Below are 144,179 nucleotides of genomic sequence, written 5' to 3' on the forward strand. Positions count from 1 at the left end.
GCCTGCACCCAAAACTCAACTGGACTGTGCCTGCCGGTCCTTCTGCAGGACAGAACAAAGCCTGAGCTGGGCCTCCAAGTCCACGTCTGTGGTGCTCTTTGCTCACCGGTGTCTAAAGCGCTTGTGGACAACTCTTAGTTCACTGTAAAGACCAATTAATGCCTCCTTTCTGGCCCTCTCGAGATTCTCTCGATCTTAAAATGAGCCAAATAGCATGATTTTATTGAAAGTGATTCACAGTGGGGAATGAAGGGCAAGATGGACAAAGCCCAGCGGACTGGAGGCCAGAGAGACACTGCCTAGCCAGGAGGAGGACCCCCACAGACAGACAACACCTTCTTGTGGTCCCCGAAGAGCAAAGACCACCTCCTGGCAAAACAAGACAAACATCCAGTTTAAGGCTATTATCTCCTTTATTCAAAAAATAAATATTTCACTTTTGAGTCGACATATATTTCAAATCACATGAAGCACAGAGAAGAATTACAGTCCCTTCGGAAATCGTGAACACGTGTAGGAAAGAGTCATGTTCAAAGCAACAGGGATGGGGTAAGAAGCGCTGATCCCAACTGATCCGTGACCCAGAGATTCCTCCTCTCACCAGGTGAAGCTGTCGACATATCGATTAGAGGAGAGAAACACACACCACACACCACACACACACACACACACACACACACACACACACACACACGGCTTTGAAGTCTGAAAGGCACATGAAGTGGACCATAAGGTGTATGGCACATTCAGTGATAAAACGTTCCCTATTCCCTTCCCGAGAAAAGTGGAGAAACTTTAATCAAGTCACAGACCAGAGAAGACAGGGGGCCCCTGCTCAGAGCTCAGGAAACCCTGCGCACGGAAGCCACTCGTCTGCGCCCTCACTCGGTGCTGGCGGGGCGCGTGGCCACGTACACGAACACCACGATGAGCAGCACCACCACGGCCAGCGTGGGCAGCACCACCGTGGTGATCTGCCGCCGCGCCTCCTGCATGGCCTGCTTCCGCTCCTTCTTGTCCCGGGACGTCTCCTTCTTGGGCTTCCCCTTGAGCTGCCGCATCTTCCTGGGCTGCTAGGAGGGCGCGTCTGGAGCCGGTTCCGACGGGAGGGCCACACCCCTCAGGTCAAGGCGCCGGATCTCCTGAGAGAGAACCACGGTCAAGAATCAATGGAGGCAAAGGGAAAAGGAATCCCGAGAGAAAGGCAAACGCTAAACCAGGAGGAGGATCTGCGAGTCGAGGCCCAGGGGAATGGACAGAAGATGCCTGGCCATGCCTCCGGGCGGTGGGCGGTGGGGACAGGCCAGGGATTTCCTGGGCAGTGAGACAGGGCTTCTCAGCCCCATGGCGGCCGGCCGGGCCTGGGCACAGATGGACACCAGTGCTTTCGTGGTATGAAGAGAGCGCTGACTGCCACCTCCACTCAGCGGGTGCGGGGCACCCTTCTCCCGCCCAAGGCTCCACATACTTACCTCATTCTAAACCCACCATCTCCCCAGGCCAGCCCAGTGCCGGACCGCCCACGGCTCCCCGGACCGGGGCCGCCTCAGTGGGGCTGCAGAAAGCCCGGGCACCGCTGCCTCTGGCTCTCCGTGGGTTCCCTCACCGGCCCACCCACACCTCCTACGTCCCAGGCTCTGGCTCACGGGGCTGAGGAAGGTGTGGCACCCTCAGTCTGTGCGCACAGAGAGCATGCGCCAGGGGTGCACCCTGGGCTGCAGGCGGAGTGGAGAGCTGGCACAGACAGACATAACGGGAGACCGGCTGAGCCCAGGGCCCCGCCGCCCACTCATCCTACGTCTGTAAAGTCTGTGCCGCGAGGAGGCGCTCCGAGGGTGCAGCGGTGCTGCCGGGGGCCAGGGAAGGAAGGAAACCAGGGCGTAACTCCGTGCAAGTCCCATCCCGAGTTTAAAGCAACAGAAACAGGCTGTGGCCGACTTAAATTGAGAAGTTTAGGCCGTGGCCTTGGGCACCGCACGGGATCAAGGAAACAGTGTGACAAGGGGTTTCCCTGGTGGCTCAGTGGTAAAGAACCCGCCTGCAATGCAGGAGACGGGGATTCGATCCCTAGGTCGGGAAGATCCCCTGGAGGAGGAAATGGCAGCCCACTCCAGTATTCTTGTCTGGGAAATCCCATGGACTGAGGAGCTGACGGGCTGCAGTCTGTGGGATTGCAGAATCGGACACGACTGAGCACTCCGGAGCCAGCGGCCATCCCGGGAGCCCACTGACACCTCGGGTCTCAAGGTGGCCTCAGGCTGGAGCACAGCCTGGCCGCTGCCTGGAGCCGGGCGGGGTAGGGGGTGAGGCAGACCAGACAGGCCGCTGTCACTGCTCCGGAGGACCCCCCAGGGCCCAGCTTTCCTGCGTCACCACATGTGCATGACCAGACAGCCGGAAGCCCAGTGCACCCGCAGCCCAGCCATCCAACCTCCACAAGCCAGGCGAGTGTTCTCTGAGCACAGTGAAGGAGCAGAGGGTGAGTACTGGGCAGGGAAATAAAAGAGACAAACGCCCACCGAAACCTCCCGGGCCCTGGTAGGAGTCAGGCCCTTTGGGAGGTAGAGGAGCAGCAGGCACCAGTACTCCTCTAACAGAGACTTTTGCAGCACAGCACCCTGTTCTCAGTTTTCACCCAGGGCAGCCGGGGTCCTGTCACCATCCTGGTGAGGAGGATGACATCTTCACCTAAAGGAACGTGTGAAGTGGCAGGACATGGAATGTGAGTTCCCAGCTGGGAAAGGACGCCTTTCTTAAGAAAGGAATCATGGCTATTTTCCAAAGCCTGATGGAAATCATACGTTTGCCTAAATGGGGCTGCCCGGAACATTTACTATTTGCTGTTGGCTGGCATCATGTCATCCCGCTACAGTAACATCAGCCCTCTTGCACTTTGAGAAACTCTGCCTGACCATGGATAATACAAAAAAGATACTGGGGTCTGGGACGAGAGGAGTGGTAAGAGACTAGGAGCCCTCTACCAACAGGCCACTACTTTTTAGGACCTGACACATGTAGGAGCCCCTGGCTTTACAAACTCTCCTTTTACAAACCCTCCTTTTCAAATCTTTCAGAGAACTGGCAGGCTAACCTGGGTTCAAACTCAGGATGGATCACTTGCTGGCTGAATGGTTTGGGGCTTCACAAAGCCTTAGTGTCAGAAGTTCCCCAAGGCTTAAAAAAGCCTCATTCCTGGGGACAGTGCAGGTCTGGCCAGGACTCAGAGGACAAACACAGGCTCAGTGGTGGCCTGCCTGCCATGGGCCTGAAACACAGCCCCGAGAGCTCCTTTGGCCGAAGAGGGGGTGGTGGGGAGGGAGGGGAAATGCCTCTGAGCTGACAGCCGAGGGGAGGAGGAAGGGTCCAGAGGGACAAAGCCTGGGGAAGGGCGGCAGGCAGAGGGAGTGGACAGAGCCTGAAGGGTGACAGGAGAGGACAGGAGATGGCACGGAGGCCAGGCCACCCAGGGGCTGCTGGACCACGGCTAGGGGTCAGGCTTCACTCTCAGAGCAGCATGAGGGCTGCACACGGAGAGGTGCAAGCTTTCAAAAGCTCTTCAGGCTGGTCTGTGGAGACTTCAGTATAGAGGGATGAAGAGGAAGGTGCTTAACGCTGGCCAGGGAGGGACAAGGTGGCTCAGACATGGTGGGGACAACCAGTAGTGATAAAGACGAGAGTAAAAGTGAAAGTTGCTCAGAAGTGACCAGCTCTTTGCAACCCCATGGACTAGCCCGCCAGGCTCCTCTGTCCATGGAATTCTCCAGGCAAAAATACTGGAGTGGGTAGCCATTCCATTCTCCAGGGGATCTTTCCGACCCAGGGATCAAACCTGGGTCTCCTGCATTGCAGGCAGGTTCTTTACCATCTGAGCCACCAAGGAAGCCACGTTTGATACAACGAACAGGACCTAATGACAGACATGACACGAGAGGGAAGAGAGTCATGGGGAAGACCTCGGGTTTGGAGCTTGAGCATCTGCTCAAGGGTGGATGCTGATCACCCTCGTTGAGGTAAAGGGGAATCACGGGAAATGGGGCTGGATTTGAGAAAGGCCATCAGTGCTCTGCTTGCACCTATCCACATGTGAGGAGGCTCGTCAGATATCAGCATGAAGACACTCAGGAACTGGGGAGGACATGAGTCTAGAGTCTGGTCTGGGCTGACGGTCTGTACTGGAAGTCACCAGCGATTGAGGACATGAGCTCGGCAAGGACAAGGCAGATGCAGAAGAGGCCTGGCCCAAGCATCTGACAAGAGAGCACAGGGAGTGTGTGTGTGTGTGCATGTGCGTGTGTGTATGTGTGTGTGTGTGTTTGTGCGTGTGTGTGTCTGTGTGTGTGCCTGTGGGAGTGGGGAGTTTGGGGGGCAGGGGAGCCTGTGGATAAGAGGCGAATGAAGAAAAGACTGTGGAGCCCTGGGGACCAAGAGTCGAGAAGAGCAGGCTGTAAGGCAGGAGCCTCTAGACCTGGTGACTCGGGGAGCTGCCACGAGGAACTTCATTTAGGGGGCGGGAGGGGAGCGCCCAGGAGAGGTCACACACTGTCCTTGAGCAGACAGAAGCTGCGCCCGACTGTAAATGACACACTGCCTCCTTCATCGAGAAAGTTTCACCGTGAAAAAAATGTCAGCTGAACTAAAGTGTTTGCAGTGCACAGCTGATCAACATCCCATCACAAACTCCTCAGTCCTGTGAGGACTTGTGACCAGAAACTCACACCCCAGCACTGTGCCTGGTCCTTGGACAGACAGCTGGTCTGAAGCTCCGCGGGAAGCCCCTGGGGGGCCCAGAGAGAAACGCGAGGATGTATGAGGGTTCCCACAGAAGGGAGAAAACCTCAAGGCTGGAGAAAAGGAGGGGTAGCTTCAGTAGAAAGCTGAGAGCACAGAAGGACAGCTCCACCTTTGAGAGAAGCAAAGGCAGGAGTTGGGATCCAGTGGGAGGCAAGACAAAGACGACGGGTTCAGGAGGGGGCAGGTCTGAACGGCCTGGTGGGATGAGAGGCTTTCCCCTTCACAGTGAAAGAGTGGAGGGCTTCCGGGGAAACCTAGGGGGCTGCGAGGCAGGCTCAAGGGAAGATGAGGCAGGAATAACACTGGTGGAGAGGGACAAGTCAAGCCGAGAAGGGAAACACCAGCCCGCACGGCCAACCCCCTTGTGCCCTCTGTGTCCATGCCCCGCCCCCCCGGCAGGCTGAGGACCGTCTCACCCACTCTGGCCGCAGCCGCCTGGACCAGGGGGCCAGCCAGTCCCAGGCTGGCTCTCCCAGGTCTGCCAGGACCTTTGAAACGTGTGGCTCTGCCTGGAAAGGAAGTCAGGCCAATCCACCTCTATTTCAGAAGCCTAAAATAAGAAACCTGAATGGACACTGAAGCCGGAAAACCCGGCAGGGGTGGGCGCTAGGGAAGCAACCTGAGGCCAAGCGCAGCAGACGGCAGAGGAGGCCGCGCTGCGGACAGGAGCTGGGGTGCGGGGGCTCCTGAGAGCTGGGGAGCGGGTCCGCTGCTGTCTCTCCAGCACAGCCTGCAAAGGCCTGCTCGCCACAGTATCCCAAGTCGACCTGTGTACACACGCTTCTAAATCCTAGCATAGACATCTCTTTGAACTTGAGTTATTTCCAGTGGGTCACTGTGGCCTCTAATGAAGGAGCCCTGGCTAAAATGATTGCTCCAGTTTTACAAAGGAGGAGACCAAAATGAGGGAGTGGCAGAGTCCTAAGTCAAACCCACAGAGGTCTGACCCTGAAGCCTGACTCCTCACCATCCTCTAATGCCCTCCCCATGGACCTTCCCAGCCCTTTACCCCCTTTGCGGCCACATCACTGCTCACCAGCCTCCGTCAGAGAGAAAGTAGAAGCAGCAGCTCAGGAGGTGCAGTCTGTCTCTTTCCCAGCAAGCAGCCCAGGCCGGATTGAGGCCACTAGCTGAGTTCTAGCTTTAGAGCCCAACTGTGACTGCTCCCCTCTGGCCAGCCCGCTGTCTCAAGTTCCCCTACCAAGGAAATGGAAGACTTCACAAACACTGGAGTTCCACCAATGCCCCTCCCCCACCAACAGGCCCATAGCAACTGGTCAGCACTGGAACATTCCAACTGGTCCCCAGTGCGTGGATAGAAGGGAGGAGGGTAGAGGAGGAAACACATCCTTTAGTTTTGACTCATTTTATGGTTTTTTGCTAAGCTTTCCAGTCTTTTTGCTATATTTTTGTTCAGCCACTAAGACTGAAGTTGTGTCTAAGTTGTGTCTGACTCTGTGACCCCATGGACTTCAGCACAGCTGGCCTCCCTGTCCTTCACCATCTCCCAGAGCTTGCTCAAACTTATATCCATTGAGTCAGTGATGTCATCAAACCATCTCACCCCCTTCTCCTCCTGCCCTCAATCTTTCCCAGCATCAGGGCCTTTTCCAATGAGTCAGCTCTTTGCATCAGGTGGCCAAAGTATTGGAGCTTCAGGATCAGTCCTTCCAATGAATATTCAGCGTTGATTTCCTTTAGGATTGACTGGTTTGATCTTGCTGTCCAAGGGACTCTCAAGAGTCAAAAGCATCAATTCTTTGGCTTCAGTCTCCTTTACAGTCCAACTTTCACATCCATACATGACTACCAGAAAAACCATAGCCATAGTGTGCATGTGTGTGTATACATGTGTGTGTACACATGCTTATTAAAATCTTTATGTATATTTCTTCCAACTTAGAGATCATAATGTGCATAACAGCCTTAGAATTTATGAGGGAAACAGTCAGGACCAGAAGTTAGAACGTGGGTTTGATACCAGGTTTGAGCCTCAGCTGTGCCCTGTCTAGTTATACAACCCTGGGCGATGTACTTAATCTCTCACGGGCTTTCCTCTGTAAAATGGGACAAGAAAACCTGTTTTGTGGAGTTACTGAAAAAAAAAGAGAAAGACCGAAGCATTGATTAACAGGCCAAACTAGATGCTCAATAAACTAGTACAGAGTAACTCAGTCTCCAGGGATGTTTGTGCAGTGCAGATGCAGGTGAGGAAGGAGACACCAGGGAATTCTGCCCTTTTTTTGGTTTATGAACCTGCATGACAGAATCCCCCAGTTTTTCTCTCTTCCCTGCTGAAAACCACCAGACACCAATCTGCTGTTGGGCATATTTTCCCAGAGGTTTAATGGGAGAAGCAGGCTGGCATGGCAACTGAGGGAAGGTTCAGAATCACGGAGACCATGCCCAGCTCCCGTATCCCAGACAGGCTAGTCCTGCACTGCCCAGTATGGCAGCCAGAGTCACATGCAGCTAGCTATGAGCCCTGAGACATGGTGCAGTTCAAACTGAGCTGTACAGTAGTTTGAAATATTTGAAATACACACCAGAGATTGAAGACTCAGTACTAAAAGAAAGAATATAAAGTATCTCATTAATATCTTCTATATTAATTACAAGAAATGATAGTATTTTGGAGATACTAGGTCCAATACAGTATATTATTAAAGTTATTTCACCTGTTTTCTTCTTACTGTCTTAATGTGGGCTACTCGAAAATGTCAAATTCCATGAGTGGCTCACATGGCACTTTAACTGAACAGTCCTGTGCCTGCCCCATGCAAATAAGCACCAGGTTCAGCCCCTGAGAAGTTCCCACATCACAGCCTTAACTCACAATGGTGAGGACTTTAGACCCCTCACAGTCCAGCCCCAGTAGATCTCTCCAGCCTTCTCACACCTCACGTGACCCACAGCTGCCAACACACCTGAGCACACACCCCACACACTCACACCCCACGTCCATGGTCACGCCCACGCCAGAGCTCTGTCACACGCCCTCCCCCTGCATAATTCTCATGCTCTTCCCCATGCACTGGCATCTTCTCGGTGCACTCATCCGTGGTCACACCCTATGCCCAGCCTTCAGCACTCCCTCCTTGGCACCAGCTCAGCACTCAGTTTATGCCTTTATTGCAGCACTGATCAGTGGCCACCACCTAAGCAGCTGGGCCTCTGATGTTCCCACAGGACCATGCACTTCCCCTAGGCTGGCAGGATGCCTCTCACATAACAGGTGCTCAAACAAGCATCTCTGGATTGAACATCAAAGGTGGAAGAGTTTAATACAAGCAGTCATCTTACATACTAACCACAGAGTTATAGCAAAAAATGCTTCAGTAGAGGAGAAAAAGTTATAGCAGAAAATAATCAAGCAGCTAGCTGCCACTTAGAAATGCTCATCTCATTCTCAACACAAGGCTGGTATCCTCAATGCCATTTTATATGAAGAAACTGAGATTCAGAAGGTATGGTGATTTGCCCACATCAAAGACTAACCAACACAGTCTCAATCTCAGTGTAAATCCCATAATGTGTGTGTGTGTGTGTGTGTGTGTGTGTGTGTTCAGTCACTAAGTTATGACTCTTTGTGACCCCATAGACTGCAGCACATGCCAGGCTTTCCTGTCCTTCACCATCTCCCAGAGTTTGCTCAAACTCATGTCCATTGAGTCGGTGATGTCATCCAACCATCTCACCCTCTTCTCCTCCTGCCCTCAATGGTTCCCAGCATCAGGGTCTTTTCCAGTGAGTCAGCTCTTTCCATCAGGCGGCCAAAGTATTGAAGCTTCAGCTTCAGGATCTGTCCTTGCAATCAATATTCAGGGTTGATTTCCTTTAGGAGTGACCGGTTTGATCTCCTTGAAGTCCAAGGGACTCTAAAGAATCTTCTCTAGCACCACAATTCGAAAAGCATCATCACTAAACACTGAATGGAAGAATGGACTGAGGATTTGAACTTGGACTTAATTCCAAGTCCATGCATCCTCTTTGCATGACCCCACAGTGCCTCTCAGTCACCCCACAATTAAGAACATCACCTATCACATCCTGAAGACTCACTTCCTGTTGGACTACTGCACTAAATCCCTCTGCATGTATGTATGCTCCGTTGCTAAGTTGTGTCTGACTCTTTGAGACCCCATGGACTGTAGTCTGCCAGTATCCTCTGTCCATGGGATTCTCCAGGCAAGAATACTGGAGTGGGCTGCCATTTCCTTCCAGGGGGTCTTCCTGACACAGGGATCAAACCTGGGTCTCCTGCATTGCAGTCGGATACTTAACCACTGAGCCACCTGGGAGGCCCCACTAAATCCCTCTACAAATACACAAACCTATATACCACTTTGCAGACAAGGGAACTGAGGTTCAGAAAAGAGCCAGGTCAGAGTGCATCTGGGATTCTGCCCCACCTCTGCCTGCTCCAGTCCCACAGCTGCCCCCAGGGCCAGGCTGTCCCTTAGAAGCACACGGAGTGACGGGGCACAGGGTCAAGGCTCCACACGGGCTCCTGCCTGTCAGCCCCCAAGGGAGGCTGTGCGGAGCGGGCAGGGTGAGCAGGAGCCAGGCCTTCCATGGCCTGCCTCACTTGGCAGCGGGTAAAGCCTGTTCCTGACCTGCCCCGAGTCCTGGACGGTATCCTGCACACCCCCCGCAGGCTGGGCTGTTGTCCTGGGTTTAAAGACACACTGCCTGCTGCTTGGACTCACCACGGGTTAGGCAGCCGGAAAGGCCCCCGGGATGTCCCTGGCCGTTCGAGGGGCGCCCACTAGGAGCAGCATGTCAGGGTGACCATGTGGAGGGGCTGTGGGCTGCAGCCCTCCTCCCCACACCGGTGATGGGAGTACAGAAACCAGGACCGGGGGGCAGCCCCGGGGAGACCACTCCCAAGGGTGACGGCCAGAGACTGCCACCCACCACCATACTGTCCACCAGTTCAAACCCCCTGGACCTCCTGTCTCCAGAAAAGGCAGTGAGCGTGAGGTGCTCATGGAGAAAATGCTGCAGGCTTCTCCTACTTCCAAATCAGGAATGCAAACAAAAGAACAAAAATGGCAACCCACTCCACTACTCTTGCCTGGAGAATCCCATGGAGGGAGGAGCCTGGTAGGCTGCAGTCCATGGAGTCTCAAAGAGTTGGACAGGACTGAGCAACTTCACTTTCACTTTCAAACAGCACAGAAGAGGGGGTGGGCTTCCCTGGTGGCTCCGTAGTAAAGAATCCCTCTGCAATGCAGGAGACCCCAGGTCGATCCCTGGGTCAGGAAGACCCCCTAGAGAAGGAAATGACAGCCCACTCCACTAATTCTTGCCTGGAGAATCCCATGGACCAACGAGCCAAGAGTCAGACACAACTGAGCAACTAACCCACCACCACCAAGAAGGGTGTGTGTGTGTAGGGGGCGCGGGACCTCACCAGCTCTTCTGGCTGCGTCATCCAAACGTGCAGCATCAGGAGGCCGACCTGCTCCGCGCTCCTGGCCACGAACCCGGGGGAGCCGCCCTGAGTGCAGGGAAACGTAAGCGGCTCATCGGGGGAGGCTGCTTGACTTTCTATCCTCAGATTTAGCCACAAGGGGCCAGTGATGACCCCGCTCCCGCCTGCCGGCTAGAAGGGGCAGGGGGCCGGCGGGTATCTGGGAAACAGGCTGGGAGTCCCGACACCCGCCTGCACGTGCGGCTGACATCGGTGCCTCCAGGGGGCGCAGACGTGAGCACACAGAGACAGCCCCTCAGGCTGCAACGCCCCGCTGCCCCCAGCCTCGGGCCGGGAGCTCGACGGCCCACGGGAGGAGCAGACAGATAGACGCTGACAGACGCCAACCCGCGCATGCTTCTCTCATCAAGGCTAGAAAAAGAAGAAAATAGGTAATTGGGTGGGGTAAAATAGGTAATAGCGGGGTCAGCGACTCCTAAATAAAAGTCCGGAACACTAAAAGAACCTTGGGGTGGGTTGCTGCATAACACAGACGTGAAAAGCTAGGGCTCTCAATAAGCAGGATGAGGAGCCTTCCTGTCAAGTGCTTTCTGTGCAGAATCTGTCTCCTGGCGCAGTAAGTCTGCATCTTATCTACTACTGCCCTTTTTAACAAGAAAGAGGAGTGTACATAGCAACTTCATGTCTGGATTTTAACTCCCATCCTGGTACTTGTAGGGTCTGGGCAAGGAACCTTTAATCTCTTATTCCTTCAATGACTGTATCTAAAACAGGGATAAAAATTCCTAGCATTCAAATATTTTTTGAGCATCTATGTCAGGAGACATGGTGGGTAGTTTACAGGAACATGGGGGATGGACAACCCACAAATGAACAGACTGTGTGTCAGATGATGCTACATGCTTTAGAGAAAATAAAAATGAGGGAAACAGAGGCTGCAAATTTAGAGAAATCAATCAAGGAAGCTTCCTGAGAAAGTGACACTGGACCAGAGATTCCAGGAGGTGAGAAAGTGACAGAGGCTAGACTGGAGTCGCTGGATGGCTCTGCCTGTGTTGAGAAGAGCAACGCTGGGCTGCTGGCTGTGGGGGGCCAGGGCCGAGGCCAGGAAAGGGGTGCAGATGCCAGTGAATCACTCAGGAGGGACGTGGTGGCTTGGCCCCTGGAGAGGCAGGTGTGCTGAAGAGCAGCCGAGCTCTGAGTGCTTTCTGAAGGGAGTGCCAACACGACTCACCAGCAGACTGGAAATGGAGTGTGAAACAACACAACGACTCATGGTTTGTGGCCCAAGCAAGTGCAGGAATGGAGGCACCTCACAGGGGCAGGGGAAAGATGGGGGGTGGTCACGAGGCAGGCAAAGCGACGGACGCCCAGCCGCTGATGGATCTCATCACTGAACCGCGACAGCCCACTGCCCTCCTTCGAAGACAAGTCAGAGTTAAATTTACAGTGATCAGCAAATTCGAGCACAGCAATTTGTTTTAACTGGTTGACCTGAAGCAAACTCAAACACAGAAAGGGCAAAGGAGACAACTAAGCAGAAGCAAAGGAATGTGAAACTCCTGTAAGAAGGTCCAAAACAGTAACTTTTGAAATGGTTAAGATGCCCAGAAAGAAATACAGTTAACAGCAGCACACACCACACAAATTAAAACCAAAGTTTTACGGTTGATATTGGACATGACTTAGCGACTGAACACCAATGCAACCTTATTATGGTCAGCATGCTCTGATATTTCATATTTTGTTTCATTAGGGAAAATGCTACTTCAATCCATGGAAAATGACTTGCAGTCAAAAAAACACTGAATGGAGATCAGGAAGGGCTGGTAAATGTTTCAATCTCATTCCCAGAAGAAGTCGCAGAAACAGCCTGACAGCCTTTTTCACCTCGATGAATAACAGGTTCTTATGAGAATGAAATGGAAGAAACACATGTGAAGTTACAAGCTCTTCCAGTTATTGTCATTCCTTAAGTGGCAAGTCTTGATTCAAACCTGCAGGTTCCCTGAACCTCATCTGCTATTCAACTAGGTACTCTTAGATACTAGGTACTGAAAGCAAGCACCACTAATTTATCACTTTGGTAATGAGAGCTCAACTCTGTGACAGATGAAAACTAAGACGAGGTTGCAGGAAAATTCCCAAAGATAATCATACCAGCCAATTACATGCACTGCACTGCATGTCTATTTTTTTAAGGCAGTGTTCCTCTAACTTTTCCATCTCAAACATGGCAGAGAGGGGTGGAGAATCATTCCTGGAGGCAAAGCCAATGCAAGACTAAAATTGTAATTGTCTCCTCTTTTATTTGAAAATGTCAAGCAATTATATATATTAGCCCTTGCTGTTCACTTGGGATGTGCATGGCACTATGCTAAGGGGGCTCTCAGTGTCCCAGGCTCTCACCTTACAGGCAAGGAATGTTTTCGTTTCTTTTTTTAATTTGGCTGTGCCAAGTCTTAGTTGTGGCACACGGGTTCTTTGATCTTTGATGTGGCATGCAGGGTGCTTTTAGCTGCGGCATGTGAACTTAGCTGTAGCATGTGAACTCTTAGTTGGGACGTGTAGGATCTAATTTCTGGACCAGGGATCAAACCTGGGTCATTGGGAACCTGAGCACTGGGAGCTCAGAGTCATGCCCACTGGACCACCAGGGATGTCCTGAGAAATGAGGTTTTGAAAGTCAATGTAACTCGCCCAGGACCATGAAGCAAGGAAGTTGTGGGACAGATTCAAATGCACCCAGTCTAGCTTCAGAACCCCGCTGTAACCACTAAGCTATTTGAATTCCCCTCCAGCAAAGAGCCATATCTGTTTTCAGTTCAGTTCAGTCACTTAGTCATGTCCGACTCTTTGCAACCCCACGGACCGCAGCAGGCCAGACTTCCCTGTCCATCACAAACTCCGGAAGCGTGCTCAAACTCATGTCCATTGAGTCAGTGATGTTATCCAACCATCTCATCCTCTGTCGTCCCTTCTCCTCCTACCTTCAATCTTTCCCAGCATCAGGGTCTTTTCCAAGAAGTCCATTCTTCTCATCAGGAGGCCAAAGTACTGGAGCTTCAGCATCAGCATCAGCCCTTCCAATGAATATTCAGGACTGATTTCCTTTAGGATGGACTGGTTGGATCTCCTTGCAGTCCAAGGGACTCTCAAGACTCTTCTCCAACACCACAGATCAAGAGCATCAATTCTTCGGCACTCAGCTTTCTTTGTAGCCCAAATCTCACATCCATACATGACCCCTGGAAAAACGATAGCTTTGACTGGACTGACCTTTGTCTGCAAGGTGATGTCTCTGCTTTTTAATATGTTGTCTAGTTTGGTCATAGCTTTTCTTCCAAGGAGGAAGCGTCTTTTAATTTCATGGCTGCAGTCACCATCTACAGTGATTTTTGAGCCCAAAAAAATAAAAGTCTGTCACTGTTTCCATTGTTTCCCCATCTATTTGCCATAAGTGATGGGACCGGATGCCATAATCTTAGTTTTCTGAATGCTGAGTTTTAAGCCAACTTTTCCACTCTCCTCTTTTACTTTCATCAAGAGGCTCTTTAGTTCTTCTTCGCTTTCTGCCATAAGGGTAGGGTCATCTGCATATCTGAAGTTATTGATATTTCTCCCAGTAATCTTGATTCCAGCTTATGCTTCATCCAGCCCAGTATTTCGCATGATGTACTCTGTGTATAAGTTAAATAAGCAGGATGACAATAAACAGCCTTGACATACTCCTTTCCCAATTTGGAACCAGTCTGTTGTTGCATGTCCAGTTCTAACTGTTGCTTCTTAACCTACATACAGATTTCTCAGGAGGCAGGTAAGGTGGTCTGGTATTCCAATCTCTTCAAGAATTTTCCACAGTTTGTTGTGATCCACACAGTCAAAGGCTTAGGCATAGTCAACAAAGCAGATGTTTTTCTGGAACTCTCTTGCTTTTTCTATGATCCAATGGATGTTGGCAATTTGACCTCTGATTCCTCTGCCTTTTCTAAATCCAGCTTGAACATCTGGAAGTTCATGGTTCACATACCCCTGGCTTAGAGGATTTTGAGCATTACTTTACTAGCGTGTGAGATGAGTGCAATTGTGTGTGTGTGTGGTGTGTGTGTGTGTGTGTGTGTGTGTGTAGTTTGAACATTCTTTGGCATTGCCATTCTTTGGGACTGGAATGAAAACTGATCTTTAACAGTCCTGTGGCCACTGCTGAGTTTTCCAAATTTGCTGGCATGTTGAGTACAGCACTTTCACAGCATCATCTTTTAGGATTTGAAATAAGTCAACCAGAATTCCATCACCGCCACTAGCTTTGTTTGTAGTGATGCTTCCTAAGGCCCACTTGACTTCACATTCCAGGATGTCTGGCTCTAGGTGAGTGATCACACCATCATGATCATCTGGGTCATGAAGATCTTTTTTGTACAGTTCTGCTGTGTATTCTTGCCACCTCTTCTTAATAGCTTCTGTTAGGTCCATACCATTTCTGTCCTTTATAAAAGTGCCAATCTTTGCATGAAATGTTCCCTTGGTATCTCTAATTTTCTTGAAGAGATCTCTAGTCTTTCCCATTCTATTGTTTTCCTCTATTTCTTTGCACTGATCACTGAGGAAGGCTTTCTTATCTCTCCTTGCTATTCTTTGGAACTCTGCATTCAGATGGGTATATCTTTCCTTTTCTCCTTTGCTTTTCTCTTCTCTTCATTTCACAGCTATTTGTAAGGCCTCCTCAGTCAATCATTTTGCCTTTTTGCATTTCTTTCTCTTGGGGATGGTCTTGATCCCTGTCTCCTGTACAATGTCATGAACCTCCGTCCATAGGTCTTCAGGCACTCTGTCTATCAGATCTAATCACTTGAATCTATTTGTCACTTCCACTGTATAATCATAAGGGATTTGATTTAGGTCATATCTGAATGGTCTAGTGGTTTTCCCTACTTTCTTCAATTTCAGTCTGAATTTGGCAATAAGGAGTTCATGATCTGAGCCACAGTCAGCTCCTGGTCTTGTTTTGCTGACTGTGTAGAGCTTCTCCATCTTTAGCTGCAAAGAATATAATTAGTCTGATTTAGGTGTTAACCATCTGGTGATGTCCACGTGTAGGGTCTTCTCTTGTGTTGTTGGAAGAGGGTGTTTGCTATGACCAGTACGTTCTCTTGGCAGAACTCTGTTAGCCTTTGCCCTGCTTCATTCTGTACTCCAAGGCCAAATTTGCTTGTTACTCCAGATATCTCTTGACTTCCTACTTTTGCATTCCAGTCCCCTATAATGAAAAGGACATCTTTTTTGGGTGTTAGTTTTAGAAGGTCTTGTAGGTCTTCATAGAACTGTTCAACTTCAGCTTCTTCAGCATTACATAGACTTGGATTACTGTAATACTGAATGGTTTGCCTTGGAAATGAACAGAGATCATTCTCTTGTTTTTGAGATTGCATCCAAGTACTGCATTTTGAACTCTTTTGTTAACTATGAGGTCAACTCCATTTCTTCTAAGGGATTCTTGCCCACAGTAATAGATATAGTGGTTATCTGAGTTAAATTCACCCATTCCAGTCCATCTTAGTTCACTGATTCCTAAAATGTCGATGTTCACTCTTGTCATCTCCTGTTTGACCAGTTCCAATTTACCTTGATTTCATGGACCTAACATTCCAGGTTCCTATGCAATATTGCTCTTTACAGTATCGGACTTTACTTCCATCACCTGTCACATCCACAACTGGGTGATGGTGTTGCTTTGGCTCCGTCTCTTCATTCTTTCTGGAGTTATTGCTCCACTCTTCTCCAGTAACTTATTGGGCACCTACCAACCTGGGGAGCTCATCTTTCAATGTCATACCTTTTTGCCTTTTCATACTGTTCATGGGGTTCACAAGACAGGAGTACTGAAGTGGTTTGCCATTCCCTTCTCCAGTGGACCACATTCTGTCAGAATTCTCCACCATGGCCTGTCTGTCTTGGGTGGCCCTACATGGCATGGCTCATGGTTTCATTGAATTAGACAAGGCTGTGGTCCATGTGATCAGTTTGATTAGTTTTCTGTGATTGTGGTTTTCATTCTTCCTGCCCTCTGATGAATAAGGATAAGAGGCTTATGGAAGCTTCCTGATGGGGAAACTGGGTCTTCTTCTGATGGGTGGAGCCATGCTCAGTAAATCTTTAATCCAATTTTCTGTTGATGGGCAGGGCTGTGTTCCCTCCCTGTTGTTTGACCTGAGGCCAACTATGGTGGAGAAAATGAAGATAATGACCTCCTTCAAAAGGTCCTGTGCATGCACTGCTGCACTCCGTGTCCCTAACCCTGCACCAGGCCACCGCCGACCACGCCTCCGCCAGAGACTCCTGGACACTCATGGGCAAGTCTGGCTCAGTCTCTTGTGGGGTCACGGCTCCTTTCTGCTGGGTCCTGGTGTGCACAAGGTATCGTTTGTGCCTGCCAAGAGTTTGTTTCCCCAGTCCTGTGTAAGTTCTGGTGGCTCTCAGTTCAGTTCAGTCACTCAGTTGTGTCCGACACTTTGCGACCCCATGAATCGCAGCACGCCAGGCCTCCCTGTCCATCACAAACTCCCGGAGTTCACTCAGACTCACATCCATCGAGTCAGTGATGCCATCCAGCCATCTCATCCTCTGTCATCCCCTTCTCCTCTTGCCCCCAATGCCTCCCAGCATCAGAGTCTTTTCCAATGAGTCAACTCTTCGCATGAGGTGGCCAAAGTACTGGAGTTTCAGCTTCAGCATCATTCCTACCAAAGAAATCCCAGGGCTGATCTCCTTCAGAATGGACTGGTTGGATCTCCTTGCAGTCCAAGGGACTCTCAAGAGTCTTCTCCAACACCACAGTTCAAAAGCATCAATTCTTCAGCGCTCAGCCTTCTTCACAGTCCAACTCTCACATCCATACATGACCACAGGAAAAACCATAGCCTTGACTAGACGAACCTTTGTAGGCAAAGTAATGTCTCTGCTTTTGAATATGCTATCTAGGTTGGTCATAACTTTCCTTCCAAGGAGTAAGCATCTTTTAATTTCATGGCTGCAGTCACCATTTGCAGTGATTTTGGAGCCCCAAAAAAATAAAGTCTGACACTGTTTCCACTGTTTCCCCAGCTATTTCCCAATGAAGTGGTGGGACCGGATGCCATGATCTTCGTTTTCTGAATGTTGAGCTTTAAGCCAACTTTTTCACTCTCCACTCTCACTTTCATCAAGAGGCTTTTGAGTTCCCCTTCACTTTCTGCCATAAGGGTGGTGTCATCTGCATTTCTGAGGTTATTGATATTTCTCCCGGCAATCTTGATTCCAGCTTGTGCTTCTTCCAGCCCAGCGTTTCTCATGATGTACTCTGCATATAAGTTAAATAAACAGGGTGACAATATACAGCCTTCACATACTCCTTTTCCTATTTGGAACCAGTCTGTTGTCCCCTGTCCAGTTCTAACTGTTGCTTCCTGACCTGCATACAAATTTCTCAAGAGGCAGATCAGGTGGTCTGGTATTCCCATCTCTTTCAGAATTTTCCACAGTTTATTTGATCCACACAGTCAAAGGCTTTGGCATAATCAATAAAGCAGAAATAGACGTTTTTCTGGAACCCTCTTGCTTTTTCAATGATCCAGCAGATGCTGGCAATTTGATCTCTGGTTCCTCTGCCTTTTCTAAAACCAGCTTGAACATCAGGAAGTTCACGGTTCACGTATTGATGAAGCCTGGCTTGGAGAATTTTGAGCATTACTTTACTAGCATGTGAGATGAGTGCAATTGTGCGGTAGTTTGAGCACTCTTGGGCATTGCCTTTCTTTGGGATTGGAATGAAAACTGACCTTTTCCAGTCCTGTGGCCACTGCCGAGTTTTCCAAATTTGCTGGCATATTGGGTGCAGCACTTTCACAGCATCATCTTTCAGGATTTGAAATAGCTCCACTGGAATTCCATCACCTCCACTAGCTTTGTTCGTAGTGATGCTTTCTAAGGCCCACTTGACTTCACATTCAAGGATGTCTGGCTCTAGGTCAGTGATCACACCATCGTGATTATCTGGGACATGAAGATCTTTTTTGTACAGTTCTTCTGTGTATTCCTGCCACCTCTTCTTAATCTCTTCTGCTTCTGTTAGGTCCATACCATTTCTGTTCTTTATCGAGCCCATCTTTGCATGAAATGTTCCCTTGGTATCTCTAATTTTCTTGAAGAAATCTCTAGTCTTTCCCATTCTGTTGTTTTCCTCTATTTCTTTGCATTGATTGCTGAGGAAGGCTTTCTTATCTCTTCTTGCTATTCTTTGGAACTCTGCATTCAGATGTTTATATCTTTCCTTTGCTCCTTTGCTTTTCACTTCTCTTCTTTTCACAGCTATTTGTAAGGCCTCCCCAGAGAGCCATTTTGCTTTTTTGCATTTCTTTTCCATCGGGATGGTCTTGATTCATGTCTCCTGTACAATGTCACGAACCTCATTTCATAGTTCATCAGGCACTCTATCTATCAGATCTAGGCCCTTAAATCTATTTCTCACTTCCACTGTATAATCATAAGGGATTTGATTTGGGTCATACCTGAATGGTCTTGTGGTTTTCCCTACTTTCTTCAATTTGAGTCTGAATTTGGTAATAAGGAATTCATGATCTGAGCCACAGTCAGCTCCTGGTCTTGTTTTTGTTGACTGTATAGAGAGCTTCTCCATCTTTGGCTGCAAAGAATATAATCAGTCTGATTTCGGTGTTGACCATCTGGTGATGTCCATGTGTAGAGTCTTCTCTTGTGTTGTTGGAAGAGGGTGTTTGCTATGACCAGTGCATTTTCTTGGCAAAACTCTTAAGTCTTTGCCCTGCTTCATTCCGTATTCCAAGGCCAAATTTGCCTGTTATTCCAGGTGTTTCTTGACTTCCTACTTTTGCATTCCAGACCCCTATAACGAAAAGGACATCTTTTTTGGGTGTTAGTTCTAAAAGGTCTTGTGGGTCTTCATAGAACCATTCAACTTCAGTTTCTTCAGCGTTACTAGTTTGGGCATGCTGCTGCTGCTGCTAAGTTGCTTCAGTCGTGTCCAATTCTGTGCGACCCCATAGATGGCAGCCCACCAGGCTCCCCTGTCCCTGAGATTCTCCAGGCAAGAAAACTGGAGTGGGTTGCCATTTCCTTCTCCAATGCATGAAAATGAAAAGTGAAAGTGAAGTCGCTCAGTCGTGTCCGACTCCTATGGACCCCATGGACTGCAGTCCACCATGCTTTTCAGTCCATGGGATTTTCCAGGCAAGAGTACTGGAGTGGGTTTCCATTGCCTTCTCCAGTTGGGGCATAGACTTGGATTACTGTGATATTGAATGGTTTGCCTTGGAAATGAACAGAGATCATTCTTTCGTTTTTGAGACTGCATCCAAGTACTGCATTACAGACTCTTTTGTTGACCATGATGGCTACTCCATTTCTTCTGAGGGATTCCTGTCTGCAGTAGTAGATATAAAGGTCATCTGAGTTAAATTCACCCACTGCAGTCCATTTGAGTTTGCTGATTCCTAGACTGTCGACGTTCACTCTTGCCATCTCTTGTATGACCACTTCCAATTTGCCTTGATTCATGGACCTGACATTCCAGGTTCCTATGCAATATTGCTCTTTACAGCATCGGACCTTGCTTCTATCACCAGTCACATCCACAGCTGGGTATTGTTTCTGCTTTGGCTCCATCCCTTCATTCTTTCCGGAGTTGTTTCTCCACTGATCTCCAGTAGCATATCGGGCACCTACTGCTGGCTCTATGGCAGGGTTAATGGTGACCTCCTCCAAGAGGGCTTATGCCACAGGCTGTATGACCTAGGTCTGCTGCACACAGAGCCCCTGTGGCAGTCCACTGCTGACCCGTACCTCCACAAGAGACACTCAAACACAGTTCTGGCTCAGTCTCTGTGGAGTCTCTGGGTCCTGGTGCACACAAGGTTTTGTTTGTGCCCTCCAAGAGTCTGTTTCCCCAGTCCTGTGCAATATTCTTTAAATGTTGTTTCCCTCAAACCTGTGGGTAAAACAGGACCCACACTCACCCCAAGGCTCTGACCACATGATGGGCAGCACCTTGGACGTGTGGAACCCCAAGTCTGCCAGAATGCCTCTGGCTCCCTCATACTCTGTAGCCAGGCGCGGGCTACCAGCCCTTCTCTCCTAGACACAGGACACCATCCTCGTGTTCTCTTAGGCATGAGCTTCATTGACAACCAACGTATCACCAGCACCAGTTGTTTGTGGCATTTTTAAAATGAAAAATTCATCTCTATGCTAAATCACAGCAAGTTAATTGCAGCACCTGGCTGATGGCAGACATACTGAGAGAGACTGAGGCATTGACTGAAATATCAGATGCAAAGAACAACTGCAACCACATGCACCCAAGACGATATGCCAGGGCTCTTCTCAAACACAGTCATTGGGGCTAACCCCACAGAGGGCCAGACTCAGAGAGAGACGGGCAAGCTCTCTAGACCACTTGTCTTTTCAACAGACACTTGCTGGGCACCTAAGTGCTGGGGAGTAGCTAATGACACATAGAGTCACTCACTTACCAGTTTATTCCATCAAGCACTTAGCAGGCACCTACTGCATGCCAGGCCCTGCTCATCTACACATACAGACAGATGAACTGACCAGTCCATCTCGACAGTCACTGATTCACCTGGATGCATGAGGCAGTGGAGATGGAATCATGAACAACACAAAGTTCCAGCTCTGATGGAACACACATTCCAGAAAAGGCAGATGGACAAGAGACAAATCAATACATAGCATGTCAAGGAGTGAAGTGCTGTGAAGAAAGATAAAGCAGCATAAGGTGACAGCAGAGGGCACACTGTAATACTAACAGTGTTACAGGGGCCTGTATCTGATTAGACAGCAGAGGCCTCAAGGAGAGGCGGGAGTGAGACTTGAGCAGAACCAGGGCAGGAGGGCCTGAACAGACGGCACCTTTGCAGCACCACAATGTGGGCCCATGGGCACCTGATGGCCAGTGAGCGAGAGGAGGAGCAGAGAAGGCCAGAAAATCACACCAAAGCGGATGCTACAGACCCACAGCAACATCTCCAAGCCCGTTGTTTGTGCTTCACTGCAGGTCCTGACCACTGACAAAGTCCAAATATCTTGAAAAAGGCATCAGTAAACCAGGCTGCTGTGTAAAATCTACCCAGCGGCAACACTGCCCAGTCCCCTGGGTGGCATCCAGCACCCCTGACGTGGTGACAGAAAGAGCCCACATGCTCTCATGCTCACAGCTTCTCATCTCGGCCAGCTTTACTCACACACAGATGAGAAAGCCTGTCTGACACGTGTACCCCAATGTTCATCGCAGCACTGTTTATAATAGCCAGGACATGGAAGCAACCTAGATGTCCATCAGCAGATGAATGGATAAGAAAGCTGTGGTACATATACACAATGGAGTATTACTCAGCCATTAAAAAGAATACATTTGAATCAGTTCTAATGAGGTGGATGAAACTGGAGCCTATTATACAGAGTGAGGTAAGCCAGAAAGAAAAACACCAATACAGTATACTAACGCATATATATGGAATTTAGAAAGATGGTAACAATAACCCTGTATACGAGACAGCAAAAGAGACACTGATGTATAGAACAGTCTTTTGGACTCTGTGGGAGAGGGAGAGGGCGGGATGATTTGGGAGAATGGCATTGAAACATGTATAATATCATATATGAAACGAGTCACCAGTCCAGGTTCGATGCACAATACTGGATGCTTGGGGCTGATGCACTGGGACGACCCAGAGGGATGGTATGGGGAGGGAGGATGGAGAAGGATTCAGGATGGGGAACACGTGTATATCTGTGGTGGATTCATGTTGATATATGGCAAAACCAATACAATATTGTAAAGTTAAAAAATAATATTAAAAAAAAAATATATATATATATATGAGAAATGAGAACCTAAAAAAAAAAGAAAGCCTGTCTGAGCCCCTTAGTCAAAATCAGGTGCCCTTTTGCCTACATCTACACCTTTAAAATAGCCCTTCTTTGCTCCACTCATTTTTCTTTTTAAAGAGTTCATCATTTTTGTCCACCTCCCCCACCAGAAGAAGTTCAGTAAGCATTTAGTGAATGGTCTAAACCTGTTCCTCTTACTAATGTCACCCAAGGCAGAAGTTTGGGGGGTTTTTGGATGCCTCCCCTTCCCCCAATTCCTTGTATCAAATTATCCCCCAAGACCTATGTTAGGGAAATTAAAATGGAGGAAGTCTTGTTCAGGCTTCAAAGCAGGACAGCGGGCCTCTGACCTTCCTGGACACTGCCCAGATTCCCTGCCTGCCTTCAAACACAGCAAGTCAGGCAACACTTCAGGTAAGAAAGGGAGTGGGTCTTGGAATTTTTGAGTCTCTGGAGGTCTGGCCAGTCCCCCAGGGTATAAGGAAATCCTATGACTCACAAACTGAAATGAACATTGTAAAATGGTTACAGTGTAAAACCACAGCTGAGTTTTTGCATGAAAACTTACGATGTCATCAGTTTGAAGCCTGTGATTTACAAACAGGAGCCCACAAAACTGCAATTTGAAATGTCACCCAGGGGATGACACACCACCTGGGAACCCTTTTCCAATTGCTGACCCCAGATTGCTGTTAATGAGGGCCTTTCCAGCACTGCTGAAGTCTGGATATAGGTGGGCCCAATTTGGTAATGTTTATGCTGCTATTTCTATTGTTTCTATTTCTTTTCTTTTAACTAATGCATATTGGAATTAAGTCAAATAATCTTCTACAAAAAACTGAAATTGTTTATGTATGTAACGAGTGGTTTCTTTTGTTAATGAATCCTTTGAGCCTAAAAGGAAAGTAAAACTTTTGACAAAACAGACCTACTAATCCCTTTTCTAAACATCTCTCAACACATTCTCCTGCTCCATCCCCACTAGCAGTAGGTTAGGCCCTTGTCTGGTTCATGCAGATTTTTGCAACAGCCTAATCTCTGTTTCCCTGCCTTACCTTGCTACTTTCTCAAGCCCTAAGTAGTACAAACATTACTAAATTTCTCTAAAATCACTGCCCATGGATGGGTGTGGACCCCCTCCACACACTTTCCCCTTCTGAGCAAAACATATGCAGTAGTAGTTGTGAAGAATCACTATAGAAGCAAATGCAGGAGATGTACACATTTAAGGTATGGATGACTCATTCCCTGGTGGCTCAGACAGTCAAGACTCTGCCTGCAAGGCACATCACCCAGTTTGATCCCTTGGTCGGGAAGATGTCCTGGAGAAGGGAATGGCTATCCACTCCAGTATTCTTGCCTAGAGAATTCCATGGACAGAGGAGCCTGACAGGCTACAGGGCATGGAATTGCAAAAAGTCGGACATGGCTGAGCAACTAACACTTTCACTTTTTCACACGGATGACTCGTTTAAGTCGCATGCATGTGTTAAAGTCTATGGCATCACTGACTCAAAGGGCATGAGTTTGAGTAAACTCCAGGAGTTGGTGATGGACAGGGAGGCCTGGCGTGCTGCAGTTCATGGGGTCACACAGAGTCAGACACGACTGAGCAACTTAACTGAACTGTTGGAAACTCATAAGCCAAAACACATTCCTGGTGTAAAAGGGCATCACTTCACACTTTAAGGTAAACAATCAACCAACTAATAATGAGAAAGCCAAGTTATCAGTGACTGATAATTAAACATCTAGATTTCTACCAATTAAAAACTGTCACAAATTCAAGATGCTGGCAATAGTACACTCTTATTACAGTGCTGTTTGCAAAAATCTATGGGAAATTCTACGAACTGTATAAGTTCATGCTCTATGGGAACCTGAAACGCATGACTGCTCACATGGTGAGGAACTAGACTCCAAGTGAAGGACTCATCCAGAAACTCCAGCAGGCAGGACAGTCATCCCTCAGGATCTGCAGGGGGTTGGTTCCAGGACCCCTGTCTTCAATGTGCACCCAAGTCCCTGGTATAAAATGGCATAGTATTTGCATGTAAACTATGGCACAGCCTCCCATATACTTTAAATCATCTTTAGATTCCTTGTAATACCTAACATAATGTAAATGATATGTAATTAGTTGTTGTATGTGACAAATTCAACTTTTGCTTTTTGGAACTTTCTGGAATTTTTTTTTTCCTCAAATATTTTTGATCCAAGGCTGATTAGAGTTACCAATGGAGAACCTAAGGACACGGAGGTCAGACTGCAACTTAACACCAATCGCATTTCAGTAGCTTTTAATGACATCCTTGTGATCAAAAGTAGACAGCCTGCAGTTATACCTTCAACTTGGAAGTCTGTGGAATTCTGAGACCCACACCCTTAGGAACGGCTGAAAGAAACTGCATGTCTGAATCAGATCCCTGCCATCCAGGAGAAACCTTTTAAGTAAAGACCCAGACTATAGAATCCCTACTGTAAAATCAAACCTCCAGGATCTCCCTTGTGTAAAGCCCCATGGGGACATTCTGTAGAATGATCTAACCCTTGCCCACCTTTCAGCCCCCAGCCCAGTCCATGCCTCTAACCACAGTGGCTATTCATCCTCCTTGAGCCCTCTGGGCATGCCACCCCCTTGCTGACCTCCCAGGCCTCCACTCATGCAGTTATCTGAAATACCCTCATACACCTCTTTTCTCCCAGCCACCCTTCCAGTTGGCAAATTCCTCCTTCGAGACTCAGCTCAAGGGTCACACACTCCTGAAAGCATTTCATGACTCCCCAGGCCCTGAGGTGAGTGGGGGGCTCATCTCTGTGCTCCCATGACATCTGGGGACAAACTGCACCCCAGCGATCACCACGCTGCACTAAGAGCCCTCATCTGCTATTCCCATTATGTTATAATCTCTGCTTGCAGCTCACCACAGTATTCATCCAACTGGTACTAGAAAAAATTCCAAACTCAAGGTCACAGAAAAGTTGTCCTAATTTGAGGCCAAAGTGCACCACAAATAAAGCTGGAATTTCAGTAATTCCCATTACCTTGATTGAAAGGCTCGAGGAGAATGGAGAGTGTCACTGGACTCAGACAGAACCCACTTTTCAGGTGGCTACACACATGGCTACACACACACACACACACACACACACGCAAAGTTCAAAGGTGAAAGGGAAGAAAGCAAGTAGGCATCATAAGAGGAGAAATGTGTATAAAAAGAAAAGCTGTGTACTGGTATTTTGTCTGTCTCTTTTTTTTCCCTTGTAGAAAGTCAGTCTTTTCTTCTACTGGCCTGGAACCAAGTTTCATTCGTGATTTCCTGAGCTAAAACGTTGTGCACATTTTTATGTGAAAATATTTGGGGGAGGAGCACTTGGAGAATAGCACAATATTAGGTTTTAAATTTTTTGTTAACTATATATTGATTATTTACTTATCAAGGCTTCAAATGAAATAGTGGTCCACTTCTGTGTTCTAAGCGTTGATAGGGTTGATATTCTGGGGTTTGAGGAACAAAGCACTCACCATCTCCCAGAACTCTGTATCCACCCTAAGTGTACCTTGGCCAGCCAGCAGGTATTTTATTGCACTAGGAAAATCAGAGTCACTTCAATCTGCCCAGGAAGTCAAAAGTGAAAGGTCAAAGCATCTCACGAGCTACTTCAATGCAACGCCAACAATGCTGTGGCATCTTCAGCCAGGCCCAGGGCCCAGACTTCGCAGTCCCCTCCACGGGCCCTGCTGAGTGCATGGGCTCCATCCCAGTGTGGGAGGAGGTCACTGAAGCTTTGAGAAAGAAGTGAATGATGAGACAAGCATTGCTAAAGATCCCCTGGCTCCAACATGGTGAGCGAAATGGAGGAAAAGTAGAAGCAGGACAACCAGTTCAAGGGCCTTTGCAGTGACCCAGGCAAACAATGACGTCAGCAACCTGGGAGACACACAAGGAAAGGTAGCAGATGAATTCAAGACCTGCTTCGGAAGCACCACTCGGACTCGGCAATTTGGAGGAAGAGAAAAGTAAGGGATAACAGATGACTCCCTAGTTTCTGGACTGAAAAAGTGAGCTAACAGTTGTGCTCCTTAATGAGATGGGGGGAAGGGAAGGCTGGAAAGGGGCTGTGGCAGAAGGGGACCAAGCGTTAAAATCGGGACCAATTAAGCTTGAGGGGCCCATGAGACAGCCAAGTTCACTAACTCCTATCAAAGGTATACTCAGAGGAGAGAACAAGATGGTGGAGGAGTAGGTGACGTGGAGTACATGTCTCTCCACGGATGCATCAGGAACACACCTTCAGACACAGAAGTGCGTGCAGAACACCAGCTGAGACAGGCAGGAGGACCTGACCAGCGGAAAGAATATGTAGACCCACGCAAAACTCGGTAGGACAAAGGAACTAGGGGAAAAACAGGAGTGTTAGTAGGACTGGACCTGCCCTTGGCAGGTGGGGGAACTGAAGCAGGGGTCAATCCCCACATCGGGGCAATTGTCTGAGTCAGAGGAGAAACATTTAAAGCTGAGAGTCAAACAGCTGAGCTGTGGCAGCCTAAGTGGAATGGGAATCAGACAGTCCTTGCCACAGGCATGCACACCCTGGATAGGGATGCAGGTCCCCTAGAAGGCGCAGCAGCTGGGAGCTGGAGTTTAGGGATCGTGGAGCAATCCCAGGGAGAGGGCTGCTGTTGACTGCGGAGAGACGGATCAGGGGATGTGAGGGAGGAGATCGTGGTGGGAAATGCAGGTGGAGGAAAGCCAGGCACCATGGAAGCAAGGTGATACTGCTGAGTACGCGTAGGGGCTGGAGCCATCACCATGGCCTCTCTCCCCACACACCAGCATCTGTAGGAGAACAATAGAGAGGCTGGCCCATCAAACGCCTGATGCACTGAACTACAGGGTAGGATCCCTCTCAGGGTGCCCCTTTAAATGACTGATGCACCGATCTACAGAGTAGGACCCCAGGCAGGGGGCCCCTCTATGTGTCTGATACACTGAACAACAGAGAAGGACCCCAGTCAAGGGAGCCCTCTAAGTGCTTGAATGGCTGGAGCTACGGATAAAGACTGGCCAAAGAGGCCTTCTGATCACCAGATATAAGAGGCTGGAAAAAAGACTCTGATAGGGCCGTAACTCCTGCAGTAGAGGCAATCCGTGTCCCTGCACACTTGATGCCACCAGAGTCCCCACAAGCCAAGCAGCTGCACCACCTTCATGCTCAACCCTCACTGGGGCAGAGCTGCCAGAGGCAAAATAAGCCTTTCGTATACGCGTGCAGGGTCACATCAGTCATGTCCGACGCTTTGCAGCCCTGTGGACCGTGGCCTGCCAGGCTTCTCTGTCAGGGGGCTCTCCAGGCAAGAACACTGGAGCATACTGTCCAATACTGGTCGCCATACCCTTCTAGAGCACTGTATTTCCTGCTGCCCTAGCCGCCAACCCCCCTGAGTACCTGGTGCTGCCAGAACCCCTCTCTGTGTCTATGGAATACATGAAGGCCATTGAGAGCTCCCACAAAAGCAAACACACTAGTTCTGATAGCTGTGGACACTGGAGGCAAGAACACACAGGAGTAGGACCAGATTAGACTCTGAGCTGCCCACACAGCAGGTCCAGAGATCAGCAGAGTGCTGGAGGGCATCATAGGGAGGTGAGGTGGGCTGTGACTCCCAGCGAGGGAAAGAACTCTGACAGCAGTGACTCAAGAAAAACATTTATTATTCTTATGTTTTGACTTGTTCTATAGATTCTTTTCGGAGAAAGCAATGGCACCCCACTCCAGTACTCTTGCCTGGAAAATCCCATGGATGGAGGAGCCTGGTAGGCTGCAGTCCATGGGGTCTCTAAGAGTCGGACACGACTGAGCGACTTCTTTCACTTTTCACTTTCATGCATTGGAGAAGGAAATGGCAACCCGCTCCAGTGTTCTTGCCTGGAGAATCCCAGGGACGGGGGAGCCTGGTGGGCTGCCGTCTATGGGGTCGCACAGAGGTGGACACGACTGAAGCGACTTAGCAGTAGCATAGATTCTTTTGGATTTTTTTTTTCTTTTTTTTCCCCTCCTCTGCTGTAGTTGTCAATTTTATTGGCACTATGAAATCTAATTAAGCTTTTGAGCTCTTTTATTTTCTAAGTCATATTTTTTATTGTTGATATAAACCTCTGCCTTTACATTGGGCTTTTGCAGTTCTGTGGAGTTATCCTTTTGTTTTTTTTCAATATTCTTCCTTTTTCCCCACTTTTTAAAATTTTTTAAACCTATTTTATTTTTTCTATATTTATTCCTTTGTTTGCTTTTCCTAATGTTCTTTATCCCTTGGAGTTAATCTTTAATGTATATAAATCTTATTTATCTACCTCTGTTTAACTTTGCATATCTATTATTTTTTTCTTTTCTTTCTTTCCATTCCTCTCAACAAATTTGTTAGTTTTGTTTTTATCACTTTATTTCCCACATGGCACCTTGCTTCAGTTTTGTTTTCCAGTTTGTGTTTTAGTTAGTTTTGTTCTTAACTTATAAATATAATTTTTTATTTTCTTTGTTCACCAGGTCAATCTATTGTACTTTATTTTTGATAGACTGTTTTGATTTGTTGATGGGTGTCTATGTATATGTGTATATTCCATTATTTTAATTATGGTTCCCTGATTTTGTAACTGCCATTTGCCTGGGGTTCATCTTTGGTTTCTTGTTTTAGGGTATTTGTTTTAATCTCACTTAATGCCATAACAAACCGCTTGTAGAATCTTTGTTCCTGACCAAAGATCAAGCCCTGAGCCTTTGAGTGGGAGCACTGACTCCAAGATCCTAGATTACCAGAGAGTAACCCTAGGTGGTATCAAATACTGAGAACTCACACAAAGGAAACCACTTGAATCAAGACCTGGCATCACCCAGCCACCAGTAGCACCCTGTGCAGGACGCCTCATCTAAAGAACAAACAAAACAAAAATACAAACCCAATCATCAGCAGAAAAGTTACCACCTCACTCAACCTTGCCCATCAGAGGAAAAACAAACAAACAAAAAAACTCAGCACAAATCTCACCTCATACAAAGCTTACACAAATCACTGGACCAACCTTAGGAGGGCAGAAACCAAAAGGAAGAAAGAATTCAACCCTGAATCCTGGGAAAAGGAGACCTCAAACACAGTAAGTTAAAAAAAAAAAAAAAAAAAGAATAAAAAGGCAAAGAAGTACTATACAAATGAAGGAACAAACTAGAGACACAGCCGTCCAAATAAATGAAGAGGAAATAGGCAAACTACCTGAAAAAGAATTCAGAATAATGATAATAAAGATGATCAAAAACCTGGAAAACAAAATGGAGAAAGTACAACAATCAATTAACAAAGACATAAAAGAATTAAAGAATAAACATACAGAGACAAACAACACAATTACTGAAATTAAAAATACTCTAGAAGGACTCAATAGCAGAATATCTGAAGCAGAAGAACGAATCAGTGAGCCAGAAGATAAAATGGTGGAAATAACTTCTGAAGAGCAGAATAAAGTAAAAAAAATGAAAAGAACTGAGGACAGTCTCTCAGACTGCTGAAACAGTATCAAACGAACCAACATTCATGTTATAGGGGTCCCAGAAGAAGAGAAAAAGAAAGGGTATGAGAAAATTTTTGAAGAGATTATAGTTGAAAATTTCCCCAACATGGAAAAGGAAATAGTTAATCAAGTCCAAGAGGCACAGAGTCCCATACAGGATAAGCCCAAGGAGAAACATTATCAAGACACACATTAATCAAACTAACAGACTAAACACAAAGAAAGAATATTAAAAGCAGCAAGGGAGAAGCAACAAGTAACATACAAGGGACACCCTATATGCTTAACAGCTGATCTTTCAGCAGAAACTGTGCAGGCCAGGAGGGAATGGCAGGAAATATTTAAAGTACTGAAAGGGAAAAGTCTACAACCAAGATTACTGTACCTGGCAAGGATCTCATTAGAAATTAATAAGTTAATAATAATTAATATATAAATTAATTATATATATATAATTACTTTAAATGTAAATGGATTAAATACTCCAACCAAAAGACACAAACTAGCTGAAGGGATACAAAAACAAGACCCATATATATGCTGTCTACAAGAAACACACTTCAGACCTCAAGACACATATAGACTGTAAGTGAGAGGATGGAAAAATATATTCCATGCAAATAGGAAGCAAAAGAAAGCTGGAGTAGCAATCCTCATATCAGACAAAATAGACCTCAAAATAAAGAAGATTACAAGAGATAAGGAAGGACACTCATAATGATCAAGGGATAAATCCAAAAGGAAGACATAACAATTGTAAATATCTATGCACCCAACAAAGGAGCACCTCAATACATAAGACAAACACTAACAGACATAAAAGGAGAAACTGACAGTAACACAAAAAAAGCAGGAGGCTTTAGTAGGAGACACCGTGAGACACCGCTCACACCAATGAATAGATCATCAAAACAGAAAATTAATAAGGAAACACAAGTCTTAAATGATACATTAGATGAGGTGGATCTCACTGATATCTTTAGGACATTCCATCAAAATGCAGAATACACCTTCTTCTCAAGTGCACATGGAACATTCTTCAGGATAGACCACATCTTGGATCACAAATCAAACCTCAGTGAATTGAAGAAAACTGAAATTGTATCAGGCATCTTCTCCGACCACAATGCTATGAGACTAGACGTAAACTACAAGAAAAAAACTGTAAGATACAGAAACACATGGAGATTAAACAACACGTTCCTAAATAACTAACAGGTTACTGAAGAAATCAAAAGGGAAATCAAAAAATTTCTAGAAACAAATGACAATGAAAACATGACAACTCAAAAACTATGGGATGCAGCAAAAGCAGTTCAAAGAGGGAAGTTTATAGCAAAACAATCCTACCTCAAGAAACAAGAAAAACATCGAATAGACAACCTAACTTTACACCTAAAACAACTGGAAAAAGAACAACAACAACAACAAAAATTAGTAGAAGGAAAGAAATCATAAAGATCCAAGCAGAAATTAATGAAAAAGAAATGAAAGAAACAATACTAAAGATTAATAAATAAACAAAATTGACAAGCCTTTAGCCAGACTCATCAAGAAAAAAAGAAGAATCAATTCAACAAAATTAGAAATGAAAAGGAGAGGTTACAACAGACAATGCCAAAATAAAAAGGATTATAATAGACTATTATGAATAACTATATGGCAATAAATGGATAATCTGGAAGAAAAGGATAGATTCTTAGAAAAGTTCAATCTTCTAAGACTGAACCAGGAAGAAATAGAAATCATGAACAACCCAATTACAAGCACTGAAATTGAAGCTGTGATCAAAAATCTCCCAGAAAACAAAAGCCCACGACCAAATGGCTTCACAGGAGAATTCTATCAAACATTTAGAGAAGAGCTAATGCCTATCCTTCTAAAACTCTTTCAAAAAATTGCAGAGGAAGAACACTTCCAAACTCATTCTACAAGGCCACCATCAGCCTGACACCAAAATGAGACAGAGACAACACAAAAAAAGAAAACTACAGGCCAATATCACTGATAAACATAGATGCAAAAATCCTCAACAAAATCCTCAGCAAACAGAATTCAGCAACACATCAAAAAGCTGATACACCATGATCAAGTTGGGTTTATTCCAGGGATGCAAGGATTCTTCAATATATGGAAAGCAATCAATGTGATACACCATATTAACAAATTGAAAGATAAAAACCATATGATTATCTCAATAGATGCAGAAAAAGCCTTTGACAAAATTCAGCACCCATTTATGATTAAAACTCTTCAAAATATGGGCACAGAAGGAACCTACCTCAACATAGTAAAGGTCACATATAATAAGCCTACAGCAAACATTATTCTCAATGGTGAAAAACTGAAAGCATTCCCCCTAAGATCAGGAACAAGACAAGGGTGTCCACTTTCACCACTGTTATTCAACATAGTTCTGGAAGTCCTAGCTACAGCAATCAGAGAAGAAAAAGAAATAAAAGGAATCCAGATCAGAAAAGAAGTAAAGCTCTCACTGTTTGCAGATGACATATACTGTACACAGAAAACCCTAAAGATACTATCAAAAAATTACTAGAACTAATCAATGAATTTAGTAAAGTTGCAGGATACAAAATCAATACACAGAAATCACTTCCATTTCTGTATATAACAATGAAAAATCAGAAAGAGAAATTAAGGAATCAATCCCATTCACCATTGCAACAAAAAAAATTAAATATCTAGGAATAAACTTAGCTAAGGAGACAAAAGAACTGTACCCAGAAAATTATAAGACACTAATGAAAGAAATCAAAGACGACATAAACAAATGGAGAGATATTCCATGTTCCTGGGTAGGAAGAAACAATATTGTGAAAATGATTATACTACCAAATGCAATCTACAGATTCAATGCGATCCCTATGAAATTACCAAGGGCATTTTTCACAGAACTAGAACAAAAAATTTCACAATTCATATGGAAACACAAAAGACCCCAAATAGCCAAAGCCATCTTGAGAAAGAAGAATGGAGCTGGAGAAATCAACCTTCCTGACTTCAGATTACACTACAAAGCTACAGTCATCAAGACAGTATAGTACTGGCACAAAAAGAGAAACGCAGACCAACGAACAAGATAGGAAGCCCAGAAATAAACCCATGCACCTATGGGTACCTTATGTTTGATAAAGGAGGCAAGAATATACATGGGGCAAAGACAGCCTCTTCAATAAATGGTGCTGGGAAAACTGGACAGCTACATGTAAAAGAATGAAATTAGATCACTTCCTAACACCATACACAAAGATAAACTCAAAATGGATTAAAGATCTAAATGTAAGACCAGAAACTAAAACTCTTAGAGGAAAACATAGGCAGGGCACTCAATGACATAAATCAAAGCCAGATCCTCTAAGACCCATGTCCTAGAGTAGCAGAAATAAAAATAAAAGTAAACAAGTGGGACCTGATTAAACTTAAAAGCTTTTGCACAGCAAAGGACACTATAGGCAAGGTGAAAAGACAACTTTCAGAATGGGAGAAAATAATAGCAAATGAAACAACTGACAAAGGATTAATCTCCAAAATATGCAAGCAGTTCATACACCTCCGTACCAAAAAAACAATCAATCAAAAAATGGGTAAAAGACCTAAACAGACATTTCTGCAAAGATGACATACAGATGGCTAACAGATACATGAAAAGATGCTCAATATCACTCATTATTAGAGAAATGCAAATCCAAACTACAATGAGATATCACCTCACACCACACAGCAAACATACATCTAGTCAAAGCTATGATTTTTCCAGTGGTCATGTATGGATATGAGAGCTGGACTATAAAGAAAGCTGAGCACCGAAGAATTGATGCTTTTGAACTGTGGTGTTGAAGAAGACTCTTGAGAGTCCCTTGGACTGCAAGGCAATCAAACCAGTCAATCGTAAAGGAAATCAGACCTGCCTATTCACTGGAAGGACTGATGTTGAAGCTGAAACTCCAAAACTTTGGCCACCTGATGCATAGAACTAACTCATTTGAAAAGACCCTGATGCTGGGAAAGATTGAAGGCAGAAGGGGACAAATGAGGATAAGATGGTTGGATGGCATCACCAACACAATGGACAAGAGTTTGAGTAAACTCCAGGGGTTGGTGATGGACACGGAGGCCTGGCGTGCTGCAGTCCATGGGGTTGCAAAGAGTCAGACATGACTAAGTGACTGAACTGAACTGATCACCTCACACCGGTCAGAATGGCCATCATCAAAAAGTCTGCTGCTGCTGCTGCTGCTAAGTTGCATCAATTGTGTCCAACTCTGTGCAACCCCATAGACGGCAGCCCACCAGGTTCCTCTGTCCCTGGGATTCTCCAGGCAAGAACACTGGAGTGGGTTGCCATTTCCTTCTCCAATGCATGAAAGTGAAAAGTGAAAGTGAAGTCTCTCAGTCGTGCCCGACCCTTAGCGACCCCATGGACTGCAGCCCACCAGGCTCCTCCGTCCATGGGATTTTCCAGGCAAGAGTACTGGAGTGGGTCGCCAGTGCCTTCTCCTCAAAAAGTCTACAAACAATAAATGCTGGAGAGGGTGTGGAGGAAAGGGAATGCTCTTGCACTGTTGGTGGGAATGTAAATTAATATAGCCACTATGGAAGACAGTATGGAAATTCCTTAAAAATCTAAGAGTAAAACCACCATATGACCCAGCAATACCATTCCTAGGCATATACCCTGAGGAAACCAAAATTGAAAAAGACACATGTATCCCTCTGTGCCAGCTCAAGGTGGGGTGCACCTCACAGGGAGCTCATGTGGCCAAACTCAGCCAGGACACATACAAGCTGCTTCTAAGATGACCTTCAGTAAAGCAGACGCCAGCTTTGTGGCTAAGAAAACAGTCCTGTTAACGATAAAATGGGCTTTGCATCACAGCACAATGTGAAGTAGAGCATGTGTGTGTGTGTGTGTGTGTGTGCGCGCGCGCTAAGTCACTTCAGTCCTGTCCAACTCTTTGTGACCCCATGGACTGTAGCCCACCAGGCTCCTCTGTCCGTGGGATTCTCCAAGCAAGAATACCGGAGTGGGTTGCCATGCCCTCTTTCAGGGGATTTTCCTGACACAGGGATCAAACCCAGGTCTCCCACATTGCAGGCAAATTCTTTACCATCTGAGCCTCCAGGGAAGCCCGAAGTGAAGTATACAGCCTGGTATTTTTTTCAATTAGTCTTCGTAACAGGTGTGCTGATTTCCTGACACTGACATTTTCAAGGCGTCCAGGCAGAAGGGTCTCAGCATCTCGCTCACCCTGTGTCCTGACAGTTACATCACTGGGGATACTGCCCTGTTTGGGGGATTCCAAATAGAACCTGCCCAGGGAAACATCAATCGAAGGTGGTACAGCTGCAGAAGAAGGTCTCACAAGAAAAAGCCCAGAGTAGATGGCCTGTTTTAGGGAAACAATGACTCTGTATTTGGCCTGTTTTAGGGAAACAGTGACTCTGAGACACATCCTACTCTGGAGTTAATATGCCTTCTTCAGGACCAGCACCTGGTTTCCTATCAGGATGGATCTATTTTTCCAGTTTTGCCACCAAAGGACAAATCAAAATGCCATTCGACATTCTGTTTTCCAATTAAAAGTTGAGCCATTTTAAAAAAAAAAAAAAGAAAGAAAAACACATTTAACTAAATAATCACACATGGCAATAAAGCACTGTGCTCTGCCTCCTTGATGCATGGCCACATTTGCAGTTATTTAGAGGGGAGGCAGGAAGATCATTAGAGACAGCCAGATTACGCTGCCCCAATCCTGTTAGCGTCTTCCTGTGCTCCCAGAGTAAGACAGCACAGTATTCATGTAAACTAACTCAATTTCCTGCGTTTAAATAAGCCTGAACAAAAAATAAAACTCATTAGACTGACTGGAAGCTCTCAGGAAGAAGAGATCTACTTTTTTTAAGAAAGTGGCCTGGCTGGGGATAGAGTTAACACCAGGATCAGACCGGGCTGGGGGTAGAGGAAACACCAGCATCAGACAGCATCTCTGGTCAACAGGTCAAGGCTCCCTCCCGAGAGGACACTGACATGGGTGAAAAGGGCCCCCTGGCTTTGTGACAGAAGCGGCTTCCAAGGAGAACTAGCAAGATGGTGCCAGGGAGAGAAAAACCAGACGCTGTTCACACTGGCAATGGCCCTCACATGGAATATCCAGTCCTCTGAGTTTCCAGGAATGCGAAGTTACCATTTGCCCCTGCCTATTTCCTAGGATTGGTGGGAGAAGGAACTCTGGTGGTGTGCACAGAAGCACTTTCTGAAAGGGGAAGAACTCATCAAATGTAGCAGACAACTGCTGGTTACTGTCAGGTAGGAAAGGCTGGAATGAGTCCTCTTAAGAGGATTGTGACCAACAAAACAGATAAAGTAAGTAAGGAACATCTTTGGGATATTCAGCAGATTCAGTAAAAGCAGGTAAAAAAAGGAATCTACTGACAATAATTTAAAGCAAAAAAAAAAAAAAAAAAGGTTAGGAGCAGGTAGGTGGGCTCAGATGCAACTCTGTTGATTGAGGCAGTCTGGAGGATCATATGGATGAATAGATGGATGGGTGGGTGGGTGGAGGAGGGGTCTGCCATCCAGCAGACAAGAGGGCCACAGACACAGCATGACCAAACCCCACCTCGTGCAATCCCTTTCAACACCACCCACAGCAAGGCAGAGTGGGGTGGGGAGCCACGTTTCCAAGGTCACTGGTTCCCTGACCTGCCCATCACCTCCCTTCCCCTCAAGCTTCTGGATCACAGCTCTTAACGTGGAACCAAACTGCCCATGAAAAATAAAAACTAGATATGAAAGCTTTGCTTCATTTCCCCAACAGCCAAAACACAAAAAGAAACTAGAGATTAAAAATCTCTGATGAATGCTCAAAGAATAAAATCGATTTATAGTACAGGCCCTATATAGGTGGAACGGTGGAGGTACGTAGTGAATCCACACATGAGGTGACCACTGCTCATTCAATAATCGTTTATGGAGGCATCTTCTATGTCTGAGGCACAGTTCAGATACATCTTAAGGAAGCGACTGGGGGAAACACGCAAACAGGTAACTATAATCCAGTATGGAAGTGCTACAGTGGGGTGAGGGTCACAGAAAGCAGCCCCCACATCCCACACGGCTGTGGGAGAACAGAGAGGAGGGGCAGAGAGTGCCCCCCGGGATACAGGTCAGTAAGAAGAACGCAGTACAGGGGGAGTTCAAAGGCAGGAGAAACCACACCAGCCAGAGGGGAAAGCCCTCGTTTCCAAGGTGGCCGCCATTGGTGAAGGTAAACCAGGGCGTGGCCAGGCAGAGGAAGGTAAAATGTTACACACAGGGCTGGGTATGTCTGAGAAACAACAGGGACCCTCAAAACCTGGGTTTCCCTCTTAAGAGGACTTTAGCAGACATGAATTTGCTTCTATTTACCTTTTCTTCAACTTCCAAGAACTGCTGCTTCAGTAGTTTCAGCAAACTGACTTCCAGGAAGGGTGATTTGGATTATTCCTGTTGAGAAATCAGAAGGAGAAGTATAATAGGCTTGGTTGGTTTGCTTTCTGCAGACCTCCTGTGACGCCTCCACCAAGTCGCTGCTGAGCCGGCGGTTGCGTGGCTCCCCCAGCTGCTCCGCACCAGCACTCATGCGGCCCCGCGCCTCCCTCTCTCACACCAGGCAGGACGGAGGAGCCTGCCTCTCCAGCCCCCAGCACGCTGGTCAGGCTGTTCCCTGCACTCCTGAGGTTCCTGCAACAGACCCTCTGCTGACTTAAGCTGGAAAGAGAGCATTTCTTTTCCTTGCAACCAAAAGTTACTTATTTAAAACGACAAGATCCAGGGTTAGGACTAAAAAAAAAAAAAAAAAAAGGAAAAGAAAAAACACAAGTAGAGGGTGATGAAATAAAGACTTCTGGAACGAAGGAAAAATAAAAGAGAGACAGTGACCTGGGCCTCTCAACTACCGTCCCATAATATCTGAGAGGAGAGGAAGAGAGAGAGGTGGGAAACCCAGAGAGGAGAACCAGCAAATAAGTCATAAAATCTCAGCAGTATTCAATACTAAGACGGAGACCCAGAAACTGGGGAGAGAGTGGTCCTAATATGGGTATTACCCATAACAAAATAAAAAAGAATTTCAGTGAAAATATAAACATGAGAAACTCTGAAAGTGTCTACAGCACGTGAGGAATAATTGAGTAACCATACAATGCCTATCAATACTACAATGAGAAGTGAAATAACTTAAAGATATGTCTTGATTTACTATGCTGTCCTTTTTTTGGTCTTAATAAACATTTTCTTCACTCATGGTTGGTGGGTCAGCAATTAGTGCTGGGCTCAGTGGGGTGGTTTTTCTTCTGGTCTTGCCTGGTTTACTCATGTGGCTACAGGCATCTGTGGTTCAGCTGAGCCAGATGGTAGACCAGATGACTCAGTTCACATACTAGTGGCTGATACTAGCTATTTGTGCTATCTTTGGAGTCTATTTTAGTAAACACGAACATTTGTTTCGCTAAGATCTTGAAACATTTATGCCCACTATCCCCTTGACCTAATTTTCCATTGGTTCCTCAGTAGATCAACCATGAAATCACCTACTGTAGGGCTTCAAGACTCTAAACCCTTCTAATCCCTCTATTAGGGAGTAAGATTTTCATGAAGTTTAAAGATAAGGGCTATGAAAGTGAGGGCTGGGAGGCAGGGCTAGAACGTAGATGGTTTTTCATGGGGTCTGAATGCCAAGATAAATTGCATGCATGCTCAGTCACTCAGTCATGTCTAACTCTTTGCAACCCCATGAACTGTAACCCACCAGGCTCCTCTATCCATGGGATTTCCCAGGCAAGAATACTGGAGTGAGTTGCCAGTTCTTACTCCAGGGGGTCTTCCTGACCCAAGGATCAAACCGGCATCTCCTGCGCTGGCAGGCACATTCTTCACCGCAGTACTACTTGGGAAGGCCCAAGTTAAGTTGAATGGACTTTATTCAAGCAGCTTAAGAGTCAAGATGACTACAGGCTAATCCCATTCTCTGAGAGAATAATTACCACTCTGAAAATGTAGAATGTTAAAACTGGGCTATGGAGGGAAAGTACGACCCAAAGCACAAAGACAAAAGCAGTCAGCTGGAAACTAAGTGGACAGTAGCCGTGAGCTTACCCTCGACAGAGTACTTTGCCTGCTGCTGTTGGCTCATTAGCTGCAGCAAGGCCTTCATTAGCATCTCCTGGCTTCTGGGTCTTCTAGGCAGCCCGGAGCTCCAGGGGTTCACTGGAGCACCAGCGTTCACTCTGTCGGGTACAGAACAGCGACGGGGACACCAGGTGGCCTGCAAAGCAGGCTGAAGGGCAGTGATCCTGTCTGCTCACCCCAGACCTGGCGCCCAGGGGGCCGGCGTCCATCCCCATCTGTCCGTTCCAAGCAGCAGAGGCACCTGCTCTAATCTCAGCCCCGCCTTCTCCTCTCTGGGCTTGTTTCCTTATCCACAAAACCAGGGAGGGAGACAGGACTCATGGCCCTCAGAGGTTGGTCTTCAGACCAGACCTCTCTGCTGCTGGTTCACAACAAGCCAAGTACAGAAATTAAGAGCAGTTCAAAAGTTTTTAGTGCTCATGACACTGCTACACAGCCAAGCACATGATTGGGGGACTGTCTTGCTGAACAGAGCACAGACTTTTGTAGGAGTTTCCTGCAAATGCATAAAAAAAAAATTACCACAAACTGAGCAGCATAGCACAACAGAAATTTATTCTCTCACAGTTCTAGGGGCCAGAAGCCTGAAATCAAGGTGTTATAGCCATAGCCCCTCCAGACTCTAGGGGAGAGTCCGTTCCTTGCCTCTTTCAGCTGCTGGTGACTGCTGGCATTCCTCCGCTCATGGCTGCATCATTCTTTCATTTCAGTGCCTTCTCATGTGTGTACGTGTGTAAAATCACTCTCTTCCTCTCTAAGGACACCTGTGGTCACATTTAGGGCCCACCTAGATATAACCTAATATTCCCAGGTGTTGCAGTGGTAAAGAACCCATCTGCCAAAGCAGGAGACACAAGAGACACAGGTTCAATTCCTGGGTCGGGAAGATCCTCTGGAAAAGGAAATAGAAACCCACTCCAGTACTCCTGCCTGGAAAATTCCACTGACAGAGAACCCTGGTGGGCTACAGTCCATTGGGTTGCAAAGAATCAGACATGACTGAGCACACAGTCACACACCTAGATAACCCAAGATGTGTGTGTGTGTGTGTGTGTGTGTGTGTGTGATGTCTAACTCTGCAACCCCATGAACTGGTTCAGATACTGTGGAATTCGTGTGCGACCAGTTGTTACATAGTGCACACGGTACACTCATACCAGTTCACAACTGGAAGAGAAAACCACTGCCCTGCCTTTTGCTCTGCTGGGACTCTGGCTCCTCCGCTACAGCCCAAGAGCCCAGTGAGATCAGCCTGGAAGCGCCAGGAAAGGAAAGGAGGCTGACAGGAGGCCGGGGCATGGGGGCAGGCCCCTCACCAGCAGGCAGTGCAGGGGCTGCTCCTCTCTACCCACTCCTGCCCTCAAACGGCTTTAGCTGTAAAGGGATTAAATTCATCATCTGTTGCTGCTGCTGTTGTTCAAGGGTGCCTCCCTCATCCCATCAATGCTCAGAATATTCAATGTCCAAGTTTGAGAACAGAAACAAAACAGTTTGATTAGAATCCTTGTGGCAGTAGCACTGTCCTACTACTAACATTTGCTCCCCAGCAACATCCTGCCCCATAACTTTTAAAACACTCAGATCCAGGCTTCTTAACAGGATGGAAGAGGCACCTGGAAATCTGACAAAGCAAGGGTTTCATTTCTCATTGCTTGCCTTGCAGGAGCATTTCTTGTCAAAGAAACTACAATTCTGAGTCCTTTTCCATGTCACATTTCAGCCTTAAAGGGCAGACCATGTCAAAATACCTGAGGATGTTTAAATGACAACACTCAATCCAGGTATGGCCATAGCAAAGTGACTACTCTCATCATTCAACCAGGAGTATGAAAGGCAAAATCTTTCTGGAAGTAATTGGCAAATTCTTATTAAATGGTTTAAAACTATATACACCCTCTGATACTATAATTCCATTTTCAGAATTCTACCCTAGGAAATGAATCTGAAATGGGGACAAAACTTAATGCTCAAAGGTATCCATGGCAATGTTTTACATGAGATTAAAAACAAACTGGAAATAAAGTTAATAGTCAACGAAAGAAAATGACTAGACAAATTACAATAAGTTTGTGAATAAAGTTTTATGCAGCCATGAAAAGGACATTTTACAGAGAATTTCTAATAAAAATACCAACTACAACAGCAACAGCTAATCTTTACATGGGTCCAACACTGTCCTAAGCTTACCAGGTGCTTTAGAAATATTAACCCTCTTAATCCTCAGGTTGCTAATGTTATTATTCCCGCTTTACAGATCAGTAAATGGAGGCACCAATACTTAAGACACTTGCTCAAGATCACCCTGCTAGTAAGAGACTACACGGGGTTTTGAGCCCACCCAGTCTGGCTCAAAAGTCTATGCTCTTAAATCCTCTGACAGTCTGAATAATGGTCCCCAAAGATAACAGGTTCTAACTCTGGAACCTGTAAATGCTACCTTGGGTAGATAACGGCACCTCTGCCAGTGAAGAATCTTAAGATGGAGAGACATCCTTGATCATCAGGTGGGCCCTAGATGCCCTCCCAAATGCTCTCACAAGAGAGGCAGAGGGAGATTTCTCACACACACACACACACACACACACACACACACACAGGAAAGGCAGATGAAAACAGAGGCAGACGTTGGAGAGAGGGGGCCACACGCCGGGAACGCCAGCAGACACCAGAAACTGAGGGTCGAGGGATGCCCTCCCTCGAAGAGCCTCCAGGGGGCGCACCCTCCTCAGGCCCGGCTCAGACTTCTGGCCCCCAGAACTGAGGGAATCCATTTCCATGGTCTTAAGCCATCCAGTTTGTGGAAATCTGCAGCCAGAGGAAACTAACACAAGTTCCCATGCTGTAGTGCTCTCAATGCAAGATAAAATATGCTAAATGGGGAAAGGGGAAATCAAAATTTATACACAATGATCTTAATTATGCATATAAAATGCATGCAAATACAACAAAACGTTTTGTAGTGATTATCTCTGAATACTAGAAATTATGGGTAATTTTCAGCATTATGCCTTTTGATATTTTTCCAAATTTCTACAATTAATGTGAATTTCTTTTACAAAGAAATGAAAAAAAAACTTTTTTAATTAGCAACTCATGATACTTCTGCAACTCTAACTCAATCACAAAAATGAAAAATCAAGAAAACTCCCTGAGGATTTTCCTAATTTGGTCTCAGAGCAACACCTGAAGAAACCAACCACCCGGGTGCATTTCATCTCCTAAGAGACTCTAGCCGACCCTCGGCCTCTCTAAAGCCTACCAGTTTTCAGACTCGGGCAGGACCATGACGTGGCTGAAGAAGTTTCAGGCTTGGAAAGAAGACGACAGTCTGAGCGGGTGCATGTTTTCCTATCTATCCATCCACACGAGGTGGTGGGGAGGGGGGAGCACTGGGAGAAGTCCACACGTTCCCAGAGCCCAAGCAGCCCAAACTGGCATGGGCCACATGCCAAGAACCAAGAGGACTGGTTACTAAACATGGAATGTTTGCCTTCTCTGTGGGTGACTTCACAGAGCGACACATCACACTAAACACGGGCTTAATCTTACTGAAGTCCGGACTCCAAGCCCATTCTGTTGCAAAACCCTCCTGCTATCATCTGTCCAGGAAGTCAGAGGACCAAAGGCCAATTTCACTGTATCAACATCATATACTTTGATTAAATACTTTCATATCAAGAGTATGTTAACATCTCCTCCCAATGTATGGTCAGAACTGGATCAACACAGAAAGGAGTGCGTGCTTCATGTTTTGTTTTGCGTGGCAGAGAAGGTTGAAAAGTCACTGGTTCCCTACAACACAGGTCAGGTCAGAGCCGAGGGGCATGAAAAGTAGGTACATGGCTTTATTCAGCCCACCCTGTTATGGTGGAGCAAGCTCAGGCATGGGGTTGATGGGATCACAGTGTGGCATTCATCCTTTAGTCTCTGAGCACACTTATTCACTGACTGTTCAGCCAATCAACATACACGAAGCTACTACATGCCAGGCTCTAAGAGGAAGTTGGCTCACATTTCTAAAGACCCAGTCTCCAACATGCCATCCCCTCCGATGACATGGCCAGGTGAGGCCCCATAATTATGGAGCCTCTTCATCAGCCTTCTGGATCCCAAGAACGCCAGCAGAGCAAAATGCAGACAGGAAAGCCTGAACAGGCCCGGTGGAGGTTTGAGAAGGAGAAAAACAAAAAGCAAATGCTTTAGCACTACAGACCATCCGCCCTCTGTCTCTGTAGGTTCTACATCCAAGGATTCAACCAACCGCAGATGGAAAATATTAGAAAAAAGAAATTTCAAAAATGTCCCAAAAAGCAAAACAAATTTGCCACATACTGGCAACTATTTACATTGTATTTATGACTATCTGGGCTTCCCTGATGGCTCAGATGGTAAAGAATCCACCTGCAGTGCAAGAGACCTGGGTTCAATCCCTGGGTTGGGAAGATTCCCTGGAGGAGGGCATAGCAACCCACTCCAGTATTCTTGCCTGGAGAACTCCATGGACAGAGGAGCCTGGTGAGCCACAGTCTATGGGGTTGCAAAGAGTCAGACATGACTGAGCAACCAAGCACACGTATGACTATTTACACAGGATCTACAGATGATTTAGAGTATACGGGAAGGTGCTATAAATAATCTATAGATTTAAAGTATATGGGAAGACATACACAGGTTTTATGCAAATACTAAGTCATTTTATGCAAGAAAGTTGAGCATCTGGGGATTCTGGTATCTGCAAGAGTCCTGAGACCAATCTCCCAGGGGTACCAAGAGATAACTGTACCTTCCACATACCATCAACATAACACTTGTAATTTGCAGGGATCAGTTGATGATAATTGAATCTCCCACTTGACCATCTACTCCACACAGTCGTGTATTAATATTTTCTCAAAAGTATTTTTTCTTTTTGCTAGCCATTGAATGCCTAAATCTACCAGTGTCTAGCCTTAAGAAGTACTAAATAAAAGGTATAAATTAATGCATGAATAAACATGTGTAATCAATTTACTAATCTGTAAAAACTGAAAAAGGCAGTTTACACAATTATTTCCTAAAGAAAATTCCAACGAACCTAATCCTGTGAGACATGCCAAGAAAAGTTTCATGTGTTATTCAACTGGTGAGAAATAGTACATTCTGTAGCCTCCCATCCCACTTAAAAATTCACAGTGCACATCATACAATGAAGAATACGGGAAGGCCTTCAATTAAACACTTTTTGAACTTCCCAAATCAACTTAACCACAGATGCCCTTTCATGCTTAATAACACTTGCTGATATAAGAGAACCAACATTCTAAGAAAACCCTGGGAAAATAGTAACCCAATTCTTTGTTGGTTGAAAAAACATTTATTAAGCCCTGGAAACAAAAATAATATAAGGGTGATGAAGACAGGCAACATTAAACAAGTTAATATTTAATAGGAATGATACTTGGTGCTATCACCACCTAAGATAAATGTGAAACCTGGCTCACGGCCTACTGTCTACTGGAAGAGACCCATGAACACGTGATGAGTAGAACCAATATCAACGGAAGTGACAGAGACATGCACATATAGCTACATACACGTATATATGTATAAGTGTGTGTATTTGCACACACACATAGGAAGGGAGAGGGTTTTCCAGGCAGATGAGAAGCAAGAGTGTCCAGTGTGCAGAGGTTTTATGCACACATTGGTCTTATCCAGTGGTTTCCAAAATTTGGTCCAAGACCCTCTCTGGGGGTGCTGCCAGGTCAAAACTGTCTTCAGTTGTGTGACATCTGCACTGACGGTGCAAAACCAACAGCGGGGAATGGCTGAGCCTCGGCCGTAGCCAGGCAGCGGCATCAGACAGTGACAGCCGCACTGTAATCTCCACCACGCTCTCATGGCTTAAAAAAAAAAGTCAACTTCATCTAAGAATATACTAATGGAAGCATTAAAAGTTATTAATTCCACTAAATATTAACCCTGAGTACGTATCTTTTTACTATCCCGTGACACAACGAGAAGCACACACACAGCACTTCTGCTACAAGCCCAAGCGTGGTGGTTCTTGGCAGGAAAAAGCACTCATACAACCGAGCGGCAAGCCGAACCGGCCACTCTTCCGCTGAATGCCATTTAACTTGAAAGAATGACTGACAGAAAAGCTATAGTGACTCAGATCTGGGTGTTTTTAGAATGAATAAAGGGAGCTTGTTAGTTCAAGGAAAACTGACAGTATTTGTTACTAAAGAAAAATTTGAGCTTTCAAGCAAAAATTAAAATTTGGAAAAACCCTATTGGCCACTATGAGCTCTAGAGTCTTTCAATACTTGAAGGCTTTTCAGAGGAGAGCGGTAGTGACAGTAACTAATGTGATGTTATTCAAATGACTCATGCATGATGTTACAAAATGCATAAAGATCTTTTCAAATGCAAGACAGACCAAAAGATTTTAATGTAACGGAATATGAGAGACTCTTTGATATAAGATTTCGGATTCTATGCTGCAACAAACCTTGAAGAAACTACCACTTGTCAAGCTCTGATGTAGTTTCAAAGACTATCCACAATTAACTGAATAGGTTGTTAAAACATTCCTCCCTTTTCCAACTATATCCAGGTAAGGCTGTATTTTCTTCATACATAAAACACAACAGGGCTTCCGTGGTGGCTTAGTGGAGAGGAATCCACCTGCCAATGCAGGAGACACGGGTTGGATCCCCAATCTGGGAAGATCCCACGTGCTGCAGAGCAACAAAACCCATGCGCCACAGCGGCCGAGCCTGCGCCCCAGAGGGCCGGAACCTCTGCTTCTGGGCCATGCGCCCCGCAGCCTGTGCTTGGCAACAGGAGAGACCACCGCAATGAGCAGCCTGTGCGCTGCAATGAAGTGAGGCCCCTGCAACTAGAGAAAAGCCACAGAGCAATGAAGACCCAGCACAGCCAAAAATTAATTTTTCTAATTTTTAACACACACACACACAACATACTACAACAGAATGAAGGTAAAACCATTGATGAGAATCCAGCTGTCTCCCATTAAGGCAGGCAATAAAGTTATCTGGAAAGAAGCAAAACAATGTCCCCCTTCATTTTCTGCTTTGGAAACAGTTATTTTTCATTAAAAGTGTTATCTGTATTATGTAATGGGTTTGTTACTGCTATATTTAAACTAATTTAATAAACGCTTTAAAATCTTTTCAACTTCAATTTCTAATATTATAAGTACTGCTAGATATAACCCACATAACTGAAAGCTCTTTGGGGATCTCACTAGCTTTTAAGAGTTTTAAAAGGGTCCTGAAATGAAAAGTTAGAGAGCTGCTGGTTGTAGGGGGAGGGGAGGGGAGGGTGAAGAGGCGGCCGGAGGGCCAGCAGTGGCCCCCACTGTGGTGAGGGGTCAGGGCTGATCTGACAAGAGCCAGCAAAGGAGTGGGGAGCACCAAGAGGATGCAACAGACGTGCCTGCCAAAGAAACAGCAAGGACACCGAAGAGCTGACTCCTACTCGATGAACATACAATTCTAAACGCCAGTCAGTCTGATGGGAGGGCAGACTGCAGGACACTGAAGGTCCATTACTACAATCTAAAAAAAATGAAATACAAATTCCTATAAAAGAGGAGAAACAGAAAAGTATTAAAATTTAACGACAGAAGGGAAAGAAGCAAGGTCACGCAAAATAGACATGCAACCAACTAGAATTCTGCAAAGTGAAGGAAATCATCAGTAACAGTACAGGGCTTTAAAGATCTAAAGATACCAAAATCAAGGTGCACTTCGGGCAAGGCTGAAAAGTAAAAATAAATGAGCAGTAAAGAGCAGTAAGCCACAGCAGTAAAGAGGGGAAACGAATGCAGCCCAGAGAAGACAGACAGAAGTCTTCACAAGTCAAAAGCTGGGAGGAAATCAGCTCCTATTTCCAGAGCGTGGGCTCCATCCACTCCAGGGTGGGGCAGGGGCTGGGGAGCTGCTGCGGGAGTGGGCACGAAGCACTTGACAAGGAAGGAGACCCCTGCAGAGTCCAGCACAGGCAGAGGCCGGGGATCCTTAACTGGACGACCAGAGTCTCGCCCAGGAAAAGGTGGATCACGCCAATCAAAAACCCAGACCACCAGACAAGACAACTATTAGAATTTGCTCTCAAGGAGCTTATAATCATTATTTTCTAAATCAAAAACAAAAATCAAGGAACTTCCCAGGCAGTCCAGTGAAGTCCAGTGATTAAGACTCCAGGGGCACAAGCTTGGTTTCTGGCTGGGGAAGATCCTGCAGTGCTGCAAACAAAAAAGACAACAAGAAGAAAACCTAAACCCCACAAACATCCATAGGCTAGCTGTAAGGAAAATGCAAACGGCACGCTCTGAGAACAGAAGAGGTTAGCAAGTTTCTCAAACTCCCTGGGCCTCAGTTTTCTCTTCTGCCACGTGGGGAGTTCTGTTCTCTCAAAGCCTCCGAGACGAGGAGGTCAGCAGGACGAGGCTTCACAGGCCCTGTGACCACACAGACTGCGCACCCGCCCAAAAGTGCCAGACCCTGCGACAGAGACAAGGAGCATCCAGGCTGCAAGGATGCAGGTCGGATGGGGGGAGAGGACAAGAGAACAGGTTCTATCTGTCAAACAGAAACCATCCAACTTCTGTTTTCACCACAACCTGCAGAGTGAGAAAGACACTTTACTTGGCAACCCAGCGTGCGCGCGCGCACACACACACACACACACACACGCAGCGTCTCTGAGATGCAGGCTTCCGGTCTGACCCTGGTCAGTTTCTCCAGTTCCCGCAGTCCAGTTCCTCCCTGTGAGTCAAGGACAGGAAAAACAACACCATGACTTCAGTTGTTGTGGAGAAATAAGTCAACATGTGTAAAGTGCTTCACGGCATCAACCTTTCTCTGTAAAACTCTTACTATACACAACTTTCACAAAACTCAACCTGACTATGTGTATTCCACTCTCATGCCTTCCTCCCATTCTATCTCTTCTTCTTTTTTAATATTGGCAGAGACCCTCTGGATTAACTTCGGAACCCCGTTACTGGGGTCCTGACCTCCAGCTGGAGACGAGGGCTTGGACCTGGGTAATAGTAATGGAAGAGACAGAGCTGATAGTTTTGGGGTGACTGGTTACAGGGGAGGGGGTGTCAGATGACTCAGTCCTCTGGGATGATGATGTTGTTGGGGGAACAACAGACACCCACCCTGGCCAGACACCATAGTGACCACTTGCAGGAGTTATCTTAAACAGCAGGTCCTAACAAGCTGCTGCTGCTGCTGCTAAGTCGCTTCAGTCGTGTCCAACTCTGTGTGACCGCATAGATGGCAGCCCACCAGGCTCCCCCGTCCCTGGGATTCTCCAGGCAAGAACACTGGAGTGGGTTGCCATTTCCTTCTCCAATGCATGAAAGTGAAAAGTGAAAGTGAAGTAGCTCAGTCATGTCTGACGCTTATCGACCTCATGGACTGCAGCCTACCAGGCTCCTCCGTCCATGGGATTTTCCAGGCAAGAGTACTGGAGTGCAAATTCAGATTCAGATTTTCTAGTCTTACTCCCTTTAGTTGCAACCATTACTAAAGCTGTCATTTTAATAGTAACAGCTATATTTGTTAAGCACCTACCATATACAATGCACAACTAAGGACCTTAAATGCAGCATCTCCTGCAATCTTCAATCTGCAGGGTAGGGATTATTATTTCCATTTTACGGATGACAAGATTGAAGCTCAAAGAGACAACATAGTTGAGTAAGTGGCAACACTGGAATTCAGACCCAAGGCTACTTAACTCCAAAGTCAAATAAACACAATCACTCTGAATTTTCTGCCCTCTTTTTCCCTGGCACAGGGGCTGGAGAACAGCCCATCTGATATGGAGTCCACAGTCAATACTCACCAAAGACCTAAGCAGGGCTCAACTCACAGAAAGCTTTTTTAGGCTTGAGAAAGCCACAGTTTATCAAGATTCATTCATTCATCTCCTACCAGCACATAGGTCAAGTCAAGCTTATTTTTAACTCTATCACTTAAAAAAAAAATGGAATGTGCTAATGGCCTCTCTTGTTTCTGAAAGAACGTTTAGGGACTTCCCTGAGGGTCATGGTTAGGACTCCATGCTTCCACTGAATGGGGCCTAGGTTTGATCCCCGATTGGGGAACTAGGATCCCACAAGCCTCACAGCATGGCTAAAAAATATATTTTTTTAATTAAAAAAAATTTTTTTTAAAGAATGTTTAATTAAACTAAGAAACTAACTACGCTCAGACTAATCAAATTATTAGTGTCAGGTCGTTAGTAAAACAGTCACAAAACGCACAACAGTTTCCATATCTGCTGTGTTTCAGTCTGCCCAACATACATGACTTCATCTGAGCATCTCAGTAACCATGGGGTGAGAACAAAACAAGACTAAAAGACGTTCAGTGAGTCCCCGACGGTCACAGTTCCTGTGACTCAGGACCTGGTTATAAGCTACAAAAGAAAGCGCTCTGAGCAGAAAGGTCACAGGAGAAAGAAGACGGCCCGGGCAGCAGAGCTCCCAGATCCCCCCCACCCCCACCCCGCAGCGTCCTCCCGCCCTGGACGGCCCAAACCTCCCCTGCAGACAGGAAGCCGGCACTGCAGAGCCCGCGTCCCCGCCCACCACCTCAGACGGAAAGGCTCTGGGGCCTGGAGTTCTGGACGCCAGGGGGGGAGTCTGAAATGCCTCCCCAGCACTGTGCTGGGTGGGGGACAGGGGGATGGATGGCCCCCAGAGGCGTCCCATCATCTGAAGCTGAAGCCCTCCCCTTCATCTCTCTGACCTGGCTGAGGGGTCCAAAAGTGGCAAAACCAGCGTCATGCTTTCCCCTTGTAATTTCCACACAGGAGGCTGCCTCAAGCTTGCAATGGTACAGGACAACCCCGCACTGGCAGCTCCGGATAAACAGAGGCAGGAAAAGAAAACCATTTTAACATCCTACTGTTAGTGTGCCAGTCGCTCAGTCACATCCAACCCTGTGTGACCCCATGGACCGTAGCCTGCCAGGCTCCTCTGTCCATGGGGATTCTCCAGACAAGAACACTGGAGGGGGTTGCCAGGCCCTCCTCCAGGGGATCCTCCTGACCCAGGGATCGAACCCAGGTCATCCATATTATAGCAGGCAGATTCTTTACCCATCTGAGCTACCAGGGAAGCCCACATGACTGCAATTATTGCCTTGGAGTGAGATACCTGGGGCTTCATAATAAATTCTTCCCTTTTACTAAAAAAAAAAAAAAAAAAGATTCAAGGGGAGCCCTGCCTGGCCCAAGTAGGTCAAGGGTCTGCTTACAGCACAGAGACAAATCAAGAACCACTCCTGGCAGGTCCCAAGTTCAGACAGAGGAAAGGTGCTTCCCCAGAAAAACAGGAAGGGTCCACCAGTCTCCAACAAAGGAAGAAGGCTTATTTAAGGCAGATGAAATAACACCATAAACATAAGTACTCAGAAACCCTGCACACACAACTGGTAAGCCACTGCTCTTCAGATCCCAAGTCCAGTAATCTCACTCATTCTACACCACAGCTGACATTATTTGGGCACTAAATTGTAAAGCAATAACAGTAAAGAACAGCCAGTGTAGAATAAGGTGCTAATTGTGCAGTAAAGATGCTTAGTGCAAACAGAATTCAGAGAAATCAATGCACCCTTTTACATCCATGGAATATTCTAAAACTAGAGATCTCCAAAGAATTGACACTTTTGAACTGTGGTATTGGAGATGACTTTTGAGAGTCCCTTGGACTACAAGGAGATCCAACCAGTCCATCCTAAGGGAGATCAGTCCTGAGTGTTCACTAGTAAGGACTGATGTTGAAGCTGAAACTCCAATAATGTGGCCACCTGATGTGAAGAACTGAAACTCATTTGAAAAGACCCTGATGCTGGATAAGATTGAAGGCGGGAAGAGAAGGGGACGAGAAGAGGATGAGATGGTTGGATGGCATCACCGACTCAATGGACATGGGTTTGGGTGGACTCCGGCAGTTGGTGATGGACAGGGAGGCCTGGCATGCTGCGGTTCATGGGGTCACAGAGTCGGACACGACTGAGTGGCTGAACTGAACTGAACTGAGAGATCTCCACACCACAGTTTTGTGCTAGGATGAAACAGAAACCATGTTTCTTCATCAACGAGAGCCAGGCCTGCCTCCCAGCTCCCTTCTGACTCCCTACAGCTGAGTAAAAGGTCTCTCCTTGGGTCCACGACTTTTTACTCCTCTCTGCCCAGGTGACAACTAAAGGCCCTGCTTCTCAGGAAGGAAGCAGAAATCAGGACACAAACCCAAGTCGACCAAGATGAAGGCAAGGGCCCAACTCTCTGAAGCGACTAAAGGGCCAACACAGAAGGCAGGGCCCACACAGAAGGCAGGGCCCGTGGGAGGGAAGGAAGTGGAGGGGCGGGGGCCCTGCAGCTCGCCGGGGGTTTCCTTCTTCTTCATCAAACACAGCTCTCACCCTCACTGCTGCTTCACAAATATTCTTTGCTGTAGCTGGTTCCACTGGCTGCACGGGGTTATGATGACTTCTAAAAGCAATCCAAGAAGTGGGAGCTTTTGATCCTTTTCTCAGTGGTCTAACCTAAACCTGGATCACTGGAATCACCCCCACTTCTCTGCTTCCAGCATCTTGCTTCTCTTCCTGAGCTGTGGCCACTTCATTGTCTCCCTCCACAGACCAGAGACAAACGCTGGTATTTACTGGGCGCTTCCCTGGTGGCTCAGATGAGAAGGAATCTGCCTGCAGTACAGGAGATGCAGGTTTGACCCCTGGGTCAGGAAGATCCCCTGGAGAAGGAAATGGAAACCCACTCCAGTACTCTTGCCTGGAGAATCCCATGGACAGAGGAGCCTGGCGGGCTACAGTCCATGGGGTCGCAAGAGTCAAACACAACTTAGTGACTAAACAACAACATGGTAATGCTATGTTTAACTTTTAAGGATCTCTTTAACATGTCTTGAAAATAGGAAATGCTACAAAGAAAAGCCAGAAGGACTCTGAAAGCAAAAAGCAAAATGCAGTGAGATCAAAGAAGTTAAAAAAAGAAGTTTGTCTAGTCTCACCCCTTCTTTCAATAAGCTGAAGTCTGGGCACAAGGAACCGAAACAGTACACTTCTTCTTAAAAGGCTGAGAACACTAGCAGGAGAAAGCTAAGATATGTAATTCTTGTTGTTCAGAGCGAGCCGCGAGCCCAGGGCACAGACGCAGCCTCTCTGCACCTGCCTCACCGGCTTTCATGCGGCTGATCACCGCTGACGCTTTAGCAGGACGGCCAGTGGCAAGACGGAAATGTGGAGGGGCTGCACCAGAAGAGGCCACTTCGACACCTTTAAATTAAGTGAAGAAGAAAATAGTTCACTGAAGGCAGAGTGAGCTAACCACAAATGACAAACCGACTCTTCTGACACAAGCAAAACACCAGCGTGACGGGGACGGCGGCGAGCCAGGAGACAGGCAGGAGCGCCAGCGGTGCTCGGGGGGCAGGGGGTCCATAAACAGCAACTCAGTCAGCTCGCTGTGCGTGGCTCCCCACAGACACACCTGAAACACCAGCGGTGGCCTGAGATTAAGTCCACATCCCTGCTTTTGGCCAAAGCAGAGTCTAGCAAAGATGCATGTGCAAAAGGCAGAAGCACTCCCAGATTAGCTCTAGCAAGCCCTTTAAAGTTCAAACTAAAACCAAGGCCAGGAAGGAAACAAAGCGAAAGGTAGCTTATTATCAATCAAAAAAAGTCTCCTTTTTCACGAGTGGCTCTGCCTGGTCACTTCAGATACAGACAGACCTGGTGCTTGGACTGGGGAACGTGATAAAGACAAATACAGACGTGACTTAAAAGCCAACAGCAAAGTGGGCTTCCCGGGTGGCGCTAGTGGTAAAGAATCCTCCTGCCAATGCAGGAGAAGCAAGAGACACGGGTTTCATTCTTGCCTGGAATATTCCAGGGACAGACGAGCCTTGTGGCTACAGTCCTTAGGGTCCCAAAGTGTTGGACATGACTGAGCACGCATGCCAGCATGCACACACACACACAAACACACACACACGCCCTTACTTGTAACATCCCTTATGTGTGAGCTTCTGGAAAGTCGAGACTTAACTCCCACCTACCAGGCAGACCTATGGTCTGAATACATGGGAAAGAGTATAGAAAAGCACAAGGACTCATTTGACAGAGGCAAGGGAAACAGACATACGCTGAGAATAATATAAAATCTAGGTTAAAAAAAACAAAGGTTATTAGGACAGAGAGCTACAGGTCCTTGATAAAGTGGGATTCTCCTGGCACCCAGCATCACGTCACTCAGGCCCGAGAAAAAACAGAACGCCTGGCTGCAAAGCGGAGTATTAGAACTAGAAGGAGTGTGTGACGTCTGTGCCCCTCCTTTGTTTTAGAGAAAACAATACTGAGGTTTGGAGAGATTCAGCAACATATCCAGGACTGACTGTTAACAACGGCAAAGCCAGGCCTATAACCCTGGTCTCCTGGAAGGCCTTCCACTAAACAGTATTGATGATGGTGGTGCTGGTGCTGGTGCTGAAGAATTTACCAGCAAACATTACAATGCGGGCTTTACATGTATTATCCCATTCAATCAATCCTCAACAAACTATAAGGCGGCAGCAGTACTTAGGTGGTGCCAGTGGCAAAGAACATGCCTGCCAAGACAGGAGACATAAGAGACCCGGGTGCAATCCCTGGGTCGTGAAGACCCCCTGGAGGAGGACATGGCAACCCACTCCAGGGTTCTTGCCTGGAGAATCCCATGACAGAGGAGCCTAGGGGGCTATGGTCCATAGCGCCGCAAAGAGCTGGACAGGACTGAAGTGACTTAGCGCACGTGCAGTACTATTATTAGCCCATTTCACACGTGAGGTGCAGAGAGGTTAAGCTACTGGCCCAAAGTCACACAGCTACTGGTAGAAGCAAAGGGAGATGTGCAACAGCATGGATGAACCTGGAAAGCATTACGCTAAGTGAAAGAAACCTGACACAGAAAAACAGATAAATCACAGCAGGATCTCACTGATATGCAGAATCTAAAAAAGTCAAAACCCATCACAGAACAGAATGGTGGTAGCTGGGGTCGGGGGCAGGGAGATGATGGCCAGAGAGAACAAACATTCAGTCATGAGATGAATACATTCTAGGGTGTAATGTGCAACATGGAGACAACAGTTAATAATACCAAATGCCTAATTTGCTACAAGCGTAGATCCTCAGTGTTCTCACCACACACAACAGAAGTGGTGACTGTGTGAGGTGGCGCATGTGTTAATTTACTTGATTGCAATAATCATTTCACAATGTGTATGTACATCAAATCATCTTGTGGTACTCCTTAAAAATATACACTTTTTATTTGTTAATTATGCCTCAGTACAGCTAGGAAAAATAAATAAGAGGGAAAAAAGCAGCACATGAAGGATGGAAACCTAGGTCTAGTTGAAATCCATGCTCTTGACCCTTATATTAATATTTGACTGCCTCCAAACAAGGGAGGAAGTCACATTTTTAACTAAAATGTACACCAGAAACTTCTTATCACTGGGTAGTTTTTATTGTCTATCACCTTGCCATTCAAGATTAAAAACAAACAAAAAAAAAAAAACAATCTGTACTAAGGGATATAAAGAACAAAAATATTTTAACTTTGGTGAGAAGGCTTAATACTCTCCAGCCCAGACAACAGAACTGATTAGACTCAGACCTGAAAAATTAGAGGCTGGAGCCAAAACACGTCCCTTTGGGATTTTGTCTGGCATCTTGCACTTTCAACAAGTTCCATATTTATTTTCACAGAGCTAATTCTGACTGGATAGTGGTGCTGCCAGGCCCAGTTGGTGATTTCAGAAATCAGTGTTTACCAGATCTTGGCACTTCCACTAAAAACATCACAGAATCACCAGTTTAATCATAAGCGTGGCTACGTTTAGTTTTAGAAAACAGTTATTTTTGAAAATTGTCAAAATGTAAAAAATGACATTAAATGAAACTGATGCTTTTTGATTAAATAAAAAGCATCTGACTTTTGTAAGAAATGCCATTTATCTTCTCAGATACCACAGTGAGAGTGCCATCTCATTGTACATGGAGATGCTCTGCTCTGTAAGCTGCAGAACCAAGAATGTCTCCCTGCAGACACCTGCCCCAGCGCAACACCACAACCTTTCCCTGCACAACTGAACTGCAGGCTCGGGCTTCCGGTCCCTCCACGATCTACACCAGTCCCAGAACTGCAGCTCCACAAGGGCCACCTGCCGCAGGCCCCCATGAGTCAGAATCCTCAATGTGCATCACAAAGACAAGGGCAGCAGAGAAGGCTTCCTGTGCACGATCAGAGGCCCAGCGCTGTGTGAAGGCCCTGTGCGCTCGAGCTCTCTCCTCTCACGCCCCCCACACTCAGCAGGAGGTGCCCCTCTTACCGCCATCTTTAAAGACAGAGACACTGAAGCTCAGCAGGGCTAAGGGAGCTGCCCTGGGCTGCACACCCAGACGCTGCACACACACACACACAATCCAGGTCCCTCAGACGTGAGCGCCCAGCCCTCGGCCCCCTCACTCCGGGGGCTCTCCCTCCCCTCAGATGTGAGCGCCCAGCCCTCGGCCCCCTCACCCCGCGGGGCTCTCCCTCCCCTCAGATGTGAGCGCCCAGCCCTCGGCCCCCTCACCCCGCAGGGCTCTCCCTCCCCTCATGCACAAAGCCCAGGAAGGCCCCCCTGCCATGTCCTCAGACAGCGCAGGGCAGGTTCTCACTTCCAGTATGAAGGGAAAACGCTAGGGGTTCTCCCAGGCAAACCAGCTGGATAAAGGGAGCATTAAAGGAAGAGAAAACATCTCTGCCCTTAAGAACTTGACCGTCTAAGCTAGAGGGCTCTAAACAAATCCCTGTATCTCTAGGGCATTTCCGGTCAGCAGTGTATTTCCATCATCATCTGGGACACATGCACACACACGGAGCCTGACTGTGTGTGACGCGCTGACACTTCCTAACCTTCTTTCCTTTTAATTCGAGTATAGTTGGCTTACAATATTACAGTCGTTTCAGGTGTACAACATAATGATTCAATACTTTTATAAATTATATTCCATTGAAAATTATTATAAAATATTGGGTATATTTTCTGTGCTGTACAATATATCCTTGTGTGCTCAGTCACCCAGCTGAGTGGGACTCTTTACAATCCTATGGATTGTTGCCCGCCAGGCTCCTCTGTCCACGGGATTCTCCAGGCAAGAACACTGGAGTAGGTTGCCATGCCCTCCTCCAGGGGGTCTTCCCGACCCAGTGATCCAACCCGTCTCTGTGTCTCCTGCACTGCAGGCGGATTCTTTACCGCTAAGCTATCAGGAAAACTCCACAATATACCCTTGTTGCTTATTAATTTTATACATAGTAATCTGTATCTCTAAATCCCATAGTCTTAGGTCCCTTTGCTTTTTCTTGTTGTTGTTGCACCACACACACGGTTTATGCGGGATCTTAGTTCCGTAACCAGGGCTGGCACCTGTGCCCCTGCACTAGGAGTGCCGTCTTAACCACTATACTGCCAGGGAAGCCCTTTTTTTTTTTTTCACTGTGTCAACCTACTAACTTGACTCTGTGACTGTAGATTCTGGATGATAGCTTGAAAAGCCCTGCTCCAGAATGCCCTATTTTAGCTCTAATTTTAAAAATAAATAAAATGGCAAAAAACAATCAGGAAGCTGGCCCTGACATCTAGCTTAAGTTTCTTAGGCTGCCAGGTCACTTCAATGCGCACGGCTGCACACGTCCTGGGGCGGACACAGCAGTGACCAGGGTGGCCGAGGGCCTGCACCTGGAGTCCTCTGACCTGCACCCATGCGCTGCCCAAGTCCTCCAGATTCTGGCCTGTAAACTGGGAGCCAACGCCACTCACGCCCGAGCTTGTCGCAGGCCACCTGCCCGGAAGCTGGTCCCCGCTGCTCCCCGCTTCTCAGGAGGCCTAGGACGCAGGCGAAAGGGGGCCAAGCCTAGCCTGTGGGACAGGCCAGGCCCCCAACCCTGGCCTCTGCCTCGCAGCGCCTGACGCCCCCCGGTGGTCGCGGGCAGCTCTGCTGCTGCAGTCCGGCCTGTGGCCCCTCCACCACACCGAGGGCCACATTCAGACCTCACCTCTCAGGGAGGAAAGGTCTGTTTTCTATAGGAAGCATGACACATGAGGTGCCTAAGCTACGACGGGGCCTCGGCCAGGCCCCTGCCCTCGGAGCACGCCCTCAAGCTGGGCAGATGGACAGGTAAACAGGTGACCGTATAACCCACTGGGCCAGGCAGTGTAACTGAAACCCAGGCATCCAGGGAGAGCGCACCTCATGCTGGAAGGCCCACTCCTTAATCCTAGCTGACTTTTTTTAGTAGGAAAAAAACCACAGCTCACAAATTGCTAATGTATTAAGAATCAGAAACTACCGCCTCCAAGCCAAGTCTCAAGCCCGGAAGAAAAGCATCCTTGTCTGCTCTTGTTGTTGTTTAGTTACTAAGTTGTGTGCGACTCTTTGTGACCCCATGGACTGTAGCCCACCAGGCTCCTCTGCCCATGGGATTTCCCAGGCAAGAATACTGGAGTTGGTTGCCATTTCCTGTTCCAGGGGATCTTCCTGACCCAGGGATGGAACCCACATCTCCGGCATTGCAGGCAGATTCTTTACCAAGCCACTGGGGAAGCCCATCCTTGGATATACGGGCAGCAACAGCAAGCAGGACCGTCACGACTCCAGCACCGCCTCCCTGATGTGACTGTACGCTCCCTGAGGCTGGAAGTAAGGTCACCTGTTCAACATCACAAGACTGGAATCTCGAAAGATGGAAAATTGCTGATTGCCTTTCCGGTTCCTCTGGAACTTGCTCTATATTTGTCCAGAATCAAAATTACAAAAGGAAGGAAGGGTGGGTAGGATGAAAGGCCTCCTATGAGGTGGTCAAAAATAAGACTGAATCCACTGGATGCTTAAGTAGGTCTTCTGAAAGGTGAGGCCAGAGGCCTCAAAGTTAAACTTTAAAAGTCATCTTAAGATTATAAGTCACTGTATATGTGTGTACTAAAAGTATTCATGTGTCCAATGTGAATACTTGAAATACGTGTTTCTCAGTATGAAGATTCGTTAAAAATCTAAAAAGAGGGTTACCACATGGCCCAGCAATCCCACTGCTGGGCATATATCCAGAAAAGATGGAAACTGTAAAGATACATGAACCCCACTATTCATAGTGTCACTGTTTACAACAGCCAAGACACGGAGCAACATGACAGATGAAGGGATAAGAAGACGTGTTATATATACACAGTGGAATATTACTCAGCCATAAAAAAGAATGAAACAATGTCATTTGCAGCAACATGGATGAACCTAGAGATTACCCTAAGCGAAGTAAGTCATACAAAGAAGGACAAATACCATATGATAACACTTATATGCAGAATCTAAAAAATCACACAAATAAATTTATTTACAAAACAGAAACAGACACTGCAAATAAAACCTATGGTTACCAAAGAGGAAAGGGGAGGAGGAAGAGATAAATTAGGAATTTGTGATGAACACATATAGACTACTATATATAAAATAGATAACCCACAAGGACTGTATATCACAGGGAACTGCATTCAGTATCTTAAGCTGTATGTATGTGTGTATGTATATAACTGAATCACTTGGCTGCACACCTGAAACTAAAACAACATTGTAAATCTCCCGTGTGTGTGATACGCTTAGTTGCTTAGTTCTGTCTGACTCTGCAACCCCATGGACTGCAGCCGCCAGGCTCCTCTGTCCACAGGGATTCTCCAGGCAAGAATACTGGAGTGTGTTGCCATGCCCTTCTCTAGGAGATCTTCCCAACCCAGGGATCGAAACCAGGTCTCCCGCACTGCAGGCAGATGCTTTACCGTCTGAGCCACCAGGGAAGCCCAAAATATCACACTTCAATTAAAAAAAAAAAAAAAAACCTGTTTCCAACATCCTATTTTGGCATTTCTTCATTTTTTTAAACTACTGGGCTTGGGCACTTGAGAGAGGCCATGTGGTTAACAAGGATACCCTTAGAGCTCTGGTCCCAGCAAATGAAGCAAATGTCAGCTACCCAGCTCCCAAACCAAAAACCTTAGAAAATACCCGGCTAAAGCAGGACTCTTTATGCTCCATCCTCTCTCCCTCGCTTTGGAAAAGGGAGTGTCCCAGGGAGGTCAGTTACTAAGGCTCTCGGGACGGTGGGAGCGCCTCAGGCCTCTGCACCCGAGTTACAGGCCTGTGATCTCTCCAAGCCGTGCTGGCTTAAAATCAAGACAGAAAGTAGTAACCTGTTCACTGAGTTCCGGGCGATTTCATGTACACTGTCTCGTTTACATCTACTCAGCTCCTTCAGATATTATGATGATGCCCGGCTTAGGGGACACAGATGCAGAGGTTGAGTAAAAAGCCAGGAGGTGACTGGGAGGGACACTCAGATGGGCCCAGACGTGGCCCCCAGGCCCCACGGCGTCCTTGCCAGCGGGGGCAACACATGAAGAGGGCACATGTTCACTCTCAGAAGACAACTGAGTTTTAGTTAATACCCCTGCTGATGTTTTGTCTGAAACATCAGAGAAGCCTATGCAGTATGCTACCTAAAGTCTCAGGTTTGTGATGTCCCTTGAGAACCCATCCAGGGATGTCCCTGGTGATCCAGTGGTTAAGAATCTGCCCACCAATACAGCGGACTCGTGTTTGATCCCCGGTCTGGGAAGATTCTTCATGCTGCAGAGCAACTAAGCCGCGTGCCTCAACTACTGAGCCCATGCTCTGCAACCAGAGAAGAGAAGCCACGGCTGCTGCACCTGGAGAGCAGCCCCAGAGCTCTGCAGCTCGAGGAAGGCCACACGCAGCAACGGAGGCTGAGTGCACTCAGTAAATAAACAAATAAAATTTGTAAAAAAAGAAAAGAAAAAGAACCGGTCTGTGAGCTGGGGTCAGCAGTGGCTCACTGTGGGACAAGCCTGTGCACAGCGCCTGAGAAGTGTGACACGCCCGCGACGCACACACCACGGGCAGCAGGCTGACTGCCGGGGCTCTGCAAGACGCGCAGGGGGAACAACTGCAGAGAGAGACGGGCAAACACACACCCGAAAGCTTGTGTTTACTCCCCAAAAACGCAGGGAAAGCAGAGTCCTGAGGACAGAAGGATGTCCAGGTGGACAGGCCCTGCATCCCAAGGAGTGGGTGGAGATGACTCCATCACCACCTGCGTCTCTTCGTAGACCTCACCGCCCCACCGCACTCACCCAAGGCCTTAGTCAAGAACACCCAGAGAAAAAAGAGGGAAAGGGGAGAAAATGCGAACAAAGAGCAAAATTCCCACAATTCTGTGGTCCATCAGATCAGAGAGCTGGCCTGAAACGTGGCTCCATTTGCACACAGAACCTCTGAGTCAGGAGGCCGGCGCCCTAGCGCCCACACCTGTTCCCCTCCGGGGGGAGGTCACTCCTGCCTCTGAACAGGCCCAGGAGCTGCTACCCGACTCCCCGCTCCCAGATGGGCTCCCAAAAGCATGTAGAGTGAGGCAAGAGGCCGCACTGGGCAGACGGACCTGGGTTCCTCTGCTCAGTGTTATGCGGCAGCGGGAACGGGAGGGAGCCTGGTGGAGAACGGATATTTGTACAACTGTGGCTGGGCTGCTGTGCATCTGAAAATATCACAGCACTGCTAATCAGCTATGCTCTAATACAAAATTAAAGGTTTTAAAGAAATTAAAACAGAAAGACCTGGGTTCAAATCTCTGGTGCTGCTACTTACACACGGGGTCTGTTGGTATCACCTGATTCTTGCCTTACAAAACAGGGACAGTAATTCCTTACTTCCAAAGTTGTTGTGAGGAGTAAATGAAACAACACACCTAAAAGCCTTGATCGTCAACCAGCCGCTCTTACTAACATAAGCAGAAGCCACCCAGCCCTGGGTAATAACTAGATCTTATTCTTTAAAAGAAAAAGATTTCAGGAAGTTAATGAGGACTGACCATTTTCAGAAAAATCAAGGCTGTGGGGTGGGGAAAACTATACTCCCTCTCCTTCTGGAAGGATTCTGAAACCTCTCCACCACCGGCGCCCCTACCAGACGGAGAAGTGGCTGGCAGGTCTCCTTACCTCCAGACTCTTCACACTTTATAAATATACCACACGACCCAACAGAGAGTGCTCGCTGCCAACCTCCTGGGCAAACAAGCCCAACAATATTTGATCCGGAAATTAAACGTCCAGGCAGCCCAGCCACACTCAGTTCAAAATAGATCTCTGTGACCTACTTAATCTTCCAGTACCATTCCCAACGCCAGACCCAGGGGGGCGGGCGGGTCCGCTGACTTCCGCAGGGCCCTGCACAGCACCCCAGCTTTCCTGTAATTCAAAACATGCACTGAAACAGTGATGGCTCAAGAAATTATCTTGGGAGGGGCCAGAAAGAAACCTTAGCTTAGAAACAGCTGATTGAAACAGTTGTTAAAAAGCAAAGAGTCTCCAAGTCATGACGACAATGCACCCCTCTGACCAGCTCCCATGATGTATTTTCATTCATTTAAACAAAGGCTACCACCTCTCTTGACAGTCCATTTTCAAGCTACCTATCCGTCACCCTCACAGTTGTTTCTGGAGTATCGATACCTTCTCCAGGACACAATGGGCTCCTTGAGACCCTGTCTTCTTTATCGTGATATTTCACAGCATCTTGGTGCAGCGAGAAGCAAGCACCGCATTCACCACCACTGCCTCACCAGCAAGTCTTCCAGGTCCCACCCACTCCCACGCTTGGCTCCTCAAGATTAGGGACTAGAAAGAGACAGACTTTGCTGGCTATAAAGATGAGAAAGGCACAGAAGACCAGGGAAAGCTGCTACATAGTTTCAACCACCAGGTAGCTACCAAACAGACCTCCTCTATTATAATTCATTTCACTAGGGCGGTGTGACCCTTGGGGCAGGAGACCAGGGAACCAGGGAAGTGAATCCAAGGGCCTTGGCAGAGTCAAAGCCAGTAAAATCCCAGAGCATTCCAACATACAGTATGAGGCAGACAATGGAACACTGTCTTTAACTAACTAGGCAACGGTGGAGGAAGCAAGCTGAGGGCCAAAACCAAAGAGAACAAGTCAAAGCAAAGCTGCTAGTCTTCACATAATCCACCCTCCCCAGGTCTCCAGCATCAGCAGCATAGACTCCTCTCCCAGACTGAGCTCTCAAATACCATCCCACGAATTTACTTGGTAGGCCTTTAGTTTGTTTAGCACTTTGACCCCATCATGACATTTAATCCTCTGCGATCACGAGACAAGCAGAACAAGCATTTTCATCGCCCACTTAGAAATGAGGAAATTGAGGCCATAGCATGTCTACCCCATGGTAAAAATCAGGTCTACTGCACAGACCTTCTAACTCCAAGTTCAATGCCTTTTCTCTAAAATCACTCGCACAGTATGCCCAGGCCTGGGAAAGCCAGGTATCTGAGCTCCAGCCCTCTGGTCTCCAGCCCACTGGCCCCTACGACTGAGAACCTTCTGGATACAGAACTCTGACACACAGGCCACACACACACACGTCCACCTGCTTAACAAACAGGTGCAGAGAAATCACCGACCGTGGTGTCACTTACGTCAGCCACGGTGCCCCAAGCCAGGTGACCACCCGCCTGCCTGTAAACACACTAAACCCAACTCCAGAGCTTTCAAAGGACAGACACACACACACTGCTTTCCGCAATCAAATGGTGATCGCGGGGCAGGGTAGGTAATCACAGACCCCAGCAGCCACAAACCAGAGATCCTAGACCTCCGAGTACCAGCACCCTGGGTCTACATCCTGTTTCCGGGACTCCTTACTCTCTGTGACCTTAAGCATCTTTGTTTCTCTAAATCTCAGCTTCCTCATTTCTAAAATAAGGAATTTAAAAAAAGGATCTCATGGTGAATATATTTCATGCCACAGAACTGAAAAATGGTTAAAAAGGTAAGTTTTGTATATTTCACCACAATAAAATAAAATGGGCTAGCATTTATATTGTTAGAGAACCTCACAGGTTCATAACAAGAATTAAATAAAAGTTTAATGGCAATTCTTATGTGTGTAGCACATACTAAAGCATAATAAATAGCTATTTATTATTTATAGTAATTTTAATATTAATAGCTTTTATTATCTAGGCAATATGTGCTCAACATGGAAAATGCTGAAAAACAAAAAGATAAAAAGAATCTCCTTTAATACTAAAATCCAGAAGCAACCACTGAAATAAAATTCTTTATGGTATTTTTCCAAAGCATAGATATTTTGTAAATTTGTAATATAATATATAGTCAACTTTGTCATCATGATCCATTCTTTTCTGAAAAACTGCAGAAACAACTCTCTCTACATCCAGAAATAAAGGGACTTTGTTCAGGGCAAGGATCAAAAGTTGCATGAAACTTGAGGCAGGAACACAGAGCTCATGCTGAACAGCTGGGGACACCTGCCCCCAAAGCCAGGAGGGAGGTGTCCATCAAACCCCGGCCACCTGTTCCTGCCTCCCCATCGACGCTCACCCGGAGAGCAAGACCCCGGGGTCTGGCCAAGCAGGACAAGGGCCATGGGGGAGCCCATGGGAGCTCTGCGCACCATGTCCCCGCCCTCGGGAGCTCCTGCAGTGACAGGAGAGCCACTGCAGGCAAGTCACCCTGGGGCCTGTGCCGCAGGCTGCGGGGGCACAGGAAGGAGACACGCGTGACAGCCGTCCCATCCAGCCCCCTGTAAGGAGGTCACCCAGGCCCAGGAGACAAGTGACGGCCCCGAGGCTGCAGGGATGAGACCAGTCCCGACTTCGGGCCAGAAGGCTGAGCTCTCAGGGTCCTGAGGTAGCTCACAGATGCCCAGTTTAAACACACACACACACACACACACACACAAAGAAACCATCAAGGCCAATATCCAGTATGTACGTACAAGTCCTTATTTACTAGGTGCTTAGGGCACATCCCCAGTGCCTCAGCATTAAAGAATCCTCCTGCCAATACAGGAGACGCAGAAGACGCAGGTTCGATCCCTGGGTGGTGAAGATCCCCTAGAGAAGGAAATGGCAACCCGCTCCAGTAGTCTTGCCTGGAGAATCCCATGGACAGAAGAGCCTGGCAGGCTACAGTCCACGAGGTCACAAAGAGCCAGAGACAACCAGGCAGGCACACACTGGGAGCATGTCAGCACAGAGACAGTGGTGCCTGGGCACAGGACAAGGAGCTTGTTTTACCCGGACCCTGGGGCTCTGCCTGGCTCCCGTCCGTGGGCAAGGCCTCTCTGCCTCTAATGCAGAAATGAGGCCAGACTCCACCGACTCCTGGGGACGCCACATGGGCCAAAACTTCCCGGAGTTCCCTGCAAAGAAGGAAGGTCTTCTGCTGGGCTGGGGAAGCAGCCCCAGGACTAACCTCCAGAGAAGGAACCACGATCCCACAAAACACACTTAAAGGTTCTGTCCCCTGCGAGGCATGGCCTTCCCCCACTTTCTTTTGGACGGGTGAGTATTCTGTTGGGAAGCAGGGGCAGGGAGCGAGCGGCACCCCCAAGGCAATTCCTGAAATCCAACAGAGGAGCAGCTGCTCCAGGCACTGGGGAGTTCTATTTCCATCTCTGCTTACACGTAATTATCTCCTAAAGCGGTGCTCCCCGGAAGGCTGGCAGCGCCAGCGGCCCCAGGTCACCTCCTGGACCGGCTGCTCCTGCACCAGCATCACAGAGGGAGGCCTGGAAGACAGCCCAAAGCAGGGCCACCCGCGCCCACTCCTCCCAGGCCCGGACTGCAGCCGTGCCAGGCCCTTTCCTCTGGAGACGCGGAGAGGAAATCAAAAGGGAGCCAGATAAGGAGCTCCGACGCCGAGCAATCCATAGTTATGAGTCCCCAGGGGCCACGCGGGCCAAACCAGCCCAGGCCGGCCAGCCATGCCCGGGGCGCTTTCCTTCCAACAATGAAGGGGCTCGGACGCGGGCCCGAGTGCTTTCACAGCAAATAGGAACGACAGCGCACAGCTCTGCATGCTCTGCGTGCCGGCGACGAGCTGGGGGCAGCGAGAGCCTGGGTGCCCTGACGCCGCCTGGGCGCCCAGCCCGTGCCGCGCCCCTCCCGGCCCGGCGCTCTGCAGGCCAAGGGAGGCAGCCTGAGGCGCTGACTCCACTCTTCTCACGGTGACAGGGTCCACGGAAGGATGCAGGCCCTGAGTGCCCTGGGCGCGCCGGCCTCAGTCGGCAGTTTCTACGCCTTCTGGGGCGCGGGCACCGTCCCGGGTGGCACCCCCCGAGCCGGGCTGGTGGCAAGACGCGCCCCGGCCTCCTCTGCTCTCTCTTCTTGCCTGTGATTTCCGCATGGGGAGCAGGTGATGTACAGGCATCTATGAGGAGGCAGGACACAAAGGAGAGGGCGGTGGGTTGAGGGTCAATAGAGCAGAGAGAGACAACTGCCACAAAACACCCTGGTGCCTGAACACGGCGCTGCAGCGGCATCTAAACCCGGAAAAGCCTCAACCGGCTGCCCACCTGCCAGTGATGCTCTCGCTGTGCTTGCGGACTCGACACTGGCTCCTAACCCACGGGGGCAAAAGGTCCCCACCCCAAACACACACACACACACAACTTCCACCTCCACGCCCCCACACCAGCCTGGCAGGCGCACGTGTCTACCTTGAGGCCTCTGTGGCAGCTGCCCCCTGGCCGGACCGCGTCCCCGCCACACTACAACTCTCCTCAGACACGACTGCTCAGCAAGGCTGCCTGGACCCGCTTTCAGTGCCTCACCACCCCCTGCCCCAGGCGCTCCCCTGATGTTTCAGCAACTATCCCCACCTCACACACTGTTCTGGGTCCACCAGTGTCCCCACAAACCCACAGCCACCTGGAACCATATGACCCCTTCTGGAGAGAGGGCCTTCAGATGTACAGGTTAGGGCGAGGTCACGTGGAGGAGGGGGCCCGCAAAGAAAGAGGGGCCACAGACACAGGGAAGATGCCATGCGGTGACGGAGGCAGGGAGCAGAGGACACAGGCACCCCCAGGAACGGGGGAAGCAAGGGACAGGTCTGCCCTTTGAGCCCCAGGACAGCGAGAGAACAAGGCCTGGTTTTAAGCCATCTGGTTTGCGGCCCTTTGCTGCAGCACACTAGGAAACTGGGATGACCATGGGCTGTGACCAGCTATTTATGGTCTGTTGCCCCTCACGAGAAAATAAGCCCCAAGAGAAAAGGATTTTGATCTCTTTTGCTCGATGTCAAATGCCCAACGCATGGAATAGCATCCACCTGAAAAAATGTATTTGCTAGACAGGTTCTGAGTGAATGAGGATAAGCCTAGAAGGGAGGTGGGGTGCTGCACCCACCCTACAGAGGGCACAACTGAGGGGCTGGTGTTCCAGCTCCACTCAGAGACAGAAGAGCCAGAACCAGAACTGAATCCAGACCTCGTTCATTCCTTTGAGAAGCAACCTTCAGCTCCTCCGGGCGCCGAGCAAGCCACTGCCATGCAAGCCCTTGGTGAGCACATGCGTGGAGTGGAATGCAGGAAGCTCAGGCTCCAGGCGTCCCCTGGGCAGGGCCGCAACCTGACCCAGGCCACCCCAGGGCCGTGTCCTCACCTGCAGAGTGAGGGCAGCCGGCCGGCCTGCTGGTGAAGACACAAGTGAGGCCTGTCTTCCCACGCTGCCTCTGCGAGGCCCTCTCAGGCCCAGGGGCCAGAGGACGGCCGTCCAGCGGCTAATGCAGGGTGGCGCCTCTGGCACTCTCCAAGTGCTGCTCTGAAGTCCAGCTCACACCTCAGGGCACTCGTGCTTACACGCCCCACAATCACACCCTGTCACACGCACAAGCGCCTGGACTCACAGTACCCAGAGCTCTGCAAGCCCTGTGGTCTGCGAGCCCACCTGTGTCCCTGCTGGGCAGGCGGCTCTGTTCCTCCCCCGCAAACATGGGGCTCCCCCAGCACGCTCTGCTTTCAGGACCAAGGTTCCCTTCTGCCCCCTGGACCCAGGCAGCCAGGGTCCTCTGGAACCCTGGGCACAGCTCTGCCCACACTCAGCCGGCAGGCCTCTCTGGTTTGGGGGAACCATCAGAAAACATAGCAGGGACTTCAGAAGAACGTGCCATCGCACCCGCATGCACTGCACACACACGTGGTCAGGGCAGGAGACCCGCGGCAACAGCACCCCAGGGCCGGCACTGTTGGGAGCGCAACTAGGCAGGGGGTGAAGCGAGAGCCCCCACCTGCGGGCTACACTTCCCGGCCCTCCCTGCAGCGACCTCAGCTCACAGGGGCCCAGAGCAGCAGACAGCAGACTCTACAGGGCACCCCGAACACTGCATGGTTCTATTTTCCTGCAGCTAGAAGAGGCAGCACGTGGCCCATTTACCCAGCATGGAGAACAGGGTAAAGAGCCCCAAGCCTGGAGCCCGGAGCCCCATCCCACCTACACGCTGAGCCACCAGGCTCACAGCTGCATGTCCCCTCTCACAGCCGGGCTCAGCCTCTGAAACAAAGCGGAGAGGCTGTAAGAGGATCCGCAGGACCCAGTCACCCTAAGCAGGGGGCCTCTTCTCTAACACCCCACAGCAGGGCTGGCGCAGGAAAAGAGCCCTGAACCCTCCACCCCATGGCATTCCCACAGCCCTGCCTGACCCGGATCTGCCTGTATCCTCCTCGACGTTACCAGACAATGTGCACTGCTACATTTACCAAAGGCAACACTCGTTTGTTCGTTTAGAAACACTTATTAAGGAAAGGGGTTTCCCAGGTGGCTCAGATGTAAAGAATCCGCCTGCAATGCAGGAGACCTGGGTTCAACCTCTGGGTGGGGAAGATGCCCTGGAGAAGGAAATGGCAACCCACTCCAGTATTCTTGGGCTTCACTGGTGGCTCAGCTGGCAAGGAATCTGCCTGCAATGCGGGAGACTTGGGTTTGACCCCTGGGTCAGGAAGATCCCCTGGAGAAGGGAATGGCAACCCACCCAAGTATTCTGGCCTAGAGAATTCCCACAGATAGAGAAGCCTGGTGGGCTATAGTCCATGGGGTCGCAGAGTCAGACACGACCTAGTGATTAAACCACCATTAAGGAAAGGAGAACACAAATCAAAGTGGTAGCTGCTTACTGTTGCTGAGTGCATGCTAGTAGTGTGCTGATCTTCACAAACACGACTCTCTGAATCCCCGCAACAGCCCTGTGGGGTGGGTGCTGATATAACTCCTGGTTTACAGATGAGGAAATCAAGGCCAGGAGAAAAGACAACTTCACTTACATCACACAGCCACAGACGACAGAGTAAGAGCTGGAAGTGGAGCCTCCTCCCACCCCACCCGCGCCTCCATCACTCCTGCCTCCTGGCCTTCTTTGAACGGCAGGTGCAGGATGCTGTCATTAAGTCAGAGCCTCCCAGAGCCCACTGTGCGGCTCAGCCCACAGGGAAAGGCCAGGTGAGACGTCAGGACGTGCCCTCTGCCCACCCAGGCCGCCCAGGGACCACCCGTCACTATCTTCCCAAGCGAGCCGGGAGGGGCCAGAGGGGCACCGCCTGCTGCAGGGACAGCCCCGCCGCAGGGTGCTGCTTCATGCCGGGGTGCTGCTTCACGCCCAGAACAGAGGCTGTCCCAAAGCCAGAGCGCCTGACTTTCTGGCGTGCACTTCCCTAGCTCAGCTCCCAGGCCTGGCACCTCTGCCTCGGCTATGCAGAACAGAACTGCTATCAACGCGCTACTTACAAGCACTTGCCTCCTTGGGGAGAGGCTTGCGGAAAGACTCTGGCAGGTCACGCCAGAATTAAAATGATCCATTACAGTGCCCAGCCTCTGGGAAAAGTGGACAGAACATGAAACCAGGAGCCCTTGCTTCCACTGCCACATCCCTACCCCTGTCTGCAGGACACCCTGAGCAGAGCCGTGGTCCTGGGGGCTCAGCGTCCCCATCCTCCAGGACTATGATGCCCCCCCAAAAGTAAGATCCGAAAGCCAAGTGAGTCTCATAGCCACACCAGCGATGGTGAAATGCCTACTAAACACTATCCATTTCTATCATCTAGCAGAATGGCAGTCCAGGGGGAAGGGGCAGCCTCATTATCTATTGGTACTTTAAACCAGCCCAGCCCTCAAAAGCACAGCGTGGGGATTCGCTGTAACAGTTCAAACATGTAGAACCTGTGGCATACTGATTCCACTCCTAGAGAAATACACACATGTGTACAACAGATTGCATGTATGAAGATATAATAGCAAAACTAACGAGTTAGATTATGTCTATCAATGGGGGACTGACTCATAAATTATGATACATCTATAAATATTTTCTAGACAAAGTAAAAGAGAGAAGAATGCATGAACAGATCTGTAAGATCCATTATATACAAAGATAAAATAGTGAAACAATATATATGATGCAATCCAATTTATGCCTACAGAAGAAACAAAGTGGTATGTTTCTGGGTCTGGACAGGCTGATGGAAGTTCCAATCAGTCAGGGCTGAGAAGTTAGCAGGGAGGGGCCCCTTGAGAGAGGGGGTCCCAGGGGAAGGAGAACTCTGTATCTGCTGCTGTGGACTTCACTAAGTGATTGGGAGGGTGGGATGCAAGAGTGTAACAAATTCATGTATCACTGAGAAAAAAGGCAACAATCTGATTGAAAAATACCACCACCACCAAAACAGGGTTCTTTTGTGTTCTGGGGTGAAGCTGCCTCCCCAACTTGAACAAGTTTGGGGCCATACTCCCAAGGTCTTCACAAGAATGAATAATGAAGTTCAAGTGCAATCTCTAAGCCACAGAGACAGATGGGATCAGGGTCTACAGGGAGGAAGGGCAAGGTGGACGGCAGCGCTGTGGGAGCTGCAGCTGCCCCCCGGAAGCCACTGGGCTCCAGGAGCCACTGTTCTGAGACTCGCCTCCCTCTCACCCCATGGGATAAGAAGAAAGTGAGAACCAGGGTGAAGGAGAGTTCCTTTTCCCACAGCAGAGGGGTGGTCACCCACTGTTAGCAACAGAGCTGCTCCCCAGTGAAGCTGGAGAAAAAGGGAAAGCAGGGAACGTATCAGCCGTTAAGTCGTGTCACACTCTGCGGCCCCACGGACTGTAGCCCACCAGGCTCCTGTCCATGCGATTCTCCAGGCCAGCACACGGGAGTGGGTTGCCATTCCTTTCTCAGGGGACCTTCCCAACCCAGGGATCAAACCCAGGTCTCCTGCACTGCAGGTGGATTCTTTACCGTCTGAGCAATTTTCCTGCCAGACTCCTGAGGCTCCAAGGACAGCCAGGCTGGCAGCCCAGCGTCCACACATTCAACTCCCTCCGAACAACCAGTCAAGCCTCCCTTCACATTCAACACTGAAACTGAACCGGAACACACATCAGAGGGTTCTGCCAACAGAACAAGAACAATGTGGTACAAGGAGAGATCAATCAGTGATATCCTGGGTAAAGACAGTTACTCTTTCTGCTTGTCCCTAGTAACATGTCTGTAAATTTAAAGATTTGATAAAGACCTTGTTTGCTTCCTAATAATAACTAAAACAAACACACAAGTACACAGCTAAACACAGAGCAAAAAGAAAAAGAGGGGCTTTGCTTAGGACATGATGTTCAGGAGGCAGGCTGACAGCTGACACCCCCAGGTCAGGTGCTTCCCTCCCATTAGAACAGGTACCCCGTTAGTGCACCAAACACTCTGGGCACTGGAACAGCCCACAGCTAGGGGACCACCCTCAGGACAAGGAACAGAAGCCCCGTCTTGGGGGGAAGGGGTGCTCCCCGCACAGCGGGTTAGTGGAGTCCCGTGCGTGACTCACCAGGGCGAGGCCTTGCCTGCAGAAGCCAGGAGCAGGCCGGCCCAGCAAGGACACTCGGCCCCCTCGCAGTGAGGATGCAACCGAAGAAAAGCCAGGACCTGGCCAACAGGCCGGAGCTCAGCAGGAGCTACCTGAAGAGTCCAAGTGTTTACGCAAGGAAAATGGGAAGCCTGGGCAAGTTTGCACGGATGCCGGCACTGGCGAAGGGAACGGCCCGGGGCCAGCGCACTCCTGATATGATGGCAGGCAGGCCCCACACGATGAGGACACGCAGGCCCGGAGAGCACAGGCATGGCGCGCGCCCCTGGGCTTTGGCGCCACTTCCCCCGAGCACAGCCCAGCTCCCCACCGCGCTGCACCCCTTGCGGGGTGGGCTCACCTCCCGGCAGGGCCAGCCACCCTGAGAACTCGCCCACCACTGCCGCCCACCAACCAGCCCCAGATGTGTGGTGACCACCTGCCACCCGCGTCTAGAGACGGGTCGGCCCTGGGGGACCCGTCAGAGGCGAGGCCCACGGCCAGCACAGTCCACTGGGTCCCCCGGGAGCAGGAGGATGCGGACCCCACCCTGGGAGGCGGCCTCCACGGGGCTTCTCCCCTGTGATCCTTTCACCTGAAGTGTGAACATGCAAGCCTGCACATCCCTCACAGACTGGGGTCTGAGAACCTGAATTCCATCCCGAGCTGCTCCAGGAAAGGTGGCAACGGAGGCCAGGTGGGTGGGCGAAGACAGGGAGGGGTTGGGGCTTATTCCAGCACCTTCCTCCAGCTTGAGAGACCACAGGAGGCCACCGTGGTTTCAGGCCCTCAGTCTGCACATGGCATCAATACCCCGCCTGTGGCACGAGACTGGCCGTGAAGGGCAGAGGGGAGAGCGGAGACTTGGTGCCTCATCTCTCAAGCCCCGGTCTAAGGACAGAACACCGTCCACGGCCAGCGCCCCCCATGCCCCACCACCTGCCAGCCTCAACGCCATGAGTCCAACCCTCACGCTCTCTCAGGCCACTTATCCTGACGGCCTCAATCCTCTGCTGCCCCTTGCGGACTCCACACAGCCCCGACCCAGCCGCGTCTCCAGGATGGAGTCCAGCACCGGCAGGGCGGCCTGACCCCTGCCTCCCAGGCTCTGGGCTCACAGACATCTGGGCTGCCACACAGGTGAACATCCTGCCCCAGCTCTAGGAACGCAGGCGCTTCTGAGCCGTCTCCTCATCTGAGCAGGGGGATAACACGACTGACCTCCGGAGCCTCTGTGAATTCAGCAGAGGACACCCCTGCTCTCCAAGAAGGACCACGACTCTCCCTGTCCCCAACCTGGTTCCAGAGTCTCCTCTCTTCACGACCTCGTTGTGCTGCTTCCTCACAATGAATGAACATGGGCAAGCTCAGAAAAAAGGCATATTCGAGATCTAAAGGTGAAGGATCATAAACATAAAAATTAGGCTCCCAAGATGTGAAAGATACCAAAATTAACTCATTATCAAAATGATGTGAGAGGAGGGAAAAGACAGGAAAAGAAGAAAAACATCACTTCAGAGGAACTGCTTTTAAAATATATAGCTTTGTGACTTTTCCATAGACTTCATTTTTTCCAAAGATTTAGGAAGATTACATTTCAAAAGCTCACAAAGGAGACATTTCTGGGTTTTTTTTTTTTAATTGTTTCTTAATTAATATCTTCAGAGAACTAAGAAGTACTTTTATAGACTGACTGAATCTTAATAAGTTCTCAGAGAAATTCTGGCATCAGTCACAACAAACACCCTCTTGGAATTTAATTTCATTTTCCACATACAACTTACTATGGAAACTCATTTATGATGATACCACCACCAGTCAAAATCTGCCTGGAGCACAAAAACTTCAAAGTGCCACAAGAGATTCCTTTAGGACTTGATGGAAATTGGTCCCATATTTAGCCAAATCCTCATCTAACGGAGAATTCCTCCATGACAAACTGTCCAGATTTTACCATCAAAATCACCTTTTCCATCCCCTCGCAGCCCATAGCTTCCTTCCCCTCCCACCATATACTACAGCTCTAACAATGCCTCCTTCCAGCCAGAAGTCCCCAAATTCAGTCTCTCCCTTTTTGCACAAAACGGACAAAAGGTAACTAGCCACATCCATCTTTAGCCCCTACCAAAGACCTGTTCCTTCTGGCTTCTAGTTTGCTTCAAGCCCCGCCTTTCTTTTAATTCTCACTTGAAGTATAGTTGATTCACAAGGCTGAGCCAGTCCCAGCAATGCCCTCCTTTCAGATGATGCTAAGACCCCGAATATTCACTGTGTGTGTTGAGGGTGCAGTGGGAAGCCAAAAGCTAAAAGAATTATTTATAAGTACAAAAACATACTTTAAAGCCTTTTTCCCTGGAGGCCAATTCCTACTGGAAGACTTAATCAATCCCATTATTCCAAGTGCCCATGGGCAAGGGGAGAGGAAGGGGTGAATGCTAACCATCACTGAGTACCTGCTGCAACTCACAAGTGCATCTCATTTAGTGCAAGGCAGATATTATCATCTTAATTTTACACACAAGGAAATCAGGCTCAGAGGGATTAGGCGATGGGCTCACCATGTACACGAGGCCCACCAGACACTAGGCTCCTGAGTCATGGACTCATATGCTTCCAGAGTCCTCGGGTGCTTAGGGTAGAACCTGCCCCGGGTTGGAGGGCACTTTACAGTTTACACGTTGCTTTTCACATATAAGATCTCATTTAATATTTCAATCCTGTAAGTAACAGTTAAGAATTACTTTTCCATGGGCGAGGAGCTTGGGGGAGAAGGGGTACGTGCATACGCATGGCTGAGCGCCTCTGCTGTTCACCTGACACTACACAACGTTGTTAATCACTACATCCCAAAACAAAATAAAACGTTTAAAAAAAAAAAAATTACTCTTCCACTATCATAGAACATTACATGCATGTATGCTGTCGTGTCCGACTCTTCGTGACCCCATGGACAGTAGCCTGACAGGCCCCTCTGTCCATGGATTCTCCAGGCAGGAACACTGGAGTGGGTGTCATTCCCTCCTCCAGGGGATCTTCCCCACCAGGGATCGAACCCATGACCTCTGCTGCATCTCCTGTATCACAGGCAGATTCTTTACTGCTGAGCCACCATATCTTGTCCTGCCTGATACATGGTAGGGGCTCAAATGACAACTATTATTAGCACCAGGATTTTTATTAATTTAATAGCTCTCAGTTAAAATAAAAATTTATACAAGAAACTGACAGAAAAGGATTACTGAAAATGATGTGGTCAAACCCAATATGGATTTGAAAGCTACTAATGGAAGAGAACAGAAAGACAGGAGCATTCAGTTATGATAAAATACACACACACACACACACACACACACAGAACCCTCCCCGCCCACCAGCACCATGGCTTGATCATGAATGTGCGGTTTGACCCAGCCATGGCATTTCAACTTCTCAGCATCCAAAACAAGATGGGCAGGAAGAGCCTCTGAACTTCTACTGAGAGGTTGTCCAGAGGGTCTAGGGAATAGGGGTGGAGCAGACACATTATTACCTTGAGCTATTTTTAATGTGCTGTATCTAATGCACTATTTGCCTATTAATTTTACTCACTTGAAACCTGGGAGGTTCAGAAATGCCACATGTAACAGGAATCAGTTCCCCATTTCTCAAGTCAGAACGGAAAAGATGACAGAAGTGTGGTGATATAAAGACGGCAGCATCAGTCAGACAGAAGGAAACCTACGGTCCTATGGCAACGAGAGGGGCTTCCAGGTAGCTCAGCGGTAAAGCATCAGCCTGCAGTGCATGAGACCCAGGTTCAATCCCTGGATCAGGAAGATCCCCTGGAGGAGGGTATGGCAATCCACTCCAGTATTCTTGCCAGAAAATCCTACAGACCAAGGAGGCTGGTGGGGTCCTCTGGTACAGAATGGGGTCACAGAGTCAGGCATGACTGAGCACTCACCCACAGCAAGGAGAGATCCTGGGGGTATTCTTCGAGTAAGGCTGCTCCAAGTGGATCCACTGCTCATCCACTCCAGGCTTGAAGGTTCAAACAAAAGAAAAAATTCAGGTCCACAGATGAGACATACATAACTTTTTAAAGCACAGTTAACAACTTTATGATAATGATAGCTGAACAGGCAATACACTAATTGTCTGCATAAGAACAGTATCCTGACAGCAAATCCAGTACCAATTATTACTAGTTGTTGGTTTTGTTTTACCGTATGCAGCCTGTCTTGCTTCTGAGCTGTGTTAAGTCTACCCTAATTTCTTTATAATAGGCTGAGGTGGATTTTGTGTGGCTGATCAAGGTTCACAAGGAAAAAGATGTCCCTCAAACACCTACTCCTGCCACCTAAGACTAACTCATTCTGTATACTGAATTTCACACATAAAGAAACTGAGTTCCAAAGAGGGGAAGTGATGCATTGGAGGCCATCAGTTCAGTCCCTCAGTTATGTCCGACTCTTTGCGACCCCATGGACTGCAGCACGCCAGGCTTCCCTGTACATCACCAACTCCCGGAGCTTACTCAAACTCATGTCCATCAAGTTGGTGATGCCATTACTGGAGGCCATAATCCTTGCTAATACATCTAGGACTAGGACAAGGTCTCAAGGCCTACAGTGTGGGTCTCCAGCTCTACCACTGTTGCAAATTACCTAGTGCGCTTGTGTCTTGAATACAAATTTTATTTGAAGGGGAGAAAAAAAAAGCTAACATGAGTCATCTCCACTGTCAAGGGGCACCACACAGATTATTCCAATAAAGCATCTGCAGAACCACTTGTTTCTGAAATAGCCAGCCTCAGCCCGAGAATCAAAGGCCATGTCTTACGCCCCTTCAGGATGACCACGACTCTGCGAACAGAGAGGCTGCTAGGCTTTGCGGATCAGTAGCCGAACCCAAGGAATACCGACGTGGCAATGGGGGTGGGTGCGTGGGTGTCAGAGGGGGTCAGAGCTGCGTCTTCTCCTGGCAACGGTTAATGATTGCATGCAGCCCAATCCTACTGCCCACGGGACCCCTAAATATCCCATCCACTCAGGGGTCCCTCGTCAACTTCCCAGACAGCAGCGCCGCAGTAGGGGAGGCGAGTCTGGCAGACGGGGAGGGGAGGTACTTGGCCCAGGCTGTAGAGGAAGCGCGACTCGACCGCCTCCTCCAGCAGTTCCAGGAACTCCCCACCGGGTCTCCGGGCGCCCAGAGGCGTCCCCAACTCTGAGCCCGACCCCTCCCCCGCGTCCGCCCGGCAGGGGGGAGAAGGCAAGCCCACCGCCGCTCCACTCCGCCCCCCGCCCCCCGGCGCCCCCGCGGGCCTGCCTTCCCCCTGCTCACCACGGGCCCCGCCGGGCACCTGCGGGTTCCAGCCGGGGACCCCGAGCGCGCCCCTTCCTTTCCGCGCGCCGAGCACCCGCGCCCGCCGCCTCCGGCGCCCCGCGTGCCCCCGTCCCCCGGGGCCGCCGCGCACCCGCACTTCCCGCCCGGCCCGCGGGGCTCGCGGTCCGCCCCAACTTTCCCGGCCGCGGCCCCAGCCCGCAGCGCAGAGACCCCGGCCCCGCGCAGAGACGCGCGGCCCCGCGGCCCCCGCCCGCGGCCGGCACGAGTTGCGCTCGGGACGCGCTCGGGGCCCGGGCCTCGGCAGCCGCCCGGCTCTGCGGGGGGCGGGCGCGGCGGGAACCACGGGGCCGCCGCCCCCCGCCCGGCCTGGCCCGGCCCGCGCCGCTGCTCACCTCCGCCCGCGCTGCCGCTGCCGGGAAGACGTGGCGGTGGCCGCCGATCGCGCTCCCCGCCTCGCCTCCCGGCGCCCGGGCGCGCGGCCCCGGCCGGCAGCGCCAGGCGCCCTCTGCCGCCGGGAAGCCGAATCCTCCCTCCCTAACCCTAACGCGCCCGCCCGGCCCGGCCGCCCGCCCGCGTGCCGCGGCCCTTCGCCCCCCTCTCCACCGCCGCTGCTCCGAGACGCTCCGCCGGAGGCCCCGGGCCCGCCTCGGGGAGCCCGCCTCCGGGCGCCCGCCCGCCCTGGCCAGCCGCCACTCGCCGCCCTCCCGCGCCCCGCCGCCGGTGCGGCTCGCGCGCCCCAGCCGGCTCCATACCGTTTCTGCTTCCCTTAACCCTAACCCTTGCCCCGGAGAAAGTCAAGTCAGGCTGGGGAGCAGCCGGCTCGTCGTCCCCTCTCCTCGTTTAGCGCCCCGCCCGGAATACCCAAGTGCGCCACAAACACTTCTTACGGGATCCAAGGAGCGAATGAATGAGGACGGACTTTGGCAGCACTCCACCACGCAGGCTTCTAAACTTCCAGAGAACAGAAACCCGGACCTGGATTTGTTTTTTCGTTTGTGAATTACACACACAGACACGTGCTCAGCGTTGCATAAATAAATAAGATTCACAGTTCCGGACCTCAGACCAGCACGGAGCGGCACAAGGCCCACCGCCCAGTTACTCCGGGCTTTTAGTCGAACAGACTTAGGATTTAGATCTTCCACTTAAAAGCTGGGAGCTCTTGGGAAAGCTAATCTCTCTGAGCGGTTACCTCGTCTATACACTGAGAATAGTAAAACCTACTTCCCAGGGCTGTTGTGAGCATTGAGACCTTGCATTGTATGTGAAGTGCCTTGCTCGGCCCCTCCACCCACCTATGCTGCAGAGCTAAGTGGTAGAAGCCCTTATTATGATCATTAACAGGTAGCTACTGTTACTATTATTACTGATCCAGTAGGTAATAAAAACTATATGCAAAATGTGAACTAACGGCCACCTTTTCATCTGAGGACACCACTTGTGAGTGTGGAATTGTCACCTACCCAACAGGGCCTCTCCAGTCTCTCCTCTTCCCCACCCCCAAGAATTAACTAATTGGTACTGGGTTTTTTTTAAGACCTGTAGAACTGGCTCTCCTACTGGTTTTCCACCTGGGTTTTGGTGGCCAGTCTCTTAATGAACAGTGTTTATTTTCTTGTAAAGGCAGTGAAGGCTTAAGGGTTTCTGCAATCTACAGCATCTACTGTTTCCTCATTGCCCCTCTCTCAACACCTGGAGGACTTTTGACAGTCTCCTTCCTGCTCTGCATGGAAAACAGCAGCGGGTGCAATGAAGTTGCATCAGACAGGACTGGGCTGGAATCCCAGCCTGTCCACCTTGGGTTTTCCATGCCTCAGTCCCCTGAGTTGTAAACTGTGGAGAATGACCCATCTGTGGCATTGAGAGATGGGTGATCCAATCTTTGAGTGAAGTGCCTGGAACATAAAGGTGTTTACTAAAAGGCAACTGTTGATTTGTTTATTTAACCAGCATTTAGGGAGCATCCTAGGTGGTGCTTGTGGTAAAGAATCTACCTGCTAGTGCAGGAGACGCAGGTTCAATCCCTGGGTCAGGACAGGAAATGGCAACCCACTCCAGTATTCTTACCTGGAGAATCCCATGGACAGAGGAGCCTGGTGGGCTACAGTCCATGGGGTGGCAGAGAGTTGGACACAAATCAGCATCTGAGCCTAGCATAGCACAGCTCAAGGAGCATCCACTGAGTGTCATACATTCTGGGAGAGTGACGGAAAGAAACATAGGTGAGGTAGGATTCCTGTCCTCAAAAGAGATTAAGGTCTGCTTGACAAGAAGGGCACCCACATCCATGGGCAGAGGGGTTAGGAGGACATAGATGCTGCCAATATGAAATTAGAAAGCCTTAGTTCCAAACTGAGGCAGTGGTACTGCAGTAAAGATTGCTTTAATTCATTATAATTGTAAATGGTATTTTCCTCTAAATATGTACATAACTTTCCAAGGCCACTGCAAAAATTAATGAATAATTTTATGAGGCAAGCAGAACCACTTGATGTAGGATTCAGTCCCTTAATAAGGTGACTCCAAATGCTTCCTTATACTAGTAATAACATGAACACTGTGTCTTTGTGAAAGCACCAAATAGGTTAAACTTGTACGTCTTGCAATGCATATCTAACAGGGACAGTTCACACAGTCACCCTAATGGCCTCTCTCACCTCCTTATGCATGTCTTTGGTGTCGAGCCTCCTCTGTTAAGCCTGGGCTTGGCCCCTGGGACATCCACAGACACAGCAAACGAGGGGTGTTTGACAAGCACTTGCGCCTCGCTCCTTGTCTTCTTGAAATGCTGTGAAGAACATGAAAAAATCTGGTCCGACCTCCTCAAAAATGAGAGTCTGAGGCAGAGAGAGGCTTGTCATCCCAGCTGTAGCAGTTCCCCAGCCAACCCACCAGCTGAATGCCACCGTATGACTGAGCCCAGGCAAGTCTAGCCAAAATGACCCAGCCGTCCGAAGAGTTGTGAGAAATAAAATGGTAGCTGCTTTAAGCCACTGAGTGTTGGCAGCAATAGATAAACTGATAGATGACGCAGGAGGAGAAGGGGGTGACAGAGGACAAGAGGGTTGGATGGATGCATCACCAACCCAATGGACATGAGTTAGCAAGCTCCGGGAGTTGGTGAAATCAGGGAAGCCTAGCGTGCTGCAGTCCATGGAGCCACAGAGTTGGATGTGACTTAGTTACGGAGCAGCAGCAGACATATCACACGCAGCCATTTCCACAATTCCAAGGTCTTGGCAAAATTCAGCCAAGAGTCAATACTCTCACTGGTGTTTTCTGTCATGGAGCACTCAGTTGAAGTTAATATGTCTCAGCTTAACAGAGTATCACACTTCAAGTAATGCCTTGTCTCAAAGTTCTGCATTGAATGACTACTGAGCCTGGTTAAAATCCTTTTGCAGCCAACAAGACAATGAGCTGGCAAAACCAGCTTAAAAACCGCTTTAAACATAGCTCCTTGGAACACAGCAGGGATTATAGAGGTTGGGTGTTGGTATCTCCCATTTGATTATAAACTTCTTGATGATGAGCACTTCGGTCTATTTGACAGGGTTTCTCTGTAGATCATGAAACATTCGAGAAGGAAGGGAAATTAAAGATCAGCTAATCCCCTACCTCATTTTGTAGATGAAGGGACTGGGGCGCAGAGAGATTAGAGATGAGAAGAGCCTGACAAATTCTCAGGGTCCTGGAGCTAGCTTAGGGCAGAACTGAGAAGACCAAAGATCTTCAACACTGTTCACTGGACTGGATTGTTTGTTGGGTTGTTTTTCCTCTGTGACACTGGTTGCTCCCAAAAATATCCTCCTTGTGCTCAAAATAGCTTTACAACTTTCCTTTGCATTTAGGATAAAATCCAAAGCCTTCATCTGGCCCCATGAAGCCTGGTGCAGCCAGCCCTCCGGAGGCATCGTTTTGGCTCCTGCTGTCACTCGGCACGCCCTGCCCTCTCCTGTTGTCTTCCATCCTGTGTCACTCCACTCAGAGTCCAAGCCCTGAATGAAAGCCAGCTTGACCTGGCTTGGTCACATGACGTAGCTTGATCACAGCACCAACCCAAGAAGAATGGGACTCCCATAAAGAAAGCCCCCGAAGACAATCATCATGTGTTGTCATCAAAAGGAGAAAGTGAACCAAAGGTGACCAAAACCAGTGGACATCTACTACATTATCTCAGGCCTCGGCTCAGCTGTTGCTTTCTCAGGAAAGCTTCTCTTACCTTCTGCATCTCTTACACTCTGTCATGACACTCCTGACATTTCACTGTGCTCATCACATTTTATGATTACATATTTGTTTGTTTGTCATGTTCTCCCCCCATGAGAGAAGGGACTGTGCTGTTTGCCCACTGCTGTATCCCTGTAACCTGACGTAGAGCCTGCTGCATGATCAGCTGTCAAAATTTATTAAATGAATGAATCAATGAATGAATAATATAGGCCTTTGACTTTTCTGACTCATTCCATATGACATTAGCTTTATAGGAATGGTGAAAAAAAAAAAAAAAACAACAAAGAGAATGTGGTGGGTATAGATTTGTGGAAGACACACCATGCTGGGTCCGTCCGTGATCCTGTGAGGACACATACTCACACTCAAGGTTAAGGAGGAAATGATACCTTGCACATCCGAGATGGGCCATGTTGTGCTGGACTATGCCAGTCTTTATTTTTTTAGTTGTATTTCTTTATTTTTGGCCGTGCTGGGTCTTAGTTGCTGTGGATGGTTTTCTCTAGTTGCATCAAGCGATGTGCGGGCTCCTTAGCACGGGGGCTCCTCTCATTTTGGGGCGTGGGCCCTGGGTGTCCGGGGCTTGGGAGTTGGGGCTTACAGGCTTAGCTGTCCGCGGCATGTGGGGTCTTCCCAGACCAGGGATTGAATCCATGCCCCGTGAACTGGCAGGCGAACTCCTAACCCCTGGACCACCAGGGCAGTCCTGTGCCAGTCTTGGGGAATGAGTGCTAAAAGCCGAGAAGTAAGAAAGGGCAGGTCTGGGATGGGGAAGGCAGCAGGCCTGGGTGCTCGCAGACAGGAGTCCTCAAAACTAAGACTGGGCGCGCCCTGGCTGCAGCCGCCAGAGCACAGCTCAGCGCCTGGTCACGAACCTGCTCCCTCGGGCCTGGCCCTGCCCAGCTGTGTCGTCTCTACAGCAGGATCCCAGGCTCATTGCTGACAGCTGCAGACCCGTGGAGAGGTTTCTGCTACTCAGAAGCAAAATGAGATCTTGTTAGAGCAATGTAAAGCTAAATGCATCCCATTTTTATATCAGTGAATATTATACTCGTGATGGCTTAGGGTTTTTTTTTTTTTTTTTAGCAAAACAGAACGTTTACAGTCTCAGTTTCCCCCTTAAATATTTTCGTAATGTTACAGGCCTATGCCATCTGAAAGCCTTGGACGTGACTGCCTTACAATCTCAGAGATCTGGGTGACCCCTGCAAAGGCTCAGCAGACTCAATACACCATTACTCGTTCAACTGCTACTGTTTGAATCACACCTCTGCTTCCTTTTCTCTCACCTACGTGGCAGACACATTAGCAGATTAGAATATGGAGCCTAAAGAGGCATCACTCCAGGGACTGCGTCTGTGGCTGTGGGTCAGGAAGGAACTGGGGGTGACTCAGGACTGAGACTTTGGGCTTGGGATTTGGTCAGTGACAGAATATGTGTGTATACGTGTGTGTGTCCACGCACATACGTGCATGCTCATAGGTGTGTGCTTGTGGTAGGGGGAGTCCTTCTTAGGTCACCAACACTGTTCACCAGAGGGAGGCTACTTGACCCTAAGAGAAGATGTTGTTTTAATCTTACAGAGGGGGGACTTCCCAGGTGGCTCAGCAGTAAAGAATCCACCTGCAATGCAGGAGCCACAAGAGATGCAGGTTCGATCCCTGGGTTGAGAAGATCCCTTGGAGGAAGGCATGGCAACTCAATCCAGTATTCTTGCCAGGATAATCCCATGGACAGAGGAGCCTGGTAGGTTACAGTCCATGGGGTCACAAAGAGTGGGACATGACTGAAGCGACTTAAAACCCACACATACAAAGAGGAAAACTGAGACCTAGCACGTTTGAGACCAAGCCCAGATGAGTACAGAGGTCAAACACTTAACACCTTCAACAATGCTTCCTTCTGCAGGTACTCAACTGGTGTTATAATTAAATCCAATATGAATCCCTAGAAGCTGATAATCCAGAAAACTCTTCTGGAACTAAAAAGGGGCTGAAATTTATCTTCCCTAAGCTGTGAGAGGAAAATATCCAACTTCTTGTGTTTTCAAGGGTAGCATAAAGTCCCAAACATTCACATTCCCACCAGGAGCAAGCCTACCCATGTCATACACTTAGCTGGAATTTGAATCCCTCAGAGAAGACTGCTGCATAAGTATCAAGTATTACAATAAAAATGTCTTTTTTCTCACTGATAGTAATATCAGACATACATAGTTTATTAAAATTAAAAAAAAAAAGACTTTGAGCCAAATTATACCTACTCAATTCTACAGTAAAGGAAGGCTTGCTCATTTTTATAAAGCTGTAAAATCCCATAAAAGGGAACTTTCAGGATCTCTGCTTTCTTTTGCACAAAGACATTGGGCCTTCCTGGTGGCTCAGACAGTAAAGAATCTGCCTGCAAGGCAGGAGATCCGGCTGGTTCGGGGAGATCCCCTGGAAGAGGAAATGGCAACCCACTCCAGTATCTTTGCCTGGAGAATCCCCATGGACAGAGGAGCCTGGCAGGCTACAGTCCAGTCGCAGAGAGTCAGACGTGAGTGACTAACACACACATTGGAGCAGTAATGAAAAGTTCAACCAAGACCTTTATGCTCACTGCCTCTGATTTTTGAAGTTTAAGTCTTCAGCTAAAAAATGGAAAGGAATCCCTGCTCCACCCCACTGCTAACACACCAAAGCAAACTCTCAAGCCAGGAATGCCAGTGGATTCTCTCAACTTCATTTCTTCACAACTTTCTCCCTGCTGGCAAATGTTAAGTTTCTGTTTGAAGAGAAATAAGAGTTTCATTAACTTGCCTGTCTTTGTAGTCGTCTAATTCTTTTCAGGGTTTCATGGCTTTTTTTTTTTTTTTTTTTTTTGGCTTGGGAAAATAAGACCACAGTAACACACAACTCCCCAGAGTCCCATTAAAGGCAGAACAGTTGAAGCAGTTGGCATGGATGCAACAGAGCAGGAGCCTCTCCACTTTATAGAGGTTGTATTTCACTACAGGTTTTCAATTCCAAACCGGAAAGCAATGTTTCTTAATTACCTTAACTCTCAGATTCATAACCCTTAAGATCTGCATCAATGACACATATACCAGCTGTCCCTTTGGTCTGGCACAATTTTAACATCAAACGGTGTTTCCTGTCAACAGTGCCCTTGTCCTCAACTGAACCTCATCATTATCAGAAAACACTGACATGGTTTCTGAAGTGTAAATCACTCAGTCATGTCCAATTCTTTGTGACCTTGTGGATTGTAGCCTTCTGTGTCCATGGAATTCTCCAGGCAAGAACACTGGAGGAGGTTGCCATTCCCTTCTCCGGGGGATCTTTCCCACCAAGGGGTTGAACCTGGGTCTCCTGCATTGCAGGTGGATTCTTTACCACCTGAGCCACCAGGGAAGCCTGTAGCCTATACTTAGATCTCTAATTACTCCGCATGTATTTCCTGAGCACTTCAAAGGTGCAGGCACTACACTGAGTTTTGTGAATGGAGAGGCAAGCAAAAAAGACACAGTCTTTTGCCTACCTAGAAAACCTTGCAGACCAGTAGAAAGAAAAATAAACATGTAATTACAAATGATCTTAAGTGTTTTAAAGAAAAAGAACAAGGTAGTATCAGAAAGTTTCATAACAGGATTTAGTTCTAAATTGAGAGGGTAGAGAGGAACTTTCTGGAAGTGACCTTAAAGCAGAGACCTGGGAGGTAAATGGGGGGTTGGGACTGTGAGGGGCCCAGGGGCCACATGGTCCTGCTTACTCAAAGATTCTGTGTGTCTTGGATCATGACCAAAACAAGGAATGCAACTTCTCAAAGACTCGTTGCTTTCAAAAAGAAGTCCAGAGAGCTCCGTGTGCACACAGGCACAGACCCAGGACAGGATGCCCAGGGTCTTGCTTTGCTACTCAACCCGTACCCTGCTCTCTCAACTCCTGACTCCCAGCAGCAGCTCGTAAAGGCTCACCTAACCATAAAGAAGGCTGAGCGCCAAAGAATTGATGGTTTCAAACTGTGGTGCTGGAAAAGACTCTTGAGAGTCCCTTGGACTGCTAGGCAATCAAACCAGTCCATCCTAAAAGAGATCAATTCTGAGTGTTCATTGGAAGGATTGATGCTGAAGCTGAAACTCCAATACTTCAGCCACCTGATGCGAAGAGCTGACTCCTTGGAAAAGACCCTGATGCTGGGAAAGACTGAAGGCAGGAGGAGAAGGGGATGACAGAGGATGAGAAGGTTGGATGGCATCACCGACTCAATGGACCTGAATTTGAGTAAGCTCTAGGAGATGGTGAAGGACGGGGAGGCCTGGTGTGCTCTAGTCCATGGGGTCACAGAGTAACATGGGGACACGACTGAGCACCTGCACACCAAAGTGTGCATCACTTAGGCTAGCAGTCCAGATGAGTGCTGTACCTGGTTCCTGTGTGTGTGCAGCCTCCACACCTATGCTGTAGGCTCTCAGAGAGCAGGTGACTCTGCTTTATTCTCCCTGTCTGATGCTCACAATGCCCAGAAAAGAGCTGGACTCGAAGCTGCTCTTCAGAGGACACCTGCTTAATTGAATCAGGCTTCATCTCGGCATTTAGTCATATGGTAAACATCTGATATGAAAAAAGAGCCAAACTAGACAAATAAAGTATGCTTTAGAAGAGCTGAGATTAAAAGAAAATATCATGAAGAGCATAGGAATGGGAGCACTTTCTGAAGCTTCCGGAAATGTAGCTTGTATGACTCTGTGAGGCCACAGTTCTAAGACTCAGCTGTAAGACACAAAACGGATTTGATATAACAGCAGTTTACTTGTCTGGGCGTGGGGAGGAGAGTTGGGGTGCTTTCAGTGTGTGTTTATATTGAGAGTTATATCCTGATTGCAGAAATATTAAAATGTTCCCAGAAAGTATCTTATAATAATAAAATAGTACCTGTCCATGGTTTTCATGGAACTTAAAAAATTATTTTCTCTTTTTTCTGCCTCATATCTACAGCAATTTTTTTTTCTGTTCTTTTTTTTTTCGTGTATGTGTGCCTCAAATTTCTTCTGAGAAATGCTTCTTCCTCATCAGAGACAGCCTGCTGAGGTATTTGATCAAGGTACCCAGTTCTCCTCTAGTGCAGGAATGGGCTCCTAACCCAGCCGAGGACACTCAGACGTTGGAATGATGATTGAGGGTCAAAAGCCTGGCCCCAGATGGAACCTACTTATTCTAGATGTGGAATGCAGATAAGACTGTCTAGAAGCTTCTGCTACAGCCATCCTCTAGAACTGCCTGGCTCCAGGCATTTTCTGTTATCTACAGCCAGGAAATGGTAAGTCATACAGTGCCCTTAACTGTTGGTGCATGTAAAACTGGCGATCTTAACCTGGGGTCCACGGGCTTGGAAATGTTCCACGGACGGGTGACAGGAGGTCCATAGACATGATGTAATTTTTGCACATGTACTTGTACATGATGTAAATTTTGTACTAATAAATGCATTTGCAGGAGGGTGAGATGGTGTACAGATAGCTTTTGTTAGATTCTCAAAGACATCCCTGACTGGAAATAGATTAGAAACCGTTGACTCCAGAATAAGCATTCTTAAGCAACATCAGTGGATGAACTTGGTTGGGAAAAAATGATAACTTTGTTTCCCCTAGCTTCCATACATGTTCCTTTCCATTATGAATATAAGTGACAAATCACAGTAATATTAGCAATATCTGTGACTTCGCCACCAATATATTTTCATACCATTTTATAGTGTTACAGATATCTCCAAATATAATTTACACCTCTCCCTACTTTAAGATTACAGTATTATTAGACCCACACTGCTGCTGCTGCTGCTAAGTCGCTTTAGTCGTGTCCGACTCTGTGCGACCCCATGGACTGCAGCCTACCAGGCTTCTCCGTCCATGGGATTCTCCAGGCAAGAACACTGGAGTGGGTTAGACCCACAACTAGGTCTCCTATTCAATATGTTAATAAAGAAGCATTAAATAAAACATGATCACCAAATACTTTAATATTTTATAACTGAATCTCAGTATAATTAGCTTCCTTTGTAATCCTCTATGCTCTATTTTATCCAAATCACCATCCTGAGAGGAAGTCCAAGAGCTTCATCAGACTGCCAAAGGGTTAGTCACTAGTCATACGAAAAGGTTAATAGCCTCGCTTGGGAAAAGTTTGGTAGGATGGTAGGACTGTCTCCCACCTTGCCTGTACTGGCTTCTACGGCGTTACCTGTGTAGCATCCTCCCTGCAGTCCCTTTCCTTTCAACAACCTGATGTCTTGGCTACCATTTTGCAATCTCTGAATCCCTCCAAAACAGCCTGTGGTCCAGAGAAACACAGAAACAATTCTATGAATCATAAGGCAGAAACAAAAGCCAAAAATTAATAAGAAATTTTAAAAATAGAAGGGTCTGGAATAGGTAAATCCATGGAGACAGAAAGCAGATGAGTGGTTGGTTGCCAGGGGCTGAAAGGAGGAGGAGAGGAGGGGTGACTGCTTAATGGATGCAGGGCTTCCTTCTGGGTAATGAAAACATTACAGAGCTAGGAACAGATGATGGTCGGAGAGCACAACCCTGTGCGTATGCTAAATGCCGTTGTATTACCCACCATAAAAGGGCTAATTTTATGTTACATGAATTCTCTCTCAATAAAATATGATAAAATAATCAATAAGTACGAGGAAACTCCATTATAAAGTCACCTGGGAATTCAAGGCCCCTACTTAGGGGAATAAAGACAAAAGGTCCCAAAGTTTCAAGCTCTTTTGCCCCCTCTCCTCCCTGTCCCGCCCCCCCAAGCGGCCCATGGACACTGCGACAGTAGATCACTCGTGAAATCGCTAATGTGTACCCTCGGCTACACAGGAAATTCTGGTCTGCACTTATGCACATTAAAACACACCACTAAATACTCATCTGACAAGCTATATTTTAAACTTCAAACAAGGTTTTATTGTGCCTGGATGCATTTTAATATACCTACTAAATTTTCACTGGAGTGAAAAACGGCTGACAGTGATGACTGAGAAGGGAGGAGAGGGTCTCTCCCATCCTACCCACACATTCTGCTTTCACTTTGAGGAACTAGGGATTGGCAGCCCCTACCTCCCGAGAGCTCGAGAGAGTTTTCAGGGAAGGTTTCCAACGTGATCTGATAGCCTCAAGCAGGGTCTGAGAGGTCGCTGGAAGGCTTCCCATTCCAGTAGCTCTAGGACTTCAGCGTCTCCCACCAGGGTTCTCAGTCCTTGGTGGCCTCCGTCAGAGAAGGCTAGGATTAACCTTCCACAAGCCCCTTTCACATCCTTCATAATTCCTTTTCTGCCTGGGCTTTGAAATCCTTTTCCTGTTCGCCAGCTCTTGTGACTCCGCACAGCCTGTGGGATAATGCCCAAGTATCTCAGGTTGAAACCGTTTACCTCAGATTGGGACTCGAACTCACAAGACCGAGACACGAACCCAGTCCAAACCCATGGTTCTCCAACTGAGGTCACAGACCTGCTTTCAGGACCCAGTGAGGCTCAGGTTCTTACTGTCTTGTGGCAGAAAGAATTCAGTGAGAGACAAAGTGAAAAGGAGTGGTTTTATTCAGAGAGAAACGCACTCCACAGAGTGTGTTGCAGAGGCTGTTGCAGAGGGCGAGTGCAGCCTCAGAATGTGGTGTGGTTAGTTTTCATGTTATTGTTGTTTAGTCATTAAGTCATGTCCGACTTTTGTGACCCCATGGGTTGTAGCCCACCAGTCTCTTCTGTCCATGGGATTTCCCAGGCAAGAATACTGGCTGCTGCTACTGCTGCTAAGTTGCTTCAGTCGTGTCCGACTCTGTGCGACCCCATGGACTGCAGCCTGGAGAATACTGGAGTGGGCTGCTATTTCCTACTCCATGGGATCTTCCTGGACCAGGGATTGAACTCACTCCTCCTGGGTCTCTTGCATTGCAGGTGGATTCTTTACCACTGTGCCATATGGGCTGGGTAATTTCATAGGTTCATGAGCGGGAAAATTATTCCAACTATTTTGGGGAAGTGATGGATATGACCAGGAACTGGGCCACTGCCCACTTTTTGGTCGTTGATGGCCTTGGAACTGTCATGGCACCTCCGGTGTCAAGACATTCAGCTTGCCGATGTGTCACAATGAGTATATACTGAGGGTCAAGGTCTAGTGGAAGCGGACTTGTCTGCCATTCTGGACCCATTTGATTCTAACTAGAGTACGTTGTCGGAGAAGGCAATGGCAACCCACTCCAGTACTGTTTCCTGGGAAATCCCATGGGCGGAGGAGCCTGGCAGGCTGCAGTCCATGGGGTCGCTAGAGTCTGACATGACTTCACTTTCACTTTTCACTTTCATGCATTGGAGAAGGAAATGGAAACCCATTCCAGTGTTCTTGCCTGGAGAATCCCAGGGACGGGGAAGCCCAGTGGGCTGCCGTCTATGGGGTCACACAGAGTCGGATACGACTGAAGAGACTTAGCAGCAGCAGCAGTGTACGTTGTGCCCTCAGGCTTCCAAGGTTGTGTCCTGTCTCCTCTCTTCCTGTTTCGAGCCCAGAACTGTTGTTTCAGGAGGGCCCAGACAGTGCTGGTTGCTGGGTTAGGTTTCCAAACCCGTGTCTTCAGCAATGCTTGTGAACATCACGGTTCTCTCACGGTCGTTTGGAGATGCAGAGACTAGGCTTGGGTCGCACTCGTCAAGCCCTCCCTGAGTCCCACCACCTCCCTTCCATCCTCCCGCTGCTGTTCCTGTGCTCAGCTTCAGCCGGGCTTCCCCTCCTTGGCCCCTGACTGTGTCACAGGGGCCTCACCCAGAATGTCTCTCCCCTTTGCACCCCCTCATTCCTCAGAGTGTGGCTTCCCCTCTCCAGGAAGCTTTCTCAGCCCCTGGGGTGCTGGCCTCCTCTGAATCCACTTCTTACACCAGCACACACCGAGCATAGCAGGGGTCACCCACAGCCACGCTGGGTCTTGCCTCCCTGCCCTGCCCCACACCATGCCCAGAGCAAAATCCTCACTCAGGACAGGGCCTATGTCTTTTTCCTCTGTCTTTACTGCATGCAGTACCCAATAGGATTGAGAGATGGAAATTACTTGCTTCTCTCCATCAGCAGGAGATGGATTTTTTTTTTCAGACTGAAGCTTCGGGCCTGTTTCCCTGGCCCCTTTCCCTGCCCTAGGAGGACTGACAGGGCTCCGAGTTGCTCCACGCCACCCCCCACACAGGGGAGCCGACTGAGCTCGGGGTTTTGTCCCTGCTGCAAGGCCTCTTACAGATGTGGCCTGTTGCCTTTGCAGCTAGACGATGGAAAGGGCTCTTTTTCCCTTTACGTGTCCAATGGCATTGTCCCTCTCTGGCAGGGACATTGGGAGATTCACAGAAGTGAAACATGGCTGCTTATTCGGAGAAGGAGCAGGCTGGGCCCCGTGTCCTGGTGACAGCGGGCTGCCAAGGGGATGGAATGTGTGAGGCAGGGATAGAGAGGCTCCGGGTTCAGCTGCTGGAGTTTGTCATCTAAGGATAGACGCTCTAAGAGAAAGATAACAGGAGGATAACAGGAGGGGCTGAGCCCTGCCAAATAATAATAGAGACAAGATACTTTTCATTCTTGATGTCAAGGAGATCATTCCAACTACACATGCACAGAAAAACTCCTTGGAGGTCAAAAGGTGAATGATGCCAACCCCATAAGCCTCTTTGCTGTAATCCACCTTGCCTGAGAGATGGGAACGCACACGTAAGAGGATCCTGAGGTCAACCAAGTACAGACTCGGAACCAGACAAGGGAAGATGATTGGCCCAAGGAAATCTGGAAGAAACGCCCCATATAAGTGATTTAAACTTCCACGAGGGCGCAACACTGAGTCTGCCTGTGTGTCTATACACACATACTGTACTCTTTTTCTTCGTAACAAACACTTTACATGTTTTACTACTTTTCGTCTTTGTGGGAGTTCATTTCTGCAAGGTCGAAGGGCCAGAATCTGTCATTGGGCACTGGTACCTGGTGTGGTCCAGCAGTTAGGATTCAGCACTCTCACTCCCATAGCCTGACTTCAGTCTCTGGGCGGGAACAAAAATCCTGCTTCAAGCCACTTGAGACCACGCAAGATCATGTGGATCATGCCGGCAAGAAGAAAGGGTTCAGTGGCATTAGGCACTCACAGGAGAGGACCGGCCTTGGGTGGGGTCTGCTGCACCTTGCGATTTCACGAGGCGGAAGACCCTACGGGGCTCCTACCACTTTCCTCTGACCTTGTGATGGTTTCTTCTTCTTTCTTTCTGGGCTCAAATCTCCTACTATGTTCAGTTTTTCTCTGTTTTATATTATGTGGCTTCTTCCCTTCTACACTGTCTTGCCTTAGACGCACATGTTGGGAAGGGTAATTAGGGGCGGAGTGGGTATGATGACACGTGTTTTCTGGGAAGATGGGTCCAGCTGAGAAAGGGCAAGAAAGCCCAGAATGAGTAGGCTTCACCCAGTTTCCACACAGGATTGATCGTCACGCTGGGGACACTTTGACAGGTACGGGCAGTCAGGGGTACGGTAGGAGGGGAAGGCAGCGTCTGTGGGGGAAAGGGCGTGAGACGAGGGGCAGGGAGACAGAGGAAGCATCTGAATCGGGTCAGCCTGAGCAGTTCCCTGGGACAGGCAGCACCGGCCACGGAAACTTTGCCCTGCAAGGACAGGCTGAAGATGAGCGCTGAGAAGGGGAGCAGGTTTCGGGCGGGATCGCAGAGCGACGGAGGAGCAGCCCGCCTACGAGCAGGCAGGAAGTTGGAATGAGTGGCGTCATGCGCCCGCCCACCCCCGCCCCTGTTGGAGGACAAAGCTCCAACCCAGCCCCTGTGGGGAGGGGCGAGGCCTGGAGGGGCGAGACGTGGGCGGGGGCTGGCATTAAAGAGTACAGCCGGAGCTGCGGGGGGACTAGAAGGCTGAGCAGCTTTTCCACAGAGAACTCGCTGTGAATCAGGGACACAGCAGAAGCACTGTTGTATGAGAGAAACAAGGTGTGCAGGTTTTTAAAATTATGGCAGGATACACATCACCTGCCATAAACTGATAAAATCTATCAGTTTAACTGATTTAAAGTGTACAATTCAATAGTATTCGTTACATTAACAGTGCCACGCAACCATCACTACTGTCTAGCTACAGAACATTTTCATCACCCTGAGCTGAAACCCTAGGCTTCCCATGTGGCGCTAGAGGTAAAGAACCTGCCTGCCAGTGCAGAGAGATGTGAGACACACGAGTTCGATCCCTGGGTCCAGAAGATCCCCCGGAGTAGGAAATGGCAACCCACTCCAGTGTTCTTGCCTAGAGAATCCCACGGACAGAGGAGGCTGGCGGGCTACAGTCTCTGGGGTTGCAGAGAGTCAGACATGACTGAAGTGACTTAGCACGAAACAGAAACCCCATACCCACGAATGAGTCACTGGCATTCCACCTCCCCACCAGTTCCTGGGCTGCCACTAGTCCACTTTTTCTTTCTCTGGATTTGCCTGCTCTGGACATTTCATTTAAATGGAATCACACAACAGGTAACCTTTTGTGTCTGGCTTCTTTCACTTAGCATAATGGTTTCAAGGTTCATCTGTGGAGTAGACCGTGATGGTTAATTTCGTGTGTCAACTTGACTGGGCTATAAGAGGCCCAGATATTTGGTGAAACATTATTTCTGGGCGTGTCTGTGAAAGTGTTTCTGGATGAGATGAACATTTGAATTGCTGGACTGAGTCATGCCTGTTTCCCTGCAGAGTATGGGTGGGCCTTACCCAATCCACTGAAGAGCTGAATAGAACGAAAAGGCTGAACAAGGGAAAATTCGCCCTCTCTCTCTCTCTCTCTGCCTGACTTATTTCAAGCAGGGAGGCTGGTCTTTGAACTTGGACTTAGACTGGAACTTAAACCATTGATTGTCCGAGTCCTCGAGCCTTTGGACTTGGACTTAAAACCATACCATTTGGTTCCACTGAGTATCGGCTTGCAGGTTGCAGATCTTGGGTCTTGTTAACCTCCATCACCGTGTGAGTTATTTCCCCATTTTATAGGGATAACATAGCATGAATATATAATATATTAATATATTTTATATATTTATATATTTTCCCCAAACTTTTTATTTTGGATTGGGGTATAGCCAATTAATAATGTTGTGGTAGTTTCAGATGAACACCAAAGGGACTCAGCCATCCATACACATGTATCCATTCACTCCCAAACCCACCTCCCATCCAGGCTAGCATATAATATTGACCAGAGTTCCATGCGCTATACCATAGATCCTTGTTGGTTATTCATTTTAAATACAGCCATGGGTACACGACCTTTCAAAGTCACTAACTATCCCTTCCCCTTGGCAGCCATAAGCTCATTCTCTAAGTCTGTGAGTCTGTCTCTGTTTTGTAAGTAAGTACATTCCCATCACTTCTTTTTAGATCCCACGTATAAAGGATGCCATACAATATTTCTCCTTCTCTGTCTGACCTAAGTATATATTGATATATTAATGTATTTTATATATCTCCTAGTGGTAGATGATATGTAGGTACATAGATATACCAATATTAATATATTTAATTATATAATGTATATTTTATACATATCCTATTGGTTCTGTTTCTTTGGAGAATCCTGACTAATAAATAACGTGGATCAGTATTTCATTTATTTAAATGACTGAATACGATCACATTGCAACGATATACCATGTTTTGCTTATCCATTCACCAGTGGATGGGTATTTGGGTTGTTTCCACCATGAACCAGGTTTTGAATCCTGTTTAAGTTGAGTCACTTAATCGCTCTAGGCACCTGTTTCATCACGTGTGACTTTTTTTATGAACAGTAAACCGGATAAAGTATGTAGAAGCCTGACATAGACAGGGCAATCAGCAAGTTGGTTTCCTTACCTGGAATCAGAACCCAGATCAGAGTGAGTCAAACAGCAGAGCTAGCTTGCAATGGACCTGGGTTCCTTAACTTCCCCCTCAAATCAGAACTGGGCCCAGAGCCAGGGCAGGGTGGACACCTCCAGGTGGAGGACAAGCAGTCTTAACTGTGAGTGTAAGAAGTCAAACCCTTCCATGACCTCCTTCCTGCTCCCAGCAGCATCCTTGAGGACTGAAGATTCTAAATCAGGGCTCCAAATATGAGTATGGCTCTGTTTCACAGCATCTCAGGCCAATCAATACTGTGAGGAAATATCTCACACTTGCACTGTTAGAAACACCACACATTTGCCGGCATTTGAAAGATAAGGTACACACTGCCATCACACCTTATCCTAGAAATAAATACTCTTCAGGCTTATTTACAACTTTTGTTCAGATTATTCCAGAGCATGCATTCACATTACATAAAACTTGAGAAAAAATAACACCTATCATTCCCTAAATCACAGTAATATCAGAAGTTTACACTTACATTCACTTTTTTTTTTACGTGTTCTGTAACTGCAAATGCTGCTCTATAGATATCATAAAAGGCAATCTGAAAAGTTGAGTTTAAATGCACTGAGCCTTGTTTGCTCCAGGTACACAGAGAAGAGCTTACCACCTACTTCACATGCACGAGTGACCAGGTCAATACCAGCCTAAGAGCTCTCAAGGCCCTTGTGACGCTCTGGGGGCCGTGCAGGTGTCCCCTAAAGGCGCAGAGCCTGCTTCCTCACCTGGGCAGGCTATTCACTCAGCAGCACTCGGCGAGGATCCCAGGGAGCCACCAGGCCAGGGTCTGGGTTACAGAAGAAAGGAAGATCTACATCTCCTGCTTTCACAGACCCAGTCAAGCAGGGATTTAGCTAGCACACTCAAGGTCTTACCATGTGCCAGGGGTTGTTCTTGCATTTCATAAATGTTAACTCATAAGATTCTTCCTACATCCCTACAAGTGGATAACATTACTCATACTATTATTACCTTCATTTCATAAATGAGGAAACTAAAGCACAGGCTAGTTCAGTAACTTACCTGGCTAGTAAGAGACCACTGTACGGGCACTATGGAAAACAGCATAGAGGTTCCTTAAAAAATGAAAAACAGAACTACCACATGATCCAGCGATTTCACTCCTGGGTATAGATCCAGAAAAAATAAAAACACTAATTCCAGAAAATTCATGCAGCATTATTTACAATAGCCAAGATATGGAAGCAACCCAAGAACCCATTAACAGATGACTGGGCTAAGAAAATGTGGTATCTATTGTTGTTGTTGTTGTTTTCCAGTCGATAAGTTGTGTCTGACTCTTTGCAACCCCATGGACTGCAGCAAACCAGGCCTCTCTGTCCCTCACCATCTCCTGGAGTTCACCCAAATTCATGTTCACTGAATCGGTGATGCCATCCAACCATTTCATCCTCTGTTGCCCTCTTCTCCTTTTGCCTTCAACCTTTCCCAGCATCAGGATCTTTTCCAGTGAGTCAGCTCTTCACATCAAGTGGTCAAAATTGCAGATTCAGCTTCAGCATCAGTCCTTCCAATGAGTATTCAGGGTTTATTTCCCTTAGGATTGACTACATATATATATGTGTGTATATGTATACACACATAAATACATATGTATATATATACACTTTGTAAACAAAGAGAATATATATATATATTGGAATATTACTCAGCCATATAAAAGAATGATATAATGCCATTTGCAGCAATGTGGATGGACCTAGAGAATATTATCCTTGGTGAAATAAGTCAGAGAAAGACAAATACTGTAGATATCATTTATATGTGAAATCTAAAAAATAATACAAAGGAATGTATATGCAAAACAGACTCACAAATATAGAAAACAAATGTCTGGTTACCAAAGGGGAAAGGGAAAGGTGGGGGCAAATTAGGAGCATGGGAGCAATAGATACAAACTATTATGTATAAAATAGGTAGACAATAACAGTTGATTGTATAGCACAAGGAATTATACCCCTTATCTTGTAATCACCTATAATGAAATATAATCTGCAAAAATACTGAATCACTATGCTATGCATCTAAAAGTAACATAAAATTGTAAGAAATCAACTAAACCTCAATTTTAAAGAAGAGTCCACCCTGGACTATCCACTCACCACAGAGAGTGCCCTAGTGAGTGTTCACATAATAGTCCTCAATGCAAATGACACAGAAACAAAGAGCTGAGCTATTGATTTTACCTGAACGAAGGTAAGGAAGGCATCAGACGTGACTCTGTATCTTGGCCAAAAAAATGAGTAGGGTCTCAGCCAGCAGGGACAGGGGAAAGAAACCATCAAGAGCAGAACTCTGGAGGTGGCGCACATGTGACATAGTCAGGAAATGCCAAGAAAGCCCTGGTGAAAGCAGCAAGGCCGCACAGGTGAAAATGAAGAATCGGACACAGGCCTTCTCTGAAGACCCTTCTGGTTCTCAACCCTGTTTCCTACTTACAAACTGTATCTACGATCCTTCATTCAAGGACACACAATGCTTGTCTATCACGCTGGCCTTAAGGAAGTACATACCTCCCTATCCCAGCACCCAGATTTCCTTTAACCAGTTCATATGATGTGTTGTATATTTCATCATGTGTATTTTTAACATCTGCTGTTTCCTGAGCAAACATGTAGAGCACGAATTCAGTGCCCAGACCCTCTCCATTCCTACTGCACCGTGGGCCTCACGTCTTGCCCACAGGCTCTGCTCTCTGCAGTCCGTGTCCTCTCTCCTACGTGGCATGAATCTACCATTCTCAGTTCCTAAGCTCTTCCCACTTCCACAGCCGACCACAGCTTCCAGTGCAAAGTCCGGCCTCTTCAGCATGGTACTTAGCACTTCTCTCCACCGTCTGTGGTCTAACCTGCAACCTCGTCTCCTACCTCTCCTCACCCCTCCATCCCCACTCCATCCTCCCCAAGGCCCGCCCACACCAAACCACCTCCATCCAAAGAGCAAACACTGTCTTCATTCCTGGTGGCCCCAATGGCTGTCACTGCTCTGTCCCACAGCTCTGCTCCTAAATGCACGGCAGTGCCCGCCTGACCATCCAGTTACCTCTGAAACACTGAGGTGCATTTCCCCAAGGCTCTCCTGACCTGCTTTCTGAATGTTTACTCAGGCAACAAACGCATGCCCATCGAGCCACTATACTAAAACAAGTCATGCTAATTTATGAATATTAACTGGTTAGGTGGTCACTACTTACAAAGAAATGTTCAGGATACTTTTAGAATGTGTTACTTAATCTTCTTAAGACATCATTTACCAAATACATATTGAGCTTACCAGAGGGGAAGAGGGGAGGGATAAAATGGGAGATCCAGACTGACATATACACACTACTGAATATAAGAAAATTAGACATATCAAGGGAACATTTCATGCAAAGATGGGCTCAATAAAGGACAGAAATGGTATGAACCTAACAGAAGCAGAAGATATTAAGAAGAGGTGGCAAGAACACACAGAAGAACTATACAAAAAAGATCTTCATGACCCAGATAATCACAATGGTGTGATCACTCACCTAGAGCCAGACATCCTGGAATGTGAAGTCAAGTGGGCCTTAGAAAGCATCACTACGAACAAAGCTAGTGGAGGTGATGGAATTCCAGTGGAGCTATTTCAAATCCTGAAAGATGATGCTGTGTAACTGCTGCACTCAATATGCCAGCAAATCTGGAAAACTCAGCAGTGGCCACAGGACTGGAAAAGGTCAGTTTTCATTCCAATCCCAAAGAAAGGCAATGCCAAAGAATGCTCAAACTACTGCACAACTGCACTCATTTCAGAAGCCAGCAAAGTAATGCTCAAAATCCTTCAAGTCAGGCTTCAGCAATACGTGAACCATGAACTTCCAGATGTTCAAGCTGGTTTTAGAAAAGGCAGAGGAACCAGAGATCAAATTGGCAACATCTGCTGGATCATGGAAAAAGCAAGAGAGTTCCAGAAAAACATCTATTTCTGCTTTATTGACTATGCCAAAGCCTTTGACTGTGTGGATCAAATAAACTGTGGAAAATTCTTCAAGAGATGGGAATACCAGACCACCTGACCTGCCTCTTGAGAAATCTATATGCAGGTCAGGAAGCAACAGTTAGAACTGGACATGGAACAACAGACTGGTTCCAAAGAGGAAAAGGAGTACATCAAGACTGTATATTGTCACCCTGCTTATTTAAATTATATGCAGAGTACATCATTAGAAACACTGGGCTGGAAGAAGCACAAGCTGGAATCAAGATTGCTGGAGAAATATCAATAACCTCAGATATACAGATGACACCACACTTATGGCAGAAAGTGAAGAGGAACTAAAAAGCCTCTTAATGAAAGTCAAAGAGGAGAGTGAAAAAGTTGGCTGAAAGCTCAATATCAGAAAACTAAGATCATGGCATCTGGTCCCATCACTTCATGGGAAATAGATGGGGAAACAGTGGAAACAGTGTCAGACTTTATTTTGGGTGGCTCCAAAAATCACTGTAGATGGTGACTGCAGCCATGAAATTAAAAGACGCTTACTCCTTGGAAGAAAAGTTATGACCAACCTAGATAGCATATTCAAAAGCAGAGACATTACTTTGCCAACAAAAGTCCGTCTAGTCAAGGCTATGGTTTTTCCAGTGGTCATGTATGGATGCGAGAGTTGGACTGTAAAGAAAGCTGAGCGCCAAAGAATTGATGCTTTTGAACTGCAGTGTTGGAGAAGACTCTTGAGAGTCCCTTGGACTGCAATGAGATCCAACCAGTCCATCCTAAAGGAGATCCATCCTGGCTGTTCATTGGAAGGATTAATGCTGAAGCTGAAACTCCAATACTTTGGCCACCTCATGTGAAGTGCTGATTCATTGGAAAAGACCCTGATGCTGGGAGGGATTGGGGACAGGAATCGCAGCATGCCAGGCCTCCCTGTCCATCACTAGCTCCTGGAGTTTACCCAAACTCATGTTCATCGAGTTGGTGATGCCATCCAGCCATCTCATCCTCTGTCATCCCCTTTTCCTCCTGCCCCCAATCCCTTCCAGCATCAGGGTCTTTTCCAATGAATCAACTCTTCGCTTCCATCTTTCAGCTTCAGCATCTATCCTTCCAATAAACACCCAGGACGGATCTCCTTTGGGATGGACTGGTTGGATCTCATTGCAGTCCAAGTCTTCTCCAACACCATAGTTCAAAAGCATCAATCCTGCGCTCAGCTTTCTTCACAGTCCAACTCTCACATCCATACATGACCACAGGAAAAACCATAGCCTTGACTAGACAGAACTTTGTTGGCAAAGTAATGTCTATGCTTTTCAATAGGCTATCTAGGTTGGTCATAACTTTTCTTCCAAGGAGTAAGTGTCTTTTAATTTCATAGCTGCAATCACCATCTGCAGTGATTTTGGAGCCCCCAAAAAATAAAGTCTGACACTGTTTCCACTGTTTCCCCATGTATCTGCCATGAAGTGATGGGACCAGATGCCATGATCTTAGTTTTCTGAATGTTGAGCTTTAAGCCAACTTTTTCACTCTCCTCTTTCACTTTAATCACGAGGCTCTTTAGTCCTTCTTTGCTTTCTGCCATAAGAGTGGTGTCATCTGCGTATCTGAGGTTATTGATATTTCTCCCAGCAATCTTGATTCCAGCTTGTCCTTAATCCAGCCCCGAGTTTTTCCTGATGTACTTTGCATATAAGTTAAATAAGCAGGGTGACAATATACAGCCTTGACGTACTCCTTTTCCTGATTTGTAACCAGTCTGTTGCTCCATGTCCAGTTCTAACTGTTGCTTCCCGACCTGCATACAGATTTCTCAAGAGGCAGGTCAGGCAGTCTGGTATTCTGAAAATTCCCAGAATTTTCCATAGTTTGTTGTTATCCACACAGTTAAAAGCTTTGGCATAGTCAATAAATCAGAAGTAGATGATTTTTCTGGAACTCTTTTGCTTTTTTGATGATCCAATGGATTTTGGCAATTTGATCCCTGTTTCCTCTGCCTTTTCTAAATGCAGCTTGAACATCTGGAAGTTCACGGTTCACGTATTGCTGAAGAATTTTGGCTTGAAGAATTTTGAGCATTACTTTACTAGCGTGCGAGATGAGTGCAATTGTGTGGTAGTTCAAGCATTCTTTGGCATTGCCTTTCTTTGGGATTGGAATGAAAACTGACCTTTTCCAGTCCTGTGGCCACTGCTGAATTTTCCAGATTTGCTGGCATATTGAGTGCAGCAATTTCACAGCATCATCTTTTAGGATTTGAAATAGGTCAACTGGAATTCCATCACCTCCACTAGCTTTGTTCATAGTGATGCTTCCTAATGCCCACTTGACTTCACATTCCAGGATGTCTGGCTGTAGATGAGTGATCATACCATCGTGATTGTCTGAGTCATGAATATCTTTTTTGTATAGTTCTTCTGTGTATTCTTGCCACCTCTTCTTAATCAACTATACTCCAATAAAAACTTTAAAAATTACATATTGAGTGTCTCCTCTGTTCCTTGAGTACACTAGGTGCTGGTGATAGAGTAGTGGGCAAAACTAGTGAGAAAACCACCATGAAGGGCTTACAAAATGTTCTAGGTGGAAAAGCAGATGAACACAAGAAAAGAAATAAACATGACCTTGGGAGGCCCTAATAAGTCTTCATCAGCAGGAAACAATGGGAGGAGCTGCTTACACCATCAGAACGGCCTCTAAGATGAAGTGACATTTGCACAGACTCCTGACTGGGTGCACAGGGGCCGGTCATGAGAACTGGAATAGAGTGTCCAGGGTCCAGGGCACAGCACATGCCAAGGTCCAGATTGGGAAAGGGTTCTCTGGGTATTTGGAATAAAAAGGAGCAGAGTGCGTGTGTAAATTCAAGGGCAGGAGAGCTAGAGAAACAGCTAGGAGAGCTGTTGAAATGATTCAGTGAGAGAAAGCATGTAGAGTGCATCATGGATACTCAAAAAGTGCTATCTGTCTATCAATTTTCATCATCATACGAGTTTGTAGAGTTAGGAGATAGACCATGCAGGTCACTGCAGCCCATAGGAAATCTGAGTTTTAATCTAAAAACAACTGCAAGTCATTGATGAGGAGTTTGCAGGTAAGTGACATGGTCTGATTTATTGTTTTAAAAAGATCCAGGGCTGCTCAGTGCAGAGAGATTGCTGCTGCTAAGTCGCTTCAGTCGTGTCCGACTCTGTGCGACCCCATAGACGGCAGCCCAGCAGGCTCCCCTGTCCCTGGGATTCTCCAGGCAAGAACACTGGAGTGGGTTGCCATTTCCTTCTCCGATGCATGAAAGTGAAAAGTGAAAGTGAAGTCGCTCAGCAGAGAGATTAGAGCAGAACAAGAGTGGAAGCAGGGAGAGGAGTTAGGAGGCCTTTATAAGAATCTGGATGCAAGGTTATACAACATAAAATGTCTGAACACCCATCTCTTATTTTGATCTTTACACAATTCATAAAAATCAAACTGTATGTGCTTCTGAGTTGGCTGCCCACTTTTGATAGAAATGTTTGTATCTTCTGACATTCTTCATGTTTAAAGATGGACAGCTTTACGTTGTTCTCTCAAGAAGGCCACTGGCGTGTTTTCCAACACCAGTGACCCATTCCGAGTCTCCTGGCACCAGCTGGGGAACCCACAGGTCAATTCTGATGCTACCAACCTGTCTGATCCCTGGTGGCTCAATTGGTAAAGAATCTGCCTACCACACAGAAGACCCGGATTAGATCCCTGGAGAAGGAAATGGCAACCCATTCCAGTATTCTTGCCTTGGCAATCCCACGGACAGAAGAGCCTGGCAGGCTATTATCCAGGGGGTCGCAAGAATTGGATGTGATTTAGCAACTAAACCACCACCACTCACAATGCAGCGAGCTCAGTTCCCCAAGGCTGCCTCACTTCAGATGTCTATCACAAGTCCTGGAGCACCTGTACTTCTGAGTGACGGGCTTTAAGGTGAGAGTTCCCACCACCCCCTAGTTGGTTTGATAATTTGCTAAAATGGCTCGCGGAACTCCTAAGACACTTCACTTATGATTATCAATTTAATATAAAACCTAGAACTCAGGAAGAGTCCAAAAGATGCCTCCCTATAGCTCGAGGTGTTTGCTCACTGAACCAGAAGCTTTCCAAACCCTATTGTTTAGGGCTTTTTTTCCTGGAGTTTTCATCACGTAGGCCTGATGGGTTAGTAACCTAATCTCTAGCCCCTCTCCCTCCCCAGAGGCTGGGGAATGAGGCTGAAATTTCTAGACTTCTAATCAAGATTTGGTCTTTCTGGCAACACGCCCCCATCCTGAAGCTATCCAGGGGCCCATCAAGAGTACTTCATTAAAACAAAGAACATTCCTTGCATCCTTATCACTCAGGAAATTCCAAAAGATTTAGGAGCTCTGTGTCCGGAACTGGAAATAAAGGCCACATAGATATTTCTGATTATGCTACACCCATCATTGGACTAAGTATTTTACCTAAGAATAACAGTCTTGCTCATTAAATCTAAGATAAAATGTCTTAATAGTCTGTAAATAACTGCTCAGATCTGCTAGCATGGCATGTGTCATGCCAGGCAGTCTTGGTTATTCTGTAAAGTCATCGACGTCCCTAGATGTTACCCTCATAGGACTGTTGGCTGCTCCCAAAGAACAGACCTGGTGATCTTTTTGTCTTTCTCTTGGCAAATACTTAGCACACTTCCTAGTACATAATAGGTCCTCAATAAATGTTTCCCAAATGCATCAATGAATATTATGTGTTATGGACTGAATGCCTGAGTCCCCTTCCCAATTTGTATGTAAGAAAAATATTGTATGACATCCCTTGTATGTGGAATCTAAAAAGAAATGATACAAATGAACTTACCTACAACATAGAAAGAGACTCACAGACTTAGAGGATGAACTTATGGTTGCCAGGAGAAGGGATAGTTATGGAGTTTTGGATGGACATGTACACACTGCTGTATTTAAAATGAATAACCAATAAGGACCTACTGTATAGCACAGGAAACTCTGCTCAACATCATGTGGCAGCCTGGATGGGAGCAGGGTCTGGGGGATAATGGATACATGTCTATGTACAGCTGAGTCCCTTTGTTTTTCACTTGAAATTATCACAACATTGTGACAGTTATACCCCAATACAAAATAAAAAGTGTTAAAATAAAGAACTCCTAACCCTGCACGTGGTAGGATGAGGAGATAGGGTCTTTGGGAGACGATGAAGTCGTGATCAGGTCTCACCCCTCATGGACGGGATCCGTGCCCCTATAAGAAGGGAGAAAGGTCTCTCTCTGCCTGTACCCACTAAGGAAGAGGGCCCTCAAGAAGGATCTGACCAGGCTGGCACCCTGATCTCCGGCCTCCAACCTGAGAAATAAATGCCTATTATTTAAACCACCCAGCCTGTGGTATTTGTTACAGAAATCCAAGATGAAAGAGACATTATGAGAGCACCTTGGTAAGAAATGGTCCCTTCCCTCAAGGAACTTGTAGTACATTCAGAAAGGAAAAAAGAGACCTGAACCCTTATATAGTAATTCTTTTTGTGACCCTCACTCAAGAGAGGTGCTGATATGTGGTCAGAGCTCTTAGACCCAGAATTAACTTGGGCACTGTGCACGCGCTGTGTGCCCCTTGGTGAATTGCTCCAGCTCTCTGAGCTTTCCTGTCGCTTTCTGCAAAGGGCAGCTGGGAGAAGTAGATAATCTACAGAAAGTGCTTAGATCAGTGCCTGGAACACAGAAAATGCTATCAATTTAAACCCCAAAGAGGGGATAATTTTTGTGCTGTGTAGCACAGATGTCAAGGCTAAAGTGTTTGTTTGGGTTAATAAGAAACAAGGTTGATAATGAGATGATGGAAATCATGTGTGACTTGGCATCCTGTGAACCCCACAGGCGTAAACCCAACCCACACAGAGGTCTCCAGTCGTCAAAAGAGCAACTGGCGTTGGCAGCCCCTCCAGGTGGCCAGGACCTTGGCTGGGCCCTCCGTGGGTCCCTGCTGCGGAGCATCCGCCAGGGAACGGTCCAGGCACGGCTGTGACTGAACCGTCTCCAAGAAGTCGGTCACTCCGCTTTTGGCTGGAGGGAGGTTTGGGTGGCCACGACTGCCAAGTTTAGCTGGACGCTGGCCACGTGCTGTCAGTGAGGCTGTGGGAAAATGTGACCTCTTGCTTCATTCTGTTCTGCACGGGCGCGTCTCCAGAGCTGGCTTTCTCTCTGGCATGGAGCTGGTGCAGAGCGATGGAGCAGCGGCTTCTCCTCAGGAAAACTGATTCATCAGCCTGGGCTCCACGCGGGTGACTGATGACGAGGAGGCGCCTCCTGCCCATCTGATCTCTCTTCCAGACCCTAGCTGGAACATGTTGCCCTCCTAGAACTCCCCCCTAGCTGTCTTGGCAATACAGATAATTGAAAACACCTCAGCAAGACTCAGAGCCAAAGGGACACGCTCCTCCCTCACTCTCACCCCAACCCCTTCCAACTATTGCCATCAGAGGTATGTCGCACTTCAGGAAACACACATGGAGAAGCCCTGCAGAAAACAAAGGAGACGCGCCAAAACACTCAACCTATCAAATTCTTCAACTGCACTGAAAATGGTAACTGACACATTTCCAGAGCAGGACATTTTACATAAAACTGGATACGATTACAGGGCAACAAGCCCATCTTCTAAAGCTTTTCTTTCTGCCCAAAATCTAATTCAATGGCACAGTCTACTACTCTTCCTTTGAATCATCTTTCACTTCTTTTCTCTAATTTTATATCATTTAAATGGAAATTTATCCTATGTCTTATGTTTATTATGTGCTAAGTTGCTTCAGTCATGCCCACCTCTTTGCAATCCTGTGGACTGAAGCCCACCAGGCTCCTTTGTCCATGGGATTCTCCAGGCAAGAATACTGGAGTGGGTGGTTATTCCCATCACCAGGGGATCTTCCCAGCCCAGGGAGCCAACCCATGTCTCTTCCATTTCCTGCTTTGGCAGGTAGGTTATTTACCCCTAGTGCCACATGGGAAGCCCCTATGTTTATTAGAGGGAGGCGAAAGATGATGGTGATGAAGTCTGTTTGGGCTGGAATCTCAGCCTCACGATTTACTAACCAGTGACTGGATCAAGTCCCCTAATCTCTCTGCTGCATTGTCTGTAAAAATGGGGCTTTTATGAGGCACAAATTAGATCATGCATTTAAATTCCTTAATTGGAGCACCTGACATAGAAAGCCCTCAGTGAGTATTTATCAATAATACTCTTCTTCCTAAAGCTTTTGGTCAGTCATTCAGATCATCCCCTCTTTTCCTTCTTTAGCTCCGCTGACTACTAGCATAACAGGTATTTAGGTCATTCATTTATCATACTTTTTAATGGATGAGTTATGTACTTTGATTTATGGTCATAATATTTAAAAGCAGCAGTTAAATTTATTTAGTGTTTCCCATGTTCTGGGCTTTATGCTCAGCTATTTACACATATCATCTCATTTAATCCTCATAATGAATGGCTTCCAAAGGCCAGACATGGACTAATGCTGGCATGAGACTAAAGTTGTCATCAGTCTAAAAATAAAGCCGTTGGGAAACACTGTTTTTTTAAGCTATGTTCATTTAAAGAAATTAACTTTTCCTACTCTTTTGGTGTTAAAATACTCTTAACATGAGGATAGATGATAGTTTATTTTTTGAAATATTCCTATCTGAAAAAAATAAAAGATTGGCAACCATGCATGAGTCACTAGACTGTTTTTGGCCCATTGAATCCAACAGTCTAAAACCTGTTCCTCAGAACTCTAATGGATAGATACTACTCCTATTTTACAAAGCAGAAGCCAAGGCTCAGAGAGGTCATGGGACTGCCTGAGGTCACACAGCTAGCAAAAGGCAGAGCCCAGCATCCTGGCTCTAAGTCCTTAGTAATATCGGCTTACTGAGTCCCTACTGCATACAGGACACACGCCTCATTTTATTCTCATAGCTGCTCTGTGAGGAGGTGTGATTCCCCATTTTACAGAATAATGAAATTTGGGGGCTTTAAGAATTTGCCAAGGTCTTAGAGTCTGAAAATACGAGAACAGGGTTGGAGCACAGAGTTCTCTGATTCCAGTTCCTGTTCCCTCGGCACCTACAATGTGCCAGACACCCTGAAGTGTGGCCTGTCACAAAGTCACAGAGAGCTGAAAGACGCGCTCCGGCCTCAGGGCTCACAGTCTCCACAAGGACACGCTCCACAGCCATCATGGTGCCCTGAGAAGCACTGGGAAGGTGAGTCTGTGATACTTGGAGAGCACAAAGAGGGGGAACTTATTTTAAGCCCCCTGGAAACATTTCTGACAATATTGGGGCATCTTACTATATTGTATTTTAAAGAAGAGTTGACAGGATTTTTTTTTTCATTACAAGCATCTTTCTTGTATTATTGGATTGGCCAATAAGTTAGGAAAACCCCAAACGAAATTTGTGGCCAACCCAATATAATATGCTGCTCTGATTAGTCATTTGGTGTGAATTTTCTGGGATCCCATAGGCTAATCCATTTTATTTTGAAAGTTAGAAAAAATTTCCTTTAATAATAAAAAAAGCCACCAAACACTTTAGATCGTTCAGCCCCTGTCATATCCTAAAATGACGAAACATTTCTCCTGTACCTTTAACAGTGCCAGTTTGGAACTTTGGGAAAAGACTAGAAAGAATTTGATTCTGTTCCCCTTCGCTAGCCCCAGAGCCACATTCTGAGTTTTATTTAATAGTTTGTAAATAATTAAATAGGAAATACAAACAGTAACTAAAGGTTAAATTATACCAGGTCAAAAGAGAAGTATAAAAGCTAAATTTCACTCTAAGCCCCAAAGAGGTAGCAGGTAAAATGTCTTCAGGCCAAATCCTTTGCTCCAAACTGCACTGCAGAGGCTGAGTCAGATGCTCTGGGCCCAAGGAACTCCATCTGACGTCACTGCATACTTAGCGACAGGCTATTAAAGCTACAGGGGGGCAGATGGTGGCCCTGATGGCAAAGCCGTGCCCTTGGACTTTGCCATTGAGGGTTAATGTATCACCATGCTTTCAAAAGTATGGGCAGCCAGCTGGCTTCTGACAGGGTTTCGGGAATTGCTAAATCCCAACCTTTGAAGAGAAATATATTTTCTGACCTAACAGGGTAGATGCTTCTACAATGTACAGTGTCCTTGAATCTTGTTCTTTCAAAGTTAAAGATTCTTTGACCCAAGACTTAGAAGCTAGGCTTGCATCATCCTATTTTACTTATTTTATCCATTTCCAGGAATCTATTCATAATGCTTTTTAACAAATATTTGTTGAAGGACTTGCTATGGCACATGGAAAAGCCAACAGAGACAAGCATGTCTAAGTTGCATGAAGCTGAAAGTCTAATTAAAAGCCGGACATTAAATCAATCAAGTCAGTCACACTAGTGAACGTGTGCTACTGAATCCACAGACTCAGGAGTGAAATGACATCTTTAAGAGGGAGCAATCAGGGGACCTGGCCTAGAATGAGGAGTTAAGAGTGGAGAGGGTAAGAGGTTTCCAAGCAAAGGCCAGGGAGCAGGGGTCCCGAGAGAACGGAGAGCAGGCAGCTGATGGGAGGGGAGCTGAGAGCCGGGCGGGATCAGACCAAGCGGGGCCATCAGGGCTCTGTGGTTTGTCTGGTCCTCGTCTTAAGTTCATGTCTGATCAGACAGGCCTCTTGGCAAGATACCCTGGCAGCTGTGCAGAGAAGAGGAGAAGGGAGATGGTCAGATTGTGATGTCAGAAGACCAGTTAGGAGACTCTAGCGTCGGTCCAGCCAAGGCCTGAAGACGCCTTGGCCAGGAAGATGGTAAAGAGGGTGGAGAGGATAAAGAGGTATTTAAGTTAAATGTGACGGGGCTGAAGACGGTTGGATATAAGCCTGAGGGAGAAGGAGTCTTAAGGATGGTGCCTGGACGTCTAGTTTTTGGAACTGGGTAGATGCTGGTGCCGTTTAGTGAGATGGGAACCCTATAGAGGGCCAGATGATTCAGTGGAAGGTCATTCCATCTCAGCCACAGGGGGTCTATGGTATCTTGAGACAGCCTGGTGAGGATGGCTGTCTGAGCACCAGACTGGAGACAGGCAGGCCAGAGCTGGAGGTAGAAACTTGGGCGTCACCAGGCATTCGTGGACGTCTAAGATGTGAATGGAATCCTCCAAGCCAGGAGAGAAAAGGGCTTGGGTGTGTCTTCAGGGATTTGACCATGCAGCTTGGAAAAAGCAGATGAGTGTAAAAAGGCCTGAGGTGGTTTTGCCGGGAAATAATTCTCCCACTGGTATGAGCCCCATCCAAGGCCTTTTATTCATAATTTTGTATTCTTTTAAAGAAAGACCCGTACATCGAAACTGTTTCTGTCTCCACAAAATCTGGTTGCACCTCTGGCATTCTTAGAGGTAGGAGGAAGTTCAGGAAAACAAACAATACACAAAACCAGCAGAAGATAGTGCCTTGTGTAGGAAGACTGGTTCCAAGCATGCGAGGCTTCTGAGAGATTAAGTGAGGTGACAGCCATGCAGGGAGGAGGCAGGCCGCGAGGCAGAGGAGAGGACCCTGGGCAGGCTTCCAGCTTTGGGACTGGGTGCGTGGTGTGCACAGGTAGGAATTCAGAAAGAGGAGCAGGACTGGTTCAGCCCTCTCTCGAGGCCACAGAAAACTTCCTTTCCATCATGGAAATCAAATGTCAAGATCCCTGTGGGCCTCAACCTCTTTTCTTGAAAGCAACACTTTTCTTTCAAATATCCTCATTATTTTCTTCCGAACAAACTCCACATCCAGAAACTGAAGCCTGCCTCCCTGTGTGGTCCAAGCAGCCCCGAGAAGCATACTCCATTACCAAGCCTCCTCATTCCATACTTCATCTCAGTGATTCCCAGCTGGGGCTTCCTTTCACAGCCTTGCTTGCTTGTCAACTAAAAAACATCCCATTTTCTGCTCATGTTTTGCTTCTAAGCCACATCTCCCCCCTTATATTTGTGCCATTGGATTTCTTTTACCCCAATGTAGCATCTTCCATTTGTCTTCACTAAATTTCAAATCTGTAGATTCAGTCCATCTCCATAGTTTATGAAAGATGCTTTCCAGTCCTGATTCTTCATGTAATGTGTCTGCAGAGATATCTGTCCTGTACTGTGACATGGTCTCCAGTATAGCAGACAACAGTAGGCAAGCTAATGATGTCTCATATTGTTGCAGGCAAATTAAGAGAATCATGACTGCACAGCATAAATCTGTTCTCTGCTTACAATGGGTTACACCTCATTTAACATTTATGCAGGCATATATACTTTACCTCACTTAAATTAGAGTTGCATGATCAACATGGATAAATCAAAATATCATGTTGAGACAAAACAAAAGAACAACTTATAGAATAATATGTGCAATATTATATTATTTGTATAAAGTTTAAATATGTAAAAACACCATGCACTGTTTGTGAATTCACTCATACATGGTATGCTACTGCTAAGTCACTTCAGTCGTGTCCAACTCTGTGCTACCCCATAGATGGCCGCCCACTAGGTTCCTCTGTCCCTGGGATTCTCCAGGCAAGGATACTGGAGTGGGTTGCCATTTCCTTCTCCAATGCATGAAAGTGAAAAGTGAAAGTGAAGTCACTCAGTCGTGCCCGACTCTTAGCAACCCCATGGACTGCAGCCCACCAGGCTCCTCCGTCCATGGGATTTTCCAGGCAAGAGTAATAGAGTGGGTTGCCATATAAAAATATACAAATAAACAATAAATATGAAATTTAAGAGAGTGAGCACCTTTGAGACTGAGGAAAGGGAAAGGCATTGGGAAGGGGTCCTATGAGACTTCAACTGTATCTACAAAAGTTATGTTTAATTTTTTAAAACCTCTGAAGCAAATAGAGCAAAAATGCTATGATTTGTCATGAATGGGTACCTGGGAGTTTATTATTCGCTATATACTTTGTAAGGTGCTTAGAATATTTTGAAACTTTAAAAAAGTCCCAATCAAGTGGAGAAATGATAAGCAACATAAAAGAGGCATTGACAAAAGATTATAGGAGGACAGGAGAAGAAAAAATTAATTCTAACAGGAGTTTTTATGATGCCAACTTCATCATCAAAAAAATATGGCCAATGTATGTGTCTGGTTCTTCTAATTCAAACAATATTTATTAAGCACCATCATGTTAATTATTAGAGGCACAGATATGGCTATGGCATCAAATCATACAGTCTAAAAAGTCTTCATAGACAGTGAAATGATAACCAGGCAATGTTACATTCAGTTCAGTTCAGTTCACTTCAGTCGCTCAGTCGTGTCCGACTCCTCGAGACCCCATGAATTGCAGCACGCCAGGCCTCCCTGTCCATCACCAACTCCAGGAGTTCACTCAAACTCATGTCCATCGAGTCAGTGATGCCATCCAGCCATGTCATCCTCTGTCATCCCCTTCTCCTCCTGCCCCCAATCCTTCCCAGCATCAGAGTCTTTTCCAGTGAGTCAACTCTTCGCATGAGGTGGCCAAAGTATTGGAGTTTCAGCTTCAGCATCATTCCCTTCAAAGAAATCCCAGGGCTGATCTCCTTCAGAATGGACTGGTTGGATCTCCTTGCAGCCCAAGAGACTCTCAAGAGTCTTCTCCAACACCACAGTTCAAAAGCATCAATTCTTCGGCACTCGGCCTTCTTCACAGTCCAACTCTCACATCCATACATGACCACAGGAAAAACCATAACCTTGACTAGACGGACCTTTGTAGGCAAAGTAATGTCTCTGCTTTTGAATATGCTATCTAGGTTGGTCATAACTTTTCTTCCAAGGAGTAAGTGTCTTTTAATTTCATGGCTGCAGTCACCATCTGCAGTGATTTTGGAGCCCAAAAAAATAAAATCTGACACTGTTTCCACTGTTTCCCCATCTATTTCCCATGAAGTGATGGGACCGGATGCCATGATCTTCCTTTTCTGAATGTTGAGTGATGTTACATTAGGGGTAAGCAAAAGGTCTTGAGACACATATATCTGCCTGTAGATGGAGGAAAGCTTCACAGAGTGCAAATCTCTAAGAAATAGAAATCAATAAGAAGAAAGAGTGCATGCTTACTCAGTTGTGACTGATTATTTGTGACCCCAAGGGCTGTGGCCCGCCAGGCTCCTCTGTCCATAGAATTTTCTAGGCAAGAATACTGGAGTGGGTTGCCATTTCCTACTCCAGGGGATCTTCCTAACCCAGAGATGGAACCTGAGACTCCTGTGTCTCCTGCATTGGCAGGTGGACTCTTTTCTGCTGAGCCACCTGGGAAGCCCAGGAAGAGAGAGAAGGAAGGGCAGACAGGTGACAGGTATAGAAGGTATAAAGAAACAGAGTTGTGAAAGCTCCCAGGGACTAACAACGAGCCTGGAGGGAGACCAGGCCGTGAGAGGCTGGGAGCAGGCATTCAGCACGCCCTGCAAGCCGAGTGCCTGCGCCCGCCCAGCCAGTGAGCCCAGCCAGGCGTGCCGAGTGCCTGTGCCCAGCCAGTGAGCATTTGTGAGAGGAAGAAGGGAGGGAGGAAGCGGAAATGTGTGTCTCAGCCTGTCAACAGAGTGTAGCCAACGGAAGCGATATCATCAGGGAGTGGCAGCATGTGAATAGGAACAGTGAGGAGGAAAACACTGGCTGGAGTTGAGGGGAGAAGGGTTGAGGGAAGACTGGAGGATCTCACCTCAGCACAGGGAGAGACTCTGAGGACCTGAACTAAGACCCAGGGACAGAGGGTGAGAGGAGAGACTCGTCTAGGGGAAATGTTTGAAATCAAAGCAGGAGACTTGAATAACTGATTAGTTGGAGGAGGTGACAAAAAGGAATAGAAGGAAGAGGTGAACATTCCTTGAAAAGTTCTTATTGGCTTGTTAAATTAACTCTACAAAGTTACGCTTTACATAAAGTTAAAATGTGTCAATTTTGATATATGATTTTCATAAGTTTAGACAAATATATACATCCATGTAACCATAGCCAAGACATGAAATATTTTCATCATCCCAAAGGTTCTCTTATGCTCTCAGTCAGTAAACAGTTCCCCTACCTTGCCCAGATAGCCACTGATATATTTACTTTCTGTCCTTGTAAAATAGTTTTTTTCTTTTCTAGAATTCCACGTAGGTAGACTCTTACAGCAAGCACTCTATTTTTGTATGTGCCTTCTTTCACTCAGCATAATAGTTTTGAAATTCATATAGGATGTTGTCTGTATCAGTAGTTTGTGCCTTCATTTCGCTGAAATATTATTCTGTTGTTTCCTGTACCCTGTTTTATTTGTTCAGTCACTCGCCGATGGATGTTTGTGTTGGTTTCAATTTGAAGCTGTTACAAACAAAGCTGTTTCTTTGTATGAAATACGTTTTTAATTTCTTATCAAGGAAATAGCTTGGAGTGAATTGCCAGATTACAGAGTAAATGTAAAAGTAACTTTATAAAAAACTGCCAAATAGTTCTCCAAAGTGGTCGCACCATTTTGCATTTCCACCAGCAATAGATGTCGCTCCATGTCCTTGCCAGTACTTATGTTGTTGGTCCTTTTAATTTTAGACATTCTTGTGCACAGAGTCTGATATGACTGAAGGGACTTAGCAAGTATTCATGTGGGTATATAATGGTCTTTTATGGTGGTTTTAATTTTCATTTATTTGATAACTGATGATGCTGAGCAATGTTATCACGCACTTGTCCATTTGTATGTATTCTTTTTAAAGCATCTGTTCTGGGGGCTTTCCTGATGGTCCAGTGGTTAGGAATCTACCTTGCAGTACAAGGGATGCTGGTTCAATCCCTGGCCCAGGAAGATTTCATATGTTGTGCAGCAACTAAGCCTGTGGCTGTAACTATTGAGCCTGTGCTCTAGAACCGGCGAGCTGCCACTGCTGAGCCCATGCACTGCAGCTACTGGGGCCTGTGTGCCTCCAGCCTGCGCTCCACAGCAAGAGCAGCCATGCAACTAGAGAAAGCCCATGTGCAGCAACAAAGACCCACAACAGCCAGAAATAAATAAAAATTTTTAAGGTAAAAAATATAAAGCACCTGTTCTGTCTTTTGATTATGAGTTAGTTATATACCTTGAGAGACTGGGAAAGTAGAGAAGGCATTAACTAAGATAAAGGAGCAGTAGAGAAAGAGCTGGACAGAGCACTCTCAAGCCTGCGAGAGAGTGATCCCAAAACAGGGTGAATTTCAAGAAGTAAATGTTCATTTAACATTAAGTATCACGAAGAGTTCAAGTAAAAAAAGATTGAAAAATGAATGGTTGGTTTTCCGTCATGGTTTTGAAACTGTGGATGACAACCTGTCAAAAGTCAGTTGAGTGGAGCTTCACCAGTATTTCTTTTAATGAAATAGATTGGGAAAGTACATTGCAGGTACTGAGCTTAAGTATAGTTTCATGAAAATTATTTTGTTAACAGTGTACGATATAACTTTTGCTTTGGATTATGGTGGAAGAATCTTGAAAGAGGGAGAGCACAGAAGTTCTTCCCAATGTTATCCAGGTACAGGGTACAAGGCTGAGGATATAAACTCATCTGGGTCTGGGTTTAAGCCCTGGTGTCTTCCTCTTTGTTAGATATTTGTATAATCTTGACTATTATGGAAACTCTCAAATTTTCCCTTTCCTTAAGTGTAGATTGGAGAAGGAAATGGCAACCCACTCCAGTATTCTTGCCTGGGAAATCCCAAGGACAGAGGAGCCTGCGGGCTACAGTCCATGGGGTCAAAAAGAGTCAGACCCGACTGAGTGACTAACACAACACACTTTAAGTATAGTTTGAGAATAAGGATAGTTAGAAAAAAGAAAGTTAAGTTGCTCAGTCGTGTCCGACTCTTTTTGACCCCATGGACTGTAGCCTGCCAGGCTCCTCAGTCCACGGAATTTTCCAGGCAAGAGTATTGGAGTGAGTTTCCATTTCCTTCTCCAGGAATAAAGATAATATTTACCCAAAGTGCTGGTGACAGAGTTGCCTTTGTGCACACTGGGGGGACCAGTGCCTCTCCCTCGGGGCAGACACAGCCACCAGACTCTGGGCTGGTTTTCAGTTCCCAGCCCCTCTGCTGGGCTGTCTGGTGTAAGGCTAACCTGCACAAGCTTTTGCCCCATGAGGATTAGGTGGGGTTATACTCATAAACCTCTGTGCACAATACCCAGAACAGGGCAAGCTCTCCATCACCATTGGCTGTAGTCAATACTAGCTGTTATTCTGGTTAAAGCAAAGCCAGATCCCACTAGGTTAAGGAAGTGGAGATAATACATAGGGGCTAGCCTTAAAAGGTTTGGTTGGTGAAAAGGAAATATAGCCAATATTTTATAAATGGAAAGTAAACTTTAAAAACTGTATAAAATTTTTAAATTTTTAAAAAGAAAAAAAAAAGGTTGGTTGATGGAAACAACTCAGTGTTCGTCAACTAAAGAACAAAGTGTGATGCAGTGGAATACTCTTCAGTCATAAAAAAAGAGTGAGGTATTAACACATGTCACAAAGTGGATGCACCTAGCTAAGCAAAGGCAGCTCTTTGGAAAAGGTCACAGACTGAATAATAAATATTCAGAACAGGCAAACCCATAGCGATAACAAGCAGGTTAGTGGTTGCCAGGGGGCAGTGGGAAGAGGGAATGGGGACAGACTACTTAAAGGTGGAGGGGGTTCCTTTTGGGGAGATGAAAGTCTCCTGGACCTGGCTAGTGGTGCTGTTTGCCCAGTATTGTGGATGAAGTAAGTGCCATTAACCTGAACACTTTTAAATGGTCAAAATGTTACATTTCTTATGCATTGTACTGTAATTTTTTAAAGCGTGATTCAACTTAAGGATGCTTCTTGGTTCTTTCATAACACATCCCCAAGCCATTTCCAAAAAAGAGGGGGGAAAAAAATCAGTTTGATTGGGAGCACAACGAGAAAGATTAGCTCAAGAAGGAAATTTCTGTGCAACTCTAAAAGCTTCTTACGAGCTATGTTACCTGCTAAGTGGTCCTCGGTGCCAACCCAGGACAATCTCCCTGTTGAAAGGACCCTCAAACAGCGAGGGAGGCACGGATGGCACCTTCCTGCCCTCATTAAATGTGGAGCATACGCTGTGGCTCTTCCTCAGGGAGAGGGGCGGGATTGGGAGATAATTAACAGTGATCCCCTGTGACTGCCTCTCTGGCTGTGGCCTCAGGAGCTCAGAAGCTAAATAGCTCTTTATTATAAACTGATTTCTCAGTGAATGAGGCTATTGGTATTAATAATTAGAGCTAATTTACCATTATGTACATTATCGAGTGGTGCAATACTGTGTATAATTTGGAGCACATGATGATTTTTTTAATGCTTTGCATTGTGTTCCAGGTATTTAGGGGCTTACCTTGTGGCGCAGCTGGTAAAGAATCCGCCTTCAATGCAGGAGACTTGGGTTCAATCCCTGGGTTGGGAAGATCCCTTGGAGAAGGGAACGGCTACCCACTCCAGTGTTCTGGCCTGGAGAATTCCATGGACTGTATAGTCCGTGGGGTCGCAAAGTCGGACATGACTAAGCAACTTTCACTTCACTTCACTTCAAGGAGTTTGACTCCCCTCTAAGACATTTCCTTCTTTTAAAGTTAACTCATTTACTTTTGGCTGCACTGAGCCCTTGTTGCTGTGCACAGGCTTTCTCTAGTTGCGGTGAGCAGGGGCTGCTCTCGAGTAGCAGGGTGTGGGCTCCTCACTGTGGGGTCTTCTGTTGTTGCAGAGCATGGGCTCTAGGGCACGCAGGCTTCAGCAGTTGCAGTGTGTGCTCAGCAGTTGCGGCCCCCATGCTCTAGAGCATGGGCCTCGGAGTTGTGGCTCTCAGTCTTAGTTGCCCTGCATCATGTGGGGTCTTCCCAGGCCAGGGACTGAACCCACATCCCCTGCATTGGCAGACGGATTCTTAACCACTGGACTGCCAAGGAAGTCCAATACATTTCCTTTTCTGATTCTGTCTGATGAGGGATAATTTGAAAATCACTTTACATTCCCAGAGGCGGGCCATGCATACATCTTTCCTCTGGCTTCTTTCCTCCCCCAGACATGCATGGTATGGCCCATTCTAAGAAATTTTAGCCTTAGGCTAAAACCAGTGGGATTTTTTTTTAATTCTGTAAATAAAATTATTGAGAGTGAGATATATTGGATGATTATGACAGTAATTAATATGTCTCTGACTAATCTGCCATAAAACATTTTGGCAGTACCTACTAGTCAATATCTAAATCTCCTTGTTAAGTTATTCATTCAATATTTGAGGCCAAGTAGCAGGTACAGGAGATGCAGAAATAAATAAGATGTGATTATTGTTCTCCAGGAACCACGGGTATAGAGGAGGAAACAGGCATAGAAAGAAATATACGCCCACAAATTTAGTAAGTATAAGGAAAAAGCAATCAACTCAACCTGGGGTGAGGCCTTCAGTGAAAATACACAAGAGCACTGTCTAAAAATATTGCCTCCCTGTAGCCCAAAGATCGGAGAAGGCAATGGCACCCCACTTCAGTACTCTTGCCTGGAAAATCCCATGGACGGAGGAGCCTGGTAGGCTGCAGTCCATGGGGTCGCGAAGAGTCAGACACAACTGAGCGACTTCACTTTCACTTTTCACTTTCATGCACTGGAGGAGGAAATGGCAACCCACTCCAGTGTTCTTGCCTGGAGAACCCGGCGGAGCCTGGTGAGCTGCCATCTATGGGGTTGCACAGAGTCGGACACAACTGAAGCGACTTAGCAGCAGCAGCCCAAAGATATGATACCGCTTTCATTTATGTAGATCCAACCCAATCTGGAATTAAAATTCACCTGTCTTCAGTGAGCTGAGACTGTCTTCTTTAAACTATTGCTGATAAGTTTGTTTTTTCATTTATTTTTAGTCTTATTGCATTAATAGTGTTGCTTTTGTTGACACAGTCCAGCTTCTCTCCATCAGCCTAAAAGAATGACAGGCAATAAAGAGCTTAACTGTTTTCCTGGCAAATGTCTCAGGCCTGAAGTTTATAAAAAAGAGCTTTTGGCCAGCTGCGGGAAGACGGATGATCACATCCAGACCCCGGTTGTGGGCCATGTGTGTTACCACCCCAGGCTCTTGAAAACTCTTTAATCAATAGATGTTAATGAGGCCTTCCTGGGGTCGGGCTACAGCGCAAGGGGATGAAAACAAGCAGCAGGTATTCTTGTTCTCTATCCAACTGGGGCCAGAGGTGAGCTGGTTCCTTTTTATTTTTAACTTTTTATTTTGTATTGGAGTATAGCTGATTATCATATCAACGTTGCGATAGTTTCAGGTGGACCCCAAAGGGCCTCGACCATACACACGTTTGTATCCATTCTCCCCCAAACTCCCCTCCCATCTAGGCTGCCACATAACATGGAGCAGAGTTCCTTGTGCTATATGGTAGGATCCCTTGTGATTATCCATTTTAAATGTAGAAGAGTTACATGTCAACCCAAAACTTCCTGTCTCGTCCCCCTATTCTCCCCGCCAAGGCCCCAAGCAACCATAAGTTCCTTCTCCAAGTCTGTGAGTCTCTTTCTGTTTGTAAATAAGTTCGTTTGTATCATGTCTTTTTGATTCCGCATGTAAGGGGTGTTATATAATGTTTCTCCTCTCTCTGACTTACTTCTCTCAGCATGACAGTCTCTAGGTCCCGCTGTTTCCTTAGCTGGGGTGAGGACAGGGGTGGGTCGGTGGGTGGGGCAAGAGGTGTAGCTTAGGGGGTCTGCCGACCCCCTCCCCCAGTGGTGTGTGCAGGGAGCATGCGCAGTAGACTGCTTTTGCTCCCGGCACCTCAGGAACGGCCATTGGTTTGTGGCCTTTGGTATCCTATTCTCCTAATCGCCCCAACTGTGCATGCATGCAGTTATTTTACGGTCCTCACAGTTTCTTTGTGTTTGGTTGCTGGAGGAGACTTTGTCCAGGTGCAAGCACTCTTACCTTGGCAGCGGTCCCAGGTCCCACCCTGTGTCACCCGCAGACTCCTGATCCGCGCGGGGCTTTTGACGAGGTGGGTGGTGGGTGACGCCTGCTCTCAGCTGACGAGCTGCCCTCCTCCGTCCCTGACCTGTCTCAGGGTCGTGCAGTCCGGGGACAATAGGTTCAGGGCACTGTTAACACTTTGGTGACCAAGACATTAGTAGGATGATAAGTGAGCATAAATTTCACCTCTCCCAGGCCTCCGTGAAGATACCATGGTGGATAGCATTCCAGATTTTATTGCCTCTGGCTGGGGCGAAGTCTCTTCAACATTGTCCAAGTGAAAGGATACAGAAGACAAGGTGATTCTGTGGTTGGAATGGACCTTAAGGTCTTCTCTATTCAGCTCAATTGTTCAGTCATTGATTCATGCATCAGTATTTAACGAGTGCCTACTGTATGCTATGTACTGTGTGTGGTGCTAGGCTGATCTATGGAATTTACAGTCTAGCAGGGGAGAAAGACCGGAGAAGGCAATGGCACCCTACTCCAGTACTCTTGCCTGGAAAATCCCATGGACAGAGGAGCCTGGTAGGCTGCAGTCCATGGGGTCGCTAAGAGTCGGGCACGACTGAGCGACTTCACTTTCACTTTTCACTTTCATGCATTGGAGAAGGAAATAGCAACCCACTCCAGTGCTCTTGCCTGGAGAATCCCAAGGACGGGGGAGCCTGGTGGGCTGCCGTCTATGGGGCTCACACAGAGTCGGACACGACTGAAGCGACGCAGCAGCACCAGGGGAGAAAGACAGGAAATGAGGAAACACATAAATAAATCAATTGCTGCTGCTACTGCTAAGTTGCTTCAGTCGTGTCCGACTCTGTGCGACCCCATAGACGGCAGCCCACCAGGCTCCTCCGTCCCTGGGATTCTCCAGGCAAGAGCACTGGAGTGGGTTGCCATTTCCTTCTCCAATGCATGAAAGTGAAAAGTGAAAGTGAAGTTGCCCAGTCGTGTCCAACTCTTAGCGACCCCATGGACTGCAGCCCACCAGGCTCCTCCGTCCATGGGATTTTCCAGGCAAGAGTACTGGGGTGGGGTGCCATCGCCTTCTCCAAAATAAATCAATACAAGACCTCAAATCAGTATAGGAGGACGGGGTGGCAGGCACATTAGATAGGGTGGTAGCAGCAGTTAGGGCCAGGAGATTAAGGCCAGATGTCACCAAAGTAGGATTGGGACCTCCAGCTGGAGAAGTGGAGAGACTAGTTTCACTATTCCACCCTGGTGCTACAAGAAGTCTCAAAAGGAAGCTGAGGGACTTACCTGCTAGTCCCTTTCCAGGCAGTCCAGTGGCTACTGCTTTGCAGTCCCAATGCAGGGACCCAGGTTCAATCCCTGGTCAGGGAAATAGATCCTCATACCAAAGTTAAAGATCCCATGGGCCGAAACCAAGACCCAGTGCAACGAAATAAACAAATAATAAATATTTTTTAAATAAAGAAGCTGAGCCTGGAGAGAGGTATGACCTCGCTTTCATCAGTCATAGAATTTTAGAGATTGTCTAGCTGTCAGGGGCCAAATTTTTCCCCCTACCCAAATTCATATGTTGAGCCCCTAGACACCAGAAAAAAGACCTTGTGAACAAACAGCAAGAAGCTGCCATTTGCAAGCCAAAGGAGGAGGTTTCTGGAGAAGCCAAGCCTGTCGATCAATTATCTTGGACTTCCACCCTGCAGAACTGCAAAAAAACTAATGTCTGTTGCTTAAGCCACCTATGTCTGTGGTCTTTTGTTATGGCAGCCCTCCCAAACTAATACACTAGCCCAAGGGTTATTCATATCAGGTGTTTATTAATAAACATAACTTTGGGTCCTGTGCTCCACTCCATGTAAAAATAAAAAATAAAAGTTTATGTGGGGAATCGGATGTATGTGTGTGCTCAGTCATGTCCAACTCTGTCGGACCCCATGGACTGTAGCCCACCAGGCTCCTCTGTCCGTGGCATTTCCCAGGCAAGAGTACTGGAGTGGGCTGCCATTTCTTCCTCCAGGGGGTCTTCTTGACCGAGGGATCAAACCTGATCTTCTGCATTGGCAGGCGGATTGTTTACCACTGCGCCACCTAGGAAGTCAGGGAAGGAGCTAGAAAGCTGGAATTTAAGCAAGCACCCTCTCAAAAACAAATAATCCAATAATTGTCAAAATTTTCATCTGCACTGAAATTTGAAAAGCGCTACAATTAAGATCAACCTGTTCGTTTGATCCCAGGAGGCAGGCAGGTTGGGGAGCAGGACCTGCCGGCAAGGTCTCCTGATGCTGAGCTCACTGCCCTGTGCCCTGCCCTGGCCGGGCCTGGGAGGTGCGCTGCTGGGAGTCAAATCCCAGACTCAGCAGAGGCCGCTGAGCATTGCTCACCAGGCAGTTGGCAGTAGCGGCTCCAACCATCTGTGCCCTGGAGCTGAGACTGAGGGCGTGTGGGTGCGGGTAATGAGGTCAACAGAAAGCAGTGTGCGCAGGTCCTTATCTCCGAGCCACGCCCTGCGCTAACGCTGCAGTCACATGGACGCTTAGGAATTCTGGAATGAGGTTCCATTGTAGCCTCTCAACATTTCTGGCTATAGCTAAAACCTACTCCTTTTTTCCTCTTGGCAAAGAAAAATAATTGACCACTATAACAAAAGGCACTGACTGGTAAATTTCCACTTTTTCCCCCTGAACAAATAGCCATCTTTAACCTTTCAGCAGCGGAGAAGGCAATGGCACCCCACTCCAGTACTCTTGCCTGGAAAATCCCATGGACGGAGGAGCCTGGTAGGCTGCAGTCCATGGGGTCGTTAAGAGTCGGAGACGACTGAGCAACTTCACTTTTACTTTTCACTTTCCTGCATTGGAGAGGGAAATGGCAACCCACTCCAGTGCTCTTGCCTGGAGAATCCCAGGGACGGAGGAGCCTGGTGGGCTGCCGTCTATGGGGTCACACAGAGTCAGATACGGCTGAAGTGACTTAGCAGCAACCTTTCAGCAGAGCTCATTTTTTTACAAGAATCTTTTATCAATTTGTTTGTTTTTATAGTCTTTCGAATGCTTCCCATACTTGGGGACCCCAAACTAGCCAAAATAAAAATGTAATCCATGACAACTGAATAATTATGTTGATAATGAAGAAACAATTCTCCTTTTTATTCCTCCTTTCTTCTAGGCCATGTTTGTGGTTAAAAAAAAATCTGTAAGAACAAAAAAGAACCCATGCATTTACTCACAGAAGGTTCATCATGCAAAATGTTAACTTGTGAGAAATAAATGCTTCAGTCTTAACACATAATTACCAGCTTGCACTGACCTGGTCTCTCATGGCTTTATGCAGTTTTTTAGGTGCATGTTCATTTCCTACTTTCTGATCGCCTTGTCTTTTACCTCAATCTTGTTTTGATCACTTTTCATTATAAAGCACTTTTTCTTTCTTTTAAATAATGAGAAAGTTGTTGTCATGGGAAACCAGAGTTCTGCTATTTACTTAGCTGGAGCAGGGGCTCCCAGGCAGGAAGGGAGGGGTCTTTGGGGACGGGAGTAGATCCCAGGCACCAGTCAAGGTGCCATTCACATATCCAGTCACTCGACCTTCTCCCCAGCCCCAGTCCATGTCATACAGAAGGAAACTCAGCAAGACTAAGTGACTCTTCAATGCCCAGGAAATGGTGTTGCTGGGATTCCAACTGTGTGACTTCAAAGTCCCAGGTGGCACTAGTGGTAAAGAACCTACCAGTGCAGGATGTGGCTTCCATCCCTGGCTTAGGAAGATCTCCTGGAGGAGGGCATGGCAACCCACCCTAGTACTCTTGCCTGGAGAATCCTGTGGACAGAGGAGCCTGCTGGGCTACAGTCCACGGGGTCACAAAGAGTCAGACTGAACCACTAACACTCACTTTTCATCTACATGAGGACAGCTATCAGGAGAGAAAACAAATGGAAGCAGAAAATCACTCATCAAACCAGTTTTGCTGCATTGTTGTTTAGGTGGCTAATCTGGGGGTTGGGTCAAAACTGGAAGAGAAGGATCTGAATGCCAGACCCTGTGAACTTTGGTGTTTGCTTTCCAGAGACTCAGAGTTTCTGCAGCTGGTGAGACCTGTGGGCAATCACTGCTGGTCGGTGGCGGGTGTGATGCAATAGGGCAGGGGGAGAGGCTCCTAAGGAGCTGGTTCCTAAGTGTCATCCCTCACAGGCTTATGAAAGCACGTCCTCAGCCGCCCAAAGGACGACTGGCGCTGTTGTGTGGTGTCCAGTAGGGGTTAGCAGAGAGGACCAGCAGGACAGTAGGCAAGCTCTGTGTGTGTGTGTGTGTGTGTGCGCGTGCGCGCGCACGTCAGGACTCAGTCACTCAGTCGTGTCTGAGCCCATGGACTGTAGCCCACCAGGCTCCTCTGTCCATGGGATTCTCCAGGCAAGAATACTGGAGTGAGTTGCCATTTCCTCCTCCAGAGAATCTTTCTGACCCAGGGACCGAACCTGCGTCTCATGCACTGGAAGGCAAATTCTTTACCACTGAGCCACCAGGGAAGCTCTAGGCAAGATTGAGGACACTCAAAAAAATGAGAGAAAATGTGGTTGGGCTGGCTGCCAGTAAGATAGAGGTTACAAACCAGAGCCCTGGAACCTGACAGAGTGAATCCCAAACAGCTCTAGCACCTAAAGAACCATATTTAGGTTCTCTCCCCTCCACCTTCCTCCTCTGTAAAAGTAGTATAAGAATGACTTCTACTTACACCCTGGTTAAAACGATTTACTGAGATAGATATACTTCAAGTGTTTAGAGAAGTGCCTGGTAGTCCATAAATACTCAATAAATATTAGTTGTAAGTAACTGAGAGTTTCTCAATACATAAAATTCTCACAGAGTCTTTGGGCAGGTGTTATTAGCCCTCTTTGATAGCTGGCAAAGTAACGCTCAAAATTCTTCAAGCTAGGCTTCAACAGTATATGAACCATAAACTTCCAGATGTTCAAGCTGGATTTAGAAAAGGTAGAGGAACCAGAGATTAAATTGCCAATATCTGTCGGATGATAGAAAAAGCAACAAAGTTCCAAAAAAGCATCTACTTCTGCTTTATTGACTATGCCAAAGCCTTTGACTGTGTGGATCACAACAAACTGTGGAAAATTCTTCAAGAGACTGGAATACCAGACCACCTCACCTGCCTCCTGAGAAATCTGTATGCAGGTCAAGAAGCAACAGTTACAACTGGACATGGGACAAGACTTGTTCCAAATAGGGAAAGGAGTATGTTAAGGCTGTATATTGTCACCCTGCTTATTTAACTTATATGCAGAGTACATCATGCTAAATGCCAGGTTGGATGAAGCACAAGCTGGAATCAAGATTGCTGGGAAAAATATCCATAACCTCAGATATGCAGATGACACCACCCTTATGGCAAAAAGTGAAGAAAAACTAAAGAGCCTCTTGATGAAGGTGAAAGAGAAGAGTGAAAAGGCTGACTTAAAACTCAACATTCAAAAAGCTAAGATCATGGCACCTAGTCCCATCACTTTATGGCAAAGAGATGGGGAAACATAGAAACAGCGAGAGACTTTATTTTCTTGGGCTCCAAAATCACTGCCAATAGTGACTGCAGCCATGAAGTTAAAAGATGCTTGCTCCTTGGAAGAAAAGCTATGACAAACCTAGAAGCATATTAAAAAGCAGAGATATTACTTTGCCAACAAAGGTCTGTCTAGTCAAAGCTATGGTTTTCCCAGTAGTCATTTATGGATGTGAGAGTTGAACCATAAAGAAGGCTGAGCACCAAAGAATTGATGCTTTTGAATTGTGGTGTTGGGGAAGATTCTTGAGAGTCCCTTGGACAGCAGGGAGATCAAACCAATCAATCCTAACAAAAATCAACCCTGAATATTCATATGAAGGACTGATACTGAAGCTGAAACTCCAATACTTTGGCCACCTGATGCAAAGAACCGACTCATTGGAAAAGACTCTGATGCTGGCAAAGACTGAGGGCAGGAGGAGAAGGGGATGACAGAAGACGAGATAGTTGGATGGCATCACCAACTCAATGGATATGAGTTTGAGTAAACTCGGGAGTTGGCGATGGACAGGGAAGTGTGCTGCAGTCCATGGGATCGCAAGGAGTCAGACACGGCTGAGCGACTGAACTGAACTGAATGCACATAATGTCAACACTGTACATAGAGAGAACCTGTTGACTCAGAAAGTAAAGAATCTGTCCGCAATGCAGAAGACCAAGGTTCAATCACTGGGTCAAGAAGATCCCCTAGAGAAGGGAATGACTACCCACTCCAGTAATCTTGCCTGAAGAATTCCATGGACAATGGAGCCTGGTGGGCTACAGTCCATGGGGTGACAAAAAAGTCAGACCCGACTGAGCGACTGAACAACAACATAGCTGAAGAAACAGAGATTTAGAAAATTATATAACTTGCCCAAGGTCACTGAGGTATAGACTGAGGAGTGCAGATTTGATGTCTCCAAGGCCCTCTTTTCACCTACATTTATAACCAACAAGAAATCTCACAGCCCAGGAAAATCAGCTCCACCAGGTCAGGGGGTTGAGTGGTGAAGAAGACAGAGAAACGGAAAGTGATGAGCATAACACAGGGATGAAACCAGGGATTTCAACCACTAGAAGCCCAAATTAAGGCCTAATTAACAGAAGGCAAGTTCAGTGGCTTAGATGAAACCAATGCAAAAGGGTTGACTGGAAACTATGCTGTGCAGATGATAACCAGCACCTTGGTCCAGAAAGAAAGCCCTTCAAGCCTCCAGCTTCCTAACGCCTTCATCCAGATGGAATGTGGTCCCCAGGGATTCTGTCTCTGGGCCCCAGTACCCTCACCCCTTAATATAAAGGTCCTTTAATAAGGAACTGAAAGGATCAGAATATGACACCCTAAGATGTGCCACTTTGGCGTAGAGATTATTTCTGAGTTAAACAAGTTAAGAAGTGGCAAATTCAGAAACAGCTCTTTGCCCTCGCCCTACCTGCCTGAAAGCTGACTAAAACGTTTCCTTTGCAAACATTTTCTCTTTCCTCTCTTCCACATCAGGAGAACAGCCAGGAGACAGAAAGCCCCAAGATGGGTCTGCACAAACAAGTCTTGCTAAAATAGCACCCATCTTCCATTAGTTTTCCCCAGCTTCCCTTGTGGCTCAGCTGGTAAAGAATCCGCCTGCAATGTAGGAGACCTGGGTTTGACTCCTGGGTTGGGAAGATCCCCTGAGGAAGGGAAAGGCTACCCACTCCAGTATTCTGGCATGGAGAATTCCATGGACTGTATAGTCCATGGGGTCACAAAGAGTCGGACACTACTGAGTGTCTTTCACTTTCAAATATTTATCTTTCCATGATTTATTGCCCTTGTCTTGTCATTTTTCTATAAATATATTGCCCTTTGATACAATAGTATATAAGCCCCCAGGTTTAACTGCCTTGTTGAGTCTTAATTTTTCTGTAAGTTCTCTGTGCACGTAAAAAATAAAATATTACCATCAAATAAAATTTGTGTGTGACTTTTCTCCTCTTAATCTGTCCTTTCTAAAATGTTCTTTATTGTGGTGAAAGTCACATAATACAAAGCATACTATTTTAACCGTATTTGACTGTACAGTTCAGTGGCACTAAGTACATTCTCATTGTTATGCAACTCTCAACCTTCATTCATCTGCTGAATTTTTCATTTTTCTAAACAGAAACTCTGTCCCCACCAAACACCAAGTCCGCCTTCCCCCACTGCCACTCCCAACCCCCGAAACCCTGGCACCTACCAACGTCCTTTCTGACTCTATGAATTTGACTGTAAGTGGAATCAAACAGTATTTGTCTGCACCTGGTGTTTACTGAAATGCATTTTTCAGTTCAGTCACTCAGTTGTGTCCAACTCTTTGTGACCCCATGGACTGCAGCACTCCAGGCCTCCCTGTCCATCACCAGCTCCCAGAATTGCTCAAACTCATGTCCATTGAGTCGGTGATGCCATCCAACCATCTCATCTTCTGTCGAACCCTTCTCCTCCTGCCTTCAATCTTTCCCAGCATCAGGGGCTTTTCCAATGAGTCAGTTCTTCGAATCAGGTAGCCAAAGTATTGGAGTTTCAGCTTTAGTGCCAGTCCTTTCAATGAACACTCAGGACTGATTTCCTTTAGGATTGATTGGTTGGATCTCCTTGCAGTCCAAGGGACTCTCAAGAGTCTTCTCCAACACCACAGTTAAAAGGCATCAATTCTTCGGCGCTCAGCTTTCTTTATGGTTCAACTCTCACATCCAGACATGACTACCAGAAAAACCATAGCTTTGACTAGACAGACCTTTGTTCGTAATGTCTCTGCTTTTTAATATGCTCTCTAGGTTGGTCATAGCACTTCTTCCAAGGAGCAAGTGTCTTTTAATTTCAAGGCTGCAGTCACCATCTGCAGTGATTTTGGAGCCCCTAAAATAAAGTCTTTCACTGTTTCCCCATCTATTTCCCATGAAGTGATGGGACCAGATACCATAATCTTAGTTTTCTGAATGTTAAGTTTTAAGCAAACGTTTTCACTCTCCTCTTTCACTTTCATCAAGAGGCTCTTTAGTTCTTCTTCGCTTTCTGCCATAAAGGTGGTGTCATCTGCATATCTGAGGTCATTGATATTTCTCCCAGCAATCTTGACTCCAGCTTGTGCTTCATCCAGCCCGGCATTTTGCATGATGTACTCTGCATGTAAGTTAAATAAGCAGGGTGACAGTACATAATCTTGATGTACCCCTTTCCTGATTTGGAACCAGTCTGATTTTCCATGTCCAGTTGTAACTGTTGCTTCTTGACCTGCATACAGATTTCTCAGGAGGCAGGTGAGGTGGTCTGGTATTCTAATCTCTTGAAGAATTTCCCACAGTTTGTTGTGATCCACACAGTCAAAGGCTTTGGCATAGCCAATAAAGCAGAAGTAGATGTTTTTCTGGAACTCTCTTGCTTTTTCAGTGATCCAGTGGATGTTGTCAATTTGATCTCTGGTTCCTTTGTCTTTCCTAAATTCAGCTTGAACATCTGGAAGTTCATGGTTCACGTACTGTTGAAGCCTGACTTGGAGGATTTTGAGCATTAATTTGCTGGCTTGTGAAATGAGTGCAATTGTGTGGTAGTTTGAACATTCTTTGGCATTGCCTTTCTTTGGAATTGGAATGAAAACTGACCTTTTCCAGTCCTGTGGCCACTGCTGACTTTTCCAAATTTGCTGGCATATTGAGTGCAACACTTTCACAGCATCATCTTTTAGGATTTGAAATAGCTCAACCGGAATTTCATCACCTCCACTAGCTTTGTTTGTAGTGATGCTTCCTAAGGCCCACTTGACTTCACATTCCAGGATGTCTGGCTCTAGGTGAGTGATCACACCATCATGATTATCTGGGTCCTGAAGATCTTTTTTGTATATGGCAAGTTTGTATTCTTGCCACCTCTTCTTAATATCTTCTGCTTCTGTTAGGTCCATATCATTTCTGTCCTTTATTGAGCCCATCTTTGCATGAAATGTTCCCTTGGTATCTCTAATTTTCTTGAAGAGATCTCTAGTCTTTCCCATTCTATTGTTTTCATCTATTTCTTTACATTGATCACTGAGGAAGGCTTTCTTATCTCTCTTTGCTATTCTTTGGAACTCTGCATTGAATTGGGTATATCTTTCCTTTTCTCCTTTGCCTTTAGCTTCTCTTCTTTTCTCAGCTATTTGTAAGGTCTCCTCAGACTACCATTTTACTTTTTTGCATTTCTTTTTCTTGGGGATAGTCTTGATCAATGCCTCCTGTAGAATGTCATGGATCTCCATACACAGTTTTTCAGGCACTCTGTCTATCAGATCTAATCCCTTGAATCTATTTCTCACTTCTACCTTATAATTGTAAGGGATTTGATTCAGGTCATACTAATGATCTAGTGATTTTCCCTACTTCCTTCCATTTCAGTCTGAATTTGGCAATAAGTTCATGATCTGAGCCACAGTCAGTTCCTGGTCTTGTTTTGGCTTACTGTATAGAGCTTCTCCATCTTTGGCTGCAGAGAATATAATCAATCTGATTTCGGTGTTGACCACAAGAGTCTTCTCTTGTGTTGTTGGAAAGGGTGTTTGCTATGACCAAGTGCATTCTCTTGGCAGAACTCTGTTAGCATTTGACCTGCTTCATTTTGTACTCCAAGGCCAAATTTGCTTGTTACTCCAGGTATCTCTTGACTTACTACTTTTGCATTCCAGTCCCATATAATGAAAAGGACATATTTTCGGCATGTTAGTTCTAGAAGGTCTAGTAGGTCTTCATAGAACCGTACTGGTTGGAGCATAGACTTGGATTACTGTGATATTGAATGGTTTGCCTTGGAAGAGAACAGACATTCTCTTGTTTTTGAGATTGCATCCAAGTACTGCATTTCAGACTTTTGTTTACTATGATGGCTACTCCATTTCTTCTAAGAGATTCCTGCCCATATAGTAGATATAATGGTCATATATAATATGATGGTCTGAGTTATATAATATTATAATTATATTTATAATATTAGTTTATATAATATTATATAATATGTAGTTTATATAATATTATATTATATATATTATATAATATGTAGTTTATATAATATATTATATATTATATTATAAATAATATATATTATATATTTATAATATTATATATTATATTATATATTAAATAATATATTAAATAATATATATAAATATGTATTATATATATTATATAATATTATAATTATAATATATAATATAATGGTCTGAGTTAAATTCACCCATTCCAGTTTATTTTAGTTCACTGATTCCTAAAATGTCTATGTTCACTCTTGCCATCTCCTGTTTGACCATTTCCAGTTTGCCTTGATTCGTGGACCTAACATTCCAGGTTTCTGTGCAATATTGCTCTTAACAGCATCCAACCTTGGTTATATATATATATATATATAAATATATATATATAAAATATGTAATATATATTATATAATAATATATTCTATATAATATATTATATAACATATTTATATAATATATATAATATATTGCTTCCATCACCAGTCACATCCACAACTGGGTGTTGTTTTTGCTTTGTCTCCATCTCTTCATTCTTTCTGGACTTATTTCTCCATTGATCTCCAGTAGCATATTGGGCATCTACCAACCTGGGGAGTTCATCTTTCAGTGTCCTATCTTTTTGCCTTTTCATACTGTTCATGGGGTTCTCAAGGCAGGAATACTGAAGTGGTTTGCTATTCCCTTCTCCGGTGAACCACATTTTGTCAGAACTCGTTTTGTCGGAAATGCATTTTTAAGGTGAATTTAATATATGTCCGACAAACAGATTGTACCATCTTTTTTCCCCCCTGTGCTATACAATAAGTTCTCATTAGTTGCTTATTTTATGCATGTGCTAAGTCACTTCAGTCATGTCTGGCTCTTTGTGACCCTATGGACTAATACCCACCAGGCTCTTCTGGCCATGGGATTTTCCAGGCAAGAATACTGGAGTGAGCTGCCATGTCCTCCTCCAGGGGATCTTCCTGACCCAGGGCTCAAACCCGCATCTCTTAAATCTCCTGCATTGACAGGCAGGTTCTTTACCACTAGTACCATCTGGGAAGCCCATTTGATACATAGTGTGTGTATATATATATATATATATATATATATATCTCAATCCTAGTCTCCCAATTTATCCCCAACCTGTTTTCCCCACTTGTGCATTACTCTGTCTTTTGTCAGCTTAATCCTCAGGCTCCAGACACATATAAGAGGGTAGAGAAGAAGGTTTCTTTAAATATCCTACAGTTCAAAGTCTTTTATTCTACAATCTGAAAAAGTTTAAAAGCAGATATCCTGGGGAAGGCAACACTTTGACTTACAGACCATACTCTTGGACTATAGATATATTTATCTTGTATATTAGTGCAACACCAGTACCTAGCTTGACACTTAAAAGAATGGATAGATATTCATTTGTAAGTAAATAAACAAGTAATGATAGGACTTCCCTGGTGGCTCAGATGGTAAAGCGTCTGCCTACAATGTGGGAGACCCGCGTTCGATCCCTGGGTTGGGAAGATCCTCTGGAGAAGGAAATGGCAACCCACTCCAGTACTCTTGCCGGGAAAATCCCACGGACAGAGGAGCCTGGTAGGCTACAGTCCATGGGGTCACAAAGAGTCGGACACGACTGAGCAACTAAACTAAACTTTAAACAACTAATGAAATAAACAAACAAATAAAATCAAAATATTTTCTGGGCTTCCCTGGTGGCTTTGGGGTGAAGAATCCACCTGCCAATATAGGAGACACAGGTTCAATCCTGATCCAGGAAGATCCCACGTGTCTCGGAGCAACTAAGCCCAAGCGGCCAAACTACTGAGCCTGTGCTCCAGAGCCGGGGAGCCGCGACTACTGAAGCCCTTGTGCCCTGGAGACTGCAAGTTGCAACTACTGCAGCCTGTGCACCTGCAGCCCGCGTTCCACAGCAAGAGAAGCCACCGCAGCGAGAAGCCCGCACGCTGCAACTGGAGAAAAGCTCGTGCAGCAGTGAGACACAGCACAGCCTAAAATAAGTCAAAAAAGTTATTCTTAGTATTCTCTAAGATGTTTTAATACCAGCAGATAGTAAGTGCTCAATAAATAAATGAGGAAATTAATAATGAAGATAAATGAGGAAATTAAAAGATGTTACAAGAAAGGCAAGTCATGAAAGCAAAGAGAATCAAGTGAGCCCATTTCACAGTTTTATTGAATCAGTTTTATGACACTTACTTTGGCTGTGTGTGGAAGACTTGATGTCTCTGGCTTCCAGTTGTTTAGGAAAAGAAGATACTCCAAGAAGAAAATAGCAGGACGGCTGGGGGCAGAGGCTGAGCCCTGCACAGACAGAGGACAGGAGACCACACTTTCTCACCCTCAGTCAGGAGGCCTCCCTGCGACACTGGAAGTCAGACAGGAAGGGGGCGCGGCGCCCGGCAGATGGGCAGAGGCGCGGAGACCTCAGAGAGGCGGCCGGCGGCGGGCACTCGGCCGGAGCCCTGCGGTGAAACTGTGGGGTCCTTTCCGATGGAAGGTCTGGGGACACTGCTCTCTCCCTAGTGTCCTTGAGAGTTTGGGCGGTAACGAGATGGCGGACAGGGTCAAACCTTTCCGCAGGACCTTGCCAGGGGAATCAAAGACGCCATCTGGGGAATCTGTGTCCTCTCAAAGCTGGATGCTCGAATTCAGCAAAAGAGAGAAGCGGCTTCGGAGAAGGGCAAGAGGTGTCCTGGCTCAGAAGAGAGCCCAGAGCTGGGGGGGGGGGGGGGGGGGCGGGGCGCAGTGGGGTGAGCCACGTGCTGTTAGCAGAGATTTTCAGTGCTGCGCTTGGAAGGGTGGAGTCGTCTGGTTCCAGCTCCTCTTGTTTTATCCAGTATTTATTCCTGTCCTCAGTCAGTAACGGCCCAGATTGGTGACCTGGGTGATCCAGATTGGCGATCCGTCACTACCCGGGCATGTCTGCTGGTGGCTGGGATTCTTCCTCACGTCAGTTTTCAGTACTGTCTGGATGCTCCCCGTCTCTGTGCTCAGCAAAGTCCTTGGTGCGATTTGCTTTCAGGACATAGCTGACCTGGCACTAGAGCTATCGGCGGCGAGGAGGCCTCCCCCTTTCCCTGGCGTTGCTGACACGCTCTTCAACCTCTTGCTTGAGGCCCTCTTCCTCCTGCAGGAATCGAAACGCACCCACGGCTGTCAGACATAGAAAGGAACTGGCCTTGCCACTTTGGATTGGTTTGCCTGGTTTTCCTCACAAGGCGGTCCTCCCGCGTTCTCAGTGGATCCTCTTCTCTCTCCTCTTTCCTCTATTCATCATCAGCGCCAGTGAAGCAAAGACCCTGGCAAAGCATAGCGTTTCCAGGTGCGCCTCTTCTCCTTGGTGGTTTTCTTAAGCAACAGCCTCTTCCACAAGCTGGTCTACCTGCCAGCGGCCCTAAGGAGCTCCTGTCAAACTGCAGGCCGTGGAGGGGGTCGCCCGCCACCCGGAGGGGTCGGCTGGGCTGGAAGCCTCCGGGTCCCCTCCACCCCCTCCCAGGGGAGTCAGGGCCCGCCTGCCAAGAGCCCTGCCCGCAGTCCCTTCTCTCTGAGGAATCCGGATTTTTGTCTCTGGTGCATGTAAGGCAGAATCTTCCTGACACCAGTATGGTTTTTAAACACCAGTGAGTCTGAAAAGACCGCAGGTTTTTCTGCAGCTCTTTTCTAGCATTTGCCAGCCCCATGCCTGGACTGACCTGAATCCCCTTTCTCCCTGCACCATTTCCCCTCCCACTTCCTCTGCCTGCCCCCCACCACCTTCTTGCTGCCCTTGGATGAATGGACTTTTGTAATTCTAGCTGTTGTATTTTGTAGACCTGTTATTATTATTTTTCTGTGAAGCACGTATGTTGGATGCGGGAGGGACGGAGGCTCCCCTGCTCCTGGTCACTCCCTTTACAGGCATCTGCATTTAAATTTCTCCCAGAGATAAGGAGGTGCCATTCCCAACAAGTGCCGCTGCAGCACAGAATGCTCAGAGAAGCTGAACTTTTAAACTCTGGCGGTCTGAACTTGACTGTTGGCCACTGTGGGTCTGTCTGGTGTTTCAAAGGAATATTGGGTGCTGCAAATAGGAACTGAAGGCGTAAACGTATTAAATCCATTAAACCTGTAAATAAGGCGGGGGAGAGGGGGCATCACCTCATGGAAGTGAAGCTAACTACCCACAGGCCTCTTCGCTATACCCCATGTTGGCTAAGAGATGCATTTGCACACATGGGAGGAGCCTGAGACATACCAAATATGGACTCAGAACCAGGCAAATCAAAATGACTGGCCAAAGGAAACCTGGAAAAAATGCCCCATTTAAGTGATTTGAAGTACCACAAGGGCACAACTGTCTCTGTCTGAGTCAGCCTGTGTGTCTACCCACACGTACTATACTCTTTTTCCTCCTCATAAATACTGTACTTGTTTCACTACTTTTTGTCTTTGTAGGAATTCTTTTTCTGCAAAGATGAAGTGCCAGGCCTTGTCACTGACCACCGATCTAGGGGCTAGGATTTGGAGCTCTCACTGCCATGACCCGCCCTCAGTCTCTGGCTGGGAATCAAAATTCTGCTTCAAGTCATTGCAGACCAAGGCTGCCAGAGATCAAAAAGACAGTGATCACAAAGAAGCGGTACACTTGATTAGGATTATTTAAAAGTAATACAAATGTTGGCGTATGTGTGTGTCTCTCCAAATATTTTTGGAACTAATTGGTAAGGGATAGTTTTAATAGAGTGCATAGATTGAATAACACTACAATATTTTAAGGCTAAATAAATGTCTGAGATATTAGCTGAACACAACTGAATACCCAACTTTGAAAGAGAGTTTTCAAGCAGAGTAAGCTTTGCCTTAGAACATGGTTCAGACTGGTTTTCTGTATCTCTTGGGTTGGTACATTATTTTGGTGCAGCCAAAGAGTTTACCCTGAGCTGAGAAGTAGCTTGATGCTCTGAAACAGGCCTCCTCCTCCTGTTTTAGTGTTTTCTTCCTTTGCTTTCTTCTCTGTTTCTCCTCTGTTCCTTTTCCCTTTTATTCTTTTAAATCTATAACATTGCCCCAAATGGTTTTTCTCTGTTTATGTACACAAGATCTGTACTAATGACAGAGCATTCATTTACTTACAATTAAACTTTCCCCAAAAGAAATGCTTTGGGCTGTGATTTGGCTCTTATGGCTCCCTCATAGCTCTTCATTTCCCTTTCATCCAGGAAACATTTCCCCAGGTCGCATTTGGATCCTAAAGGTTGCTAGATCTGTGTAAGTGGTTTAAGATCAATCAGAACCCGCCTTCCTTCAGGGATCTGAGACTCTTTTGCCACCAGGAAACACAGGCGCGGAGGCCCTGCTTCTCCCATGCTTTCTGGGTCAGGGCACTCTGAACAAAGCCACTCCGAAAATTTGCACAGGGGAGGAAACCACTATTTGAAAGTTTTAGAAACCTTGTGGTTTTTGGAAGCCCTGAGCCAATGGAAACTCCTGGCTGTTTTATCTGAGGATGTTTGCTGATTACAGCGCAAGCAGGACTCAGGGACCTGGGGAAAGGCAGCCACACCAGCCATCTCTGCCCAGGACCTCAAGTTACTTCCTCTTCCTGGGTCTAGGAACAGTCACACCTTCCCTGAAGATGTCCGCATCCTAATCCCCAGGATGTGTGCTCCCTTACTAGGGCAAAAAGGCCTTTACAGATGGGGTTTAATTGAGGATCCTCACAGGAAGGAGGCAGGGGAGGCTCAGAGGCAGAGAAGGAGTTGTCACGACAGAAGCAGAGGCTGCAGGGATGTGCTTCCAAGACGAGGAAGAGGCCACAAGCGGAGGAACGCCTTGAGGGCCTGGAAAGGCGGGGAACAGATCCTCCCCTGCAGCCTATGGGAGGAGCATAGTGCTGCCCACCCCTTGGTGTTAGCCCAGGGAGACTCATTTTGGACTTCTGAGCTCCAGAACTTGAAGATGATCGATTTGTGTTGCTTAAAGCCACCAGCTTTGAGGAACTCTGTTTGTTCATCCGTTCTTTCAACTGTTCCAGCAGCACTGGGGACGGAGGCAGTGAAGCGGCGACAGGAGGAGGAAAAACAGAGAGGTTAAGACCCCTGGGCCTCCCGCCTATCGCCCATCCGCCCCGGATTTCAGGTGCTCCCTTCCAGCCTCCAGGTGGGGGCGATGTCACTTACCTGGCGGCAGAGAGAGGCAGAGGGCTGTGCTCAGTGCCTGCCAGCCAGCGGATTCCACATAGAGGATTGTGACATTGACAGCCCAGGCAGCGTGATCGTAGGACTAGTAAAGCTGATCAGCCAGTCTGCCCAGGACAGACGTGATCAACAAAGATGTCCTCTATGGCGGGACAGGGAGAGAGGAGGGGATAGCTTTGAGGTGAAGCTACCTGCTGCCCATTCTAGGCGCCCAGGCCACGCCAGGCGGCAGTCACATGCAGTGTCAGGCTGGCCCGTGGCCAGCACTGCAGAAGAGGAAAGGCCTGGTTCCTCTGCTGTGTGGTCAGCATTGCCCAGTGCAGCTTGCGGGGCAGGGGGGTCTAAACTCAGCCTCACAGTGGAATTGCTGGGGAACCTCAAAGGCCCCACACCCAGCCCTCAGCCCCAGGGATTCCCTGTCACCAAGGCTGGGGGTCCTCTGGCACCAGAAATTTTTTCTGAGTTCCCAGATGGTTCTCGAGTAGGACAACTTGGGGAGGCCCCCATCAGAGCCTTTCTAGAGCATGTGCATCGGTCTCTATCCCAGGACTGTGAGGGGGAGCAGGGGAGCCAGCCCCCCGAGAACCCGGACCAGGCAGAGCCAAACAAGCCGTGCCAGCTTCAAGCAGGCAGTAGACTGCAAGGCTTGGGTCACCTTCTCCAAATTGGGGAGGGATCTCCAACCCCACAAACAGGCAGACTGAGGCACTTAGAGTAAGCTGCCACCTGCCCTCTTTCGTACAGCGTTCTCAGGCGCTTGAGTAGCAAATCCCACGCCCTCGGACACCCAGTCCTGAAGCCCTGCCTGCACCCAGCGAGGCTGGCTGGTTGAGGCTCTTCCCTAAGCTCCAGCCCTCAGGGCCAGGCCCCGCCCCATCTTCCGTTTCCCTGCCTTTAAACTCCTCAGCTCACAGCCTGCCATACCTTCCCCCAACTCTCTGTCTCCCCAGGAATCCCCTCAAGTTCCCACCAGTGATCACTGCCCCCTCTTTCCTATTGGCCAGCTATGATCCTGTCTCCCCCTGGTTTCTGAACCCCACTCCAGCTTTCCCACCCTGCCTGGGACCTTCTGAGTGTTCCAGTACACTTTACCCCTCCATGAGGATGGGGACCCCTGATGCCACCCCAAGGGGCTCATTCCCCTGTTGTTTCCTGAGAAAGCAGTAAGATTGAGGCCCTGTGCTGGGGAGGAAACTCTCACCCCAGCGGGAGGCCAGGGGGAACCCAACAAAAGAGGATCTTGTTTGGCCAAGGGACATAGGATACACAGCGAGCCCCCGACCCTTTACCTGGGGACTCAGGGGAGTCCTCAAGAGGCGATGGGGGTTTGCACCGGAAGCATGTCCCAATCCAAGAGGAGAGATGCCTAAACAGGAGGAAGGTGCAGGGCCACGCTTGATCAGGCCAAGGCCCTGGAGGGGTGGGGGAGCGTCCAAGCGCATGGGTCAGAGCGGCGACCCGGAGAGCAGGGGAGTGCGCAGGGCAAGGCTCAGCCACCGGGCACTGGTCAGCCCCTCTCAGGGAACAGGCTGGAGAAATGAGGCGGTTCTGTTGTAGCAGAAGATACTATAAGTAATCTACATGTCCAACAGGGAATCCGTTAAACAACTCATCACCCAGCTATATGTGGCCATAAAGAAAAAATCAACTGGAAATCAGACCACCTGAAAACACAGTATTTCCTTAATGTCTTAATATAGACATATCTCAGCCACATCAAATTTTGTTGAATGGATAAAAATTATGAGCAAGTAAATGACTGAGGAAAAGAATGAAATAAAAGAAAAACTAGTGTTTTTCTATCTCTGTCATAAATATCCCTTATCAATAAAATTTACGGTGGCGGAGGGATAAATTGGGAGTTTAGGATTAACATATACACATTACTATATATAAAATAAACAACAAGGACCTACTGTATAGCACTGAGAACTAGTCTCAATATCTTGTGATAACCTATAATGGAAATGAATGTAAAGTAGAATATATAAATGTGGAACTGAGTCACTTTGCTGTACACTTAAAGCTAACAACATTGTAAATCAACTATATTTCAATAAAATTAAAAAAAATAAAATTTAAATGCATTAGAAACTATACTCCAAAATATTTTGATATTTTGGATATCTTTCCCACCTTAACATGAGTTCAGTGGACATAAACCCTTCTTTGCTTGGTGACTCAGGGTCATATTTCTCTGTGCTATAATACAGAAATATATGTAGGGATTATTGAAGCACTTCAGCCTCTATGTCAGAGACCCTGGAGTGGCAGATGTTGAGTTTGGACATCTGCTAGACATAGTGGGCTATAGCTGCTCCTTCTATTAGAATTACAGGTGATACGTCCAGCACCTTAATGGAACAGGTTGCTGCTAATCTTTAATTGGCTAAGAAACCAGAAACCACTCATTGAAGTGAGTTAAAATTGTGTCCAATATAAGAATAGAGAAAAATAGTACAGATGAACCTATTTGCAAAGCAGAAATAGAGACACAGATGTGTACAACAAATGTATGGACACCAAGAAGGGAAAGGGGGTGGGATAAATCGGGAGATTGGGATTGATGTATATACACTGCCGTGTATAAAATAGCTAGTGAGAACCTATATAGCTCAGGGGATAGAAAAGGAAGGCACAAGACTGTTTGTAGGACATACATTAAATTAACCCTAAAAATGCATTCCAATATACGTTGCTCAGTCACTTCAGTCACGTCCAACTCTTTGCCACCCATGAACTGTAGCCCACCAGGCTCCTCTGACCATGGGATTCTCCAAGCAAGAATACTAGAGTGGGTTGCCATGCCCTTCTCCAGGGAATCTTCCCAACACAGGGATCGAACCTGCGGCTCCTGTGGCTCCTGCATAGAGGGCAAATTCTTCACCACTGAGCCACCAGGGAAGCACAATATGCAGACAAATACTGTTTGAGTCCACTTACGTGAGGTACCTAAAGAGTCAAACTGAGAGTCAGAAAGTACATTGGTAGAGGCCCAGGGCTGGGTGGGCGGGAGGGGTGGGGAGGGAAAATAGGGAGTTAATGTTTAAGGGAGACAGAGTTTCCGTTTAGAAAGGTGATGAAAATTCAGGAGATGGATGATGATAAAAATTGTACAATGTCAATGTACTTAGTGCCATGGAACCGTACAGTTAAATATGGTTAAATAGTATGTTTCATATTATGTAAATTTTATTACAATAAAAAAACTTAGAAAAAGAATATATTGATTCTGAGTGAAGAATCATGAAGCTGGACTCTTAAGAAAAGTGTGTGAGCTTAAGTCTGCTGATTTGAGTCTATCTGTTTTACTCGCTCTGTATTTGATTTTGCTTCAGGGTTTTTTTGTTACTGTTTTTGTCTTGAGGGACACTGGTTTTGGGTTTTTTTTCTTCTTTGTCTTTATTCTAGGTCATCTGCTTTTTTCAGTGAGTCAAGGCTGCCACTTAATTGCCTGCTGATTACTCTCTGTCCCAGGGCCTAATCCCAAGCTTTTCTGTGTCTTTTCAGGGAGCATATTTTGATATTAGATGATTAGAATACTAGATTACAAGAATCTCTTTTCCCAGGTGGGTGTCCTGACTGGAACCCACAGTGATTTATAATTAGCATAGTGACCGTGCATGCAGTATGTCGAGATTTATAAATCCTGGATTCTAACAGAAAATCACCTAATTCATGGTCTGGAGCACAGCATACATTCAAAAAAACCAATTCACCTCCCTTGAGATCATGTTCTAATCACTATGCTCAGAGCTTATATGACACTGTGGCCTATAACTTGGTGATAACTTGCTGTTTTCTTTTTCTCTTTCCTGAGTTTAAAATAAAATGGCTAAAAACATACATACAAATGTACACACACATACACACACACAAATAAATCCCCCTTGTGATCCCTGGGTTGGGAAGATCCTCTGGAGAAGGAAATGGCAACCCACTCCAGTACTCTTGCCTGGAAAATCCCATGGACAGAGGAGCGTAGTAGGCTACAGTCCGTAGGGACGCAAAGAGTCGGACACGACTGAGTGACTTCACTTCACTTCACTTGAGGTCCCACTAAATTTTAATTCATGGAACAGAGACATGACTAAAGCTTATTCCTAAAAGTTTACTTACTAGAATAAACAAAGTTTCAGGAAGAATACTGAGAGTAAAAAGCGTGCTTTAAGACAGCCCTTGAGAAGCATCAACATATTGCACACACAGCCACTATGCTAACTACAAATCATTGTCAGCTCCAGTCAGGACACCCACATGGGAAAATGTGTACCAAATTTGAGCTATTATTGAGTTATTATTTGCATTTAGGAGTATAAAAAGCGAATTTCTTTGAAAACATTTCATAAATCAGACAATTCTTCTCCCTAGCTAGTCTCAATAAGCCAGGCTTGGCAGAGCGGCCTACAGAAAGGGATTGAACCAGAGCGATGGTGAGTGCACACTTTCTTCATCGTTCCCTTTCATCTTACAAAAGGAAATGAATTCTAGTCTTTTGATTTGCCTCATGTACTTTGACACCATGGATGTCCAGCTGCTCTTCCAAAGATGCTGAGTCCCAGTCAGACCTCTAATACAGCCATTAGTTCTTCCCCCTACTCCCAAGCATGGCATCCTCCCCAGATAATGATCCTTATACAAATAAGACAGTCTGTATTTTAAGAATCTCTTATGTAGTTCAATCGACATAATGGGTATACTGCAGGGGAGATGCATTTTAAAGTATTATTACCAGGAGAGTATTTCACAAATCCCTAAGTCATAAGGATAGATATAGCAATTTAGAAAGAGTTGAGCACAAAGTCTTTATGTGTGCATTTCATAAAGCGGATTGGACTTCATGAATTTCAATGTGGCAGGATCTTCACTCTGCTGTCCTGCCATTACCAAACAAGATGCTTGTTATAAAAAAGAAATATGCATGACTGGTGAGGACATTGTGTTATTAATGCCCGTGTTCTGCTTTCTGTAAAATCCTTCATTGGAAGTTGTCACCTGCGCTAAAAGATATGCACAAACTTTCTTATCTAAATTATCTTGCTGAAGACAGCCAGAAGATGCTAACTCCACAAATCTCCGAATAAAAAGGCACTTTAACAAACCCCCATGTCCTTAGATTTAATGTAGGAATAAAATGCCAGAATTCTGACATCTATGGATGATTCTTCTCTAGTGAGTTGCAAGATATTTCTATTTGTTAATTGCTCCATTAAGTTAGTTTTAATAAGCAAAAGCTGTGTTAAAAAGCCAAGAGACTTATATTTTTAATTTGTGAAAGTATGATTGGCTTATGAGGTGCTGTTTGTAATAAAATGCATGGAGCTAATTACTCTCAGGATATTAGGGAGGACATCTACAGAAGAGGTCAGGATTACCTCCGCTGGGGGCAGGGGAGGGGGTGTATCTGTGAAAGAAGTCCATGTGTCTTCCTTCTGACAGCAACCCCTCCTTCTGCTGAGCTCTTGGTTCCACCTTTCCAGGCTGTTTCGGGGTATTGTCCTTTGTAACACCGCCAGCCTCTCTTTTTTTCTATCGGCTCCTCCCTCTCTGCACACAATCCTGCTCAAATCTGCCCTCACCTGAGAACCCTCCATGGTTCTCCACGTGGACAGACGGCTCCACTAGCCTACCCCTGCAGCCATCACTTTTTTAACCTGCTGCTCATTTCCTCAGGGCTTCCCTGCTGGCTCAGTGGTAAAGAACCTACCTGCAATGCAGGAGACCTGGGTCTGATCCCCGGGTTGGGAAGATCCCCTGGAGACAGGAATGGCTCCCTACTCCAGTGTTCCCGCCTGGGAAACCCCACAGACAGAGGAGCCTGGTGGGCTACACAGTCCATCGGGTCACCAAGAGTCAGACACAACTAAGTGACTAACACTTCCTTTCTTCATGTCCAAAGAACTGTGTTCACCTCTACCTCTCCTTGGAAATTACACTATGCAAAACACAAATGGGCTTTTAATCCCAAATTTAACAGCAGGTGTGCTGTGTCCTCAATCTCCTAGTCTCTCTGGATCTACCGTATGGCTGGTGTTTCTGAGGAAAGAGGACCCCTCGGACTAAGCATGTGCAGAAAACCTCCTTCAAGGTCAAAATGGGAAGAGGGGTGCCATCCCATAGTAAGTGATGCTAACTACCCACAGGCCTTTTCAGTAGAATCCATTTTGGCTAAGAGATACATGTGCATACATAGGAGGATCCTGAGACATAGCAAATATGGACTCAGAACCAGGTGAATCAAAATGATTGGCTATAGGAAACCCAAAGGAAATGCCCCATAAAAGTGATTCAAACTAACACGAGGGCCCAACTCTCTCTCTCTCTCTGAGTTCACCTGTGTGGCTATCAACATGTACTGTACTCTTTTTTTTCCTCCTAATAAGACACTTTACTTGTTTCATTACTTTCTCGTTTCATGGGGATTCTTTGTTTGCAAAGCTGAAGAGCAGGACCTTGTCACTGACCACTGGTCTCAGTTCAGTTTACTCACTCAGTCGTGTCTGACTCTTTGCAACTCCGTGGACTGCAGCACACAAGGCCGCAGCACAAACCTTCCTGTCCATCACCAACCCCCAGAGCTGACTCAAACTCATGTCCCTCGAGTCCAACCATCTCATCCTCTGCCATCCCCTTCTCCTGCTTTCAGTCTTTCCCAGCATCAGGGGCTTTTCCAATGAATCAGTTCTTTGAATCAGTTGGCCAAAATATTGGAGCTTCAGCTTCAGCATCAGTCTTTCCAATGAGTACTCAGGACTGATTTCCTTTAGGATGGACTCGCTGGGTCTCCTTGAAGTCCAAGGGACTCTCAAGAGTATTCTCCAACAACACAGTTCAAAAGCATCAATTCTTCAGTGCTCAGTTTTCTTTATGGTCCAACTCACATCCATACATGACTACTGGAAAAACTAGCTTTGACTAGATGGACCTTTGTTGGCAAAGTAATGTCTCTGCTTTTTCATATGCTGTCTAGGTTGGTCATAGCTTTTCTTTCAAAGAGCAAGCATCTTTTAATTTCATGGCTGCAGTCACCATCTGCAGTGATTTTGGAGCCCAAGAAAATAAAGTCTGTCATTGCTTCCATGTTTCCCCATCTACTTGCCATGAAGTGATGGGACCAGATGCCATGATCTTAGTTTTCTGAATGTTGAGTTTTAAGCCAACTTTTTCACTTTCCTCTTTCATCAAGAGGCTCTTTAGTTTTTCTTCACTTCCTGCCATAAGGGTGGTGTCATCTGCATATCTGAGGTTATTGATATTTCTCCTGAAAATCTTGATTCCAGCTTGTGCTTCTTCCAGCCCAGCATTCTGTATGATGTACTCTGCATATAAGTTAAATAAGTAGGGTGACAATATACAGCCTTGACATACTCCTTTCCCAATTTGGAACCAGTCCACTCTTCCATGTCCAGTTCTAACTGTTGCCTCTTGACCTGCATACAGATTTCTTAGGAGGCAGGTCAAATGGTCTGGTATTTCCATCTCTTTGAGAATCTTCCACAGTTTGTTGTGATCCACACAGTCAAAATCTTTGGCGTAGTCAATAAATCAGAAGTAGATGTCTTTCTGGAGCTCTGTTACTTTTTTGATAATCCAACAGATGTTGGCAGTTTGATCTCTGGTTCCTCTGCCTTTTCAAAATCCAGCTTGAACATGTGGAAATTCATGGTTCATGTACTGTTGAAGCCTGGCTTGGAAGATTTTGTGTATTACTTTGCTAGTGTGTGAGATGAGTGCAATTGTGGGGTAGTTTGAACATTCTTTGGCATTGCCTTTCTTTGGGATTGGAATGAGAACTGATCTTTTCCAGTCCTGTGGCCACTTTTGAGTTTTCCAAATTTGCTGGCATATTGCGTGCAGCACTTTCACAGTGTCATCTTTTAGGATTTGAAATAGCCTAACTGGAATTCCATCACCTCCACTAGCTTTGTTCATAATGATGCTTCCTAAGGCCCATTTGGCTTTGCACTCCAGGATGTCTGGCTCTGAGTGATCATACCATCGTGGTTATCTGGGTCATTAAGATCTTTTTTCCAGTGTCCAAGGCAAGGCAAATTAGGTTTGAATCAACATCCAGACTTAATCAGCCCTGGTAAGTCCCATGTCACAGCACATCTCGAGTCCCAGTTGGGAAAAGGTCCCAGGTAGCACATCTACTGCATGGGTGAGACGTCAAAGACTACAACCACTGGTCTAGGGGCTAGAATTTGGTACTCTCACTGCTGCAACCCAACCTCAACCTCTTCCAGGAACCAAAGCCCTGTTTCAAGCCACTTCAACCAAGGCCACCCAAGATCATTTCCTCCTTGAGACTCTACTTCATCTGGCCCTTATTGCCATCTGTGATCTTAGTTCCCAGTTTCTTTCTATCTCAGAATGATCTTTATGTCCCTTTGCTCTGAGAGTCTCCCTAGATGTGGGCAAAAGCCTGGATTTAGTCCTCTCTTCTTTCTCCACTCTCTAGAATCCACCTATTCTCATGCCTTCCACAAATCCTTGTTGTTGCTGTTGTTGCTCAGTCACTCAGTTGTGTCTGATTCTTTGTGGCCCCGTGGACTGCAGCATTCCAGGCTTCCCTGTCCTTCACTATCTCCCAGAGTTTGCTCAAACTCATGTCCATTGAGTCAGTGATCCCATCCAACCATCTTGTCCTCTGTCGCCCCCGTCTCCTCCTGCCCTCAATCTTTCCCAGCATCAGAGTCTTTTCCAGTGAGTCAACTCTTTGCATCAGGTGGCCAAAGTATTGGAGTTTCATCTGCAGCATCAGTCCTTCCAATGAATATTCAGGGTTAATTTCCTTTAGGACTGACTGGTTTGATCTACTTGGTGCATGACCATCAAATCTTTCTCTCTGTGCTTCTGCCCAAGAACTAGTGAAGTGTTTCCAGCTGCTTGTTAGAAAGCTCTCCCTGCATGTCCTTCCAGGATCTCTCATTCATCTAAAACTAGATTTGCCGGCTTTCCTTCAGACCAGCTCTTTCTTCGAACTTTCTTTTCTCTTTCTCTTAAAGATACCCAGCAGCCTAGACAAGACACATTTTGATCCTCTTCTGCTTGGCCCCTTCATCCAGCCAGTCACCAACCCCTGTCCTTGTCTGCCTTCTTGAGGCATTTCCCAAGGCCTCTGCTTATCCCTACTGTTACCAATTGTGGCTAATTTAGTTAGGCTGCTGCTAAGTCGCTACAGTCATGTCTGACTCTGTGCGACCCCATAGACGGCAGCCCACGAGGCTCCCCCATCCCTGGGATTCTCCAGGCAAGAAGACTGGAGTGGGTTGCCATTTCCTTCTCCAATGCATGAAAGTGAAAAGTGAAAGTGAAGTCGTTCAGTCGTGTCCGACTCTTAGCGACCCCATGGACTACAGCCCACCAGGCTCTCCATCCATGGGATTTTCCAGGCAAGAGTACTGGAGTGGGGTGCTATTGCCTTAGTTAGGCTAGAACTTAGTATTTTCCTTATATGGTTTCAGGTTGACTCATTGGAAAAGACCCTGATGCTAGCAGGGATTGTGGGCAGGAGGAGAAGGGGACAACAGAGGATGAGATGACTGGATGGCATCACCGACTTGATGCACGTGAGTTTGGGTGAACTCCGGGAGCTGGTGATGGACAGGGAGGCCTGGCATGCTGTGGTTCATGGGGTAGCAAAGAGTCAGACACGACTGAGTGATTGAACTGAACTGAAGACTTGATCAAGAGAAGAATGTGGTGGCTATGAGAAGATTCTTGGATTTCCAGCTACAGGGAGTGCAACTGACTGGTGCCAGATGCTGGATTCTAAAATCCATCACCACGTAAGCACTCAGGCTTCACTTCCCATGGGCCACCCTCAAACAGTGACTGACTGTGTCAGGGATACTAAAGCAGCTCATATCTATGAGATGGGAGTTTCTTCTGATGGACATGCCTCTGATTTTGCTTAAGGAATCCCATGGTTTTGCCAAAGTCTCTTAGAACTATGCTGATCCATCCAACCATCATTTCTCCCTTCTCTCTTTCACCCAGGATCAGATATGCTTCATGGTCTGATGGCTCTTTTGCCTCCCTCCTACCCTGACTCTCCAGTTTCCTGCAGAGATGGTTCCCTTAAAAGTCTCTTGCATCATTAACTCCATTTTGGCTTCTACTTCCCAGGGGACATAGAGTAATTCAAAGAATCTGTGCAAGTCTTGGAAGGTGGAGTGAATTTGCAGCCATTGCTCTCTGAAGGTCATCATGATGAGAAGTAGAGAC

At 46.9% G+C, this 144,179-nt stretch overlaps 1 protein-coding gene and 1 pseudogene across 11 annotated transcripts; one reads left to right on the top strand and one right to left on the bottom strand.

Annotated features, from left to right (window-relative positions):
* Positions 1 to 394: 394 nt before the first annotated feature.
* Positions 395 to 77,995, bottom strand: SMCO4 (single-pass membrane protein with coiled-coil domains 4). Of its 11 annotated transcripts, none has more exons than XR_008714713.1 (5): positions 76,954 to 77,995; positions 74,685 to 74,761; positions 71,963 to 72,132; positions 37,145 to 37,222; positions 1,072 to 1,142 (listed from the first exon to the last, which is right to left on the bottom strand). XR_008714713.1 is itself a non-coding variant. In XM_055581641.1 (4 exons), the coding sequence occupies exon 4, from the start codon at positions 1,059 to 1,061 to the stop codon at positions 882 to 884; it is 180 nt and encodes a 59-aa protein (XP_055437616.1). In that variant the 5' UTR covers positions 1,062 to 1,142; positions 37,145 to 37,222; positions 74,685 to 74,761; positions 76,819 to 76,939; the 3' UTR covers positions 395 to 881. The 11 variants fall into 11 exon arrangements, 6 of the variants coding, with proteins under 6 accessions (XP_055437616.1, XP_055437615.1, XP_055437620.1 ...); XR_008714712.1 differs by lacking the exon at positions 76,954 to 77,995 and adding an exon at positions 76,819 to 76,952; XR_008714711.1 differs by lacking the exon at positions 76,954 to 77,995 and adding an exon at positions 76,459 to 76,604.
* A 51,963-nt stretch (positions 77,996 to 129,958) lies between these two features.
* On the top strand, positions 129,959 to 131,353 carry LOC129654221 (etoposide-induced protein 2.4 homolog; annotated as a pseudogene).
* The last annotated feature ends 12,826 nt before the right edge of the window (positions 131,354 to 144,179 follow it).

This window comes from Bubalus kerabau, chromosome 5 (genome assembly GCF_029407905.1).
Source record: "Bubalus kerabau isolate K-KA32 ecotype Philippines breed swamp buffalo chromosome 5, PCC_UOA_SB_1v2, whole genome shotgun sequence".
Taxonomy (NCBI): domain Eukaryota; kingdom Metazoa; phylum Chordata; class Mammalia; order Artiodactyla; family Bovidae; genus Bubalus; species Bubalus kerabau.

What these genes read in the sequence shown, in the direction of transcription:
- SMCO4 (XM_055581645.1), bottom strand. Translation starts at nt 1,061, where the DNA reads ATGCGGCAGCTCAAGGGGAAGCCCAAGAAGGAGACGTCCCGGGACAAG.